Here is a 144,179-nt window from a genome sequence, read left to right as displayed (position 1 = left end):
ACACAGAAATTGCATCGGAATCAAATACAAAATGCACAATGCCGACTTAAGTACAAGAATACTGACTCTTCCTACTGTCTATGATTGGAACCATTCCCGTGACACTAGTCATAGATACCGATGCCTCACTTCAGGTTTACTGTATCCCTCTGACCGTCGTATTGACGATGCAACACTGAAATTGCATCGGAATTAAATAAAAAAAGGCACAATGCCGACTTAAGTACAAGAAAAATGACTCCTCTTACTGTCTTTGTTTTGAACCATTCCTGTGACACTAGCTATAGATTCCGATGCTTCACTTCAGGTTAACCGTATCCCTCTGACCTTCTTATTGACGATGAAACACAGAAATTGCATCGGAATTAAATTCAAATGGCACAATGACGACTTAAGTAAAAGAAAACTGACTCTTCTTACTGTCAATGTCTGAACCCTTCCTGTGACACTAGTTATTGATTCCGATGCTTCACTTCAGGTTTACTGTATCCCTCTGACCTTCTTATTGACGAAGAAACACAGAAATTGTATCGGAGTTATATACAAAAGCCACAAAGCCCACTTAAGTACAAGAAAACTGACTCTTCTTACAGTCAATGTTTTGAACCATTCCTGTGACATTAGTTATAGATTCCGATGCTTCACTTCACGTTTACTGTATTCCTCTGACCTTCTTATTGACGATGAAACACAGATATTGCATCGGAATTAATATACAAATGGCACAATGACGACTTAAGTACAAGAAAACTGACTCTTCTTAATGTCTATGTTTTGAACCATTCCTGTGACACTAGTTATAGATTACGATGCTTCACTTCGGTTTACTGTATCCCTCTGACCTTCTTGTTGACGATGAAACACAGAAATTGCATCGGAATTAAATACAAAAGGACAACGCCGACTTTAGTACAAGAAAACTGACTCTTCTTACTCCCTATGTTTTGATCCATTCATGTGACACAAATTATAGATTCCGATGCTTCACTTCAGGTTTACTGTATTTTTGTGACCTTCTTATTGACGATGATACACAGAGCTTGCATCGGAATTGAATACAAAAGGCACAATGCCGACTTATGTACAAGAAAACTGACTCTTCTTACTGTCTATGTTTGAACCATTCATGTAACACTAGTTATAGATTCCGATGCTTCACTTCAGGTTTACAGTATCCCTCTGAACTTCTTATTGACGATGAAACACAGAAATTGCATTGGAATTAAATTCAAAAGGCACAATGCTGACTTTAGTATAAGAAAACTGACTCTTCTTACTCTCTATGTTTTGAACCATTCATGTAACACAAATTGTAGATTCCGTTGTTTCACTTCAGGTTTACTGTAATTTTGTGACCTTGTTATTGACGATGATACACTGAACTTGCATCGGAATTAAATACAAAGGGCACAATGCCGACTTATGTACAAGAAAACTGAATGTTCTTACTGCCTATGTTTGAACCATTCACGTAACACTAGTTATAGATTCCGATGCTTAACTTCAGGTTTACTGTATCCCTCTGACCTTCTTATTGACGATGAAACACAGAAATTGCATCGGAATTAAATACAAAAAGCACATTGCCGACTTAAGTACAAGAAAGCTGACTCTTCTAACTGTCTATGTTTTGAACCATTCATGTGACACTAGTTATAGATTCCGATGCTTCTCTTCACGTTTACTGTATCCCTCTGACCTTCTTATTGACGATGAAACACAGAAATCGCATCGGAATTAAATACAAAAGGCACAATGCCGACTTAATTACAAGACAACTGACTCTTCTTACTGTCTATGTTTTAAACCATTCATGTGACACTAGTTATAGATTCCGATGCTTCACTTCAGGTTTACTGCATCCCTCTGACCTTCTTTTTGACGATTAAACACAGAAATTGCATCGGAATTAAATACAAAAGGCACAATGCCGACTTTAGTACAAGAAAACTGGCTCTTCTTACTCCCTATGATTTGAACCATTCATGTGACACAAATTAAAAAATTCCGATGCTTCACTTCAGGTTCACTGTATTTTTGTGACCTTCTTATTGACGATGATACACAGAACTTGCATCGGAATTAAATACAAAAGGCACAATGCCGACTTAAGTAAGGGAAAACAGACTCTTCTTACTGTCTATGTTTTGAACCATTCATGTGACACTAGTTATAGATTCTGATGCTTCACTTCAGGTTTACTGGATCTCTTGGACCTTTTTATTGACGATGAAACACAGAAATTGCATCGGAATTAAGTAGAAAAGGCACAATGCCGACTTAAGTTCAAGAAATCTGACTCTTCTTACTGTCTACGGTTTGAACCATTCCTGTGACACTAGTTATAGATTCCGATGCTTCACTTTAGGTTTACTGTATCCCTCTGACCTTCTTATTGACGATGAAACACAGAAATTGCATCGGAATTAAATACAAAAGGCACAATGCCGACTTTAGTACAAGAAAACTGACTCTTCTTACTCTCTATGTTTTGATCCATTCATGTGACACAAATTTGAGATTCCGATGCTTCACTTCAGATTTACTGTATTTTTGTAACCTTCTTATTGACGATGATACACAGAACTTGCATCGGAATTAAATACAAAAGGCACACTGCCGACTTATGTACAAGAAAACTGACTCTTCTTACTCTCTATGTTTTGAACCATTCATCTGACACAAATTGTAGATTCCGATGTTTCACTTCAGGTTTACTGTAATTTTGTGACCTTGTTATTGACGATGATACACAAAACTTGCATCGGAATTAAATACAAAAGGCACAATGCCGACTTATGTACAAAAAACTGAATCTTCTTACTGCCTATGTTTGAACCATTCATGTAACACTAGTTATAGATTCCGATGCTTCACTTCAGGTTTACTGTATCCCTCTGCCCTTCTTATTGACGATGAGACACAGAAATTGCTTAGGATTTAAATACAAAAGGCACAATGCCGACTTATGTACATGAAAACTGACTCTTCTTACTGTCTATGTTTTGAACCATTCCTGTGACACTAGTTATAGATTCCGATGCTTCACTTCAGGTTTACTGTATCCAGCTGACTTTCTGATTGACGATGAAACACAGAAATTGCATCGGAATCAAATACAAAATGCACAATGCCGACTTAAGTACAAGAATACTGACTCTTCCTACTGTCTATGATTGGAACCATTCCCGTGACACTAGTCATAGATACCGATGCCTCACTTCAGGTTTACTGTATCCCTCTGACCGTCGTATTGACGATGCAACACTGAAATTGCATCGGAATTAAATAAAAAAAGGCACAATGCCGACTTAAGTACAAGAAAAATGACTCCTCTTACTGTCTTTGTTTTGAACCATTCCTGTGACACTAGCTATAGATTCCGATGCTTCACTTCAGGTTAACCGTATCCCTCTGACCTTCTTATTGACGATGAAACACAGAAATTGCATCGGAATTAAATTCAAATGGCACAATGACGACTTAAGTAAAAGAAAACTGACTCTTCTTACTGTCAATGTCTGAACCTTTCCTGTGACACTAGTTATTGATTCCGATGCTTCACTTCAGGTTTACTGTATCCCTCTGACCTTCTTATTGACGAAGAAACACAGAAATTGTATCGGAGTTATATACAAAAGCCACAAAGCCCACTTAAGTACAAGAAAACTGACTCTTCTTACAGTCTATGTTTTGAACCATTCCTGTGACATTAGTTATAGATTCCGATGCTTCACTTCACGTTTACTGTATTCCTCTGACCTTCTTATTGACGATGAAACACAGATATTGCATCGGAATTAATATACAAATGGCACAATGACGACTTAAGTACAAGAAAACTGACTCTTCTTAATGTCTATGTTTTGAACCATTCCTGTGACACTAGTTATAGATTACGATGCTTCACTTCGGTTTACTGTATCCCTCTGACCTTCTTGTTGACGATGAAACACAGAAATTGCATCGGAATTAAATACAAAAGGACAACGCCGACTTTAGTACAAGAAAACTGACTCTTCTTACTCCCTATGTTTTGATCCATTCATGTGACACAAATTATAGATTCCGATGCTTCACTTCAGGTTTACTGTATTTTTGTGACCTTCTTATTGACGATGATACACAGAGCTTGCATCGGAATTGAATACAAAAGGCACAATGCCGACTTATGTACAAGAAAACTGACTCTTCTTACTGTCTATGTTTGAACCATTCATGTAACACTAGTTATAGATTCCGATGCTTCACTTCAGGTTTACAGTATCCCTCTGAACTTCTTATTGACGATGAAACACAGAAATTGCATTGGAATTAAATTCAAAAGGCACAATGCTGACTTTAGTATAAGAAAACTGACTCTTCTTACTCTCTATGTTTTGAACCATTCATGTAACACAAATTGTAGATTCCGTTGTTTCACTTCAGGTTTACTGTAATTTTGTGACCTTGTTATTGACGATGATACACTGAACTTGCATCGGAATTAAATACAAAGGGCACAATGCCGACTTATGTACAAGAAAACTGAATGTTCTTACTGCCTATGTTTGAACCATTCACGTAACACTAGTTATAGATTCCGATGCTTAACTTCAGGTTTACTGTATCCCTCTGACCTTCTTATTAACGATGAAACACAGAAATTGCTTCGGATTTAAATACAAAAGGCACAATGCCGACTGAAGTACATGAAAACTGACTCTTCTTACTGTCTATGTTTTGAACCATTCCTGTGACACTAGTTATAGATTCCGATGCTTCACTTCAGGTTTACTGTATCCAGCTGACTCTCTGATTGACGATGAAACACAGAAATCGCATCGGAATCAAATACAACAGGCACAATGCCGACTTAAGTACAAGAAGACTGACTCTTCCTACTGTCTATGATTTGAACCATTCCTGTGACACTAGTTATAGATACCGATGCTTCCCTTCAGGTTTACTGTATCCCTCTGACCGTCGTATTGACGACGCAACACTGAAATTGCATCGGAATTAAATAAAAAAAGGCACAATGCCGACTTAAGTACAAGAAAACTGACTCCTCTTACTGTCTTTGTTTTGAACCATTCCTGTGACACTAGCTGTAGATTCCGATGCTTCACTTCAGGTTAACTGTATCCCTCTGACCTTCTTATTGACGATGAAACACAGATATTGAATCGTAATTACATACAAAAGGCACAACGCCGACTTAAGTACAAGAAAACCGACTCTTCTTACTCTCTATGATTTGAACCATTCATGTGACACCAATTATAGATTCCGATGCTTCACTTCAGGTTTACTGTATCCCTCTGATCTTCTTATTGGCGATGAAACACAGAAGTTGCATCGGAATTAAATACAAAAGGCACAATGCCGACTTATTTACAAGAAAACTGACTCTTCTTACTGTCTATGTTTGAACCAATCATGTGACACTAGTTATAGATTCCGATGCTTCACTTCAGTTTTACTGTATCCCTCTGACCTTCTTATTGACGATGAAACACAGAAATTGCATCGGAATTAAATACTAAAGGCACAATGCCGACATAAGTACAGAAAAACTGACTCTTCTTACTGTCAATGTTTGAACCATTCCTGTGACACTAGTTATTGATTCCGATGCTTCACTTCAGGATTACTGTATTCCTCTGACCTTCTTATTGACGAAGAAACACAGAAATTGTATCGGAGTTATATACAAAAGCCACAAAGACGACTTAAGTACAAGAAAACTGACTCTTCTTACAGTCTATGTTTTGAACCATTCCTGTGACATTAGTTATAGATTCCGATGCTTCACTTCACGTTTACTGTATCCCTCTGACCTTCGTATTGACGATGAAACACAGATATTGCATCGGAATTAAATACAAATGGCACAATGTCGACTTAAGTACAAGAAAACTGACTCTTCTTAATGTCTATATTTTGAACCATTCCTGTGACACTAGTTATAGATTCCGATGCTTCACTTCGGTTTACTGTATCCCTCTGACCTTCTTGTTGACGATGAAACACAGAAATTGCATCGGAATTAAATACAAAAGGCACAATGCCGACTTTAGTACAAGAAAACTTACTCTTCTTACTCTCTATGTTTTGATCCATTCATGTGACACAAATTATAGGTTCCGATGCTTCACTTCAGATTTACTGTATTTTTGTGACCCTCTTATTGACGATGATACACAGAACTTGCATCGGAATTAAATACAAAAGGCACAATGCCGACTTATGTACAAGAAAACTGACTCTTCTTACTGTCTATGTTTGAACCGTTCATGTAACACTAGTTATAGATTCCGATGCTTCACTTCAGGTTTACAGTATCCCTCTGACCTTCTTATTGACGATGAAACACAGAAATTGCATTGGAATTAAATACAAAAGGCACAATGCCGACTTTAGTACAAGAAAATTGACTCTTCTTACTCTCTATGTTTTGAACCATTCATGTGACACAAATTGTAGATTCCGATGTTTCACTTCAGGTTTACTGTAATTTTGTGACCTTGTTATTGTTGATGATACACAGAACTTGCATCGGAATTAAATACAAAAGGCACAATGCCGACTTATGTACAAGAAAACTGACTCTTCTTACTGTCTATGTTTGAACCGTTCATGTAACACTAGTTATAGATTCCGATGCTTCACTTCAGGTTTACTGTATCCCTCTGACCGTCGTATTGACGATGCAACACTGAAATTGCCTCGGAATTAAATAAAAAAAGGCACAATGCCGACTTAAGTACAAGAAAACTGACTCCTCTTACTGTCTTTGTTTTGAACCATTCCTGTGACACTAGCTATAGATTCCGATGCTTCACTTCAGGTTAACTGTATACCTCTGACCTTCTTATTGACGATGAAACACAGAAATTGAATCGGAATTACATACAAAAGGCACAACGCCGACTTAAGTACAAGAAAACCGACTCTTCTTGCTGTCTGTGTTTTGAAAGGTTCCTGTGACACTAGTTATAGATTCCGATGCTTCACTTCAGGTTTACCGTATCCCTCTGACCTTCTTATTGACGATGAAACACAGAAATTGCATCGGAATTAAATACAAATGGCACAATGACGACTTAAGTAAAAGAAAACTGACTCTTCTTACTCTCTATGTTTTGATCCATTAATGTGACACAATTTATAGATTCCGATGATTCACTTCAGGTTTACTGTATTTTTGCGACCTTCTTATTGACGATGATACACAGAACTTGCATCGGAATTACATACAAAAGGCACAATGCCGACTTATGTACAAGAAAACTGACTCTTCTTACTCTCTATGTTTGAACCATTCATGTAACACTAGTTATAGATTCCGATGCTTCACTTCAGGTTTACAGTATCCCTCTGACTTTCTTATTGACGATGATACACAGAACTTGCGCCGGAACTAAATACAAAAGGCACAATGCCGACTTATGTACAAGAAAACTGACTCTTCTTACTGTCTATGTTTTGAACAATTCCTGTGACACTAAATATAGATTCCGATACTTCACTTCAGGTTAACCTTATCCCCCTGACCCTCTTATTGACGATGAAACACAGAAATTGCATCGGAATTAAATACAAAAAGCACATTGCCGACTTAAGTACAAGAAAGCTGACTCTTCTAACTGTCTATGTTTTGAACCATTCATGTGACACTAGTTATAGATTCCGATGCTTCTCTTCACGTTTACTGTATCCCTCTGACCTTCTTATTGACGATGAAACACAGAAATTGCATCGGAATTAAATACAAAAGGCACAATGCCGACTTAATTACAAGACAACTGACTCTTCTTACTGTCTATGTTTTAAACCATTCATGTGACACTAGTTATAGATTCCGATGCTTCACTTCAGGTTTACTGCATCCCTCTGACCTTCTTTTTGACGATTAAACACAGAAATTGCATCCGAATTAAATACAAAAGGCACAATGCCGACTTTAGTACAGGGAAACTGACTCTTCTTACTCTCTATGATTTGAACCATTCATGTGACACCAATTATAGATTCCGATGCTTCACTTCAGGTTTACTGTATCCCTCTGATCTTCTTTTTAGCGATGAAACACAGAAATTGCATCGCAATTAAATACAAAAGGCACAATGCCGACTTATGTACAAGAAAACTGACTCTTCTTACTGTCTATGTTTGAACCAATCATGTGACACTAGTTATAGATTCCGATGCTTCACTTCAGATTTACTGTATCCCTCTGACCTACTAATTGACGATGAAACACAGAAATTGCATCGGAATTAAATACTAAAGGCACAATGCCGACATAAGTACCGAAAAACTGGCTCTTCTTACTGTCAATGTTTGAACCATTCCTGTGACACTAGTTATTGATTCCGATGCTTCACTTGAGGTTTACTGTATCCCTCTGACCTTCTTATTGACGAAGAAACACAGAAATTGTATCGGAGTTATATACAAAAGCCACAAAGCCGACATTAGTACAAGAAAACTGACTCTTCTTACTCTCTATGTTTTGATCCATTCATGTGACACAAATTATAGATTCCGATGCTTCACTTCAGGTTTACTGTATTTTTGTGACCTTTTTATTGACGATGATACACAGAACTTGCATCGGAATTAAATACAAAAGGCACAATGCCGACTTAAGTACAAGAAAACTGACTCCTCTTACTGTCTTTGTTTTGAACCATTCCTGTGACACTAGCTATAGATTCCGATGCTTCACTTCAGGTTAACTGTATCCCTCTGACCTTCTTATTGACGATGAAACACAGAAATTGAATCGGAATTACATGCAAAAGGCACAACGCCGACTTAAGTACAAGAAAACTGACTCTTCTTACTCTCTATGATTTGAACCATTCATCTGACACCAATTATAGATTCCGATGCTTCACTTCAGTTTTACTGTATCCCTCTGATCTTCTTATTGGCGATGAAACACAGAAGTTCCATCGGAATTAAATACAAAAGGCACAATGCCGACTTGTGTACAAGAAAACTGACTCTTCTTACTGTCTATGTTTGAACCAATCATGTGACACTAGTTATGGATTCCGATGCTTCACTTCAGTTTTACTGTATCCCTCTGACCTTCTTATTGACGGTGAAACACAGAAATTGCATCGGAATTAAATACCAAAGGCACAATGCCGACATAAGTACAGAAAAACTGACTCTTCTTACTGTCTACGTTTGAAAGATTCATGTAACACTAGTTATAGATTCCGATGCTTCACTTCAGGTTTACAGTATCCCTCTGACCTTCTTATTGACGATGAAACACAGAAATTGCATTGGAATTAAATACAAAAGGCACAATGCCGACTTTAGTACAAGAAAACTGACTCTTCTTACTCTCTATGTTTTGAACCATTCATGTGACACAAATTGTAGATTCCGATGTTTCACTTCAGGTTTACTGTAATTTTGTGACCTTGTTATTGACAATGATACACAGAACTTGCATCGGAATTAAATACAAAAGGCACAATGCCGACTTATGTACAAGAAAACTGAATCTTCTTACTGCCTATGTTTGAACCATTCATGTAACACTAGTTATAGATTCCGATGCTTCACTTCAGGCTTACTGCATCCAGCTGACTCTCTGATTGACGATGAAACACAGAAATTGCATCGGAATCAAATACAAAAGCCACAATGCCGACTTAAGTACAAGAAGACTGACTCTTCTTACTGTCTATGATTTGAACCATTCCTGTGACACTAGTTATAGTTACCGATGCTTCACTTCAGGTTAACTGTGTCCCTCTGACCGTCTTATTGTCGATAAAACACAGAAATTGCATAGGAATTAAATACAAAAGGCACAATGCCGGCTCAGGTACAAGAAGTCTTCCTCTTCTTACTGGCTATGTTTTGAACCTTTCTTGTGAGACCGGTTTTAGATTCCTATGCTTCACATCAGCATTACTGTATCCTCTGGACCTTCTTATTGACGACGAAACACAGAAATTGAATCGGAATTAAATAGAAAAGGCGCAATGGCGACTTAAGTACAAGGGGTACTGACTCTTCTTTCTGTGTATGATTTGAACCATTCCTGTGACACTAGTTATAGATTCCGATGCTTTACTTCAGGTTCACTGTACCCTCTAACGTTCTTATTGACGATGCAACACTGAAATTGCATCGGAATTAAATAAAAAAAAAACACAACGCCGACTTAAGTACAAGAAAACCGACTCTTCTTACTGTCTATGTTTTGAAAGGTTCCTGTGACACTAGTTATAGATTCCGATGCTTCACTTCAGGTTTACCGTATCCCTCTGACCTTCTTATTGACGATGCAACACAGAAATTGCATCGGAATTAAATACAAATGGCACAATGACGACTTAAGTAAAAGAAAACTAACTCTTCTTACTCTCTATGTTTTGATCTATTAATGTGACACAATTTATAGATTCCGATGCTTCACTTCAGGTTTACTGTATTTTTGTGACCTTCTTATTGACGATGATACACAGCACTTGCATCGGAATTACATACAAAAGACACAATGCCGACTTCAGTACAAGAAAACTGACTCTTCCTACTGTCTATGATTTGAACCATTCCTGTGACACTAGTTATAGATACCGATGCTTCACTTCAGGTTTACTGTATCCCTCTGACCGTCGTATTGACGATGCAACACTGAAATTGCATCGGAATTAAATAAAAAAGGGCACAATGCCGACTTAAGTACAAGAAAACTGACTCCTCTTACTGTCTTTGTTTTGAACCATTCCTGTGACACTAGCTATAGATTCCGATGCTTCACTTCAGGTTAACTGTATCCCTCTGACCTTCTTATTGACGATGAAACACAGAAATTGAATCGGAATTACATACAAAAGGCACAACGCCGACTTAAGTACAAGAAAACCGACTCTTCTTACTGTCTGTGTTTTGAAAGGTTCCTGTGACACTAGTTATAGATTCCGATGCTTCACTTCAGGTTTACCGTATCCCTCTGACCTTCTTATTGACGATGAAACACAGAAATTGCATCGGAATTAAATACAAATGGCACAATGACGACTTAAGTAAAAGAAAACTGACTCTTCTTACTCTCTATGCTTTGATCCATTAATGTGAAACAATTTATAGATTCCGATGCTTCACTTCAGGTTTACTGTATTTTTGTGACCTTCTTATTGACGATGATACACAGAACTTGCATCGGAATTACATACAAAAGGCACAATGCCGACTTATGTACAAGAAAACTGACTCTTCTTACTGTCTATGTTTGAACCATTCATGTAACACTAGTTATAGATTCCGATGCTTCACTTCAGGTTTACAGTTTCCCTCTGACCTTCTTATTGACGATGATACACAGAACTTGCACCGGAACTAAATACAAAAGGCACAATGCCTACTTATGTACAAGAAAACTGACTCTTCTTACTGTCTATGTTTTGAACAATTCCTGTGACACTAAATATAGATTCCGATACTTCACTTCAGGTTAACCTTATCCCCCTGACCCTCTTATTGACGATGAAACACAGAAATTGCATCGGAATTAAATACAAAAAGCACATTGCCGACTTAAGTACAAGAAAGCTGACTCTTCCAACTGTCTACGTTTTGAACCATTCATGTGACACTAGTTATAGATTCCGATGCTTCTCTTCACGTTTACTGTATCCCTCTGACCTTCTTATTGACGATGAAACACAGAAATTGCATCGGAATTAAATACAAAAGGCACAATGCCGACTTAATTACAAGACAACTGACTCTTCTTACTGTCTATGTTTTAAACCATTCATGTGACACTAGTTATAGATTCCGATGCTTCACTTCAGGTTTACTGGATCCCTCTGACCTTCTTTTTGACGATTAAACACAGAAATTGCATCGGAATTAAATACAAAAGGCACAATGCCGACTTTAGTACAAGAAAACTGGCTCTTCTTACTCCCTATGTTTTGAACCATTCATGTGACACAAATTAAAAAATTCCGATGCTTCACTTCAGGTTTACTGTATTTTTGTGACCTTCTTATTGACGATGATACACAGAACTTGCATCGGAATTAAATACAAAACGGAATGCCGACTTAAGTAAGGGAAAACAGACTCTTCTTACTGTCTATGTTTTGATCCATTCATGTGACACTAGTTATAGATTCTGATACTTCACTTCAGGTTTACTGGATCCCTTGGACCTTTTTATTGACGATGAAACACAGAAATTGCATCGGAATTAAGTAGAAAAGGCACAATGCCGACTTAAGTTCAAGAAAACTGACTCTTCTTACTGTCTACGGTTTGAACCATTCCTGTGACACCAATTATAGATTCCGATGCTTCACTTCAGGTTTACTGTATCCCTCTGATCTTCTTTTTAGCGATGAAACACAGAAATTGCATCGCAATTAAATACAAAAGGCACAATGCCGACTTATGTACAAGAAAACTGACTCTTCTTACTGTCTATGTTTGAGCCAATCATGTGACACTAGTTATAGATTCCGATGCTTCACTTCAGATTTACTGTATCCCTATGACCTTCTAATTGACGATGAAACACAGAAATTGCATCGGAATTAAATACTAAAGGCACAATGCCGACATAAGTACCGAAAAACTGGCTCTTCTTACTGTCAATGTTTGAACCATTCCTGTGACACTAGTTATTGATTCCGATGCTTCACTTGAGGTTTACTGTATCCCTCTAACCTTCTTATTGACGAAGAAACACAGAAATTTTATCGGAGTTATATACAAAAGCCACAAAGCCGACATTAGTACAAGAAAACTGACTCTTCTTACTCTCTATGTTTTGATCCATTCATGTGACACAAATTATAGATTCCGATGCTTCACTTCAGGTTTACTGTATTTTTGTGACCTTTTTATTGACGATGATACACAGAACTTGCATCGGAATTAAATACAAAAGGCACAATGCCGACTTAAGTACAAGAAAACTGACCCCTCTTACTGTCTTTGTTTTGAACCATTCCTGTGACACTAGCTATAGATTCCGATGCTTCACTTCAGGTTAACTGTATCCCTCTGACCTTCTTATTGACGATGAAACACAGAAATTGAATCGGAATTACATGCAAAAGGCACAACGCCGACTTAAGTACAAGAAAACTGACTCTTCTTACTATGATTTGAACCATTCATCTGACACCAATTATAGATTCCGATGCTTCACTTCAGTTTTACTGTATCCCTCTGATCTTCTTATTGGCGATGAAACACAGAAGTTCCATCGGAATTAAATACAAAAGGCACAATGCCGAGTTGTGTACAAGAAAACTGACTCTTCTTACTGTCTATGTTTGAACCAATCATGTGACACTAGTTATGGATTCCGATGCTTCACTTCAGTTTTACTGTATCCCTCTGACCTTCTTATTGACGATGAAACACAGAAATTGCATCGGAATTAAATACTAAAGGCACAATGCCGACATAAGTACAGAAAAACTGACTCTTCTTACTGTCTACGTTTGAAAGATTCATGTAACACTAGTTATAGATTCCGATGCTTCACTTCAGGTTTACAGTATCCCTCTGACCTTCTTATTGACGATGAAACACAGAAATTGCATTGGAATTAAATACAAAAGGCACAATGCCGACTTTAGTACAAGAAAACTGACTCTTCTTACTCTCTATGTTTTGAACCATTCATGTGACACAAATTGTAGATTCCGATGTTTCACTTCAGGTTTACTGTACTTTTGTGACCTTGTTATTGACGATGATACACAGAACTTGCATCGGAATTAAATACAAAAGGCACAATGCCGACTTATGTACAAGAAAACTGAATCTTCTTACTGCCTATGTTTGAACCATTCATGTAACACTAGTTATAGATTCCGATGCTTCACTTCAGGCTTACTGCATCCAGCTGACTCTCTGATTGACGATGAAACACAGAAATTGCATCGGAATCAAATACAAAAGCCACAATGCCGACTTAAGTACAAGAAGACTGACTCTTATTACTGTCTATGATTTGAACCATTCCTGTGACACTAGTTATAGTTACCGATGCTTCACTTCAGGTTAACTGTGTCCCTCTGACCGTCTTATTGTCGATAAAACACAGAAATTGCATAGGAATTAAATACAAAAGGCACAATGCCGGCTCAGGTACAAGAAGTCTTCCTCTTCTTACTGGCTATGTTTTGAACCTTTCTTGTGAGACCGGTTTTAGATTCCTATGCTTCACATCAGCATTACTGTATCCTCTGGACCTTCTTATTGACGACGAAACACAGAAATTGAATCGGAATTACATACAAAAGACACAATGCCGACTTCAGTACAAGAAAACTGACTCTTCCTACTGTCTATGATTTGAACCATTCCTGTGACACTAGTTATAGATACCGATGCTTCACTTCAGGTTTACTGTATCCCTCTGACCGTCGTATTGACGATGCAACACTGAAATTGCATCGGAATTAAATAAAAAAGGGCACAATGCCGACTTAAGTACAAGAAAACTGACTCCTCTTACTGTCTTTGTTTTGAACCATTCCTGTGACACTAGCTATAGATTCCGATGCTTCACTTCAGGTTAACTGTATCCCTCTGACCTTCTTATTGACGATGAAACACAGAAATTGAATCGGAATTACATACAAAAGGCACAACGCCGACTTAAGTACAAGAAAACCGACTCTTCTTACTGTCTGTGTTTTGAAAGGTTCCTGTGACACTAGTTATAGATTCCGATGCTTCACTTCAGGTTTACCGTATCCCTCTGACCTTCTTATTGACGATGAAACACAGAAATTGCATCGGAATTAAATACAAATGGCACAATGACGACTTAAGTAAAAGAAAACTGACTCTTCTTACTCTCTATGCTTTGATCCATTAATGTGAAACAATTTATAGATTCCGATGCTTCACTTCAGGTTTACTGTATTTTTGTGACCTTCTTATTGACGATGATACACAGAACTTGCATCGGAATTACATACAAAAGGCACAATGCCGACTTATGTACAAGAAAACTGACTCTTCTTACTGTCTATGTTTGAACCATTCATGTAACACTAGTTATAGATTCCGATGCTTCACTTCAGGTTTACAGTTTCCCTCTGACCTTCTTATTGACGATGATACACAGAACTTGCACCGGAACTAAATACAAAAGGCACAATGCCTACTTATGTACAAGAAAACTGACTCTTCTTACTGTCTATGTTTTGAACAATTCCTGTGACACTAAATATAGATTCCGATACTTCACTTCAGGTTAACCTTATCCCCCTGACCCTCTTATTGACGATGAAACACAGAAATTGCATCGGAATTAAATACAAAAAGCACATTGCCGACTTAAGTACAAGAAAGCTGACTCTTCCAACTGTCTACGTTTTGAACCATTCATGTGACACTAGTTATAGATTCCGATGCTTCTCTTCACGTTTACTGTATCCCTCTGACCTTCTTATTGACGATGAAACACAGAAATTGCATCGGAATTAAATACAAAAGGCACAATGCCGACTTAATTACAAGACAACTGACTCTTCTTACTGTCTATGTTTTAAACCATTCATGTGACACTAGTTATAGATTCCGATGCTTCACTTCAGGTTTACTGGATCCCTCTGACCTTCTTTTTGACGATTAAACACAGAAATTGCATCGGAATTAAATACAAAAGGCACAATGCCGACTTTAGTACAAGAAAACTGGCTCTTCTTACTCCCTATGTTTTGAACCATTCATGTGACACAAATTAAAAAATTCCGATGCTTCACTTCAGGTTTACTGTATTTTTGTGACCTTCTTATTGACGATGATACACAGAACTTGCATCGGAATTAAATACAAAACGGAATGCCGACTTAAGTAAGGGAAAACAGACTCTTCTTACTGTCTATGTTTTGATCCATTCATGTGACACTAGTTATAGATTCTGATACTTCACTTCAGGTTTACTGGATCCCTTGGACCTTTTTATTGACGATGAAACACAGAAATTGCATCGGAATTAAGTAGAAAAGGCACAATGCCGACTTAAGTTCAAGAAAACTGACTCTTCTTACTGTCTACGGTTTGAACCATTCCTGTGACACCAATTATAGATTCCGATGCTTCACTTCAGGTTTACTGTATCCCTCTGATCTTCTTTTTAGCGATGAAACACAGAAATTGCATCGCAATTAAATACAAAAGGCACAATGCCGACTTATGTACAAGAAAACTGACTCTTCTTACTGTCTATGTTTGAGCCAATCATGTGACACTAGTTATAGATTCCGATGCTTCACTTCAGATTTACTGTATCCCTATGACCTTCTAATTGACGATGAAACACAGAAATTGCATCGGAATTAAATACTAAAGGCACAATGCCGACATAAGTACCGAAAAACTGGCTCTTCTTACTGTCAATGTTTGAACCATTCCTGTGACACTAGTTATTGATTCCGATGCTTCACTTGAGGTTTACTGTATCCCTCTAACCTTCTTATTGACGAAGAAACACAGAAATTTTATCGGAGTTATATACAAAAGCCACAAAGCCGACATTAGTACAAGAAAACTGACTCTTCTTACTCTCTATGTTTTGATCCATTCATGTGACACAAATTATAGATTCCGATGCTTCACTTCAGGTTTACTGTATTTTTGTGACCTTTTTATTGACGATGATACACAGAACTTGCATCGGAATTAAATACAAAAGGCACAATGCCGACTTAAGTACAAGAAAACTGACCCCTCTTACTGTCTTTGTTTTGAACCATTCCTGTGACACTAGCTATAGATTCCGATGCTTCACTTCAGGTTAACTGTATCCCTCTGACCTTCTTATTGACGATGAAACACAGAAATTGAATCGGAATTACATGCAAAAGGCACAACGCCGACTTAAGTACAAGAAAACTGACTCTTCTTACTATGATTTGAACCATTCATCTGACACCAATTATAGATTCCGATGCTTCACTTCAGTTTTACTGTATCCCTCTGATCTTCTTATTGGCGATGAAACACAGAAGTTCCATCGGAATTAAATACAAAAGGCACAATGCCGAGTTGTGTACAAGAAAACTGACTCTTCTTACTGTCTATGTTTGAACCAATCATGTGACACTAGTTATGGATTCCGATGCTTCACTTCAGTTTTACTGTATCCCTCTGACCTTCTTATTGACGATGAAACACAGAAATTGCATCGGAATTAAATACTAAAGGCACAATGCCGACATAAGTACAGAAAAACTGACTCTTCTTACTGTCTACGTTTGAAAGATTCATGTAACACTAGTTATAGATTCCGATGCTTCACTTCAGGTTTACAGTATCCCTCTGACCTTCTTATTGACGATGAAACACAGAAATTGCATTGGAATTAAATACAAAAGGCACAATGCCGACTTTAGTACAAGAAAACTGACTCTTCTTACTCTCTATGTTTTGAACCATTCATGTGACACAAATTGTAGATTCCGATGTTTCACTTCAGGTTTACTGTACTTTTGTGACCTTGTTATTGACGATGATACACAGAACTTGCATCGGAATTAAATACAAAAGGCACAATGCCGACTTATGTACAAGAAAACTGAATCTTCTTACTGCCTATGTTTGAACCATTCATGTAACACTAGTTATAGATTCCGATGCTTCACTTCAGGCTTACTGCATCCAGCTGACTCTCTGATTGACGATGAAACACAGAAATTGCATCGGAATCAAATACAAAAGCCACAATGCCGACTTAAGTACAAGAAGACTGACTCTTATTACTGTCTATGATTTGAACCATTCCTGTGACACTAGTTATAGTTACCGATGCTTCACTTCAGGTTAACTGTGTCCCTCTGACCGTCTTATTGTCGATAAAACACAGAAATTGCATAGGAATTAAATACAAAAGGCACAATGCCGGCTCAGGTACAAGAAGTCTTCCTCTTCTTACTGGCTATGTTTTGAACCTTTCTTGTGAGACCGGTTTTAGATTCCTATGCTTCACATCAGCATTACTGTATCCTCTGGACCTTCTTATTGACGACGAAACACAGAAATTGAATCGGAATTAAATAGAAAAGGCGCAATGGCGACTTAAGTACAAGGGGTACTGACTCTTCTTTCTGTGTATGATTTGAACCATTCCTGTGACACTAGTTATAGATTCCGATGCTTTACTTCAGGTTCACTGTACCCTCTAACGTTCTTATTGACGATGCAACACTGAAATTGCATCGGAATTAAATAAAAAAAAGGCACAACGCCGACTTAAGTACAAGAAAACCGACTCTTCTTACTGTCTATGTTTTGAAAGGTTCCTGTGACACTAGTTATAGATTCCGATGCTTCACTTCAGGTTTACCGTATCCCTCTGACCTTCTTATTGACGATGCAACACAGAAATTGCATCGGAATTAAATACAAATGGCACAATGACGACTTAAGTAAAAGAAAACTAACTCTTCTTACTCTCTATGTTTTGATCTATTAATGTGACACAATTTATAGATTCCGATGCTTCACTTCAGGTTTACTGTATTTTTGTGACCTTCTTATTGACGATGATACACAGCACTTGCATCGGAATTACATACAAAAGACACAATGCCGACTTCAGTACAAGAAAACTGACTCTTCCTACTGTCTATGATTTGAACCATTCCTGTGACACTAGTTATAGATACCGATGCTTCACTTCAGGTTTACTGTATCCCTCTGACCGTCGTATTGACGATGCAACACTGAAATTGCATCGGAATTAAATAAAAAAAGGCACAATGCCGACTTAAGTACAAGAAAACTGACTCCTCCTACTGTCTTTGTTTTGAACCATTCCTGTGACACTAGCTATAGATTCCGATGCTTCACTTCAGGTTAACTGTATCCCTCTGACCTTCTTATTGACGATGAAACACAGAAATTGAATCGGAATTACATACAAAAGGCACAACGCCGACTTAAGTACAAGAAAACCGACTCATCTTACTGTCTGTGTTTTGAAAGGTTCCTGTGACACTAGTTATAGATTCCGATGCTTCACTTCAGGTTTACCGTATCCCTCTGACCTTCTTATTGACGATGAAACACAGAAATTGCATCGGAATTAAATACAAATGGCACAATGACGACTTAAGTAAAAGAAAACTGACTCTTCTTACTCTCTATGCTTTGATCCATTAATGTGAAACAATTTATAGATTCCGATGCTTCACTTCAGGTTTACTGTATTTTTGTCACCTTCTTATTGACGATGATACACAGAACTTGCATCGGAATTACATACAAAAGGCACAATGCCGACTTATGTACAAGAAAACTGACTCTTCTTACTGTCTATGTTTGAACCATTCATGTAACACTAGTTATAGATTCCGATGCTTCACTTCAGGTTTACAGTTTCCCTCTGACCTTCTTATTGACGATGATACACAGAACTAGCACCGGAACTAAATACAAAAGGCACAATGAATACTTATGTACAAGAAAACTGACTCTTCTTACTGTCTATGTTTTGAACAATTCCTGTGACACTAAATATAGATTCCGATACTTCACTTCAGGTTAACCTTATCCCCCTGACCCTCTTATTGACGATGAAACACAGAAATTGCATCGGAATTAAATACAAAAAGCACATTGCCGACTTAAGTACAAGAAAGCAGACTCTTCCAACTGTCTACGTTTTGAACCATTCATGTGACACTAGTTATAGATTCCGATGCTTCTCTTCACGTTTACTGTATCCCTCTGACCTTCTTATTGACGATGAAACACAGAAATTGCATCGGAATTAAATACAAAAGGCACAATGCCGACTTAATTACAAGACAACTGACTCTTCTTACTGTCTATGTTTTAAACCATTCATGTGACACTAGTTATAGATTCCGATGCTTCACTTCAGGTTTACTGGATCCCTCTGACCTTCTTTTTGACGATTAAACACAGAAATTGCATCGGAATTAAATACAAAAGGCACAATGCCGACTTTAGTACAAGAAAACTGGCTCTTCTTACTCCCTATGTTTTGAACCATTCATGTGACACAAATTAAAAAATTCCGATGCTTCACTTCAGGTTTACTGTATTTTTGTGACCTTCTTATTGACGATGATACACAGAACTTGCATCGGAATTAAATACAAAACGGAATGCCGACTTAAGTAAGGGAAAACAGACTCTTCTTACTGTCTATGTTTTGATCCATTCATGTGACACTAGTTATAGATTCTGATACTTCACTTCAGGTTTACTGGATCCCTTGGACCTTTTTATTGACGATGAAACACAGAAATTGCATCGGAATTAAGTAGAAAAGGCACAATGCCGACTTAAGTTCAAGAAAACTGACTCTTCTTACTGTCTACGGTTTGAACCATTCCTGTGACACTAGTTATAGATTCCGATGCTTCACTTTAGGTTTACTGTATCCCACTGACATTCTTATTGACGATGAAACACAGAAATTGCATCGAAATTAAATACTAACGGCACAATGCCGACTTAAGTACAAGAAAACTGACTCTTCTTACTCTCTATGATCTGAACCATTCATGTGACACCAATTATAGATTCCGATGCTTCACTTCAGGTTTACTGTATCCCTCTGATCTTCTTATTGGCGATGAAACACAGAAATTGCATCGCAATTAAATACAAAAGGCACAATGCCGACTTATGTACAAGAAAACTGACTCTTCTTACTGTCTATGTTTGAACCAATCATGTGACACTAGTTATAGATTCCGATGCTTCACTTCAGAATTACTGTATCCCTCTGACCTTCTTATTGACGATGAAACACAGAAATTGAATCGGAATTAAATACTAAAGGCACAATGCCGACATAAGTACCGAAAAACTTTCTCTTCTTACTGTCAATGTTTGAACCATTCCTGTGACACTAGTTATTGATTCCGATGCTTCACTTCAGGTTTACTGTATCCCTCTGACCTTCTTATTGACGAAGAAACACAGACATTGTATCGGAGTTATATACAAAAGCCACAAAGCCGACATTAGTACAAGAAAACTGACTCTTCTTACTCTCTATGTTTTGATCCATTCATGTGACACAAATTATAGATTCCGATGCTTCACTTCAGGTTTACTGTATTTTTGTGACCTTCTTATTGACGATGATACACAGAACTTGCATCGGAATTAAATACAAAAGGCACAATGCCGACTTATGTACAAGAAAACTGACTCTTCTTACTGTCTATGTTTGAACCATTCATGTAACACTAGTTATAGATTCCGATGCCTTACTTCAGGTTTACAGTATCCATCCGACCTTCTTATTGACGATGAAACACAGAAATTGCATTGGAATTAAATACAAAAGGCACAATGCCGACTTTAGTATGAGAAAACTGACTCCTCTTACTCTCTATGTTTTGAACCATTCATGTGACACAAATTGTAGATTCCGATGTTTCACTTCAGGTTTACTGTAATTTTGTGACCTTGTTATTGACGATGATACACAGAACTTGCGTCGGAATTAAATACAAAAGGCACAATGCCGACTTATGTACAAGAAAACTGAATCTTCTTACTGCCTATGTTTGAACCATTCATGTAACACTAGTTATAGATTCCGATGCTTCACTTCAGGTTTACTGTATCCCTCTGACCTTCTTATTGACGATGAAACACAGAAATTGCTTCGGATTTAAATTCAAAAGGCACAATGCCGACTGAAGTACATGAAAACTGACTCTTCTTACTGTCTATGTTCTGAACCATTCCTGTGACACTAGTTATAGATTCCGATGCTTCACTTCAGGTTTACTGTATCCAACTGACTCTCTGATTGACGATGAAACACAGAAATTGCATCGGAATCAAATACACAAGACACAATGCCGACTTAAGAACAACAAGACTGACTCTTCCTACTGTCTATGATTTGAACCATTCCTGTGACACTAGTTATAGATACCGATGCCTCACTTGAGGTTTACTGTATCCCTCAGACCGTTGTATTGACGACGCAACACTGAAATTGCATCGGAATTAAATAAAAAAAGGCACAATGCCGACTTAAGTACAAAAAAACTGACTCCTCTTACTGTCTTTGTTTTGAACCATTCCTGTGACACTAGCTATAGATTCCGATGCTTCACTTCAGGTTAACTGTATCCCTCTGACCTTCTTATTGACGATGAAACACAGAAATTGAATCGGAATTACATACAAAAGGCACAACGCCGACTTAAGTACAAGAAAACTGACTCTTCTTACTCTCTATGATTTGAACCATTCATGTGACACCAATTATAGATTCCGATGCTTCACTTCAGGTTTACTGTATCCCTCTGATCTTCTTATTGGCGATGAAACACAGAAGTTGCATCGGAATTAAATACAAAAGGCACAATGCCGACTTGTGTACAAGAAAACTGACTCTTCTTACTGTCTATGTTTGAACCAATCATGTGACACTAGTTATAGATTCCGATGCTTCACTTCAGTTTTACTGTATCCCTCTGACCTTCTTATTGACGATGAAACACAGAAATTGCATCGGAATTAAATACTAAAGGCACAATGCCGACATAAGTACAGAGAAACTGACTCTTCTTACTGTCAATGTTTGAACCATTCCTGTGACACTAGTTATTGATTCCGATGCTTCACTTCAGGTTTACTGTATTTCTGTGACCTTCTTATTGACGAAGAAACACAGAAATTGTATCGGAGTTATATACAAAAGCCACAAAGCCGACTTAAGTACAAGAAAACTGACTCTTCTTACAGTCTCTGTTTTGAACCATTCCTGTGACATTAGTTATAGATTCCGATGCTTCACTTCACGTTTACTGTATCCCTCTGACCTTCTTATTGATGATGAAACACAGATATTGCATCGGAATTAAATACAAATGGCACAATGTCGACTTAAGTACAAGAAAACTGACTCTTCTTAATGTCTATGTTTTGAACCATTCCTATGACACTAGTTATAGATTCCGATGCTTTACTTCAGGTTTACTGTATCCCTCTGACCTTCTTGTTGACGATGAAACACAGAAATTGCATCGGAATTAAATACAAAAGGCACAATGCCGACTTTAGTACCAGAAAACTGACTCTTCTTACTCTCTATGTTTTGGTCCATTCATGTGACACAAATTATAGATTCCGATGCTTCACTTCAGATTTACTGTATTTTTGTGACCTTCTTATTGACGATAATACACAGAACTTGCATCGGAATTAAATACTAAAGGCACAATGCCGACTTGTGTACAAGAAAACTGACTCTTCTTACTGTCTATGTTTGAACCATTCATGTAACACTAGTTATAGATTCCGATGCTTCACATCAGGTTTACAGTATCCCTCTGACCTTCTTATTGACGATGAAACGCAGAAATTGCATTGGAATTAAATACAAAAGGCACAATGCCGACTTTAGTACAAGAAAACTGACTCTTCTTACTCTCTATGTTTTGAACCATTCATGTGACACAAATTGTAGATTCCGATGTTTCACTTCAGGTTTACTGTAATTTTGTGACCTTGTTATTGACGATGAAACACAGAAATTGCATCGGAATCAAATACAAAAGCCACAATGCCGACTTAAGTACAAGAAGACTGACTCTTCTTACTGTCTATGATTTTAACCATTCCTGTGACACTAGTTATAGATACCGATGCTTCACTTCAGGTTTACTGTGTCCCTCTGACCGTCTTATTGACGATAAAACACAGAAATTGCATAGGAATTAAATACAAAAGGCACAATGCCGGCTCAGGTACAAGAAGTCTTCCTCTTCTTACTGGCTATGTTTTGAACCTTTCTTGTGAGACCGGTTTTAGATTCCTATGCTTCACATCAGCATTACTGTATCCTTTGGACCTTCTTATTGACGACGAAACACAGAAATTGAATCGGAATTAAATAGAAAAGGCACAATGGCGACTTAAGTACAAGGGGTACTGACTCTTCTTTCTGTGTATGATTTGAACCATTCCTGTGACACTAGTTATAGATTCCGATGCTTTACTTCAGGTTCACTGTACCCTCTAACGTTCTTATTGACGATGCAACACTGAAATTGCATCGGAATTAAATAAACAAAGGCACAACGCCGACTTAAGTACAAGAAAATCGACTCTTCTTACTGTCTATGTTTTGAAAGGTTCCTGTGACACTAGTTATAGATTCCGATGCTTCACTTCAGGTTTACCGTATCCCTCTGACCTTCTTATTGACGATGCAACACAGAAATTGCATCGGAATTAAATACAAAAGGCACAATGCCGACTTAAATACAAGAAAAGTGACTCTTCTTACAGTCTATGATTTGAACCATTCCTGTGACACTAGTTATAGATTCCGATGCTTCACGTCAGGTTTACTGTATCCCTCTGACCTTCTTATTGACGATGAAACACAGAAATTGCATCGGAATTAAATACAAAAGGCACAGTGACGACTTAAGTACAAGGGGACTGACTCTTCTTACTGTGTATGTTTTGAACCATTCCTGTGACACTAGTTATAGATTCCGAAGCTTCACTTCAGGTTCACTGTATCCCTCTGACCTTCTTATTGACGATGAAACACTGAAATTGCATCGGAAATAAATACAAAAGGCACAATGCCGACTTAAGTACAAGAGAACTGACTCTTCTTACTGTCTATGTTTTGAACAATTCCTGTGCCACTAAATATAGATTCCGAGGCTTCACTTCAGGTTTACTGTATCCCCCTGACCCTGTTATTGACGATGAAACACAGAAATTGCATCGGAATTAATTACAAAAGGCACAACGCCGACTTAAGTACAAGAAAACCGACTCTTCTTACTGTCTGTGTTTTGAAAGGTTCCTGTGACACTAGTTATAGATTCCGATGCTTCACTTCAGGTTTACCGTATCCCTCTGACCTTCTTATTGACGATGAAACACAGAAATTGCATCGGAATTAAATACAAATGGCACAATGACGACTTAAGTAAAAGAAAACTGACTCTTCTTACTGTCAATGTCTGAACCATTCCTGTGACACTAGTTATTGATTCCGATGCTTCACTTCAGGTTTACTGTATCCCTCTGACCTTCTTATTGACGAAGAAACACAGAAATTGTATCGGAGTTATATACAAAAGCCACAAAGCCCACTTAAGTACAAGAAAACTGACTCTTCTTACAGTCTATGTTTTGAACCATTCCTGTGACATTAGTTATAGAATCCGATGCTTCACTTCACGTTTACTGTATTCCTCTGACCTTCTTATTGACGATGCAACACAGATATTGCATCGGAATTAATATACAAATGGCACAATGACGACTTAAGTACAAGAAAACTGACTCTTCTTAATGTCTATGTTTTGATCCATTCCTGTGACACTAGTTATAGATTCCGATGCTTCACTTCGGTTTACTGTATCCCTCTGACCTTCTTGTTGACGATGAAACACAGAAATTGCATCGGAATTAAATACAAAAGGACAACGCCGACTTTAGTACAAGAAAACTGACTCTTCTTACTCCCTATGTTTTGATCCATTCATGTGAAACAAATTATAGATTCCGATGCTTCACTTCAGGTTTACTGTATTTTTGTGACCTTCTTATTGACGATGATACACAGAGGTTGCATCGGAATTGAATACAAAAGGCACAATGCCGACTTATGTACAAGAAAACTGACTCTTCTTACTGTCTATGTTTGAACCATTCATGTAACACTAGTTATAGATTCCGATGCTTCACTTCAGGTTTACAGTATCCCTCTGACCTTCTTATTGACGATGAAACACAGAAATTGCATTGGAATTAAATTCAAAAGGCACAATGCCGACTTTAGTATAAGAAAACTGACTCTTCTTACTCTCTATGTTTTGAACCATTCATGTGACACAAATTGTAGATTCCGTTGTTTCACTTCAGGTTTACTGTAATTTTGTGACCTTGTTATTGACGATGATACACTGAACTTGCATCGGAATTAAATACAAAAGGCACAATGCCGACTTATGTACAAGAAAACTGAATCTTCTTACTGCCTATGTTTGAACCATTCACGTAACACTAGTTATAGATTCCGATGCTTCACTTCAGGTTTACTGTATCCCTCTGACCTTCTTATTGACGATGAAACACAGAAATTGCTTCGGATTTAAATACAAAAGGCACAATGCCGACTGAAGTACATGAAAACTGACTCTTCTTACTGTCTATGTTTTGAACCATTCCTGTGACACTAGTTATAGATTCCGATGCTTCACTTCAGGTTTACTGTATCCAGCTGACTCTCTGATTGACGATGAAACACAGAAATCGCATCGGAATCAAATACAACAGGCACAATGCCGACTTAGGTACAAGAAGACTGACTCTTCCTACTGTCTATGATTTGAACCATTCCTGTGACACTAGTTATAGATACCGATGCTTCCCTTCAGCTTTACTGTATCCCTTTGACCGTCGTATTGACGACGCAACACTGAAATTGCATCGGAATTAAACAAAAAAAGGCACAATGCCGACTTAAGTACAAGAAAACTGACTCCTCTTACTGTCTTTGTTTTGAACCATTCCTGTGACACTAGCTGTAGATTCCGATGCTTCACTTCAGGTTTACTGTATCCCTCTGATCTTCTTATTGGCGATGAAACACAGAAGTTGCATCGGAATTAAATACAAAAGGCACAATGCCGACTTATGTACAAGAAAACTGACTCTTCTTACTGTCTATGTTTGAACCAATCATGTGACACTAGTTATATATTCCGATGCTTCACTTCAGTTTTACTGTATCCCTCTGACCTTCTTATTGACGATGAAACACAGAAATTGCATCGGAATTAAATACTAAAGGCACAATGCCGACATAAGTACAGAAAAACTGACTCTTCTTACTGTCAATGTTTGAACCATTCCTGTAACACTAGTTATTGATTCCGATGCTTCACTTCAGGATTACTGTATTACTCTGACCTTCTTATTGACGAAGAAACACAGACATTGTATCGGAGTTATATACAAAAGCCACAAAGACGACTTAAGTACAAGAAAACTGACTCTTCTTACAGTCTATGTTTCGAACCATTCCTGTGACATTAGTTATAGATTCCGATGCTTCACTTCACGTTTACTGTATCCCTCTGACCTTCGTATTGACGATGAAACACAGATATTGCATCGGAATTAAATACAAATTGCACAATGTCGACTTAAGTACAAGAAAACTGACTCTTCTTAATGTCTATATTTTGAACCATTCCTGTGACACTAGTTATAGATTCCGATGCTTCACTTCGGTTTACTGTATCCCTCTGACCTTCTTGTTGACGATGAAACACAGAAATTGCATCGGAATTAAATACAAAAGGCACAATGCCGACTTTAGTACAAGAAAACTGACTCTTCTTACTCTCTATGCTTTGATCCATTCATGTGACACAAATTATAGATTCCGATGCTTCACTTCAGATTTACTGTGTTTTTGTGACCTTCTTATTGACGATGATACACAGAACTTGCATCGGAATTAAATGCAAAAGGCACATTGCCGACTTATGTACAAGAAAACTGACTCCTCTTACTGTCTATGTTTGAACCGTTCATGTAACACTAGTTATAGATTCCGATGCTTCACTTCAGGTTTACAGTATCCCTCTGACCTTCTTATTGACGATGAAACACAGAAATTTCATTGGAATTAAATACAAAAGGCACAATGCCGACTTTAGTACAAGAAAACTGACTCTTCTTACTCTCTATGTTTTGAACCATTCATGTGACACAAATTGTAGATTCCGATGTTTCACTTAAGGTTTACTGTAATTTTGTGACCTTGTTATTGACGATGATACACAGAACTTGCATCGGAATTAAATACAAAAGGCACAATGCCGACTTATGTACAAGAAAACTGACTCTTCTTACTGTCTATGTTTGAACCGTTCATGTAACACTAGTTATAGATTCCGATGCTTCACTTCAGGTTTACTGTATCCCTCTGACCGTCGTATTGACGATGCAACACTGAAATTGCATCGGAATTAAATAAAAAAAGGCACAATGCCGACTTAAGTACAAGAAAACTGACTCCTCTTACTGTCTTTGTTTTGAACCATTCCTGTGACACTAGCTATAGATTCCGATGCTTCACTTCAGGTTAACTGTATACCTCTGACCTTCTTACTGACGATGAAACACAGAAATTGAATCGGAATTACATACAAAAGGCACAACGCCGACTTAAGTACAAGAAAACCGACTCTTCTTACTGTCTGTGTTTTGAAAGGTTCCTGTGACACTAGTTATAGATTCCGATGCTTCACTTCAGGTTTACCGTATCCCTCTGACCTTCTTATTGACGATGAAACACAGAAATTGCATCGGAATTAAATACAAATGGCACAATGACGACTTAAGTAAAAGAAAACTGACTCTTCTTACTCTCTATGTTTTGATCCATTAATGTGACACAATTTATAGATTCCGATGCTTCACTTCAGGTTTACTGTATTTTTGCGACCTTCTTATTGACGATGATACACAGAACTTGCATCGGAATTACATACAAAAGGCACAATGCCGACTTATGTACAAGAAAACTGACTCTTCTTACTGTCTATGTTTGAACCATTCATGTAACACTAGTTATAGATTCCGATGCTTCAGTTCAGGTTTACAGTATCCCTCTGACCTTCTTATTGACGATGATACACAGAACTTGCACCGGAACTAAATACAAAAGGCACAATGCCGACTTATGTACAAGAAAACTGACTCTTCTTACTGTCTATGTTTTGAACAATTCCTGTGACACTAAATATAGATTCCGATACTTCACTTCAGGTTAACCTTATCCCCCTGACCCTCTTATTGACGACGAAACACAGAAATTGCATCGGAATTAAATACAATAAGCACATTGCCGACTTAAGTACAAGAAAGCTGACTCTTCTAACTGTCTATGTTTTGAACCATTCATGTGACACTAGTTACAGATTCCGATGCTTCTCTTCACGTTTACTGTATCCCTCTGACCTTCTTATTGACGATGAAACACAGAAATTGCATCGGAATTAAATACAAAAGGCACAATGCCGACTTTAGTACAAGAAAACTGGCTCTTCTTACTCCCTATGATTTGAACCATTCATGTGACACAAATTAAAAAATTCCGATGCTTCACTTCAGGTTCACTGTATTTTTATGACCTTCTTATTGACGATGATACACAGAACTTGCATCGGAATTAAATACAAAAGGCACAATGCCGACTTAAGTAAGGGAAAACAGACTCTTCTTACTGTCTATGTTTTGAACCATTCATGTGACACTAGTTATAGATTCTGATGCTTCACTTCAGGTTTACTGGATCCCTTGGACCTTTTTATTGACGATGAAACACAGAAATTGCATCGGAATTAAGTAGAAAAGGCACAATGCCGACTTAAGTTCAAGAAATCTGACTCTTCTTACTGTCTACGGTTTGAACCATTCCTGTGACACTAGTTATAGATTCCGATGCTTCCCTTTAGGTTTACTGTATCCCTCTGACCTTCTTATTGACGATGAAACACAGAAATTGCATCGAAATTAAATACAAACGGCACAATGCCGACTTAAGTACAAGAAAACTGACTCTTCTTACTGTCTATGTTTTGAACCATTCCTGTGACACTAGTTATAGATTCCGATGCTTCACTTCAGGTTTACTGTATCCAGCTGACTCTCTGATTGACGATGAAACACAGAAATTGCATCGGAATCAAATACAAAAGACACAATGCCGACTTAAGAACAAGAAGACTGACTCTTCCTACTGTCTATGATTTGAACCATTCCTGTGACACTAGTTATAGATACCGATGCCTCACTTGAGGTTTACTGTATCCCTCTGACCGTCGTATTGACGACGCAACACTGAAATTGCATCGGAATTAAATAAAAAAAGGCACAATGCCGACTTAAGTACAAGAAAACTGACTCCTCTTACTGTCTTTGTTGTGAACCATACCTGTGACACTAGCTATAGATTCCGATGCTTCACTTCAGGTTAACTGTATCTCTCTGACCTTCTTATTGACGATGAAACACAGAAATTGAATCGGAATTACATGCAAAAGGCACAACGCCGACTTAAGTACAAGAAAACTGACTCTTCTTACTCTCTATGATTTGAACCATTCATGTGACACCAATTATAGATTCCGATGCTTCACTTCAGTTTTACTGTATCCCTCTGATCTTCTTATTGGCGATGAAACACAGAAGTTGCATCGGAATTAAATACAAAAGGCACAATGCCGACTTGTGTACAAGAAAACTGACTCTTCTTACTGTCTATGTTTGAACCATTCATGTAACACTAGTTATAGATTCCGATGCTTCACTTCAGGTTTACAGTATCCCTCTGACCTTCTTATTGACGATGAAACACAGAAATTGCATTGGAATTAAATACAAAAGGCACAATGCCGACTTTAGTACAAGAAAACTGACTCTTCTTACTCTCTATGTTTTGAACCATTCATGTGACACAAATTGTAGATTCCGATGTTTCACTTCAGGTTTTCTGTAATTTTGTGACCTTGTTATTGACGATGATACACAGAACTTGCATCGGAATTAAATACAAAAGGCACAATGCCGACTTATGTACAAGAAAACTGAATCTTCTTACTGCCTATGTTTGAACCATTCATGTAACACTAGTTATAGATTCCGCTGCTTCACTTCAGGCTTACTGCATCCAGCTGACTCTCTGATTGACGATGAAACACAGAAATTGCATCGGAATCAAATACAAAAGCCACAATGCCGACTTAAGTACAAGAAGACTGACTCTTCTTACTGTCTATGATTTGAACCATTCCTGTGACACTAGTTATAGATACCGATGCTTCACTTCAGATTTACTGTGTTTTTGTGACCTTCTTATTGACGATGATACACAGAACTTGCATCGGAATCAAATACAAAAGCCACAATGCCGACTTAAGTACAAGAAGACTGACTCTTCTTACTGTCTATGATTTGAACCATTCCTGTGACACTAGTTATAGATTCCGATGCTTTACTTCAGGTTCACTGTACCCTCTAACGTTCTTATTGACGATGCAACACTGAAATTGCATCGGAATTAAATAAAAAAAAAGGCACAACGCCGACTTAAGTACAAGAAAATCGACTCTTCTTACTGTCTATGTTTTGAAAGGTTCCTGTGACACTAGTTATAGATTCCGATGCTTCACTTCAGGTTTACCGTATCCCTCTGACCTTCTTATTGACGATGCAACACAGAAATTGCATCGGAATTAAATACAAAAGGCACAATGCCGACTTATGTACAAGAAAACTGACTCTTCTTACTGTCTATGTTTGAACCATTCATGTAACACTAGTTATAGATTCCGATGCTTCACTTCAGGTTTACAGTATCCCTCTGACCTTCTTATTGACGATGAAACACAGAAATTGCATTGGAATTAAATTCAAAAGGCACAATGCCGACTTTAGTATAAGAAAACTGACTCTTCTTACTCTCTATGTTTTGAACCATTCATGTGACACAAATTGTAGATTCCGTTGTTTCACTTCAGGTTTACTGTAATTTTGTGACCTTGTTATTGACGATGATACACTGAACTTGCATCGGAATTAAATACAAAAGGCACAATGCCGACTTATGTACAAGAAAACTGAATCTTCTTACTGCCTATGTTTGAACCATTCACGTAACACTAGTTATAGATTCCGATGCTTCACTTCAGGTTTACTGTATCCCTCTGACCTTCTTATTGACGATGAAACACAGAAATTGCTTCGGATTTAAATACAAAAGGCACAATGCCGACTGAAGTACATGAAAACTGACTCTTCTTACTGTCTATCTTTTGAACCATTCCTGTGACACTAGTTATAGATTCCGATGCTTCACTTCAGGTTTACTGTATCCAGCTGACTCTCTGATTGACGATGAAACACAGAAATCGCATCGGAATCAAATACAACAGGCACAATGCCGACTTAGGTACAAGAAGACTGACTCTTCCTACTGTCTATGATTTGAACCATTCCTGTGACACTAGTTATAGATACCGATGCTTCCCTTCAGGTTTACTGTATCCCTTTGACCGTCGTATTGACGACGCAACACTGAAATTGCATCGGAATTAAACAAAAAAAGGCACAATGCCGACTTAAGTACAAGAAAACTGACTCCTCTTACTGTCTTTGTTTTGAACCATTCCTGTGACACTAGCTGTAGATTCCGATGCTTCACTTCAGGTTTACTGTATCCCTCTGATCTTCTTATTGGCGATGAAACACAGAAGTTGCATCGGAATTAAATACAAAAGGCACAATGCCGACTTATGTACAAGAAAACTGACTCTTCTTACTGTCTATGTTTGAACCAATCATGTGACACTAGTTATAGATTCCGATGCTTCACTTCAGTTTTACTGTATCCCTCTGACCTTCTTATTGACGATGAAACACAGAAATTGCATCGGAATTAAATACTAAAGGCACAATGCCGACATAAGTACAGAAAAACTGACTCTTCTTACTGTCAATGTTTGAACCATTCCTGTAACACTAGTTATTGATTCCGATGCTTCACTTCAGGATTACTGTATTACTCTGACCTTCTTATTGACGAAGAAACACAGACATTGTATCGGAGTTATATACAAAAGCCACAAAGACGACTTAAGTACAAGAAAACTGACTCTTCTTACAGTCTATGTTTTGAACCATTCCTGTGACATTAGTTATAGATTCCGATGCTTCACTTCACGTTTACTGTATCCCTCTGACCTTCGTATTGACGATGAAACACAGATATTGCATCGGAATTAAATACAAATTGCACAATGTCGACTTAAGTACAAGAAAACTGACTCTTCTTAATGTCTATATTTTGAACCATTCCTGTGACACTAGTTATAGATTCCGATGCTTCACTTCGGTTTACTGTATCCCTCTGACCTTCTTGTTGACGATGAAACACAGAAATTGCATCGGAATTAAATACAAAAGGCACAATGCCGACTTTAGTACAAGAAAACTGACTCTTCTTACTCTCTATGTTTTGATCCATTCATGTGACACAAATTATAGATTCCGATGCTTCACTTCAGATTTACTGTGTTTTTGTGACCTTCTTATTGACGATGATACACAGAACTTGCATCGGAATTAAATGCAAAAGGCACAATGCCGACTTATGTACAAGAAAACTGACTCCTCTTACTGTCTATGTTTGAACCGTTCATGTAACACTAGTTATAGATTCCGATGCTTCACTTCAGGTTTACAGTATCCCTCTGACCTTCTTATTGACGATGAAACACAGAAATTTCATTGGAATTAAATACAAAAGGCACAATGCCGACTTTAGTACAAGAAAACTGACTCTTCTTACTCTCTATGTTTTGAACCATTCATGTGACACAAATTGTAGATTCCGATGTTTCACTTCAGGTTTACTGTAATTTTGTGACCTTGTTATTGACGATGATACACAGAACTTGCATCGGAATTAAATACAAAAGGCACAATGCCGACTTATGTACAAGAAAACTGACTCTTCTTACTGTCTATGTTTGAACCGTTCATGTAACACTAGTTATAGATTCCGATGCTTCACTTCAGGTTTACTGTATCCCTCTGACCGTCGTATTGACGATGCAACACTGAAATTGCATCGGAATTAAATAAAAAAAGGCACAATGCCGACTTAAGTACAAGAAAACTGACTCCTCTTACTGTCTTTGTTTTGAACCATTCCTGTGACACTAGCTATAGATTCCGATGCTTCACTTCAGGTTAACTGTATACCTCTGACCTTCTTACTGACGATGAAACACAGAAATTGAATCGGAATTACATACAAAAGGCACAACGCCGACTTAAGTACAAGAAAACCGACTCTTCTTACTGTCTGTGTTTTGAAAGGTTCCTGTGACACTAGTTATAGATTCCGATGCTTCACTTCAGGTTTACCGTATCCCTCTGACCTTCTTATTGACGATGAAACACAGAAATTGCATCGGAATTAAATTCAAATGGCACAATGACGACTTAAGTAAAAGAAAACTGACTCTTCTTACTCTCTATGTTTTGATCCATTAATGTGACACAATTTATAAATTCCGATGCTTCACTTCAGGTTTACTGTATTTTTGCGACCTTCTTATTGACGATGATACACAGAACTTGCATCGGAATTACATACAAAAGGCACAATGCCGACTTATGTACAAGAAAACTGACTCTTCTTACTGTCTATGTTTGAACCATTCATGTAACACTAGTTATAGATTCCGATGCTTCAGTTCAGGTTTACAGTATCCCTCTGACCTTCTTATTGACGATGATACACAGAACTTGCACCGGAACTAAATACAAAAGGCACAATGCCGACTTATGTACAAGAAAACTGACTCTTCTTACTGTCTATGTTTTGAACAATTCCTGTGACACTAAATATAGATTCCGATACTTCACTTCAGGTTAACCTTATCCCCCTGACCCTCTTATTGACGATGAAACACAGAAATTGCATCGGAATTAAATACAATAAGCACATTGCCGACTTAAGTACAAGAAAGCTGACTCTTCTAACTGTCTATGTTTTGAACCATTCATGTGACACTAGTTATAGATTCCGATGCTTCTCTTCACGTTTACTGTATCCCTCTGACCTTCTTATTGACGATGAAACACAGAAATTGCATCGGAATTAAATACAAAAGGCACAATGCCGACTTAATTACAAGACTACTGACTCTTCTTACTGTCTATGTTTTAAACCATTCATGTGACACTAGTTATAGATTCCGATGCTTCACTTCAGGTTTACTGGATCCCTCTGACCTTCTTTTTGACGATTAAACACAGAAATTGCATCGGAATTAAATACAAAAGGCACAATGCCGACTTTAGTACAAGAAAACTGGCTCTTCTTACTCCCTATGATTTGAACCATTCATGTGACACGAATTAAAAAATTCCGATGCTTCACTTCAGGTTCACTGTATTTTTATGACCTTCTTATTGACGATGATACACAGAACTTGCATCGGAATTAAATACAAAAGGCACAATGCCGACTTAAGTAAGGGAAAACAGACTCTTCTTACTGTCTATGTTTTGAACCATTCATGTGACACTAGTTATAGATTCTGATGCTTCACTTCAGGTTTACTGGATCCCTTGGACCTTTTTATTGACGATGAAACACAGAAATTGCATCAGAATTAAGTAGAAAAGGCACAATGCCGACTTAAGTTCAAGAAATCTGACTCTTCTTACTGTCTACGGTTTGAACCATTCCTGTGACACTAGTTATAGATTCCGATGCTTCCCTTTAGGTTTACTGTATCCCTCTGACCTTCTTATTGACGATGAAACACAGAAATTGCATCGAAATTAAATACAAACGGCACAATGCCGACTTAAGTACAAGAAAACTGACTCTTCTTACTGTCTATGTTTTGAACCATTCCTGTGACACTAGTTATAGATTCCGATGCTTCACTTCAGGTTTACTGTATCCAGCTGACTCTCTGATTGACGATGAAACACAGAAATTGCATCGGAATCAAATACAAAAGACACAATGCCGACTTAAGAACAAGAAGACTGACTCTTGCTACTGTCTATGATTTGAACCATTCCTGTGACACTAGTTATAGATACCGATGCCTCACTTGAGGTTTACTGTATCCCTCTGACCGTCGTATTGACGACGCAACACTGAAATTGCATCGGAATTAAATAAAAAAAGGCACAATGCCGACTTCAGTACAAGAAAACTGACTCCTCTTACTGTCTTTGTTGTGAACCATACCTGTGACAATAGCTATAGATTCCGATGCTTCACTTCAGGTTAACTGTATCCCTCTGACCTTCTTATTGACGATGAAACACAGAAATTGAATCGGAATTACATGCAAAAGGCACAACGCCGACTTAAGTACAAGAAAACTGACTCTTCTTACTCTCTATGATTTGAACCATTCATGTGACACCAATTATAGATTCCGATGCTTCACTTCAGTTTTACTGTATCCCTCTGATCTTCTTATTGGCGATGAAACACAGAAGTTGCATCGGAATTAAATACAAAAGGCACAATGCCGACTTGTGTACAAGAAAACTGACTCTTCTTACTGTCTATGTTTGAACCAATCACGTGACACTAGTTATGGATTCCGATGCTTCACTTCAGTTTTACTGTATCCCTCTGACCTTCTTATTGACGATGAAACACAGAAATTGCATCGGAATTAAATACTAAAGGCACAATGCCGACATAAGTACATAAAAACTGACTCTTCTTACTGTCTACGTTTGAACCATTCATGTAACACTAGTTATAGATTCCGATGCTTCACTTCAGGTTTACAGTATCCCTCTGACCTTCTTATTGACGATGAAACACAGAAATTGCATTGGAATTAAATACAAAAGGCACAATGCCGACTTTAGTACAAGAAAACTGACTCTTCTTACTCTCTATGTTTTGAACCATTCATGTGACACAAATTGTAGATTCCGATGTTTCACTTCAGGTTTTCTGTAATTTTGTGACCTTGTTATTGACGATGATACACAGAACTTGCATCGGAATTAAATACAAAAGGCACAATGCCGACTTATGTACAAGAAAACTGAATCTTCTTACTGCCTATGTTTGAACCATTCATGTAACACTAGTTATAGATTCCGATGCTTCACTTCAGGCTTACTGCATCCAGCTGACTCTCTGATTGACGATGAAACACAGAAATTGCATCGGAATCAAATACAAAAGCCACAATGCCGACTTAAGTACAAGAAGACTGACTCTTCTTACTGTCTATGATTTGAACCATTCCTGTGACACTAGTTATAGATACCGATGCTTCACTTCAGGTTTATTGTGTCCCTCTGACCGTCTTATTGTCGATAAAACACAGAAATTGCATAGGAATTAAATACAAAAGGCACAATGCCGGCTCAGGTACAAGTAGTCTTCCTCTTCTTACTGGCTATGTTTTGAACCTTTCTTGTGAGACCGGTTTTAGATTCCTATGCTTCACATCAGCATTACTGTGTCCTCTGGACCTTCTTATTGACGACGAAACACAGAAATTGAATCGGAATTAAATAGAAAAGGCGCAATGGCGACTTAAGTACAAGGGGTACTGACTCTTCTTTCTGTGTATGATTTGAACCATTCCTGTGACACTAGTTATAGATTCCGATGCTTTACTTCAGGTTCACTGTACCCTCTAACGTTCTTATTGACAATGCAACACTGAAATTGCATCGGAATTAAATAAAAAAAAAGGCACAACGCCGACTTAAGTACAAGAAAATCGACTCTTCTTACTGTCTATGTTTTGAAAGGTTCCTGTGACACTAGTTATAGATTCCGATGCTTCACTTCAGGTTTACCGTATCCCTCTGACCTTCTTATTGACGATGCAACACAGAAATTGCATCGGAATTAAATACAAATGGCACAATGACGACTTAAGTAAAAGAAAACTAACTCTTCTTACTCTCTATGTTTTGATCCATTAATGTGACACAATTTATAGATTCCGATGCTCCACTTCAGGTTTACTGTATTTTTGTGACCTTCTTATTGACGATGATACACAGAACTTGCATCGGAATTACATACAAAAGGCACAATGCCGACTTAAGTACAAGAAGACTGACTCTTCCTACTGTCTATGATTTGAACCATTCCTGTGACACTAGTTATAGATGCCGATGCTTCACTTCAGGTTTACTGTATCCCTCTGACCGTCGTATTGACGATGCAAAACTGAAATTTCATCGGAATTAAATAAAAAAAGGCACAATGCCGACTTAAGTACAAGAAAACTGACTCCTCTTACTGTCTATGTTTTGAACAATTCCTGTGACACTAAATATAGATTCCGATACGTCACTTCAGGTTAACCTTATCCCCCTGACCCTCTTATTGACGATGAAACACAGAAATTGCATCGGAATTAAATACAAAAAGCACATTGCCGACTTAAGTACAAGAAAGCTGACTCTTCTAACTGTCTATGTTTTGAACCATTCATGTGACACTAGTTATAGATTCCGATGCTTCTCTTCGCTTTTACTGTATCCCTCTGACCTTTTTATTGACGATGAAACACAGAAATTGCATCGGAATTAAATACAAATGGCACAATGCCGACTTGATTACAAGACAACTGACTCTTCTTACTGTCTATGTTTTAAACCATTCATGTGACACTAGTTATAGATTCCGATGCTTCACTTCAGGTTTACTGGATCCCTTGGACCTTTTTATTGACGATGAAACACAGAAATTGCATCGGAATTAAATACTAACGGCACAATGCCGACTTAAGTACAAGAAAACTGACTCTTCTTACTCTCTATGATTTGAACCATTCATGTGACACCAATTATAGATTCCGATGCTTCACTTCAGGTTTACTGTATCCCTCTGATCTTCTTATTAGCGATGAAACACAGAAATTGCATCGCAATTAAATACAAAAGGCTCAATGCCGACTTATGTACAAGAAAACTGACTCTTCTTACTGTCTATGTTTGAACCAATCATGTGACACTAGTTATAGATTCCGATGCTTCACTTCAGAATTACTGTATCACTCTGACCTTCTTATTGACGATGAAACACAGAAATTGCATCGGAATTAAATACTAAAGGCACAATGCCGACATAAGTACCGAAAAACTGGCTCTTCTTACTGTCAATGTTTGAACCATTCCTGTGACACTAGTTATTGATTCCGATGCTTCACTTCAGGTTTACTGTATCCCTCTGACCTTCTTATTGACGAAGAAACACAGAAATTGTATCGGAGTTATATACAAAAGCCACAAAGCCGACATTAGTACAAGAAAACAGACTCTTCTTACTCTCTATGTTTTGATCCATTCATGTGACACAAATTATAGATTCCGATGCTTCACTTCAGGTTTACTGTATTTTTGTGACCTTCTTATTGACGATGATACACAGAACTTGCATCGGAATTAAATACAAAAGGCACAATGCCGACTTATGTACAAGAAAACTGACTCTTCTTACTGTCTATGTTTGAACCATTCATGTAACACTAGTTATAGATTCCGATGCCTTACTTCAGGTTTACAGTATCCATCCGACCTTCTTATTGACGATGAAACACAGAAATTGCATTGGAATTAAATACAAAAGGCACAATGCCGACTTTAGTATAAGAAAACTGACTCCTCTTACTCTCTATGTTTTGAACCATTCATGTGACACAAATTGTAGATTCCGATGTTTCACTTCAGGTTTACTGCAATTTTGTGACCTTGTTATTGACGATGATACACAGAACTTGCGTCGGAATTAAATACAAAAGGCACAATGCAGACTTATGTACAAGAAAACTGAATCTTCTTACTGCCTATGTTTGAACCATTCATGTAACACTAGTTATAGATTCCGATGCTTCACTTCAGGTTTACTGTATCCCTCTGACCTTCTTATTGACGATGAAACACAGAAATTGCTTCGGATTTAAATACAAAAGGCACAATGCCGACTGAAGTACATGAAAACTGACTCTTCTTACTGTCTATGTTTTGAACCATTCCTGTGACACTAGTTATAGATTCCGATGCTTCACTTCAGGTTTACTGTATCCAACTGACTCTCTGATTGACGATGAAACACAGAAATTGCATCGGAATCAAATACACAAGACACAATGCCGACTTAAGAACAAGAAGACTGACTCTTCCTACTGTCTATGATTTGAACCATTCCTGTGACACTAGTTATAGATACCGATGCCTCACTTGAGGTTTACTGTATCCCTCTGACCGTTGTATTGACGACGCTACACTGAAATTGCATCGGAATTAAATAAAAAAGGCACAATGCCGACTTAAGTACAAAAAAACTGACTCCTCTTACTGTCTTTGTTTTGAACCATTCCTGTGACACTAGCTATAGATTCCGATGCTTCACTTCAGGTTAACTGTATCCCTCTGACCTTCTTATTGACGATGAAACACAGAAATTGAATCGGAATTACATACAAAAGGCACAACGCCGACTTAAGTACAAGAAAACTGACTCTTCTTACTATCTATGATTTGAACCATTCATGTGACACCAATTATAGATTCCGATGCTTCACTTCAGGTTTACTGTATCCCTCTGATCTTCTTATTGGCGATGAAACACAGAAGTTGCATCGGAATTAAATACAAAAGGCACAATGCCGACTTGTGTACAAGTAAACTGACTCTTCTTACTGTCTATGTTTAAACCAATCATGTGACACTAGTTATAGATTCCGATGCTTCACTTCAGTTTTACTGTATCCCTCTGACCTTCTTATTGACGATGAAACACAGAAATTGCATCGGAATTAAATACTATAAGCACAATGCCGTCATAAGTACAGAAAAACTGACTCTTCTTACTGTCAATGTTTGAACCATTCCTGTGACACTAGTTATTGATTCCGAAGCTTCACTTCAGGTTTACTGTATTTCTGTGACCTTCTTATTGACGAAGAAACACAGAAATTGTATCGGAGTTATATACAAAAGCCACAAAGCCGACTTAAGTACAAGAAAACTGACCCTTCTTACAGTCTCTGTTTTGAACCATTCCTGTGACGTTAGTTATAGATTCCGATGCTTCACTTCACGTTTACTGTATCCCTCTGACCTTCTTATTGATGATGAAACACAGATATTGCATCGGAATTAAATACAAATGGCACAATGTCGACTTAAGTACAAGAAAACTGACTCTACTTAATGTCTATGTTTTGAACCATTCCTGTGACATTAGTTATAGATTCCGATGCTTCACTTCAGGTTTACTGTATCCCTCTGACCTTCTTGTTGACGATGAACCACAGAAATTGCATCGGAATTAAATACAAAAGGCACAATGCCGACTTTAGTACCAGAAAACTGACTCTTCTTACTCTCTATGTTTTGATCCATTCATGTGACACAAATTATAGATTCCGATGCTTCACTTCAGATTTACTGTATTTTTGTGACCTTCTTATTGACGATAATACACAGAACTTGCATCGGAATTAAATACTAAAGGCACAATGCCGACTTATGTACAAGAAAACTGACTCTTCTTACTGTCTATGTTTGAACCATTCATGTAACACTAGTTATAGATTCCGATGCTTCACATCAGGTTTACAGTATCCCTCTGACCTTCTTATTGACGATGAAACGCAGAAATTGCATTGGAATTAAATACAAAAGGCACAATGCCGACTTTAGTACAAGAAAACTGACTCTTCTTACTCTCTATGTTTTGAACCATTCATGTGACACAAATTGTAGATTCCGATGTTTCACTTCAGGTTTACTGTAATTTTGTGACCTTGTTATTGACGATGAAACACAGAAATTGCATCGGAATCAAATACAAAAGCCACAATGCCGACTTAAGTACAAGAAGACTGACTCTTCTTACTGTCTATGATTTGAACCATTCCTGTGACACTAGTTATAGATACCGATGCTTCACTTCAGGTTTACTGTGTCCCTCTGACCGTCTTATTGACGATAAAACACAGAAATTGCATAGGAATTAAATACAAAAGGCACAATGCCGGCTCAGGTACAAGAAGTCTTCCTCTTCTTACTGGCTATGTTTTGAACCTTTCTTGTGAGACCGGTTTTAGATTCCTATTCTTCACATCAGCATTACTGTATCCTTTGGACCTTCTTATTGACGACGAAACACAGAAATTGAATCGGAATTAAATAGAAAAGGCACAATGGCGACTTAAGTACAAGGGGTACTGACTCTTCTTTCTGTGTATGATTTGAACCATTCCTGTGACACTAGTTATAGATTCCGATGCTTTACTTCAGGTTCACTGTACCCTCTAACGTTCTTATTGGCGATGCAACACTGAAATTGCATCGGAATTAAATAAAAAAAAGGCACAACGCCGACTTAAGTACAAGAAAACCGACTCTTCTTACTGTCTATGTTTTGAAAGGTTCCTGTGACACTAGTTATAGATTCCGATGCTTCACTTCAGGTTTACCGTATCCCTCTGACCTTCTTATTGACGATGCAACACAGAAATTGCATCGGAATTAAATACAAAAGGCACAATGCCGACTTAAATACAAGAAAAGTGACTCTTCTTACAGTCTATGTTTTGAACCATTCCTGTGACACTAGTTATAGATTCCGATGCTTCACGTCAGGTTTACTGTATCCCTCTGACCTTCTTATTGACGATGAAACACAGAAATTGCATCGGAATTAAATACAAAAGGCACAGTGACGACTTAAGTACAAGGGAACTGACTCTTCTTACTGTGTAAGTTTTGAACCATTCCTGTGACACTAGTTATAGATTCCGAAGCTTCACTTCAGGTTCACTGTATCCCTCTGACCTTCTTATTGACGATGAAACACTGAAATTGCATCGGAAATAAATACAAAAGGAACAATGCCGACTTAAGTACAAGAAAACTGACTCTTCTTACTGTCTATGTTTTGAACAATTCCTGTGCCACTAAATATAGATTCCGAGGCTTCACTTCAGGTTTACTGTATCCCCCTGACCCTGTTATTGACGATGAAACACAGAAATTGCATCGGAATTAATTACAAAAAGCACATTGCCGACTTAAGTACAAGAAAGCTGACTCTTCTTACTGTCTATGTTGAGAACCATTCATGTGACACTAGTTATAGATTCCGATGCTTCACTTCAGGTTTACTGTATCCCTCTGACCCTCTTATTGACGATGAAACACAGAGATTGGATCGGAATTAAATACAAAAGGCACAATGCCGACTTAAGTACAAGAAAACTGACTCTTCTTTCTGTCTATGGTTTGAACCATTCCTGTGACACTAGTCATAGATTCCGATGCTTCACTTCAGGTTTACTGTATCCCTCTGACCTTCTTATTGACGATGAAACACAGAAATTGCATCGGAGTTAAATAAAAAAGGAACAATGTCGACTTAAGTACAGGAAAACTGACTCTTCTTACAGTCTATGTTTGAACCATTCCTGTGACACTAGTTATAGATTCCGATGCTTCACTTCAGGTTTACTGTATCCTTCTGACCTTCGTATTGACGATGAAACACAGAAATTGCATCGGAATTAAATACAAAAGGCACAATGCCGACTTAAGTACAAGAAAACTGACTCTTCTTACTGTCTTTGTTTTGAACCATTCCTGTGACACTAGTTATAGTTGCCGATTCTTCACTTCACGTTTACTGTATCCCTCTGACCTTCTTATTGACGATGAAACACAGATATTGCATCGGAATTAAATACAAATGGCACAATGATGACTTAAGTACAAGAAAACTGACTCTTCTTAATGTCTATGTTTTGAACCATTCCTGTGACACTAGTTATAGATTCCGATGCTTCACTTCAGGTTTACTGTATCCCTCTGACCTTCTTGTTGACGATGAAACACATAAATTGCATCGGAATTAAATACAAAAGGCACAATGCCGACTTTAGTACAAGAAAACTGACTCATCTTACTCTCTACGTTTTGACCCATTCATGTGACACAAATTATAGATTCCGATGCTTCACTTCAGGTTTACTGTTTTTTTGTGACCTTTTTATTGACGATGATACACAGAACTTGCATCGGAATTAAATACAAAAGGCACAATGCCGACTTATGTACAAGAAAACTGACTCTTCTTACTGTCTATGTTTGAACCATTCATGTAACACTAGTTACTGATTCCGATGCTTCACTTCAGGTTTACAGTATCCCTCTGACCTTCTTATTGACGATGAAACACAGAAATTGCATTGGAATTAAATACAAAAGGCACAATGCCGACTTTAGTACAAGAAAACTTACTCTTCTTACTCTCTATGTTTTGAACCATTCATGTGACACAAATTGTAGATTCCGATGTTTCACTTCAGGTTTACTGTAATTTTGTGACCTTGTTATTGACGATGATACACAGAACTTGAATCGAAATTAAATACAAAAGGCACAATGCCGACTTATGTACAAGAAACCGAAGCTTCTTACTGCCTATGTTTGAACTATTCATGTAACACTAGTTATGGATTCCGATGCTTCACTTCAGGTTTACTGTATCCCTCTGACCTTCTTATTGACGATGAAACACAGAAATTGCATCGGATTTAAATATAAAAGGCACAATGCCGACATAAGTACATGAAAACTGACTCTTCTTACTGTCTATGTTTTGAACCATTCCTGTGACACTAGTTATAGATTCCGATGCTTCACTTCAGGTTTACTGTATCCAGCTGACTCTCTGATTGACGATGAAACACAGAAATTGCATCGGAATCAAATACAAAAGCCACAATGCCGACTTAAGTACAAGAAGACTGACTCTTCCTACTGTCTATGATTTGAACCATTCCTGTGACACTAGTTATAGATACCGATGCTTCACTTCAGGTTTACTGTGTCCCTCTGACCGTCTTATTGACGATAAAACACAGAAATTGCATAGGAATTAAATACAAAAGGCACAATGCCGGCTCAGGTACAAGAAGTCTTTCTCTTCTTACTGTCTATGTTTTGAACCTTTCTTGTGAGACCGGTTTTGGATTCCTATGCTTCACATCTGCATTACTGTATCCTTTGGACCTTCTTATTGACGACGGAACACAGAAATTGCATCGGAATTAAATAGAAAAGACACAATGGCGACTTAAGTACAAGGGGTACTGACTCTTCTTACTGTGTATGATTTGAACCATTCCTGTGACACTAGTTATAGATTCCGATGCTTTGCTTCAGGTTCACTGTACCCTCTAACGTTCTTATTGACGATGCAACACTGAAATTGCATCGGAATTAAAAAAAAAAGGCACAATGCCGACTTAAGTACAAGAAAACTGACTCTTCTTACTGTCTTTGTTTTGAACCATTCCTGTGACACTAGCTATAGATTCCGATGCTTCACTTCAGGTTAACTGTATCCCTCTGACCTTCTTATTGACGATGAAACACAGAAATTGAATCGGAATTACATACAAAAGGCACAACGCCGACTTAAGTACAAGAAAACCGACTCTTCTTACTGTCTATGTTTTGAAAGGTTCCTGTGACACTAGTTATACATTCCGCAGCTTCACTTCAGGTTTACCGTATCCCTCGGACCTTCTTATTGACGATGCAACACAGAAATTGCATCGGAATAAAATACAAAAGGCACAATGCCGACTTAAATACAAGAAAAGTGACTCTTCTTACGGTCTATGCTTTGAACCATTCCAGTGACACTAGTTATAGATTCCGATGCTTCACGTCAGGTTTACTGTATCCCTCTGACCTTCTTATTGACGATGAAACACAGAAATTGCATCGGAATTAAATACAAAAGGCACAATGACGACTTAAGTACAAGGGAACTGACTCTTCTTACTGTGTATGTTTTGAACCATTCCTGTGACACTAGTTATAGATTCCGACGCTTCACTTAAGGTTCACTGTATCCCTCTGACCTTCTTATTAACGATGAAACACTGAAATTGCATCGGAAATAAATACAAAAGGCACAATGCCGACTTAAGTACAAGAAAACTGACTCTTCTTACTGTCTATGATTTGAACCATTCCTGTGACACTAGTTATAGATACCGATGCTTCACTTCAGGTTTACTGTGTCCCTCTGTCCGTCTTATTGACGATAAAACACAGAAATTGCATAGGAATTAAATACAAAAGGCACAATGCCGGCTCAGGTACAAGAAGTCTTCCTCTTCTTACTGGCTATGTTTTGAACCTTTCTTGTGAGACCGGTTTTAGATTCCTATGCTTCACATCAGCATTACTGTATCCTTTGGACCTTCTTATTGACGATGAAACACAGAGATTGGATCGGAATTAAATACAAAAGGCACAATGCCGACTTAAGTACAAGAAAACTGACTCTTCTTACTGTCTATGGTTTGAACCATTCCTGTGACACTAGTTATAGATTCCGATGTTTCACTTCAGGTTTGCTGTATCCCTCTGACCTTCTTATTGACGATGAAACACAGAAATTGCATCGGAATTAAATACAAGAGGCACAATGCCGACTTAAGTACAAGTAAACTGACTCATCTTACTGTCTATGTTGTAAACCATTCATGTGACACTAGTTATAGATTCCGATGCTTTACTTAAGGATTTCTGTATCCCTCTGACCTTCCTATTGACGATGAATCAGAGAAATTGCTTCGAAATTAAATACAAAAGGCACATTGCCGACTTAAGTACAAGAAAGCTGACTCTTCTTACTGTCTATGTTGAGAACCATTCATGTGACACTAGTTATAGATTCCGATGCTTCACTTCAGTTTTGCTGTTTCCCTCTGACCTTCTTATTGACGATGAAACACAGAAATTGCATCGGAATTAGATACTAAAGGCACAATGCCGACATAAATACAGAAAAACTGACTCTTCTTCCTGTCAATGTTTGAACCATTCCTGTGACACTAGTTATTGATTCCGATGCTTCACTTCAGGTTCACTGTATCCCTCTGACCTTCTTATTGACGATGAAACACAGATATTGCATCGGAATTAAATACAAATGGCACAATGATGACTTAAGTACAAGAAAACTGACTCTTCTTAATGTCTATGTTTTGAACCATTCCTGTGACACTAGTTGTAGATTCCGATGCTTCACTTCAGGTTTACTGTATCCCTCTGACCTTCTTGTTGACGATGAAACACATAAATTGCATCGGAATTAAATACAAAAGGCACAATGCCGACTTTAGTACAAGAAAACTGACTCATCTTACTCTCTATGTTTTGACCCGTTCATGTGACACAAATTATATATTCCGATGCTTCACTTCAGGTTTACTGTATTTTTGTGACCTTCTTATTGACGATGATACACAGAACTTGCATCGGAATTAAATACAAAAGGCACAATGCCGACTTATGTACAAGAAAACTGACTCTTCTTACTGTCTATGTTTGAACCATTCATGTAACACTAGTTATTGATTCCGATGCTTCACTTCAGGTTTAAAGTATCCCTCTGACCTTCTTATTGACGATGAAACACAGAAATTGCATTGGAATTAAATACAAAAGGCACAATGCCGACTTTAGTACAAGAAAACTTACTCTTCTTACTCTCTATGTTTTGAACCATTCATGTGACACAAATTGTAGATTCCGATGTTTCACTTCAGGTTTACTGTATTTTTGTGACCTTGTTATTGACGATGATACACATAACTTGAATCGAAATTAAATACAAAAGGCACAATGCCGACTTATGTACAAGAAACCTGAATCTTCTTACTGCCTATGTTTGAACCATTCATGTAACACTAGTTATGGATTCCGATGCTTCACTTCAGGTTTACTGTATCCCTCTGACCATCTTATTGACGATGAAACACAGAAATTGCATCGGATTTAAATACAAAAGGCACAATGCCGACATAAGTACATGAAAACTGACTCTCCTTACTGTCTATGTTTTGAACCATTCCTGTGACACTAGTTATAGATTCCGATGCTTCACTTCAGGTTTACTGTATCCAGCTGACTCTCTGATTGACGATGAAACACAGAAATTGCATCGGAATCAAATACAAAAGCCACAATGCCGACTTAAGTACAAGAAGACTGACTCTTCCTACTGTCTATGATTTGAACCATTCCTGTGACACTAGTTATAGATACCGATGCTTCACTTCAGGTTTACTGTGTCCCTCTGACCGTCTTATTGACGATAAAACACAGAAATTGCATAGGAATTAAATACAAAAGGCACAATGCCGGCTCAGGTACAAGAAGTCTTTCTCTTCTTACTGTCTATGTTTTGAACCTTTCTTGTGAGACCGGTTTTAGATTCCTATGCTTCACATCAGCATTACTGTATCCTTTGGACCTTCTTATTGACGACGGAACACAGAAATTGCATCGGAATTAAATAGAAAAGGCACAATGACGACTTAAGTACAAGGGAACTGACTCTTCTTACTGTGTATGTTTTGAACCATTCCTGTGACACTAGTTATAGATTCCGACGCTTCACTTAAGGTTCACTGTATCCCTCTGACCTTCTTATTGACGATGAAACACTGAAATTGCATCGGAAATAAATACAAAAGGCACAATGCCGACTTAAGTACAAGAAAACTGACTCTTCTTACTGTCTTTGTTTTGAACCGTTCCTGTGACACTAGCTATAGATTCCGATGCTTCACTTCAAGTTAACTGTATCCCTCTGACCTTCTTATTGACGATGAAACACAGAAATTGAATCGGAATTACATACAAAAGGCACAACGCCGACTTAAGTACAAGAAAACTGACTCTTCTTACTGTCTATGTTTTGAAAGGTTCCTGTGACACTAGTTATAGGATCTGATGCTTCACTTCAGGTTTACTGTATCCCGCTGACCTTCTTATTGACGATGAAACATAGAAATTGCATCGGAATTAAATAGAAAAAGAACAGTGCCGACTTAAATACAAGAAAACTGACTCTTCTTACTGTCTATGTTTTGAACCATTCCTATGACACTAGTTAAAGATTCCGATGCTTCACTTCACGTTTACTGTATCCCTCTGACCTTCTTATTGACGATGAAACACAGAAATTGCATCGGAATTAAATAGAAAAGGCACAATGCCGACTTAAGTACAAGAAAACTGACTCTTCTTACTGTCTATGTTTTGAACAATTCCTGTGCCACTAAATATAGATTCCGAGGCTTCACTTCAGGTTTACTGTATCCTCCTGACCTTCTTATTGACGATGAAACACAGAAATTGCATCGGAATTAAATACAAAAAGCACATTGCCGTTTTAAGTACAAGAAAGCTGACTCTTCTTACTGTCTATGTTGAGAACCATTCATGTGACACTAGTTATAGATTCCGATGCTTCACTTCAGGTTTATTGTATCCCTCTATCCTTCTTATTGACGATGAAACACAGAAATTATATCGGAATTAAATACAAAAGACACAATGCCGACTTAAGTACAAGAAAACTGACTCTTCTTACTGTCTATGGTTTGAACCATCCCTGTGACACTAGTTATAGATTCCGATGCTTCACTTCAGGTTTACTGTATCCCTCTGACCTTCTTATTGACGATGAAACACAGAAATTGCATCGGAATTAAATACAAGAAGCACAATGCCGACTTAAGTACAGAAAAAATGACTCTTCTTAGTGTCTATGTTTTAAACCATTCATGTGACATTAGTTATAGATTCCGATGCTTTACTTAAGGTTTTCTGTATCCCTCTGACCTTCTTATTGACGATGAATCAGAGAAATTTATTCGGAATTCAATACAAAAGGCACAATGCCCACTTTAGTACAAGAAAACTCACTCTTCTTACTCTCTATGTTTTGAACCATTCATGTGACACTAATTATAGATTCCGATGCTTCACTTCAGGTTTACTGTATCCCTCTGACCTTCTTATTGACGATGAAACACAGAAATTGCATCGGAATTAAATACAAATGGCACAATGACGACTTAAGTACAAGAAAACTGACTCTTCTTACTGTCTATGTTTGAAACATTCCTGTGACACTAGTTATAGATTCCGATGCTTCACTTCAGGTTTACTGTATCCCTCTGACCTTCGTGTTGACGATGAAACACAGAAATTGCATCGGAATTAAATACAAAAGGAACAATGTCGACTTAAGTACAAGAAAACTGACTCTTCTTACAGACTATGATTTGAACCATTCCTGTGACACTAGTTATAGATTCCGATGCTTCACTTCAGGTTTACTGTATCCCTCTGACCTTCTTATTGACGATGAAACACAGATATTGCGTCGGAACTAAATACAAATGGAACAATGACGACTTAAGTACAAGAAAACTGACTCTTCTTACTGTCTATGTTTTGAACCATTCCTGTGACACTAGTTATAGATTCCGATGCTTCACTTCAGGTTCACCGTATTCCTCTGACCTTCTTAGTGACGATGAAACACAGAAATTACATCGGAATTAAATACAAAAAGCACAATGCCGACTTAAGTACAAGAAAACTGACTCTTCTTACTGTCTATGTTTTGAACCATTGCTGTGACACTAGTTATAGATTACGATGCTTCACTTCAGGTTTACTGTATCCCTCTGACCTTCTTATTGACGATGAAACACAGAAATTGCATCGGAATTAATTACAAAAGGCAGATTGCCGACTTAAGTACAAGAAAACTGACTCTTGTTACTGTCTATGTATAGAACCATTCCTATGACACTAGTTATAGATTACGATGCTTCACTTCAGGTTTACTGTATCCCTCTGACCTTCTTATTGACGATGAAACACAGAAATTGCATCGGAAATTATTACAAAAGGCAGATTGCCGACTTAAGTACAAGAAAACTGACTCTTCTTACTGTCTATGTTTTGAACCATTCCTATGACACTAGTTATAGATTCCGATGCTTCACTTCACGTTTACTGTATCCCTCTGACCTTCTTATTGACGATGAAACACAGATATTGCATCGGAATTAAATAGAAAAGGCACAATGCCGACTTAAGTACAAGAAAACTGACTCTTCTTACTGTCTATGTTTTGAACCATTCCTGTGACACTAGTTATAGATTCCGATGCTTCACTTCAGGTTTACTGTATTCCTCTGACCTTCGTGTTGACGATGAAACACAGAAATTGCATCGGAATTAAATACTAAATGCACAATGCCGACTTAAGTACAAGAAAACTGACACTTCTTTATTGTCTATGTTTTGAACCATTCCTGTGACACTAGTTATATATTCCGATGCTTCACTTCAGGTTTACTGTATCCCTCTGACCATCATATTGACGATGAAACACAGAAATTGCATCGGAGTTAAATACAAAAGGAACAATGTCGACTTAAGTACAAGAAAACTGACTCTTCTTACAGTCTATGATTTGAACCATTCCTGTGACACTAGTTATAGATTCCGATGCTTCACTTCAGGTTTACTGTATCCCTCTGACCTTCTTATTGACGATGAAACACAGATATTGCGTCGGAACTAAATACAAATGGAACAAAGACGACTTAAGTACAAGAAAACTGACTCTTCTTACTGTCTATGTTTTGAACCATTCCTGTGACACTAGTTATAGATTCCGATGCTTCACTTCAGGTTCACCGTATTCCTCTGACCTTCTTAGTGACGATGAAACACAGAAATTACATCGGAATTAAATACAAAAAGCACAATGCCGACTTAAGTACAAGAAAACTGACTCTTCTTACTGTCTATGTTTTGAACCATTCCTGTGACACTAGTTATAGATTACGAAGCATCACTTCAGGTTTACTGTATCCCTCTGACCATCTTATTGACGATGAAACACAGAAATTGCATCGGAATTAATTACAAAAGGCACAATGCCGACTTAAGTACAAGAAAACTGACTCTTCTTACTGTCTATGTTTTGAACCATTCCTATGACACTAGTTATAGATTCCGATGCTTCACTTCACGTTTACTGTATCTCTCTGACCTTCTTATTGAAGATGAAACACAGAAATTGCATCGGAATTAAATACAAAAAGCACATTGCCGTTTTAAGTACAAGAAAGCCGACTCTTCTTACTGTCTATGTTGAGAACCATTCATGTGACACTAGTTATAGATTCCGATGCTTCACTTCAGGTTTATTGTATCCCTCTGACCTTCTTATTGACGATGAAACACAGAAATTATATCGGAATTAAATACAAAAGGCACAATGCCGACTTATGTACAAGAAAACTGACTCTTCTTACTGTCTATGGTTTGAACCATCCCTGTGACACTAGTTATAGATTCCGATGCTTCACTTCAGGTTTACTGTATCCCTCTGACCTTCTTATTGACGATGAAACACAGAAATTGCATCGGAATTAAATACAAATGGCACAATGACGACTTAAGTACAAGAAAACTGACTCTTCTTACTGTCTATGTTTGAAACATTCCTGTGACACTAGTTATAGATTCCGATGCTTCACTTCAGGTTTACTGTATTCCTCTGACCTTCGTGTTGACGATGAAACACAGAAATTGCATCGGAATTAAATACTAAATGCACAATGCCGACTTAAGTACAAGAAAACTGACACTTCTTTATTGTCTATGTTTTGAACCATTCCTGTGACACTAGTTATATATTCCGATGCTTCACTTCAGGTTTACTGTATCCCTCTGACCATCATATTGACGATGAAACACAGAAATTGCATCGGAGTTAAATACAAAAGGAACACTGTCGACTTAAGTACAAGAAAACTCACTCTTCTTACAGTCTATGATTTGAACCATTCCTGTGACACTAGTTATAGATTCCGATGCTTCACTTCAGGTTTACTGTATCCCTCTGACCTTCTTATTGACGATGAAACACAGATATTGCGTCGGAACTAAATACAAATGGAACAAAGACGACTTAAGTACAAGAAAACTGACTCTTCTTACTGTCTATGTTTTGAACCATTCATGTGACACTAATTATAGATTCCGATGCTTCACTTCAGGTTTACTGTATCCCTCTGACCTTCTTATTGACGATGAAACACAGAAATTGCATCGGAATTAAATACAAATGGCACAATGACGACTTAAGTACAAGAAAACTGACTCTTCTTACTGTCTATGTTTGAAACATTCCTGTGACACTAGTTATAGATTCCGATGCTTCACTTCAGGTTTACTGTATTCCTCTGACCTTCGTGTTGACGATGAAACACAGAAATTGCATCGGAATTAAATTCTAAATGCACAATGCCGACTTAAGTACAAGAAAACTGACACTTCTTTATTGTCTATGTTTTGAACCATTCCTGTGACACTAGTTATATATTCCGATGCTTCACTTCAGGTTTACTGTATCCCTCTGACCATCATATTGACGATGAAACACAGAAATTGCATCGGAGTTAAATACAAAAGGAACAATGTTGACTTAAGTACAAGAAAACTGACTCTTCTTACAGTCTATGATTTGAACCATTCCTGTGACACTAGTTATAGATTCCGATGCTTCACTTCAGGTTTACTGTATCCCTCTGACCTTCTTATTGACGATGAAACACAGATATTGCGTCGGAACTAAATACAAATGGAACAAAGACGACTTAAGTACAAGAAAACTGACTCTTCTTACTGTCTATGTTTTGAACCATTCCTGTGACACTAGTTATAGATTCCGATGCTTCACTTCAGGTTCACCGTATTCCTCTGACCTTCTTAGTGACGATGAAACACAGAAATTACATCGGAATTAAATACAAAAAGCACAATGCCGACTTAAGTACAAGAAAACTGACTCTTCTTACTGTCTATGTTTTGAACCATTCCTGTGACACTAGTTATAGATTACGAAGCTTCACTTCAGGTTTACTGTATCCCTCTGACCATCTTATTGACGATGAAACACAGAAATTGCATCGGAATTAATTACAAAAGGCACAATGCCGACTTAAGTACAAGAAAACTGACTCTTCTTACTGTCTATGTTTTGAACCATTCCTATGACACTAGTTATAGATTCCGATGCTTCACTTCACGTTTACTGTATCTCTCTGACCTTCTTATTGACGATGAAACACAGAAATTGCATCGGAATTAAATAGAAAAGCCACAATGCCGACTTAAGTACAAGAAAACTGACTCTTCTTACTGTCTATGTTTTGAACAATTCCTGTGCCACTAAATATAGATTCCGAGGCTTCACTTCTGGTTTACTGTATCCTCCTGACCTTCTTATTGACGATGGAACACAGAAATTGCATCGGAATTAAATACAAAAAGCACATTGCCGTTTTAAGTACAAGAAAGCTGACTCTTCTTACTGTCTATGTTGAGAACCATTCATGTGACACTAGTTATAGATTCCGATGCTTCACTTCAGGTTTATTGTATCCCTCTGACCTTCTTATTGACGATGAAACACAGAAATTATATCGGAATTAAATACAAAAGGCACAATGCCGACTTAAGTACAAGAAAACTGACTCTTCTTACTGTCTATGGTTTGAACCATCCCTGTGACACTAGTTATAGATTCCGATGCTTCACTTCAGGTTTACTGTATCCCTCTGACCATCTTATTGACGATGAAACACAGAAATTGCATCGGAATTAAATACAAGAGGCACAATGCCGACTTAAGTACAGAAAAAATGACACTTCTTACTGTCTATGTTTTAAACCATTCATGTGACATTAGTTATAGATTCCGATGCTTTACTTAAGGTTTTCTGTATCCCTCTGACCTTCTTATTGACGATGATTCAGAGAAATTGCTTCGGAATTAAATACAAAAGGCACAATGCCCACTTTAGTACAAGAAAACTCACTCTTCTTACTCTCTATGTTTTGAACCATTCATGTGACACTAATTATAGATTCCGATGCTTCACTTCAGGTTTACTGTATCCCTCTGACCTTCTTATTGACGATGAAACACAGAAATTGCATCGGAATTAAATACAAATGGCACAATGACGACTTAAGTACAAGAAAACTGACTCTTCTTACTGTCTATGTTTGAAACATTCCTGTGACACTAGTTATAGATTCCGATGCTTCACTTCAGGTTTACTGTATTCCTCTGACCTTCGTGTTGACGATGAAACACAGAAATTGCATCGGAATTAAATACTAAATGCACAATGCCGACTTAAGTACAAGAAAACTGACACTTCTTTATTGTCTATGTTTTGAACCATTCCTGTGACACTAGTTATATATTCCGATGCTTCACTTCAGGTTTACTGTATCCCTCTGACCATCATATTGACGATGAAACACAGAAATTGCATCGGAGTTAAATACAAAAGGAACAATGTCGACTTAAGTACAAGAAAACTGACTCTTCTTACAGTCTATGATTTGAACCATTCCTGTGACACTAGTTATAGATTCCGATGCTTCACTTCAGGTTTACTGTATCCCTCTGACCTTCTTATTGACGATGAAACACAGATATTGCGTCGGAACTAAATACAAATGGAACAAAGACGACTTAAGTACAAGAAAACTGACTCTTCTTACTGTCTATGTTTTGAACCATTCCTGTGACACTAGTTATAGATTCCGATGCTTCACTTCAGGTTCACCGTATTCCTCTGACCTTCTTAGTGACGATGAAACACAGAAATTACATCGGAATTAAATACAAAAAGCACAATGCCGACTTAAGTACACGAAAACTGACTCTTCTTACTGTCTATGTTTTGAACCATTCCTGTGACACTAGTTATAGATTACGAAGCTTCACTTCAGGTTTACTGTATCCCTCTGACCTTCTTATTGACGATGAAACACAGAAATTGCATCGGAATTAATTACAAAAGGCACAATGCCGACTTAAGTACAAGAAAACTGACTCTTCTTACTGTCTATGTTTTGAACCATTCCTATGACACTAGTTATAGATTCCGATGCTTCACCTCACGTTTACTGTATCTCTCTGACCTTCTTTTTGACGATGAAACACAGAAATTGCATCGGAATTAAATAGAAAAGGCACAATGCCGACTTAAGTACAAGAAAACTGACTCTTCTTACTGTCTATGTTTTGAACAATTCCTGTGCCACTAAATAAAGATTCCGAGGCTTCACTTCTAGTTTACTGTATCCTCCTGACCTTCTTATTGACGATGAAACACAGAAATTGCATCGGAATTAAATACAAAAAGCACATTGCCGTTTTAAGTACAAGAAAGCTGACTCTTCTTACTGTCTATGTTGAGAACCATTCATGTGACACTAGTTATAGATTCCGATGCTTCACTTCAGGTTTATTGTATCCCTCTGACCTTCTTATTGACGATGAAACACAGAAATTATATCGGAATTAAATACAAAAGGCACAATGCCGACTTAAGTACAAGAAAACTGACTCTTCTTACTGTCCTTGGTTTGAACCATCCCTGTGACACTAGTTATAGATTCCGATGCTTCACTTCAGGTTTACTGTATCCCTCTGACCTTCTTATTGACGATGAAACACAGAAATTGCACCGGAATTAAATACAAGAGGCACAATGCCGACTTAAGTACAGAAAAAATGACACTTCTTACTGTCTATGTTTTAAACCATTCATGTGACATTAGTTATAGATTCCGATGCTTTACTTAAGGTTTTCTGTATCCCTCTGACCTTCTTATTGACGATGATTCAGAGAAATTGCTTCGGAATTAAATACAAAAGGCACAATGCCCACTTTAGTACAAGAAAACTCACTCTTCTTACTCTCTATGTTTTGAACCATTCATGTGACACTAATTATAGATTCCGATGCTTCACTTCAGGTTTACTGTATCCCTCTGACCTTCTTATTGACGATGAAACACAGAAATTGCATCGGAATTAAATACAAATGGCACAATGACGACTTAAGTACAAGAAAACTGACTCTTCTTACTGTCTATGTTTGAAACATTCCTGTGACACTAGTTATAGATTCCGATGCTTCACTTCAGGTTTACTGTATTCCTCTGACCTTCGTGTTGACGATGAAACACAGAAATTGCATCGGAATTAAATACTAAATGCACAATGCCGACTTAAGTACAAGAAAACTGACACTTCTTTATTGTCTATGTTTTGAACCATTCCTGTGACACTAGTTATATATTCCGATGCTTCACTTCAGGTTTACTGTATCCCTCTGACCATCATATTGACGATGAAACACAGAAATTGCATCGGAGTTAAATACAAAAGGAACAATGTCGACTTAAGTACAAGAAAACTGACTCTTCTTACAGTCTATGATTTGAACCATTCCTGTGACACTAGTTATAGATTCCGATGCTTCACTTCAGGTTTACTGTATCCCTCTGACCTTCTTATTGACGATGAAACACAGATATTGCGTCGGAACTAAATACAAATGGAACAAAGACGACTTAAGTACAAGAAAACTGACTCTTCTTACTGTCTATGTTTTGAACCATTCCTGTGACACTAGTTATAGATTCCGATGCTTCACTTCAGGTTCACCGTATTCCTCTGACCTTCTTAGTGACGATGAAACACAGAAATTACATCGGAATTAAATACAAAAAGCACAATGCCGACTTAAGTACACGAAAACTGACTCTTCTTACTGTCTATGTTTTGAACCATTCCTGTGACACTAGTTATAGATTACGAAGCTTCACTTCAGGTTTACTGTATCCCTCTGACCTTCTTATTGACGATGAAACACAGAAATTGCATCGGAATTAATTACAAAAGGCACAATGCCGACTTAAGTACAAGAAAACTGACTCTTCTTACTGTCTATGTTTTGAACCATTCCTATGACACTAGTTATAGATTCCGATGCTTCACCTCACGTTTACTGTATCTCTCTGACCTTCTTTTTGACGATGAAACACAGAAATTGCATCGGAATTAAATAGAAAAGGCACAATGCCGACTTAAGTACAAGAAAACTGACTCTTCTTACTGTCTATGTTTTGAACAATTCCTGTGCCACTAAATAAAGATTCCGAGGCTTCACTTCTAGTTTACTGTATCCTCCTGACCTTCTTATTGACGATGAAACACAGAAATTGCATCGGAATTAAATACAAAAAGCACATTGCCGTTTTAAGTACAAGAAAGCTGACTCTTCTTACTGTCTATGTTGAGAACCATTCATGTGACACTAGTTATAGATTCCGATGCTTCACTTCAGGTTTATTGTATCCCTCTGACCTTCTTATTGACGATGAAACACAGAAATTATATCGGAATTAAATACAAAAGGCACAATGCCGACTTAAGTACAAGAAAACTGACTCTTCTTACTGTCCTTGGTTTGAACCATCCCTGTGACACTAGTTATAGATTCCGATGCTTCACTTCAGGTTTACTGTATCCCTCTGACCTTCTTATTGACGATGAAACACAGAAATTGCACCGGAATTAAATACAAGAGGCACAATGCCGACTTAAGTACAGAAAAAATGACACTTCTTACTGTCTATGTTTTAAACCATTCATGTGACATTAGTTATAGATTCCGATGCTTTACTTAAGGCTTTCTGTATCCCTCTGACCTTCTTATTGACGATGAATCAGAGAAATTGCTTCGGAATTAAATACAAAAGGCACAATGCCGACTTAAGTACAAGAATACTGACTCTTCTTAATGTCTATTTTCGGATCCATTCCTGTGATACTAGTTATAGATTCCAATGCTTCACTTCAGGTGTACTGTATCCCTCTGACCTTCTTATTGACGATGAAACATATAAAATTCCATCGGAATTAAATAGAAAAGGAACAATGCCGACTTAAGTACAAGAAAACTGACTCTTCTTACTGTCTATGTTTGAAAAATTCATCTAACACTAGATATAGATTCCGATGCTTCACTTCAGGTTTACTGTATCCCTCTGACCTTCTTATTGACGATGAAACACAGAAATTGCATCGGAATTAAATACAAAAGGCACAATGCCCACTTTAGTACAAGAAAACTCACTCTTCTTACTCTCTATGTTTTGAACCATTCATGTGAAACAAATTAAAAAATTCCGATGCTTCATTTCAGGTTTACTGTATTTTTGTGACCTTCTTATTGACGATGATAGACAGAACTTGCATCGGAATTAAATACAAAAGGCACAATGCCGACTTATCTACAAGAAAACTGACTCTTCTTACTGTCTATGTTTGAACCATTCATGTAACACTAGTTATAGATTCCGATGCTTCACTTCAGGTATACTGTATCCCTCTGACTTTCTTATTGGCGATGAAACACTGAAATTGCATCGGAATTAAATACAAAAGGCACAATGCCGACTTATGTACAAGAAAACAGATTCTTCTTACTTTCTATGTTTTGAACCATTCATGTGACACTAATTATAGATTCCGATGCTTCACTTCAGGATTACTGTATCCCTCTGACATTCGTATAGACGATGAAACACTGAAATTGCATCGGGCTTAAATAGAAAAGGCACAATGCCGACTTATGTACAAGAAAACTGACTCTTCTTACTGTCTATGTTTGAAAAATTCATGTGACACTAGTTATAGATTCCGATGCTTCATCTCAGGTTTACTGTATCCCTCTGACCTTCTTATTGACGATGAAACACAGAAATTGCATCGGAATTAAATACAAATGGCACAATAACGACTTAAGTACAAGAAAACTGACTCTTCTTACTGTCTATGTTTGAAACATTCCTGTGACACTAGTTATAGATTCCGATGCTTCACTTCAGGTTTACTGTATCCCTCTGACCTTCGTGTTGACGATGAAACACAGAAATTGCTTCGGAATTAAATACAAAATGCACAATGCCGACTTAAGTACAAGAAAACTGACACTTCTTTATTTTCTATGTTTTGAACCATTCCTGTGACACTAGTTATATATTCCGATGCTTCACTTCAGGTTTACTGTATCCCTCTGACCTTCGTATTGACGATGAAACACAGAAATTGCATCGGAGTTAAATACAAAAGGAACAATGTCGACTTAAGTACAAGAAAACTGACTCTTCTTACAGTCTATGATTTGAACCATTCCTGTGACACTAGTTATAGATTCCGATGCTTCACTTCAGGTTTACTGTATCCCTCTGACCTTCTTATTGACGATGAAACACAGATATTGCGTCGGAACTAAATACAAATGGAACAATGACGACTTAAGTACAAGAAAACTGACTCTTCTTACTGTCTATGTTTGAACCATTCCTGTGACACTAGTTATAGATTCCGATGCTTCACTTCAGGTTCACTGTATTCCTCTGACCTTCTTAGTGACGATGAAACACAGAAATTACATCGGAATTAAATACAAAAAGCACAATGCCGACTTAAGTACAAGAAAACTGACTCTTCTTACTGTCTATGTTTTGAACCATTCCTGTGACACTAGTTATAGATTCCGATGCTTCACTTCAGGTTTACTGTATCCCTCTGACCTTCTTATTGACGATGAAACACAGAAATTGCATCGGAATTAAATACAAAAGGCACATTGCCGACTTAAGTACAAGAAAACTGACTCTTCTTACTGCCTATGTTTTGAACCATTCCTGTGACACTAGTTATAGTTGCCGATTCTTCACTTCAGGTTTACTGCATCCCTCTGACCTTCGTATTGTTGATGAAACACAGAAATTGCATCGGAATTAAATACAAAAGGCACAACGCCGACTTAAGTACAAGAGAACTGACTCTTCATACTGTCTGTGTTTTGATCCATTCCTGTGACACTAGTTATAGATTCCGATGCATCAATTCAGGTTTACTGTATTTTTGTGACCTTCTTATTGACGATGATACACAGAACTTGCATCGGAATTAAATACAAAAGGCACAATGCCGACTTATGTACAAGAAAACTGACTCTTCTTACTGTCTATGTTTGAACCATTCCTGTGAAACTAAATAGTGATTCCGATGCTTCACTTCAGGTTTACAGTATCCCTCTGACCTACTTATTGACTATGAAACACAGAAATTGCATCGGAATTGAATACAAACAGCACATTTCCAACTTAAGTACAAGAAAACTGACTCTTCTTACTGTCTATGTTTTGAACCGTTCATGTGACACTAGTTATAGATTCCGATGCTTCACTTCAGGTTTACTGTATCCCTCTGACCTTCTTATTGACGATGAAACACAGAAAGCGCATCGGAATTAAATACAAATGGCACAATGTCTTCTTAAGTTCAAGAAAACTGACTCTTCTTACTGTCTAAGTTATGAACCATTCCTGTGACACTAGTTACAGATTCCGATGCTTCACTTCAGGATTACCGTATCCCTCTGACCTTCGTATTGACGATGAAACACAGATATAGCTTCGGAATTAAATATAAAGGGCACAATGCCGACTTAAGTACAATATAACTGACTCTTCTTACTGTCAATGTGTTGAACCATTCATGTGACACTAGTTATAGATTCCGATGCTTCACTTCATTTTTACTGTATCCCTCTGACCTTCTTATTGACGATGAATCACAGAAATTGCATCGGAATTAAATACAAAAGGCACATTGCCGTTTTAAGTACAAGAAAGCTGACTCTTCTTACTGTCTATGTTGAGAACCATTCATGTGACACTAGTTATAGATTCCGATGCTTCACTTCAGGTTTATTGTATCCCTCTGACCTTCTTATTGACGATGAAACACAGAAATTATATCGGAATTAAATACAAAAGGCACAATGCCGACTTAAGTACAGAAAAAATGACTCTTCTTACTGTCTATGCCTTAAACCATTCATGTGACATTAGTTACAGATTCCGATGCTTTCCTTAAGGTTTTCTGTATCCCTCTGACCTTCTTATTGACGATGAATCAGAGAAATTGCTTCGGAATTAAATACAAAAGGCACAATGCCGACTTAAGTACAAGAATACTGACTCTTCTTAATGTCTATGTTCGGATCCATTCCTGTGACACTAGTTATAGATTCCGATGCTTCACTTCGGGTGTACTGTATCCCTCTGACCTTCTTATTGACGATGAAACATATAAAATTGCTTCGGAATTAAATAGAAAAGGAACAATGCCGACTTAAGTACAAGAAAACTGACTCTTCTTACTGTCTATGTTTTGAACCATTCCTGTGACACTAGTTATAGATTCCGATGCTTCACTTCAGGTTTACTGTATCCCTCTGACCTTCTTATTGACGATGAAACACAGAAATTGCATCGGAATTAAATACAAAAGCACAATGCCCACTTTAGTACAAGAAAACTCACTCTTCTTACTCTCTATGTTTTGAACCATTCATGTGACACAATTTAAATATTCCGATGCTTCACTTAAGGGTTTACTGTATTTTTGTGACCTTCTTATTGACGATGATACACAGAACTTGCATCGGAATTAAATACAAAAGGCACAATGCCGACTTATCTACAAGAAAACTGACTCTTCTTGCTGTCTATGTTTGAACCATTCATGTAACACTAGTTATAGATTCCGATGCTTCACTTCAGGTATAATGTATCCCTCTGACTTTCTTATTGGCGATGAAACACTGAAATTGCATCGGAATTAAATACAAAAGGCACAATGCCGACTTATGTACAAGAAAGCAGACTCTTCTTACTTTCTATGTTTTGAACCATTCATGTGACACTAATTATAGATTCCGATGCTTCACTTCAGGTTTACTGTATCCCTCTGACCTTCGTATAGACGATGAAACACTGAAATTGCATCGGGCTTAAATAGAAAAGGCACAATGCCGACTTATGTACAAGAAAACTGACTCTTCTTACTGTCTATGTTTGAAAAATTCATGTGACACTAGTTATAGATTCCGATGCTTCACTTCAGGTTCACCGTATTCCTCTGACCTTCTTAGTGACGATGAAACACAGAAATTACATCGGAATTAAATACAAAAAGCACAATGCCGACTTAAGTACAAGACAACTGACTCTTCCTACTGTCTATGTTTTGAACCATTCCTGTGACACTAGTTATAGATTCCGATGCTTCACTTCAGGTTTACTGTATCCCTCTGACCTTCGTATTGACGATGAAACACAGAAATTGCATCGGAATTAAATACAAAAGGCACAATGCCGACTTAAGTACAAGAAAACTGACTCTTCTTACTGTCTTTGTTTTGAACCATTCCTGTGACACTAGTTATAGTTGCCGATTCTTCACTTCAGGTTTACTGCATCCCTCTGACCTTCTTATTGTTGATGAAACACAGAAATTGCATCGGAATTAAATCCAAAAGGCACAACGCCGACTTAAGTACAAGAAAACTGACTCTTCTTACTGTCTGTGTTTTGATCCATTCCTGTGACACTAGTTATAGATTACGATGCTTCACTTCAGGTTAACTGTATCCCTCTGACCTTCTTATTGACGATGAAACATAGAAATTGCATCGGAATTAAATAGAAAAGTAACAATGCCAACTTAAGTACAAGAAAACTCACTCTTCTTACTCTCTATGTTTTGAACCATTCATGTGACACAATTTAAATATTCCGATGCTTCACTTCAGGTTTACTGTATTTTTGTGACCTTCTTATTGACGATGATACACAGAACTTGCATCGGAATTAAATACAAAAGGCACAATGCCGACTTATCTACAAGAAAACTGACTCTTCTTACTGTCTATGTTTGAACCATTCATGTAACACTAGTTATAGATTCCGATGCTTCACTTCAGGTATACTGTATCCCTCTGACTTTCTTATTGGCGATGAAACACTGAAATTGCATCGGAATTAAATACAAAAGGCACAATGCCGACTTATGTACAAGAAAGCAGACTCTTCTTACTTTCTATGTTTTGAACCATTCATGTGACACTAATTATAGATTCCGATGCTTCACTTTTGGTTTACTGTATCCCTCTGACCTACGTATAGACGATGAAACACTGAAATTGCATCGGGCTTAAATAGAAAAGGCACAATGCCGACTTCTGTACAAGAAAACTGACTCTTCTTACTGTCTATGTTTGAAAAATTCATGTGACACTAGTTATAGATTCCGATGCTTCACTTCAGGTTTACTGTATCCCTCTGACCTTCTTATTGACGATGAAACACAGAAATTGCATCGGAATTAAATACAAATGGCACAATGACGACTTAAGTACAAGAAAACTGACTCTTCTTACTGTCTATGTTTGAAACATTCCTGTGACACTAGTTATAGATTCCGATGCTTCACTTCAGGTTTACTGTATCCCTCTGACCTTCGTGTTGACGATGAAACACATAAATTGCATCGGAATTAAATACAAAATGCACAATGCCGACTTAAGTACAAGAAAACTGACACTTCTTTATTGTCTATGTTTTGAACCATTCCTGTGACACTAGTTATATATTCCGATGCTTCACTTCAGGTTTACTGTATCCCTCTGACCTTCATATTGACGATGAAACACAGAAATTGCATCGGAGTTAAATACAAAAGGAACAACGTCGACTTAAGTACTGGAAAACTGACTCTTCTTACAGTCTATGATTTGAACCATTCCTGTGACACTAGTTATAGATTCCGATGCTTCACTTCAGGTTTACTGTATCCCTCTGACCTTCTTATTGACGATGAAACACAGATATTGCGTCGGAACTAAATACAAATGGCACAATGACGACTTAAGTACAAGAAAACTGACTCTTCTTACTGTCTATGTTTTGAACCATTCCTGTGACACTAGTTATAGATTCCGATGCTTCACTTCAGGTTCACCGTATTCCTCTGACCTTCTTAGTGACGATGAAACACAGAAATTACATCGGAATTAAATACAAAAAGCACAATGCCGACTTAAGTACAAGACAACTGACTCTTCCTACTGTCTATGTTTTGAACCATTCCTGTGACACTAGTTATAGATTCCGATGCTTCACTTCATGTTAACTGTATCCCTCTGACCTTCTTATTGACGATGAAACATAGAAATTGCATCGGAATTAAATAGAAAAGTAACAATGCCAACTTAAGTACAAGAATACTAACTCTTCTTACTGTCTATGTTTAGAACCATTCCTGTGACACTAGTTATAGATGCCGATGCTTCACTTCAGGTTAACTGTATCCCTCTGACCTTGTTATTGACGATGAAACACAGAAATTGCGTCGGAATTAAATAGAAAAGGCACAATGCCGAATTAAGTACAAGAAAACTGACTCTTCTCACTGTCTATGTTTGAATCATTCCTGTGACACTAAATAGTGATTCCGATGCTTCACTTCAGGTTTACAGTATCCCTCTGACCTACTTATTGACTATGAAACACAGAAATTGCATCGGAATTGAATACAAACAGCACAATTCCAACTTAAGTACAAGAAAACTGACTCTTCTTACTGTCTAAGTTATGAACCATTCCTGTGACACTAGTTATAGATTCCGATGCTTCACTTCAGGATTACCGTATCCCTCTGACCTTCGTACTGACGATGAAACACTGATATAGCTTCGGAATTAAATACAAAAGGCACAATGCCGACTTAAGTACAATATAACTGACTCTTCTTACTGTCAATGCGTTGAACCATTCATGTGACACTAGTTATAGATTCCGATGCTTCACTTCATTTTTACTGTATAGCTCTGACCTTCTTATTGACGATGAATCTCAGAAATTGCATCGGAATTAAATACAAAAGGCACAATGCCGACTTAAGTACAAGATAACTGACTCTTCTTACTGTCTATGTGTTGAACCATTCATGTGACACTAGTTATAGATTCCGATGCTTCACTTCATTTTTACTGTATCCCTCTGACCTTCTTATTGACGATGAAACACAGAAATTGCATCGGAATTAAATACAAAATGCACAATGCCGACTTAAGTACAAGAAAACTGACTCTTCTTTACTGTCTATGTTTTGAACCATTCCTGTGACACTAGTAATATATTCCGATGCTTCACTTTTGGTTTACTGTATCCCTCTGACCTTCATATTGACGATGAAACACAGAAATTGCATCGGAGTTAAATACAAAAGGAACAATGCCGACTTACGTACAAGAAAACCGACTCTTCTTGCAGTCTATGCTTTGAACCATTCCTGTGACACTAGTTATAGATTCCGATGCTTCACTTCAGGTTTACTGTATCCCTCTGACCTTCTTATTGACGATGAAACACAGATTTTGCGTCGGAACTAAATGCAAAAGGCACAATGCCGACTTAAGTACAAGAAAACTGACTCTTCTTACTGTCTATGTTTTGAACCATTCCTGTGACACTAGTTATAGATTCCGGTGCTTCATTTCAAGTTTACTGTATTCCTCTGACCCTCTTTGTGACGATGAAAGACAGAAATTGCATCGGAATTAAATTCAAAAGGTACAATGCCGACATAAGTACAAGAAAACTGACTCTTCTTACTGTCTATGTTTTGAACTATTCCTGTGACACTAGTTATAGATTCCGATGCATCAATTCAGGTTTACTGTATTTTTGTGACCTTCTTATTGACGATGATACACAGAACTTGCATCGGACTTAAATACAAAAGGCACAATGCCGACTTATATACAAGAAAACTGACTCTTCTTACTGTCTATGTTTGAACCATTCATGTAACACTAGTTATAGATTCCGATGCATCACTTCAGGTTTACTGTATCCCTCTGACCTTCGTATAGACGATGATACAATGAAATTGCATCGGACTTAAATAGAAAAGGCACAATGCCGACTTATGTACAAGAAAATTGACTCTTCTTACTGTCTATGTTTGAAAAATTCATGTGACACTAGTTATAGATTCCGATGCTTCACTTCAGGTTTTCTGAATGCCTCTGACCTTCTTATTGACGATGAAACACAGAAATTGCATCGGAATTAAATACAAATGGCACAATGACGACTTAAGTACAAGAAAACTGACTCATCTTACTGTCTATGTTTGAAACATTCCTGTGACACTAGTTATAGATTCCGATGCTTCTCTTCAGGTTTACTGTATCCCTCTGACCTTCTTATTGACGATGAAACACAGAAATTGCATCGGAATTAAATAGAAAAGGCACAAAGCTGACTTAACTACACGAAAATTGACTCTTCTTACTGTCTATGTTTTGAACCATTCCTGTGACACTAGTTAAAGTTTCCGATGCTTCACCTCAGGTTTACTGTACCCCTCTGACCTTCTTATTGACGATGAAACACAGAAATTGCAACGGAATTATATAAAAAAGGCACAATGCCGACTTAAGTTCAAGAAAACTGACTCTTCTTACTGTCTATGTTTTGAACCATTCCTGTGACACTAGTTATAGATTCCGATGATTCACTTCAGGTTTAATGTATCCCTCTGACCTTCTTATTGACATTGAAACACAGAAATTGCATCGGAATCAAAGACAAAAGGCACAATGCCGACTTAAGTACAAGAAAACTGACTCTTCTTACTGTCTATGTTTTGAACCATTCCTGTGACACTAGTTATAGATTCCGATGCTTCACCTCCGGTTTACTGTATCCCTCTGACCTTCTTATTGACGATGAAACACAGAAATAGCTTCGGAATTAAATACAAAAGGAACAATGCCGACTTAAGTACAATATAACTGACTCTTCTTACTGTCAATGTGTTGAACCATTCATGTGACACTAGTTATAGATTCTGATGCTTCACTTCATTTTTACTGTATCTCTCTGACCTTCTTATTGACGATGAAACACAGAAATTGCATCGGAATTAAATACAAAATGCACAATGCCGACTTAAATACAAGAAAACTGATTCTTCTTTACTGTCTATGTTTTGAAACATTCCTGTGACACTAGTTATAGATTCCGATGCTTCACTTCAGGTTTACTGTATCCCTCTGACCTTCTTATTGACGATGAAACACAGATATTGCGTCGGAACTAAATACAAATGGCACAATGACGACTTAAGTACAAGAAAACTGACTCTTCTTACTGTCTATGTTTTGAACCATTCCTGTGACACTAGTTATAGATTCCGATGCTTCATTTCAAGTTTACTGTATTCCTCTGACCCTCTTATTGACGATGAAAGACAGAAATTGCATCGGAAATAAATAAAAAATGCACAATGCCGACATAAGTACAAGAAAACTGACTCTTCTTACTGTCTATGTTTTGAACCATTCCTGTGACACTAGTTATAGATTCCGATGCTTCACTTCAGGTTTACTGTACCCCTGTGACCTTCTTATTGACGACGAAACACAGAAATTGCATCGGAATTAAATACAAAAGGCACAATGCCGACTTAAGTACAAGAAAACTGACTCTTTTTGCTGTCTATGTTTTGAACCATTCATGTGACACTAGTTATAGATTCCGATGCTTCACTTCAGGTTAACTGTATCCCTCTGACCTTCTTATTGACGATGAAACATAGAAATTGCATCGGAATTAAATAGAAAAGGAACAATGCCGACTTAAGTACAAAAAGATTGACTCTTCTTACTGTCTATGTTTTGAACCATTCCTGTGACACTAGTTATAGATTCCGATGCTTCACTTCAGGTTTACTGTATCCCTCTGACCTTCTTATTGACGATGAAACACAGAAATTGCATCGGAATTAAATAGAAAAAGCACAATGCCGAATTAAGTACAAGAAAACTGACTCTTCTTACTGTCTATGTTTGAACCATTCCTGTGACACTAAATAGTGATTCCGACGCTTCACTTCAGGTTTACAGTATCCCTCTGACCTACTTATTGACTATGAAACACAGAAATTGCATCGGAATTGAATACAAACAGCACAATTCCAACTTAAGTACAAGAAAACTGACTCTTCTTACTGTCTATGTTTTGAACCATTCATGTGACACTAGTTATAGATTCCGATGCTTCACTTCAGGTTTACTGTATCCCTCTGACCTTCTTATTGACGATGAAACACAGAAATCGCATCGGAATTAAATACAAAAGGCACAATGTCTACTTAAGATCAAGAAAACTGACTCTTCTTACTGTCTAAGTTATGAACCATTCCTGTGACACTAGTTATAGATTCCGATGCTTCACTTCAGGATTACCGTATACCTCTGACCTTCGTATTGACGATGAAACACAGAAATAGCTTCGGAATTAAATCCAAAAGGCACAATGCCGACTTAAGTACAATATAACTGACTCTTCTTACTGTCAATGTGTTGAACATTTCATGTGACACTAGTTATACGTAGATTCCGATGCTTCACTTCATTTTTGCTGTATCTTTCTGACCTTCTTATTGACGATGAATCACAGAAATTGCATCGGAATTAAATACAAAAGGCACATTGCCGACTTAAGTACAAGAAAACTGACTCTTCTTACTGTCTATGTTTTGAACCATTCCTGTGACACTAGTTATAGATTCCGATGCTTCACTTCAGGTTCACCGTATTCCTCTGACCTTCTTAGTGACGATGAAACACAGAAATTACATCGGAATTAAATACAAAAAGCACAATGCCGACTTAAGTACAAGACAACTGACTCTTCCTACTGTCTATGTTTTGAACCATTCCTGTGACACTAGTTATAGATTCCGATGCTTCACTTCATGTTAACTGTATCCCTCTGACCTTCTTATTGACGATGAAACATAGAAATTGCATCGGAATTAAATAGAAAAGTAACAATGCCAACTTAAGTACAAGAATACTGACTCTTCTTACTGTCTATGTTTAGAACCATTCCTGTGACACTAGTTATAGATGCCGATGCTTCACTTCAGGTTAACTGTATCCCTCTGACCTTGTTATTGACGATGAAACACAGAAATTGCGTCGGAATTAAATAGAAAAGGCACAATGCCGAATTAAGTACAAGAAAACTGACTCTTCTCACTGTCTATGTTTGAATCATTCCTGTGACACTAAATAGTGATTCCGATGCTTCACTTCAGGTTTACAGTATCCCTCTGACCTACTTATTGACTATGAAACACAGAAATTGCATCGGAATTGAATACAAACAGCACAATTCCAACTTAAGTACAAGAAAACTGACTCTTCTTACTGTCTAAGTTATGAACCATTCCTGTGACACTAGTTATAGATTCCGATGCTTCACTTCAGGATTACCGTATCCCTCTGACCTTCGTATTGACGATGAAACACAGATATAGCTTCGGAATTAAATACAAAAGGCACAATGCCGACTTAAGTACAATATAACTGACTCTTCTTACTGTCAATGCGTTGAACCATTCATGTGACACTAGTTATAGATTCCGATGCTTCACTTCATTTTTACTGTATAGCTCTGACCTTCTTATTGACGATGAATCTCAGAAATTGCATCGGAATTAAATACAAAAGGCACAATGCCGACTTAAGTACAAGATAACTGACTCTTCTTACTGTCTATGTGTTGAACCATTCATGTGACACTAGTTATAGATTCCGATGCTTCACTTCATTTTTACTGTATCCCTCTGACCTTCTTATTGACGATGAAACACAGAAATTGCATCGGAATTAAATACAAAATGCACAATGCCGACTTAAGTACAAGAAAACTGACTCTTCTTTACTGTCTATGTTTTGAACCATTCCTGTGACACTAGTTATATATTCCGATGCTTCACTTTTGGTTTACTGTATCCCTCTGTCCTTCATATTGACGATGAAACACAGAAATTGCATCGGAGTTAAATACAAAAGGAACAATGCCGACTTACGTACAAGAAAACCGACTCTTCTTACAGTCTATGCTTTGAACCATTCCTGTGACACTAGTTATAGATTCCGATGCTTCACTTCAGGTTTACTGTATCCCTCTGACCTTCTTATTGACGATGAAACACAGATTTTGCGTCGGAACTAAATGCAAAAGGCACAATGCCGACTTAAGTACAAGAAAACTGACTCTTCTTACTGTCTATGTTTTGAACCATTCCTGTGACACTAGTTATAGATTCCGGTGCTTCATTTCAAGTTTACTGTATTCCTCTGACCCTCTTTGTGACGATGAAAGACAGAAATTGCATCGGAATTAAATTCAAAAGGTACAATGCCGACATAAGTACAAGAAAACTGACTCTTCTTACTGTCTATGTTTTGAACTATTCCTGTGACACTAGTTATAGATTCCGATGCATCAATTCAGGTTTACTGTATTTTTGTGACCTTCTTATTGACGATGATACACAGAACTTGCATCGGACTTAAATACAAAAGGCACAATGCCGACTTATATACAAGAAAACTGACTCTTCTTACTGTCTATGTTTGAACCATTCATGTAACACTAGTTATAGATTCCGATGCATCACTTCAGGTTTACTGTATCCCTCTGACCTTCGTATAGACGATGATACAATGAAATTGCATCGGACTTAAATAGAAAAGGCACAATGCCGACTTATGTACAAGAAAATTGACTCTTCTTACTGTCTATGTTTGAAAAATTCATGTGACACTAGTTATAGATTCCGATGCTTCACTTCAGGTTTTCTGAATGCCTCTGACCTTCTTATTGACGATGAAACACAGAAATTGCATCGGAATTAAATACAAATGGCACAATGACGACTTAAGTACAAGAAAACTGACTCATCTTACTGTCTATGTTTGAAACATTCCTGTGAAACTAGTTATAGATTCCGATGCTTCTCTTCAGGTTTACTGTATCCCTCTGACCTTCTTATTGACGATGAAACACAGAAATTGCATCGGAATTAAATAGAAAAGGCACAAAGCTGACTTAACTACACGAAAATTGACTCTTCTTATTGTCTATGTTTTGAACCATTCCTGTGACACTAGTTAAAGTTTCCGATGCTTCACCTCAGGTTTACTGTACCCCTCTGACCTTCTTATTGACGATGAAACACAGAAATTGCAACGGAATTATATAAAAAAGGCACAATGCCGACTTAAGTTCAAGAAAACTGACTCTTCTTACTGTCTATGTTTTGAACCATTCCTGTGACACTAGTTATAGATTCCGATGATTCACTTCAGGTTTAATGTATCCCTCTGACCTTCTTATTGACATTGAAACACAGAAATTGCATCGGAATCAAAGACAAAAGGCACAATGCCGACTTAAGTACAAGAAAACTGACTCTTCTTACTGTCTATGCTTTGAACCATTCCTGTGACACTAGTTATAGATTCCGATGCTTCACCTCCGGTTTACTGTATCCCTCTGACCTTCTTATTGACGATGAAACACAGAAATAGCTTCGGAATTCAATACAAAAGGAACAATGCCGACTTAAGTACAATATAACTGACTCTTCTTACTGTCAATGTGTTGAACCATTCATGTGACACTAGTTATAGATTCTGATGCTTCACTTCATTTTTACTGTATCTCTCTGACCTTCTTATTGACGATGAAACACAGAAATTGCATCGGAATTAAATACAAAATGCACAATGCCGACTTAAATACAAGAAAACTGATTCTTCTTTACTGTCTATGTTTTGAAACATTCCTGTGACACTAGTTATAGATTCCGATGCTTCACTTCAGGTTTACTGTATCCCTCTGACCTTCTTATTGACGATGAAACACAGATATTGCGTCGGAACTAAATACAAATGGCACAATGACGACTTAAGTACAAGAAAACTGACTCTTCTTACTGTCTATGTTTTGAACCATTCCTGTGACACTAGTTATAGATTCCGATGCTTCATTTCAAGTTTACTGTATTCCTCTGACCCTCTTATTGACGATGAAAGACAGAAATTGCATCGGAAATAAATAAAAAATGCACAATGCCGACATAAGTACAAGAAAACTGACTCTTCTTACTGTCTATGTTTTGAACCATTCCTGTGACACTAGTTATAGATTCCGATGCTTCACTTCAGGTTTACTGTACCCCTGTGACCTTCTTATTGACGACGAAACACAGAAATTGCATCGGAATTAAATACAAAAGGCACAATGCCGACTTAAGTACAAGAAAACTGACTCTTTTTGCTGTCTATGTTTTGAACCATTCATGTGACACTAGTTATAGATTCCGATGCTTCACTTCAGGTTAACTGTATCCCTCTGACCTTCTTATTGACGATGAAACATAGAAATTGCATCGGAATTAAATAGAAAAGGAACAATGCCGACTTAAGTACAAAAAGATTGACCCTTCTTACTGTCTATGTTTTGAACCATTCCTGTGACACTAGTTATAGATTCCGATGCTTCACTTCAGGTTTACTGTATCCCTCTGACCTTCTTATTGACGATGAAACACAGAAATTGCATCGGAATTAAATAGAAAAGGCACAATGCCGAATTAAGTACAAGAAAACTGACTCTTCTTACTGTCTATGTTTGAACCATTCCTGTGACACTAAATAGTGATTCCGACGCTTCACTTCAGGTTTACAGTATCCCTCTGACCTACTTATTGACTATGAAACACAGAAATTGCATCGGAATTGAATACAAACAGCACAATTCCAACTTAAGTACAAGAAAACTGACTCTTCTTACTGTCTATGTTTTGAACCATTCATGTGACACTAGTTATAGATTCCGATGCTTCACTTCAGGTTTACTGTATCCCTCTGACCTTCTTATTGACGATGAAACACAGAAATCGCATCGGAATTAAATACAAAAGGCACAATGTCTACTTAAGATCAAGAAAACTGACTCTTCTTACTGTCTAAGTTATGAACCATTCCTGTGACACTAGTTATAGATTCCGATGCTTCACTTCAGGATTACCGTATACCTCTGACCTTCTTATTGACGATGAAACACAGAAATAGCATCGGACCTAAATACAAAAGCCACAATGCCGACTTAAGTACAAGATAACTGACTCTTCTTACTGTCTATGTGTTGAACCATTAATGTGCCACTAGTTATAGATTCCGATGTTTCACTTCATTTTTACTGTATCCCTCTGACCTTCTTATTGACGATGAAACACAGAAATTGCATCGGAATTAAATACAAAATGCACAATGCCGACTTAAGTACAAGAAAACTGAATCTTCTTTACTGTCTATGTTTTGAACCATTCCTGTGACACTAGTTATATATTCCGATGCTTCACTTCTGGTTTACTGTATCCCTCTGACCTTCATATTGACGATGAAACACAAAAATTGCATCGGAGTTAAATACAAAAGGAACAATGCCGACTTACGTACAAGAAAACCGACTCTTCTTACAGTCTATGCTTTGAACCATTCCTGTGACACTAGTTATAGATTCCGATGCTTCACTTCAGGTTTACTGTATCCCTATGACCTTCTTATTGACGATGAAACACAGATATTGCGTCGGAACTAAATGCAAAAGGCACAATGCCGACTTAAGTACAAGAAAACTGACTCTTCTTACTGTCTATGTTTTGAACCATTCATGTGACACTAGTTATGGATTCCGATGCTTCATTTCAAGTTTACTGAATTCCTCTGACCCTCTTAGTGACGATGAAAGACAGAAATTGCATCGGAATTAAATTCAAAAGGTACAATGCCGACATAAGTACAAGAAAACTGACTCTTCTTACTGTCTATGTTTTGAACTATTCCTGTGACACTAGTTATACATTCCGATGCATCAATTCAGGTTTACTGTATTTTTGTGACTTTCTTATTGACGATGATACACAGAACTTCCATCGGAATTAAATACAAAAGGCACAATGCCGACTTATGTACAAGAAAATTGACTCTTCTTACTGTATATGTTTGAAAAATTCATGTGACACTAGTTATAGATTCCGATGCTTCACTTCAGGTTTACTGTATCCCTCTGACCTTCTTATTGACGATGAAACACAGATATCGCATCGGAATTAAATACAAAATGCACAATGCCGAATTAAGTACAAGAAAACTGACACTTCTTTATTGTCTATGTTTTGAACCATTCCTGTGACACTAGTTATATATCCCCATGCTTCACCTCAGGTTTACTGTATCCCTCTGACCTTCATATTGTCGATGAAACACAGAAATTGCATCGGAGTTAAATACAAAAGGAACAATGCCGACTTAAGTACAAGAAAACTGACTCTTCTTACAGTCTATGATTTGAACCATTCCTGTGACACTAGTTATAGATTCCGATGCTTCACTTCAGGTTTACTGTATCCCTCTGACCTGCTTATTGACGATGAAATACACATATTGCGTCGGAACTAAATACAAATGGCACAATGACGACTTAAGTACAAGAAAACTGACTCTTCTTACAGTCTATGTTTTGAACCATTCCTGTGACACTTGTTATAGATTACGATGCTTCACTTCAGGTTCACCATATTCCTCTGACCTTCTTAGTGACGATGAAACACAGAAATTGCATCGGAATTAAATACAAAAGGCACAATGCCGACTTAAGTACAAGAAAACTGACTTTTCTTACTGTCTATGTTTTGAACCATTCCTGTGACACTAGTTATAGATTCCGATGCTTCTCTTCAGGCTTACTGTATCCCTCTGACCTTCTTATTGACGATGAAACACAGAAATTGCATCGGAATTAAATACAAAAGGCACAATGCCGAATTAAGTACAAGAAAACTGACTCTTCTTACTGTCTACGTTTGAACCATTCCTGTGACACTAAATAGGGATTCAGATGCTTCACTTCAGGTTTACAGTATCCCTCTTCCTTCTTATTGACTATGAAACACAGAAATTGCATCGGAATTGAATACAAACAGCACAATTCCAACTTAAGTACAAGAAAACTGACTCTTCTTACTGTCTATGCTTTGAACGATTCATGTGACACTAGTTATAGATTCCGATGCTTCACTTCAGGCTTACAGTATCCCTCTGACCTTCTTATTGACGATGAAACACAGAAACCGCATCGGAATTAAATACAAAAGGCACAATGTCTACTTAAGTTCAAGAAAACTGACTCTTCTTACTGTCTAAGTTATGAACCATTCCTGTGACACTAGTTATAGATTCCGATGCTTCACTTCAGGTTTACTGTATCCCTCTGACCTTCTTATTGACGATGAAACACAGATATTGCGTCGGAACTAAATACAAATGGCACAATGACGACTTAAGTTCAAGAAAACCGACTCTTCTTACTGTCTATGTTTTGAACCATTCCTGTGACACTAGTTATAGATTCCGATGCTTCATTTCAAGTTTACTGTATTGCTCTAACCCTCTTAGTGACGATGAAAGACAGAAATTGCATCGGAAATAAATACAAAAGGCACAATGCCGACATAAGTACAAGAAAACTGACTCTTCTTAGTGTCTATGTTTTGAACTATTCCTGTGACACTAGTTCTAGATTCCGATGCATCACTTCAGGTTTACTGTATCCCTCTGACCCTCTTATTGACGATGAAACACAGAAATTGCATCGGAATTAAATACAAAAGACACAATGCCGACTTAAGTACAGAAAACTGACTCTTCTTACTGTCTATGTTTTGAACGATTCCTGTGACACTAGTTATAGTTGCCGATTCTTCACTTCAGGTTTACTGCATACCTCTGACCTTCTTATTGACGATGAAACATAGAAATTGCATCGGAATTAAATAGAAAAGGAACAATGCCGACTTAAGTACAAGAATACTGACTCTTCTTACTCTCTATGTTTTGAACCATTCCTGTGACACTAGTAATAGATGCCGATGCTTCACTTCAGGTTTACTGTATCCCTCTGACCTTCTTATTGACGATGAAACACAGAAATTGCATCGGAATTAAATAGAAAAGGCACAATGCCGAATTAAGTACAAGAAAACTGACTCTTCTTACTGTCTATGTTTGAACCATTCCTGTGACACTAAATAGTGATTCCGATGCTTCACTTCAGGTTTACTGCATACCTCTGACCTTCTTATTGACGATGAAACATAGAAATTGCATCGGAATTAAATAGAAAAGGAACAATGCCGACTTAAGTACAAGAATACTGACTCTTCTTACTCTCTATGTTTTGAACCATTCCTGTGACACTAGTAATAGATGCCGATGCTTCACTTCAGGTTTACTGTATCCCTCTGACCTTCTTATTGACGATGAAACACAGAAATTGCATCGGAATTAAATAGAAAAGGAACAATGCCGACTTAAGTACAAGAATACTGACTCTTCTTACTCTCTATGTTTTGAACCATTCCTGTGACACTAGTAAAAGATGCCGATGTTTCACTTCAGGTTTACTGTATCCCTCTGACCTTCTTATTGACGATGAAACACAGAAATTGCAACGGAATTAAATACAAAAGGCACAATGCCGAATTAAGTTCAAGAAAACTGACTCTTCTTATTGTCTATGTTTTGAACCATTCCTGTGACACTAGTTATAGATTCCGATGATTCACTTCAGGTTTACTGTATACTTCTGACCTTCTTATTGACGATGGAACACAGAAATTGCATCGGAATTAAATACAAAAGGCACAATGCCGACTTAAGTACAAGGAAACTGACTCTTCTTACTGTCTATGTTTTGAACCATTCCTGTGACACTAGTTATAGTTGCCGATTCTTCACTTCAGGTTTACTGCATCCCTCTGACCTTCTTATTGTTGATGAAACACAGAAATTGCATCGGAATTAAATACAAAAGGCACAATGCCGAATTAAGTACAAGAAAACTGACTCTTCTTACTGTCTACGTTTGAACCATTCCTGTGACACTAAATAGTGATTCAGATGCTTCACTTCAGGTTTACAGTATCCCTCTTCCTTCTTATTGACTATGAAACACAGAAATTGCATCGGAATTGAATACAAACAGCACAATTCCAACATAAGTACAAGAAAACTGACTCTTCTTACTGTCTATGCTTTGAACCATTCATGTGACACTAGTTATAGATTCCGATGCTTCACTTCAGGTTTACAGTATCCCTCTGACCTTCTTATTGACGATGAAACACAGAAACCGCATCGGAATTAAATACAAAAGGCACAATGTCTACTTAAGTTCAAGAAAACTGACTCTTCTTACTGTCTAAGTTATGAACCATTCCTGTGACACTAGTTATAGATTCCGATGCTTCACTTCAGGTTTACTGTATCCCTCTGACCTTCTTATTGACGATGAAACACAGATATTGCGTCGGAACTAAATACAAATGGCACAATGACGACTTAAGTTCAAGAAAACCGACTCTTCTTACTGTCTATGTTTTGAACCATTTCTGTGACACTAGTTATAGATTCCGATGCTTCATTTAAAGTTTACTGTATTGCTCTAACCCTCTTAGTGACGATGAAAGACAGAAATTGCATCGGAAATAAATACATAAGGCACAATGCCGACATAAGTACAAGAAAACTGACTCTTCTTACTGTCTATGTTTTGAACTATTCCTGTGACACTAGTTCTAGATTCCGATGCATCACTTCAGGTTTACTGTATCCCTCTGACCCTCTTATTGACGATGAAACACAGAAATTGCATCGGAATTAAATACAAAAGACACAATGCCGACTTAAGTACAGAAAACTGACTCTTCTTACTGTCTATGTTTTGAACGATTCCTGTGACACTAGTTATAGTTGCCGATTCTTCACTTCAGGTTTACTGCATACCTCTGACCTTCTTATTGACGATGAAACATAGAAATTGCATCGGAATTAAATAGAAAAGGAACAATGCCGACTTAAGTACAAGAATACTGACTCTTCTTACTCTCTATGTTTTGAACCATTCCTGTGACACTAGTAATAGATGCCGATGCTTCACTTCAGGTTTACTGTATCCCTCTGACCTTCTTATTGACGATGAAACACAGAAATTGCATCGGAATTAAATAGAAAAGGCACAATGCCGAATTAAGTACAAGAAAACTGACTCTTCTTACTGTCTATGTTTGAACCATTCCTGTGACACTAAATAGTGATTCCGATGCTTCACTTCAGGTTTACTGCATACCTCTGACCTTCTTATTGACGATGAAACATAGAAATTGCATCGGAATTAAATAGAAAAGGAACAATGCCGACTTAAGTACAAGAATACTGACTCTTCTTACTCTCTATGTTTTGAACCATTCCTGTGACACTAGTAATAGATGCCGATGCTTCACTTCAGGTTTACTGTATCCCTCTGACCTTCTTATTGACGATGAAACACAGAAATTGCATCGGAATTAAATAGAAAAGGAACAATGCCGACTTAAGTACAAGAATACTGACTCTTCTTACTCTCTATGTTTTGAACCATTCCTGTGACACTAGTAAAAGATGCCGATGCTTCACTTCAGGTTTACTGTATCCCTCTGACCTTCTTATTGACGATGAAACACAGAAATTGCAACGGAATTAAATACAAAAGGCACAATGCCGAATTAAGTTCAAGAAAACTGACTCTTCTTATTGTCTATGTTTTGAACCATTCCTGTGACACTAGTTATAGTTGCCGATTCTTCACTTCAGGTTTACTGCATCCCTCTGACCTTCTTATTGACGATGAAACACAGAAATAGCTTCGGAATTAAATACAAAAGGCACAATGCCGACTTAAGTACAAGATAACTGACTCTTCTTACTGTCTATGTGTTGAACCATTCATGTGACACTAGTTATAGATTCCGATGCTTCACTACATTTTTACTGTATCCCTCTGGCCTTCTTATTGACGATGAATCACAGAAATTGCATCGAAATTAAATACAAAAGGCACAATGCCGACTTAAGTACAAGAAAACTGACTCTTCTTACTGTCTATGTTTTAACCATTCCTGTGACACTAGTTATAGATTCCGATTTTTCACTTCAGGTTTACTGTATCCCTCTGTCCTTCTTATTGACGAGGAAACACAGAAATTGCATCAGAATTAAATACAAAAGGCACAATGACGACTTAAGTACAAGATAACTGACTCTTCTTACTGTCTATGTGTTGAACCATTCATCTGACACTAGTTATGGATTCCGATGCTTCACTTCCGGTTTACTGTATCCCTCTGACCTTCTTATTGACGATGAAACACAGATATTCCATCGGAATTAAATTCAAAAAGCACAATGCCGACTTAAGTACAAGAAAACTGACTCTTCCTACTGTCTAAGTTTTGAACCATTCCTGTGACACTAGATATAGATTCCGATGCTTCACTTCAGCTTCACTGTATCCCTCTGACCTTCTTATTGACGATGAAACACAGAAATTGCATCGGAATTAAATACAAAATGCACAATGCCGGCTTAAGAACAAGAAAACTGTCTCTTCTTACTGTCTATGTTTTGGACCATTCCTGTGACACTAGTTATAGATTCCGATGCTTCACTTCAGGTTTACTGTATCCCTCTGACCTTCTTATTTACGATGAATCACAGAAATTGCATCGGAATTAAATACAAAAGGCACAATGCCGACTTTAGTACAAGGAATAACTGACTCTTCTTACTGTCTATGTTTTAACCATTTTTGTGACACTAGTTATAGATTCCGATGCTTCACTTCAGGTTTACTGTATCCCTCTGTCCTTCTTATTGACGATGAAACACAGAAATTGCATCGGAATTAAATACAAAATGCACAATGCCGGCTTAAGAACAAGAAAACTGTCTCTTCTTACTGTCTATGTTTTGTACCATTCCTGTGGCACTAGTTATAGATTCCGATGCTTCACTTCAGGTTCACCGTATTCCTCTGACCTTCTTAGTGACGATGAAACACAGAAATTGCATCGGAAATAAATACAAAAGGCACAATGCCGACTTATGTACAAGAAAATTGACTCTTCTTAATGTCTATGTTTGAAAAATTCATGTGACACTAGTTATAGATTCCGATGCTTCACTTCATGTTTACTGTATCCCTCTGACCTTCTTATTGACGATGAAACACAGAAATTGCATCGGAATTAAATACAAATGGCACAATGACGACTTATGAACAGGAAAACTGACTCTTCTTACTGTCTATGTTTGAAACATTCCTGTGACACTAGTTATAGATTCCGATGCTTCACTTCGGGTTTACTGTATCCCTCTGACCTTCTTATTGACGATGAAACACAGATATTGCGTCGGAACTAAATACAAATGGCACAATGACGACATAAGTACAAGAAAACTGACTCTTCTTACTGTCTATGTTTTGAACCATTCCTGTGACACTAGTTATAGATTCCGATGCTTCACTTCAGGTTCACCGTATTCCTCTGACCTTCTTAGTGACGAGAAACACAGAAATTGCATCGGAATTATATACAAAAGGCACAATGCCGACTTAAGTACAAGAAAACTGACTCTTCTTACTGTCTATGTTTTGAACCATTCCTGTGACACTAGTTATAGATTCCGATGCTTCACTTAAGGTTTACTGTATCCCTCTGACCTTCTTATTGACGATGAAACACAGAAATTGCATCGGAATTAAATACAAAAGGCACAATGCCGACTTAAGTACAAGGAAACTGACTCTTCTTACTGTCTATGTTTGAACCATTCCTGTGACAATAGTAATAGATGCCGATGCTTCACTTCAGGTTTACTGTATCCCTCTGACCTTCTTATTGACGATGAAACACAGAAATTGCTACGGAATTAAATACAAAAGGCACAATGCCGAATTAAGTTCCACAAAACTGACTCTTCTTATTGTCTATGTTTTGAACCATTCCTGTGACACTAGTTATAGATTCCGATGATTCACTTCAGGTTTACTGTATCCCTCTGACCTTCTTATTGACGATGAAACACAGAAATTGGATCGGAATTGAATACAAAAGGTACAATGCCGACTTAAGTACAAGAAAACTGACTCTTCTTACTCTCTATGTTTTGAACCATTCCTGTGACACTAGTTACAAATTCCAATTCTTCACTTAAGGTTTACTGTATCCCTTGGACCTTCTTATTGACGACGAAACACAGAATTTGCATCGGAATTAAATTCAAAAGGCACAATGCCGACTTAAGTACAAGAAAACTGACTCTTCTTACTGTCTATGTTTTAACCATTCGTGTGACACTAGTTATAGATTCCGATGCTTCACTTCAGGTTTACTGTATCCCTCTGACCCTCTTATTGACGTTGAAACACAGAAATTTCATCGGAATTAAGTACATAATTCACAATTCCGACTTAAGTACAAGAAAACTGACTCTTGTTACTGTCTATGTTTTGAACCATTCCTGTGACACTAGTTATAGATTCCGATGCTTCACTTCCGGTTTAATGTATCCCTCTGACCTTCTTATTGATGCTGAAACACCGAAATATCATCGGAATTATATACAAAAGGCACAATGCCGACTTAAGTACAAGATAACTGACTTTTCTTACTGTCTATGAGTTGAACCATTCCTGTGACACTAGTTATAGATTCCGATGCTTCACTTCCGGTTTACTGTATCCCTCTGACCTTCTTATTGATGCTGAAACACAGAAATATCATCGGAATTATATACAAAAGGCACAATGCCGGCTTAAGAACAAGACAACTGTCTCTTCTTACTGTCTATGTTTTGGACCATTCCTGTGACACTAGTTATAGATTCCGATGCTTCACTTCAGGTTTACTGTATCCCTCTGACCTTCTTATTTACGATGAAACACAGAAATTGCATCGGAATTAAATACAAAAGGCACAATGCCGACTTAAGTACAAGGAAACTGACTCTTCTTACTGTCTATGTTTGAACCATTCCTGTGACGCTAAATAGTGATTCCGATGCTTCACTTCAGGTTTACAGTATCCCTCATACCTTCTTATTGACTATGAAACACAGAAATTGCATCGGAATTGAATACAAACAGCACAATTCCAACTTAAGTACAAGGAAACTGACTCTTCTTACTGTCTATGTTTTGAACCATTCATGTGACACTAGTTATAGGTTCCGATGCTTCACTTCAGGTTTTCTGTATCCCTCTGACCTTCTTATTGACGATGAAACACAGAAATCGCATCGGAATAAAATACAAAAGGCACAATGTCTACTTAAGTTCAAGAAAACTGACTCTTCTTACTGTCTAAGTTATGAACCATTCTTGTGACACTAGTTATAGATTCCGATGCTTCACTTCAGGTTTACCGTATCCCTCTGACCTTCGTATTGACGATGAAACACAGCAATTGCATCGGAATTAAATAGAAAAGGCACAAAGCTGACTTAACTACACGAAAACTAACTCTTCTTACTGTCTATGTTTTGAACCATTCCTGTGACACTAGTTAAAGTTTCCGATGCTTCACCTCAGGTTTACTGTATCCCTCTGACCTTCTTATTGACGATGAAACACAGAAATTGCAACGGAATTATATACAAAAGGCACAATGCCGACTTAAGTTCAAGAAAACTGACTCTTCTTACTGTCTATGTTTTTAACCATTCCTGTGACACTAGTTATAGATTCCGATGATTCACTTCAGGTTTACTGTATCCCTCTGACCTTCTTATTGGCATTGAAACACAGAAATTGCGTCGGAATCAAATACAAAAGGCACAATGCCGACTTAAGTACAAGAAAACTGACTCTTCTTACTGTCTATATTTTGAACTATTCATGTGACACTAGTAATAGATTCCGATGCTTCACTTCAGGTTTACTGTATCCTTCTAACCTTCTTATTGACGATGAAACACAGATATTGCATCGGAATTAAATACAAAAGGCACAATGCCGACTTATGTACAAGAAAACTGACTCTTCTTACTGTCTATGTTTTGAACCATTCCTGTGACACTAGTTATAGTTTCCGATGCATCGCATTCGGTTTACTGTATCCCTCTGACCTTCTTATTGACGATGAAACACAGAAATAGCTTTGGAATTAAATACAAAAGGCACAATGCCGACTTAAGTACAAGATAACTGACTCTTCTTACTGTCTATGTGTTGAACCATTCATGTGACACTAGTTATGGATTCCGATGCTTCACTTCCGGTTTACTGTATCCCTCTGACCTTCTTATTGACGATGAAACACAGATATTCCATCGGAATTAAATACAAAAAGCACAATGCCGACTTAAGTACAAGAAAACTGACTATTCTTACTGTCTAAGTTTTGAACCATTCCTGTGACGCTAGATATAGATTCCGGTGCTTCACTTCAGCTTCACTGCATCCCTCTGACCTTCTTATTGACGATGAAACACAGAATTTGCATCGGAATTGAATACAAAATGCACAATGCCGGCTTAAGAACAAGAAAACTGTCTCTTCTTACTGTCTATGTTTTGGACCACTCCTGTGACACTAGTTATAGATTCCGATGCTTCACTTCAGGTTTACTGTATCCCTCTGACCTTCTTATTTACGATGAATCACAGAAATTGCATCGGAATTAAATACAAAAGGCACAATGCTGACTTAAGTACAAGGAAAAACTGACTCTTCTTACTGTCTATGTTTTAACCATTCCTGTGACACTAGTTATAGATTCCGATGATTTACTTCAGGTTTACTGTATCCCTCTGTCCTTCTTATTGACGATGAAACACAGAAATTGCATCGGAATTAAATACAAAAGGCACAATGCCGACTTAAGTACAAGATAACTGACTCTTCTTACTGTCTATGAGTTGAACCATTCATGTGACACTAGTTATAGATTCCGATGCTTCACTTCAGCTTTACTGTATCCCTGTGACCATCTTATTGACGATGAAACACAGAAATTGCATCGGAATTAAATACAAAACGCACAGTGCCGACTCAAATACAAGAAGACTGGCTCTTCTTACTGTCTATGTTTTGAACCTTTCCTGTGACACTAGTTATGGATTCGGATGCTCAACTTCAGGTTCACTGCCTCCCTCTGACCTTCGTATTGGCGATGAAACACAGAAATTGCATCGGAATTAAATACAAAAGGCACAATGCCGACTTAAGTACAAGAAAACTGACTCTTCTTACTGTCTATGTTTTGAACCATTCCTGTGACACTAGTTATAGATTCCGATGCTTCACTTCCCGTTTACTGTATCCCTCTGACCTTCTTATTGACGATGAAACACAGAAATAGCATCGGAATTAAATACAAAAGGCACAATGCCGACTTAAGTACAAGATAAGTGACTCTTCTTACTGTCTATGAGCTGAACCATTCATGTGACACTAGTTATAGATTCCGATGCTTCACTTCAGGTTCACTTTATCCCTCTGACCTTCGTATTGACGATGAATCACAGAAATTGCATCGGAGTTAAATACAAAAGGCACAATGCGACTTAAGTACAAGGAAAAACTGACTCTTCTTACTGTCTATGTTTTAACCATTCCTGTGACACTAGTAATAGATTCCGATGCTTCACTTCAGGTTTAATGTATCCCTCTGTCCTTCTTATTGACGATGAAACACAGATATTGCATCGGATATATATACAAAAGGCACGATGCCGACTTAAGTACAAGAAAACTGACTCTTCTTACTGTCTATGTTTTGAACCATTCCTGTGACGCTAGTAATAGATTCCGATGCTTCACTTCAGGTTTACTGTATCCCTCTGACCTTCTTATTGACGATGAAACACAGAAATTGCTTCGGAATTAAATACAAAAGGCACAATACCGACTTAAGTACAAGAAAACTGACTCTTCTTACTGTCTATGTTTTGAACCATTCCTGTGACACTAGTTATAGATTCCGATGCTTCACTTCCGGTTTACTGTATCCCTCTGACCTTCTTATTGACGATGAAACACAGAAATAGCATCGGAAAAAATACAAAAGGCACAATGCCGACTTAAGTACAAGATAACTGACTCTTCCTACTGTCTACGAGTTGAACCATTCATGTGACACTAGTTATAAATTCTGATGCTTCACTTCAGGTTTACTGTATCCCTCTGACCTTATTATCGATGAATAACAGAAATTGCATCGGAATTAAATGCAAAAGGCACAATGCCGACTTAAGTACAAGGAAAAACTGACTCTTCTTACTGTCTATGTTTTAACCATTCCTGTGACACTAATTATAGATTCTGATCCTTCACTTCAGGTTTACAGTATCCCTCTGTCCTTCTTATTGACGAGGAAACACCGATATTGCATCGGGATTAAATACAAAAGGCGCAATGCCGACTTAAGTACAAGAAAACTGACTCTTCTTACTGTCAATGTTTTGAACCATTCCTGTGACACTAGTTATAGATTCCGATGCTTCACTTCAGGTTTACTGTATCCCTCTGCCCTTCGTATTGACGATGAAACACAGAAATTTCATCGGTATTAAATACAAAAGGCACAATGCCGACTTAAGTACAAGGAAACTGACTCTTCTTACTGTCTATGTTTGAACCATTCCTGTGACGCTAAATAGTGATTCCGATGCTTCACTTCAGGTTTACAGTATCCCTCATACCTTCTTATTGACTATGAAACACAGAAATTGCATCGGAATTGAATACAAACAGCACAATTCCAACTTAAGTACAAGGAAACTGACTCTTCTTACTGTCTATGTTTTGAACCATTCATGTGACACTAGTTATAGGTTCCGATGCTTCACTTCAGGTTTTCTGTATCCCTCTGACCTTCTTATTGACGATGAAACACAGAAATCGCATCGGAATTAAATACAAAAGGCACAATGTCTACTTAAGTTCAAGAAAACTGACTCTTCTCACTGTCTAAGTTATGAACCATTCTTGTGACACTAGTTATAGATTCCGATGCTTCACTTCAGGTTTACCGTATCCCTCTGACCTTCGTATTGACGATGAAACACAGAAATTGCATCGGAATTAAATAGAAAAGGCACAAAGCTGACTTAACTACACGAAAACTAACTCTTCTTACTGTCTATGTTTTGAACCATTCCTGTGACACTAGTTAAAGTTTCCGATGCTTCACCTCAGGTTTACTGTATCCCTCTGACCTTCTTATTGACGATGAAACACAGAAATTGCAACGGAATTATATACAAAAGGCACAATGCCGACTTAAGTTCAAGAAAACTGACTCTTCTTACTGTCTATGTTTTTAACCATTCCTGTGACACTAGTTATAGATTCCGATGATTCACTTCAGGTTTACTGTATCCCTCTGACCTTCTTATTGACATTGAAACACAGAAATTGCATCGGAATCAAATACAAAAGGCACAATGCCGACATAAGTACAAGAAAACTGACTCTTCTTACTGTCTATATTTTGAACTATTCATGTGACACTAGTAATAGATTCCGATGCTTCACTTCAGGTTTACTGTATCCCTCTGACCTTCTTATTGACGATGAAACATAGAAATTGCATCGGAATTAAATACAAAAGGCACAATGCCGATTTAAGTACAAGAAAACTGACTCCTCTTACTGTGTATGTTTTGAACCATTCCTGTGACACTAGTTATAGATTCCGATGCTTCACCTCCGGTTTACTGTCTCCCTCTGACCTTCTTATTGACGATGAAACACAGAAATAGCTTCGGAATTAAATACAAAAGGCACAATGCCGACTTATGTACAATATAACTGACTCTTCTTACTGTAAATGTGTTGAACCATTCCTGTGACACTAGTTATAGATTCCGATGCTTCACTTCATTTTTACTGTATCCCTCTGACCTTCTTATTGACGATGAATCACAGAAATTGCATCGGAATTAAATACAAAAGGCACAATGCCGACTTAAGTACAATATAACTGACTCTTCTTACTGTCAATGTGTTGAACCATTCATGTGACACTAGTTATAGATTCCGATGATTCACTTCAGGTTTACTGTATCCCTCTGACCTTTTTACCGACGATGAAACACAGAAATTGCATCGGAATTAAATACAATAGGCACAATGCCGACTTAAGTACAAGAAAACTGACTCTTCTTACTGTCTATATTTTGAATTATTCATGTGACACTAGTAATAGATTCCGATGCTTCACTTCAGGTTTACTGTATCCCTCTAACCTTCTTATTGACGATGAAACACAGATATTGCATCGGAATTAAATACAAAAGGCACAATGCCGACTTATGTACAAGAAAACTGACTCTTCTTACTGTCTATGTTTTGAACCATTCCTGTGACACTAGTTATAGTTTCCGATGCTTCGCATTCGGTTTACTGTATCCCTCTGACCTTCTTATTGACGATGAAACACAGAAATAGCTTTGGAATTAAATACAAAAGGCATAATGCCGACTTAAGTACAAGATAACTGACTCTTCTTACTGTCTATGTGTTGAACCATTCATGTGACACTAGTTATGGATTCCGATGCTTCACTTCCGGTTTACTGTATCCCTCTGACCTTCTTATTGGCGATGAAACACAGATATTCCATCGGAATTAAATACAAAAAGCACAATGCCGACTTAAGTACAAGAAAACTGACTATTCTTACTGTCTAAGTTTTGAACCATTCCTGTGACGCTAGATATAGATTCCGGTGCTTCACTTCAGCTTCACTGCATCCCTCTGACCTTCTTATTGACGATGAAACACAGAATTTGCATCGGAATTAAATACAAAATGCACAGTGCCGACTCAAATACAAGAAGTCTGGCTCTTCTTACTGTCTATGTTTTGAACCTTTCCTGTGACACTAGTTATGGATTCGGATGCTCAACTTCAGGTTCACTGCCTCCCTCTGACCTTCGTATTGGCGATGAAACACAGAAATTGCATCGGAATTAAATACAAAAGGCACAATGCCGACTTAAGTACAAGAAAACTGACTCTTCTTACTGTCTATGTTTTGAACCATTCCTGTGACACTAGTTATAGATTCCGATGCTTCACTTCCCGTTTACTGTATCCCTCTGACCTTCTTATTGACGATGAAACACAGAAATAGCATCGGAATTAAATACAAAAGGCACAATGCCGACTTAAGTACAAGATAAGTGACTCTTCTTACTGTCTATGAGCTGAACCATTCATGTGACACTAGTTATAGATTCCGATGCTTCACTTCAGGTTCACTTTATCCCTCTGACCTTCGTATTGACGATGAATCACAGAAATTGCATCGGAGTTAAATACAAAAGGCACAATGCGACTTAAGTACAAGGAAAAACTGACTCTTCTTACTGTCTATGTTTTAACCATTCCTGTGACACTAGTAATAGATTCCGATGCTTCACTTCAGGTTTAATGTATCCCTCTGTCCTTCTTATTGACGATGAAACACAGATATTGCATCGGATATATATACAAAAGGCACGATGCCGACTTAAGTACAAGAAAACTGACTCTTCTTACTGTCTATGTTTTGAACCATTCCTGTGACGCTAGTTATAGATTCCGATGCTTCACTTCAGGTTTACTGTATCCCTCTGACCTTCTTATTGACGATGAAACACAGAAATTGCTTCGGAATTAAATACAAAAGGCACAATACCGACTTAAGTACAAGAAAACTGACTCTTCTTACTGTCTATGTTTTGAACCATTCCTGTGACACTAGTTATAGATTCCGATGCTTCACTTCCGGTTTACTGTATCCCTCTGACCTTCTTATTGACGATGAAACACAGAAATAGCATCGGAAAAAATACAAAAGGCACAATGCCGACTTAAGTACAAGATAACTGACTCTTCTTACTGTCTAAGAGTTGAACCATTCATGTGACACTAGTTATAAATTCTGATGCTTCACTTCAGGTTTACTGTATCCCTCTGACCTTATTATCGATGAATAACAGAAATTGCATCGGAATTAAATGCAAAAGGCACAATGCCGACTTAAGTACAAGGAAAAACTGACTCTTCTTACTGTCTATGTTTTAACCATTCCTGTGACACTAATTATAGATTCCGATCCTTCACTTCAGGTTTACTGTATCCCTCTGTCCTTCTTATTGACGAGGAAACACCGATATTGCATCGGGATTAAATACAAAAGGCGCAATGCCGACTTAAGTACAAGAAAACTGACTCTTCTTACTGTCAATGTTTTGAACCATTCCTGTGACACTAGTTATAGATTCCGATGCTTCACTTCAGGTTTACTGTATCCCTCTGCCCTTCGTATTGACGATGAAACACAGAAATTTCATCGGTATTAAATACAAAAGGCACAATGCCGACTTAAGTACAAGGAAACTGACTCTTCTTACTGTCTATGTTTGAACCATTCCTGTGACGCTAAATAGTGATTCCGATGCTTCACTTCAGGTTTACAGTATCCCTCATACCTTCTTATTGACTATGAAACACAGAAATTGCATCGGAATTGAATACAAACAGCACAATTCCAACTTAAGTACAAGGAAACTGACTCTTCTTACTGTCTATGTTTTGAACCATTCATGTGACACTAGTTATAGGTTCCGATGCTTCACTTCAGGTTTTCTGTATCCCTCTGACCTTCTTATTGACGATGAAACACAGAAATCGCATCGGAATTAAATACAAAAGGCACAATGTCTACTTAAGTTCAAGAAAACTGACTCTTCTTACTGTCTAAGTTATGAACCATTCTTGTGACACTAGTTATAGATTCCGATGCTTCACTTCAGGTTTACCGTATCCCTCTGACCTTCGTATTGACGATGAAACACAGAAATTGCATCGGAATTAAATAGAAAAGGCACAAAGCTGACTTAACTACACGAAAACTAACTCTTCTTACTGTCTATGTTTTGAACCATTCCTGTGACACTAGTTAAAGTTTCCGATGCTTCACCTCAGGTTTACTGTATCCCTCTGACCTTCTTATTGACGATGAAACACAGAAATTGCAACGGAATTATATACAAAAGGCACAATGCCGACTTAAGTTCAAGAAAACTGACTCTTCTTACTGTCTATGTTTTTAACCATTCCTGTGACACTAGTTATAGATTCCGATGATTCACTTCAGGTTTACTGTATCCCTCTGACCTTCTTATTGACATTGAAACACAGAAATTGCATCGGAATCAAATACAAAAGGCACAATGCCGACATAAGTACAAGAAAACTGACTCTTCTTACTGTCTATATTTTGAACTATTCATGTGACACTAGTAATAGATTCCGATGCTTCACTTCAGGTTTACTGTATCCCTCTGACCTTCTTATTGACGATGAAACATAGAAATTGCATCGGAATTAAATACAAAAGGCACAATGCCGATTTAAGTACAAGAAAACTGACTCTTCTTACTGTGTATGTTTTGAACCATTCCTGTGACACTAGTTATAGATTCCGATGCTTCACCTCCGGTTTACTGTCTCCCTCTGACCTTCTTATTGACGATGAAACACAGAAATAGCTTCGGAATTAAATACAAAAGGCACAATGCCGACTTATGTACAATATAACTGACTCTTCTTACTGTAAATGTGTTGAACCATTCCTGTGACACTAGTTATAGATTCCGATGCTTCACTTCATTTTTACTGTATCCCTCTGACCTTCTTATTGACGATGAATCACAGAAATTGCATCGGAATTAAATACAAAAGGCACAATGCCGACTTAAGTACAATATAACTGACTCTTCTTACTGTCAATGTGTTGAACCATTCATGTGACACTAGTTATAGATTCCGATGATTCACTTCAGGTTTACTGTATCCCTCTGACCTTTTTACCGACGATGAAACACAGAAATTGCATCGGAATTAAATACAATAGGCACAATGCCGACTTAAGTACAAGAAAACTGACTCTTCTTACTGTCTATATTTTGAATTATTCATGTGACACTAGTAATAGATTCCGATGCTTCACTTCAGGTTTACTGTATCCCTCTAACCTTCTTATTGACGATGAAACACAGATATTGCATCGGAATTAAATACAAAAGGCACAATGCCGACTTATGTACAAGAAAACTGACTCTTCTTACTGTCTATGTTTTGAACCATTCCTGTGACACTAGTTATAGTTTCCGATGCTTCGCATTCGGTTTACTGTATCCCTCTGACCTTCTTATTGACGATGAAACACAGAAATAGCTTTGGAATTAAATACAAAAGGCATAATGCCGACTTAAGTACAAGATAACTGACTCTTCTTACTGTCTATGTGTTGAACCATTCATGTGACACTAGTTATGGATTCCGATGCTTCACTTCCGGTTTACTGTATCCCTCTGACCTTCTTATTGACGATGAAACACAGAAATAGCTTTGGAATTAAATACAAAAGGCATAATGCCGACTTAAGTACAAGATAACTGACTCTTCTTACTGTCTATGTGTTGAACCATTCCTGTGACGCTAGATATAGATTCCGGTGCTTCACTTCAGCTTCACTGCATCCCTCTGACCTTCTTATTGACGATGAAACACAGAATTTGCATCGGAATTGAATACAAAATGCACAACGCCGGCTTAAGAACAAGAAAACTGTCTCTTCTTACTGTCTATGTTTTGGACCACTCCTGTGACACTAGTTATAGATTCCGATGCTTCACTTCAGGTTTACTGTATCCCTCTGACCTTCTTATTTACGATGAATCACAGAAATTGCATCGGAATTAAATACAAAAGGCACAATGCCGGCTTAAGAACAAGGAAAAACTGACACTTCTTACTGTCTATGTTTTAACCATTCCTGTGACACTAGTTATAGATTCCGATGCTTCACGTCAGGTTTACTGTATCCCTCTGTCCTTCTTATTGACGATGAAACACAGAAATTGCATCGGAATTAAATACAAAATGCACAATGCCGGCTTAAGAACAAGAAAACTGTCTCTTCTTACTGTCTATGTTTTGGACCATTCCTGTGACACTAGTTATAGATTCCGATGCTTCACTTCAGGTTTACTGTATCCCTCTGACCTTCTTATTTACGATGAAACACAGAAATTGCATCGGAATTAAATACAAAAGGCACAATGCCGACTTAAGTACAAGAAAACCGACTCTTCTTACTGTCTATGTTTTGAACCATTTCTGTGACACTGCCTATGGATTCCGATGCTTCACTTCAGATTTACTGTATCCCTCTGACCTTCTTATTGACGATTGAACACAGAAATTGCATCGGAATTAAATACAAAAGGCACAATGCCGACTTAAGTACAAGAAAACTGACTCTTCTTACTGGATATGTTGTGAACCATTCCTGTGACACTAGTTATAGATTCCGATGCTTCACTTTAGGTTTACTGTATCCCTCTGACCTTCCTATTGACGATGAAACAGAGAAATTGCATCGGAATTAAATACAAAAGGCTCAATGCCGACTCAGGTACAAGAAGACTGTCTTATCTTACTCTCTATGTTTTGAACCATTCCTGTGGCGCTAGTTATAGATTCCGATGATTCACTTCAGCTTTACTGTATCCCTGTGACCATCTTATTGACGATGAAACACAGAAATTGCATCGGAATTAAATACAAAACGCACAATGCCGACTCAAATACAAGAAGACTGGCTCTTCTTAAGTCTATGTTTTGAACCTTTCCTGTGACACTAGTTATGGATTCGGATGCTCAACTTCAGGTTCACTGCCTCCCTCTGACCTTCGTATTGGCGATGAAACACAGAAATTGCATCGGAATTAAATACAAAAGGCACAATGCCGACTTAAGTACAAGAAAACTGACTCTTCTTACTGTCTATGTTTTGAACCATTCCTGTGACACTAGTTATAGATTCCGATGCTTCACTTCCCGTTTACTGTATCCCTCTGACCTTCTTATTGACGATGAGACACAGAAATAGCATCGGAATTAAATACAAAAGGCACAATGCCGACTTAAGTACAAGATAAGTGACTCTTCTTACTGTCTATGAGCTGAACCATTCATGTGACACTAGTTATAGATTCCGATGCTTCACTTCAGGTTCACTTTATCCCTCTGACCTTCGTATTGACGATGAATCACAGAAATTGCATCGGAGTTAAATACAAAAGGCACAATGCGACTTAAGTACAAGTAAAAACTGACTCTTCTTACTGTCTATGTTTTAACCATTCCTGTGACACTAGTAATAGATTCCGATGCTTCACTTCAGGTTTAATGTATCCCTCTGTCCTTCTTATTGACGATGAAACACAGATATTGCATCGGATATATATACAAAAGGCACGATGCCGACTTAAGTACAAGAAAACTGACTCTTCTTACTGTCTATGTTTTGAACCATTCCTGTGACGCTAGTTATAGATTCCGATGCTTCACTTCAGGTTTACTGTATCCCTCTGACCTTCTTATTGACGATGAAACACAGAAATTGCATCGGAATTAAATACAAAAGGCACAATACCGACTTAAGTACAAGAAAACTGACTCTTCTTACTGTCTATGTTTTGAACCATTCCTGTGACACTAGTTATAGATTCCGATGCTTCACTTCCGGTTTACTGTATCCCTCTGACCTTCTTATTGACGATGAAACACAGAAATAGCATCGGAAAAAATACAAAAGGCACAATGCCGACTTAAGTACAAGATAACTGACTCTTCTTACTGTCTACGAGTTGAACCATTCATGTGACACTAGTTATAAATTCTGATGCTTCACTTCAGGTTTACTGTATCCCTCTGACCTTCTTATTATCGATGAATAACAGAAATTGCATCGGAATTAAATACAAAAGGCACAATGCCGACTTAAGTACAAGGAAAAACTGACTCTTCTTACTGTCTATGTTTTAACCATTCCTGTGACACTAATTATAGATTCCGATCCTTCACTTCAGGTTTACTGTATCCCTCTGTCCTTCTTATTGACGAGGAAACACCGATATTGCATCGGGATTAAATACAAAAGGCGCAATGCCGACTTAAGTACAAGAAAACTGACTCTTCTTACTGTCTATGTTTTGAACCATTCCTGTCACACTAGTTATAGATTCCGATGCTTCACTTCAGGTTTACTGTATCCCTCTGCCCTTCGTATAGACGATGAAACACAGAAATTTCATCGGTATTAAATACAAAGGGCACAATTCCGACTTAAGTACAAGATAAATGACTCTTGTTACTGTCTATGTTTTGAACCATTCCTGTGACACTAGTTATAGATTCCGATGCTTCACTTCAGGTTTACCGTATCCCTCTGACCTTCTTATTGACGATGAAACACAGAAATTGCATCGGAATTACATACAAAAGGCACAATGCCGACTTACGTACACGAAGACTGACCCTTCCCACTGTCTATGTTTTGAACCATTTGTGACACTAGTTATAGATTCCGATGGTTTACTTCAGTTTTACTGTATCTCTTGGACCTTCTTATTGACGATGAAATACAGAAATTGCATCGGAATTGAATACAAAAGGCACAATGCCGACTTTAGTACAAGGTGACTGACTCATCTTTCTGACTATGATTTGAACCATTCCTGTGACACTAGTTATAGATTCCGATGCTTCACTTCACATTTACTGTATCCCTCTGACGTTCTTATTGACGATGAAACACAGAAATTGCGTCGGAATTAAATACTAAATGCACAATGCCGAATTAAGTACTAGAAGACTGACTCATCTTACTGTCTATGTTTTGAACCATTCCTGTGACACTAGTTACAGATTCCGATGCTTCACTGCAGGTTTAGGGTATCCCTTGGACCTTCTTATTGACGATGAAACACAGAAATTGCATCGGATTTAAATACAAAAGGCACAATGCCGCCTTAAGTACAAGAACACTGACTCTTCTTACTGACTATGCTTTGAACCATTCCTGTGACATAAGTTATAGATTCCGATACTTCACTTCAGGTTTACTGTATCCCTTGGACTTTCTTATTGACGATGAAACACAGCAAATGCATCGGAATTAAATAGAGAAGGCACAATGCCGACTTAAGTACAAGAAGACTGACTCTTCCTACTTTCTATGTTTATACCATTCCTGTGACACTAGTTATAGATTCCGATGCATCACTTCAGGTTTACTGTATCCCTCTGACCCTCTTATTGACGATGAAACACAGAAATTGCAACGGAACTAAATACAAAAGGGAAAATGCCGACCTAAGTAAAAGAAGATAGACTCTTCTTCTGTCTATGTTTGAACCATTCCTGTGACACCAGTTATCGATGTCGATGCTTCAATTCAGGTTTACTGTATCCCTTGGACCTTCTTATTGACGATGAAACACAGAAATTGCATCGGAATTAAATACAAAAGGCACAATGCCGACTTAAGTACAAGAAGACTGACTCTTCTTACTGACTATGCTTTGAACCATTCCTGTGACACTTGTTATAGATTCTGATGATTCACTTCAGGTGTACTGTATCCCTCTGACCTTCTTATTGACGATGAGACACAGAAATTGCTTCGGAATTAAATAGAAAAGGCACAATGCCGACTTAAGTACAAGAAGACTGACCCTACTAATTGACTATGTTTTGAACCATTCCTGTGACACTAGTTATAGCTTCAGATGCTTCACTTCAGATTTACTGTATCCCTTGGACCTTCTTATTGATGATGAAACACAGAAATTGCACCGGAATTAAATAAAAAAGGCACAATGCCGCCTAAGTACAAGAAGACTGACTCTTCTTACTTTCTATGTCTTGATCAATTCCTATGACACTAGTTATAGATTCCGATGCTTCACTCCATGTTTACTATATACCTTGGACCTTCTTATTGACGATGAAATACAGAAATTGCATCGGAATTAAATAGAAAAGGCACAATGCCGACTTAAATACAAGAAGACTTACTCTTCCTACTGTCTATGTTTGAACCATTCCTGTGACACTAGTTATAGATTCCGATTCTTCATTTAAGGTTTACTGTATCCATCTGTCCTTCTTATTGACGACGAAACACAGAAATTGCTTCGGAATTAAACGCAAAAGGCACAATGCCGACTTAAGTACAAGAAAACTGACTCTTCTTACTGTCTATGTTTTGAACCAGTCCTGTGACACTAGTTATAGATTCCGATGCTTCACTTCCGGTTTACTGTATCCCTCTGACCTTCTTATTGACGATGAAACACAGAAATAGCATCGGAATTAAATACAAAAGGCACAATGCCGACTTCAGTACAAGATAACTGACTCTTCTTACTGTCTATGTGTTGAACCATTCATGTGACACTAGTTATGGATTCCGATGCTTCACTTCGGGTTTAATGTATCCCTCTGACCTTCTTATTGACGATGAAACACAGATATTCCATCGGAGTTAAATACTAAAAGCACAATGCCGACTTAAGTACAAGGAAACTGACTCTTCTTACTGGATATGTTTTGAACCATTCGTTTGACACTAGTTATAGATTCCGATGCTTCACTTCAGGTTTACTGTATCCCTCTGACCTTCTTATTGACGATGAAACACAGAAATTGCAGCGGAATTGAATACAAAGGGCACAATGCCGACTTAAGTACAAGAAAACTGACTCTTCTTACTGTCTATGTTTTGAACCATTCCTGTGACACTAGTTATAGATTCCGATGCTTCACTTCAGCTTTACTGTATCCCTCTGTCCTTATATTGACGATGAAACAGAGAAATTGCATCGGAATTAAATACAAAAGGCACAATTCCGACTCAAGTACAAGAAGGCTGGCTCTTCTTACTGTCTATGTTTTGAACCATTCCTGTGACACTAGTTATAGATTCCGATGCTTCACTTCAGGTTTACCGTATCCCTCTGACATTCGTATTGACGATGAAACACAGAAATTGCATCGGAATTACATACAAAAGGCACAATGCCAACTTATGTACACGAAGACTGACTCTTCCCACTGTCTATGTTTTGAACCATTCCTGTGACACTAGTTACAGATTCCGATGCTTCACTGCAGGTTTACTGTATCCCTTGGACCTTCTTATTGACGATGAAACACAGAAATTGCATCGGAATTAAATACAAAAGGCACAATGCCGACTTTAGTACAAGATGACTGACTCATCTTTCTGACTATGATTTGGACCATTCCTGTGACACTAGTTATAGATTCCGATGCTTCGCTTCAGATTTACTGTATCCCTCTGACGTTGTTATTGACGATGAAACACAGAAATTGCGTCGGAATTAAACACAAAATGCACAATGCCGAATTAAGTACAAGAAGAATGACTCTTATTACTGTCTATGTTTTGAACCATTCCTGTGACACTAGTAATAGATTCCGATCTTCACTCTAGGATTACTGTATCCCTTGGACCTTCTTATTGACGATGAAACACAGAAGTTGCATCGGAATTAAATAAAAAAGGGACAATGCCGAGTTAAGTACAAGAAGACTGACTCATCTTACTGTCTATGTTTTGAACCATTCCTGTGACACTAGTTACAGATTCCGATGCTTCACTGCAGGTTTACTGTATCCCTTGGACCTTCTTATTGACGATGAAACACAGAAATTGCATCGGAATTAAATACAAAAGGCACAATGCCGACTTATGTACAAGAACACTGACCCTTCTTACTGACTATGCTTTGAACCATTCCTGTGACACTAGTTATAGAATCCGATGCTTCACTTCAGGTTTACTGTATCCCTTGGACTTTCTTATTGACGATGAAACACAGCAAATGCATCGGATTTAAATAGAGAAGGCACAATGCCGACTTAAGTACAAGAAGACTGACTCTTCCTACTTTCTATGTTTATACCATTCCTGTGGCACTAGTTATTGATTCCGATGCTTCACTTCAGGTTTACTGTATCCCTCTGAACCTCTTATTGACGATGAAACACAGAAATTGCAACGGAACTAAGTACAAAAGGGACAATGCCGACTTAAGTAAAAGAAGACTGACTCTTCTTACTGACTATGTTTTGAACCATTCCTGTGACACTAGTTATAGATTCTGATGATTCACTTCAGGTTTACTGTATCCCTCTGACCTTCTTATTGACGATGAAACACAGAAATTGCATCGGAATTAAATACAAAAGGCACAATGCCGACTTAAGTACAAGAAGACTGACACTTCTTACTGACTATGTTTTGACCATTCCTGTGACACTAGTTATAGCTTCCGATGCTTCACTTCAGATTTACTGTATCCCTTGGACCTTCTTATTGACGATGAAACACAGAAATTGCATCGGAATTAAATAAAAAAGTCACAATGCCGCCTACGTACAAGAAGACTGACTCTTCTTACTGTCTATGTCTTGAACCATTCCTGTGATACTAGTTATGGATTCCGATGCTTAACTCCAGGTTTACTATATACCTTGCACCTTCTTATTGACGATGAAATACAGAAATTGCATCGGAATTAAACAGAAAAGGCACAATGCTGACTTAAATACAAGAAGACTGACTCTTCCTACTGTCTATATTTGAACCATTCCTGTGACACTAGTTATAGATTCCGATTCTTCACTTAAGATTTACTGTATCCCTCTGTCCATCTTATTGACGACGAAACACAGAAATTGCATCGGAATTAAACGCAAAAGGCACAATGCCCACTTAGGTAGAAGAAAACTGACTCTTCTTACTGTCTATGTTTTGAACCAGTCCTGTGACACTAGTTATAGATTCCGATGCTTCACTTCCGGTTTACTGTATCCCTCTGACCTTCTTATTGACAATGAAACACAGAAATAGCAACGGATCTAAATACAAAAGGCACAATGCCGACTGCAGTACAAGATAACTGACTCTTCTTACTGTCTATGTGTTGAACCATTCATGTGACACTAGTTATGGATTCCGATGCTTCACTTCCGGTTTACTGTATCCCTCTGACCTTCTTATTGACGATGAAACACAGATATTCCATCGGAATTAAATACAAAAAGCACAATGCCGACTTAAGTACAAGAAAACTGATTCTTCTTACTGGATATGTTTTGAACCATTCCTGTGACACTAGTTATTGATTCCGATGCTTCACTTCAGGTTTACTGTATCCCTCTGACCTTCTTATTGACGATGAAACACAGAAATTGCTTCGGAATTGGATACAAAAGGCACAATGCCGACTTAAGTGCAAGAAAACTGACTCTTCTTACTGTCTATGTTTTGAACCATTCATGTGACACTAGTTATAGATTCCGACGCTTCACTTCAGGTTTAATGTATCCCTTGGACCTTCTTATTGACGACGAAACACAGAATTTGCATCGGAATTAAATTCAAAAAGCACAATGCCGACTTAAGTACAAGAAAACTGACTCTTCTTACTGTCTATGTTTTGAACCATTCCTGTGACACTAGTTATAAAATCCGATGCTTCATTTCAGGTATACTGTATCCCTCTGTCCTTATATTGACGATGAAACAGAGAAATTGCATCGGAATTAAATACAAAAGGCTCAATGCCGACTTAGGTACAAGAAGACTGTCTCATCTCAATCTCTATGTTTTGAACCATTCCTGTGACACTAGTTATGGATTCGGTTGCTCCACTTCAGGTTCACTGCCTCCCTCTGACCTTCATATTGGCGATGATACAGAGAAATTGCATCGGAATTAAATACAAAAGGCACAATGCCGACTTAAGTACAAGAAAACTGACTCTTCTTACTGTCTATGTTTTGAACCATTCCTGTGACGCTAGTTATAGATTGCGATGCTTCACTTCAGGTTTACTGTATCCCTCTGACCTTCTTATTGACGATGAAACACAGATATTATATCGGATATATATACAAAAGGCACGATGTCGATTTAAGTACAAGAAATCTGACTCTTCTTACTGTCTATGTTTGAACCATTCCTTTGACGCTAGTTATAGATGCCGATGCTTCACTTCAGGTTTACTGTATCCCTCTGACCTTCTTATTGACGATGAAACACAGAAATTGCATCGGGATTAAATACAAAAGGCACAATGCCGACTTAAGTGCAAGAAAACTGACTCTTCTTACTGTCGATGTTTTGATCCATTCCCGTGACACTTGTTATAGATTCCGATGCTTCACTTCCGGTTTACTGTATCCCTCTGACCTTCTTATTGACGATGAAACACAGAAATAGCATCGAAATTAAATACAAAAGGCACAATGCCGACGTAAGTACAAGATAACTGACTCTTGTTACTGTCTATGAGTTGAACCATTCATGTGACACTAGTTATAGATTCCGATGCTTCACTTCAGGTTCACTGTATCCCTCTGACCTTCTTATTGACGATGAATCACAGAAATTGCATCGGAATTAAATACAAAAGGCACAATGCCGACTTAAGTACAAGGAAAAACTGACTCTTCTTACTGTCTGTGTTTCAACCATTCCTGTGACACTAGTTATAGATTCCGATGCTTCACTTCAGGTTTACTGAATCCCTCTGTCCTTCTTATTGACGAAGAAACACAGAAATTGTATCGGAATTAAATACAAAAGGCACAATGCCGACTTAAGTACAAGAAAACAGACTCATCTTACTGTCTATGTTTTGAACCATTCCTGTGACACTAGTTATAGATTCCGATGCTTCACTTCAGGTTTACTGTATCCCTCTCACCTTCGTATTGACGATGAAACACGGAAATTTCATCGGAATTAAATACAAAGGGCACAATTCCGACTTAAGTACAAGATAATTGACTCTTGTTACTGTCTGTGTTTTGAACCATTCCTGTGACACTAGTTATAGATTCCGATGCTTCACTTCAGGTTTACCGTATCCCTCTGACCTTCGTATTGACGATGAAACACAGAAATTGCATCGGAATTAAATACAATAGGCACAATGCTGACTTAAGTACACGAAGACTGACTCTTCCCACTGTCTATGTTTTTGAACCATTCCTGTGACACTAGTTATAGATTCCGTTGATTCACTTCAGGTTCACTGTATCCCTGTGACCTTCTTATTGACAATGAAACACTGAAATTCCAACGGAATTAAATACAAAAGGCACAATGCCGACTTAAGTACTAGATAACTGACCCTTCTTACTGTCTTTGCGTTGAACCATTCATGTGACACTAGTTATAGATTCCGATGCTTCACTTCATTTTTACTGTATCCCTCTGACCTTCTTATTTATGATGATACACAGAAATTGCATCGGAATTAAATACAACATGCACAATGCCGACTTATGTACAAGAAAACTGACTCTTCTTTACTGTCTATGTTTTGAACCATTCCTGTGACACTAGTTATATATTCCGATGCTTCACTTCTGGTGTACTGTATCCCTCTGACCTTCATATTGACGATGAAACACAGAAATTGCATCGGAGTTAAATACAAAAGGAACAATGCCGACTTACGTACAACAAAACCGACTCTTCTTACAGTCTATTCTTTGAACCATTCCTGTGACACTAGTTATAGATTCCGATGCTTCACTTCAGGTTTAATGTATCCCTCTGACCTTCTTATTGACGATGAAACACAGATATTGCGTCGGAACTAAATACAAATGGCACAATGACGCCATAAGTACAAGAAAACTGTCTCTTCTTACTGTCTATGTTTTGAACCATTCCTGTCACACTAGTTATAGATTCCGTTGCTTCATTTCAAGTTTACTGTATTCCTCTGACCCTCACAGTGACGATGAAAGACAGAAATTGCATCGGAATTAAATACAAAAGGCACAATGCCGACTTAAGTACAAGAATACTGACTCTTCTTACTGTCTATGCTTTGAACCATTCCTGTGACACTAGTTATAGATGCCGATGCTACACTTCAGGTTTACTGTATCCCTCTTACCTTCTTATTGACGAGGAAACACAGAAATTGTATCGGAATTAAATACAAAAGGCACAATGCCGACTTAAGTACAAGAAAACTGACTCTTCTTACTGTCTATGTTTTGAACCATTCCTGTGACACTAGTTATAGATTCCGATGCTTCACTTTAGGTTTACCGTATCCCTCTGACCTTCGTATTGACGATGAAACACAGAAACTGCATCGGAATTAGATACAAAAGGCACAATGTTGACTTAAGTACACGAAGACTGACTCTTCTTACTGTCTATGTTTTGAACCATTCCTGTGACACTAGTTATAGATTCCGATCCTTCACTTCAGGTTTACTGTATCCCTCTCACCTTCGTATTGACGATGAAACACAGAAATTTCATCGGAATTAAATACAAAGGGCACAATTCCGACTTAAGTACAAGATAACTGACTCTTGTTACTGTCTGTGTTTTGAACCATTCCTGTGACACTAGTTATAGATTCCGATGCTTCACTTCAGGTTTACCGTATCCCTCTGACCTTCGTATTGACGATGAAACACAGAAACTGCATCGGAATTTAATACAAAAGGCATAATGCCGACTTAAGTACACGAAGACTGACTCTTCCCACTGTCTATGTTTTGAACCATTCCTGTGACACTAGTTATAGATTCCGATGCTTCTCTTCAGGTTCACTGTATCCCTGTGACCTTCTTATTGACGATGAAACACTGAAATTCCAACGGAATTAAATACAAAAGGCACAATGCCGACTTAAGTACAAGATAACTGACTCTTCTTACTGTCTATGTGTTGAACCATTCATGTGACACTAGTTATAGATTCCGATGCTTCACTTCATTTTTACTTTATCCCTCTGACCTTCTTATTGAAGATGATACACAGAAATTGCATCGGAATTAAATACAAAATGCACAATGCCGACTTATGTACAAGAAAACTGACTCTTCTTTACTGTCTATGTTTTGAACCATTCCTGTGACACTAGTTATATATTCCGATGCTTCACTTCTGGTTTCCTGTATCCCTCTGACCTTCATATTGACGATGAAACACAGAAATTGCTTCGGAACTAAATAGAACAGGCACAATGCCGAATTAAGTACAAGAAAACTGACTCTTCTTACTGTCTATGTTTGAACAATTCCTGTGACACTATATAGTGATTCCGATGCTTCACTTCAGGTTTACTGTATCCCTCTGACCTTCTTATTGACGATGAAACACAGAAATAGCATCGGAATTAAATACAAAAGGCACAATGCCGACTTAAGTACAAGATAACTGACTCTTTTTACTGTCTATGAGTTGAACCACTCATGTGACACTAGTTATAGATTCCGATGCTTCACTTCAGGTTTACTGTATCCCTCTCACCTTCTTATTTACGATGAATCACAGAAATATCATCGGAATTAAATACAAAAGGCACAATGCCGACTTAAATACAAGGAAAAACTGACTCTTCTTACTGTCTATGATTTAACCATTCCTGTGACACTAGTTATAGATTCCGATGCTTCACTTCAGGTTTACTGTATCCCACTGTCCTTCGTATTGACGAGGAAACACAGAAATTGAATCGGAATTAAATACAAAAGGCACAATGCCGACTTAAGTACAAGAAAACTGACTCTTCTTACTGTCTATGTTTTGAACCATTCCAGTGACACTAGTTATAGATTCCGATGCTTCACTTCAGGTTTACTGTATCCCTCTAACCTTCTTATTGACGTTGAAACACAGAAATTTCATCGGAATTAAATACATAAGGCACAATTCCGACTTAAGTACAAGAAAACTGACTCTTGTTACTGTCTATGTTTTGAACCATTCCTGTGACACTAGTTATAGATTCCGATGCTTCACATCCGGTTTACTGTATCCCTCTGACCTTCTTATTGTTGATGAAACACAGAAATATCATCGGAATTATAGTCAAAAGGCACAATGCCGACTTACGTACAAGATAACTGACTCTTCTTACTGTCTATGCTTTGAACCATTCATGTGACACTAGTTATAGATTCCGATGCTTCACTTCAGGTTTAATGTATCCCTTGGACCATCTTATTGACGACGAAACACAGAATTTGCATCGGAATTAAATTCAAAAATCACAATGCCGACTTAAGTACAAGAAAACTTGCTCTTATTACTGTCTATGTTTTGAACCATTCCTGTGACACTAGTTATAGAATCCGATGCTTCATTTCAGGTTTACTGTATCCCTCTGTCCTAATATTGACGATGAAACACAGAAATTGCATCGGAATTAAATACAAAAGGCTCAATGCCGACTTAGGTACAAGAAGACTGTCTCATCTTACTCTCTATGATTTGAACCATTCCTGTGACACTAGTTATAGATTCCGATGCTTCACTTCCGGTTTACCGTATCCCTCTGACCTTCTTATTGGCGATGATACACAGAAATTGCATCGGAATTAAATACAAAAGGCACAATGCCGACTTAAGTACAAGAAAACTGACTCTTCTTACTGTCTATATTTTGAACCATTCCTGTGACACTAGTTATAGATTCCGATGCTTTACTTCCGGTTTACTGTATCCCTCTGACCTTCTTATTGACGATGAAACACAGAAATAGCATCGGAATTAAATACAAAAGGCACAATGCCGACTTAAGTACAAGATAACTGACTCTTCTTACTGTCAATGAGTTGAACCATTCATGTGACACTAGTTATAGATTCCGATGCTTCACTTCAGGTTTACTGTATCCCTCTGACCTTCTTATTTACGATGAAACACAGAAATATCATCGGAATTAAATACAAAAGGCACAATGCCGACCTAAATACAAGGAAAAACTGACTCTTCTTACTGTCTATGATTTAACAATTCCTGTGACACTAGTTATAGATTCCGATGCTTCACTTCAGGTTTACTGTATCCCACTGTCCTTCGTATTGACGAGGAAACACAGAAATTGAATCGGAATTAAATACAAAAGGCACAATGCCGACTTGAGTACAAGAAAACTGACTCTTCTTACTGTCTATGTTTTGAACCATTCCAGTGACACTAGTTATAGATTCCGATGCTTCACTTCAGGTTTACTGTATCCCTCTAACCTTTTTATTGACGTTGAAACACAGAAATTTCATCGGAATTAAATACATAAGGCACAATTCCGACTTAAGTACAAGAAAACTGACTCTTGTTACTGTCTATGTTTTGAACCATTCCTGTGACACTAGTTATAGATTCCGATGCTTCACATCCGGTTTACTGTATCCCTCTGACCTTCTTATTGATGATGAAACACAGAAATATCATCGGAATTATATACAAAAGGCACAATGCCGACTTAAGTACAAGATAACTGACTCTTCTTACTGTCTATGTTTTGAACCATTCATGTGACACTAGTTATAGATTCCGATGCTTCACTTCAGGTTTAATGTATCCCTTGGACCATCTTATTGACGACGAAACACAGAATTTGCATCGGAATTAAATTCAAAAAGCACAATGCCGACTTAAGTACAAGAAAACTTACTCTTCTTACTGTCTATGTTTTGAACCATTCCTGTGACACTAGTTATAGAATCCGATGCTTCATTTCAGGTTTACTGTATCCCTCTGTCCCTATATTGACGATGAAACACAGAAATTGCATCGTAATTAAATACAAAAGGCTCAATGCCGACTTAGGTACAAGAAGACTGTCTCATCTTACTCTCTATGTTTTGAACCGTTCCTGTGACACTAGTTATAGATTCCGATGCTTCACTTCAGCTTCACTGTATCCCTGTGACCTTCTTATTGACGATGAAACACAGAAATTGCATCGGAATTAAATACAAAAGGCACAATTCCGACTCAAGTACAAGTAGGCTGGCTCTTCTTACTGTCTATGTTTTGAACCATTCCTGTGACACTAGTTATAGATTCCGATGCTTTACTTCAGGTTTACTGTATCCCTTTGACCTCCTTACTGTCGATGAAACACAGAAAATGCATCGGAATTAAATACAAAAGGCACAATGCCGACTGAAGTACAAGAAGACTGGCCCTTCTTTCTGTCTATGTCTTAAACCTTTCCTGTGACACTAGTTATGGATTCGGTTGCTCCACTTCAGGTTCACTGCCTCCCTCCGACCTTCTTACTGGCGATGATACACAGAAATTGCATCGGAATTAAATGCAAAAGGCACAATCCCGACTTAAGTACAAGAAAACTGACTCTTCTTACTGTCTATGTTTTGAACCATTCCTGTGACACTAGTTATACATTCCGATGCTTCACTTCCGGTTTACTGTATCCCTCTGACCTACTTATTGACGATGAAACACATAAATAGCATCGGAATTAAATACAAAAGGCACAATGCCGACTTAAGTACAAGATAACTGACTCTTCTTACTGTCTATGAGTTGAACCATACATGTGACACTAGTTATAGATTCCGATGCTTCACTTCAGGTTTACTGTATCCCTCTGACCTTCTTATTTACGATGAATCACAGAAATATCATCGGAATTAAATACAAAAAGCACAATGCCAACTTAAATACAAGGAAAAACTGACTCTTCTTACTGTCTATGTTTTAACCATTCCTGTGACACTAGTTATAGATTCCGATGCTTCACTTCAGGTTTACTGTATCCCACTGTCCTTCGTATTGACGAGGAAACACAGAAATTGCATCGGAAATAAATAGAAAAGGCACAATGCCGACTTAAGTACACGAAAATTGACTCTTCTTACTGTCTATGCTTTGAACCATTCCTGTGACGCTAGTTATAGATTCCGCCGCTTCACTTCAGGTTTACTGTATCCCTCTGACCTTCTTATTGACGATGAAACACAGATATTACATCGGATATATATACAAAAGGCACGATGCCGACTTAAGTACTAGAAAACTGACTCTTCTTACTGTCTATGTTTGAACCATTCCTGTGACGCTAGTTATAGATTCCGAGTCTTGACTTCAGGTTTACTGTATCCCTCTGACCTTCTTATTGACGATGAAACACAGAAATTGCATCGGGATTAAATACATAAGGCACAATGCCGACTTAAGTGCAAGAAACCTGACTCTTCTTACTGTCTATGTTTTGAACCATTCCTGTGACACTAGTTATAGATTCCGATGCTTCACTTTCGGTTTACTGTATCCCTCTGACCTTCTTATTGACGATGAAACACAGAAGTAGCATCGGAATTAAATACAAAAGGCTCAATGCCGACTTAGGTACAAGAAGACTGTCTCATCTTACTCTCTATGTTTTGAACTATTCCTGTGACACTAGTTATAGATTCCGATGCTTCACATCAGCTTTACTGTATCCCTGTGCCCATCTTATTGACGATGAAACACAGAAATTGCATCGGAATTAAATACAAAAGGCACATAGCCGACTCAAGTACAAGAAGACTGGCTCTTCTTACTGTCTATGATTTGAACCTTTCCTGTGACACTATGTATGGATTCGGTTGCTCCATTTCAGGTTCACTGCCTCCTTCTGAACTTCTTATTGGCGATGATACACAGAAATTGCATCGGAATTAAATACAAAAGGCACAATGCCGACTTAAGTACAAGAAAACTGACTCTTCTTACTGTCTATGTTTTGAACCATTCCTGTGACACTAGTTATGGATTCCGATGCTTCACTTCCGGTTTACTGTATCCCTCTGACCTTCTTACTGACTATGAAACACAGAAATAGCATCGGAAGTAAAAAAAGAGCACAATGCCGAGTTAAGTACAAGATAACTGACTCTTCTTACTGTCTATGAGTTGAACCATTCATGTGACACTAGTTATAGATTCCGATGCTTCACTTCAGGTTTACTGTATCCCTCTGACCTTCTTATTGACGATTGAACACAGAAATTGCATCGGAATTAAATAGAAAAGGCACAATGCCGACTTAAATACAAGGAAAAACTGACTCTTCTTACTGTCTATGTTTTGAACCATTCCTGTGACGCTAGTTATAGATTCCGATGCTTCACTGCAGGTTTACTGTATCCCTCTGACCTTCTTATTGACGATGAAACACAGATATTACATCGGATATATATACAAAAGGCACGATGCCGACATAAGTACAAGAAAACTGACTCTTCTTACTGTCTATTTTTTGAACCATTCCTGTGACACTAGTTATAGATTATGATGCTTCACTTAAGGTTTACTGTATCCCTCTGACCTTCTTATTGACGATGAAACACAGAAATTGCATCGGGATTAAATACAAAAGGCACAATGCCGACTTAAGTGCAAGAAAACTGACTCTTCTTACTGTCTATGATTTGAACCGTTCCTGTGACACTAGTTATAGATTCCGATGCTTCACTTCCGGTTTACTGTATCCCTCTGACCTCTTATTGACGATGAAACACAGAAGTAGCATCGGAATTAAATACAAAAGGCCCAATGCCGACTTAAGTACAAGATAACTGACTCTTCTTACTGTCTATGAGTTGAACCATTCATGTGACACTACTTATAGATCCCGATGTTTCACTTCAGTTTCACTGTATCCCTCTGACCTTCTTATTGACGATGAATCACAGAAATTGCATCCGAATTAAATACAAAAGGCACAATGCCGACTTAAGTACAAGGAAAAACTGACTCTTCTTACTGTCTAAGCTTTGAACCATTCCTGTGACACTAGTTATAGATTCCGATGCTTCACTTCCGGTGTACTGTATCCCTCTGACCTTCTTATTGATGATGAAACACAGAAATATCATCGGAATTATATACAAAAGGCACAATGCCGACTTAAGTACAAGAAAACTGACTCTTCTTACTCTCTATGTTTTGAACCATTCATGTGACACTAGTTATAGATTCCGATGCTTCACTTCAGGTTTAATGTATCCCTTGGACCTTCTTATTGACGACGAAACACAGAATTTGCATCGGAATTAAATTCAAAAAGCACAATGCCGACTTAAGTACAAGAAAACTGACTCTACTTACTGTCTATGTTTTGAACCATTCCTGTGACACTAGTTATAGATTCCGATGCTTCACTTCCGGTTTACTGTATCCCTCTGACCTTCGTATTGACGATTGAACACAGAAATTGCATCGGAATTAAATACAAAAGGCACAATGCCGACTTAAGTACAAGAAAACTGACTCTTCTTACTGGATATGTTCTGAACCATTCCTGAGACACCAGTTATAGATTCCGATGCTTCACTTCAGGTTTACTGTATCCCACTGACCTTCTTATTGATGATGAAACACAGAAATTGCATCGGAATTGATTACAAAATGCACAATGCCGACTTAAGTACAAGAAAACTGACTCTTCTTACTGTCTATGTTTTGAACAAATTCATGTGACACTAGTTGTAGATTCCGATGCTTCACCTTAGGTTTAATGTATCCCTTGGACCTTCTTATTGACGACGAAACACAGAATTTGCATCGGAATTAAATTCAAAAAGCACAATGCCGACTTAAGTACAAGAAAACTGACTCTACTTACTGTCTATGTTTTGAACCATTCCTGTGACACTAGTTATAGATTCCGATGCTTCACTTAAGGTTTACTGTATCCCTCTGACTTTATATTGACGATGAAACACAGAAATTGCATCGGAATTAAATACAAAAGGCTCAATGCCGACTTAGGTACAAGAAGACTGACTCATCTTACTCTCTATGTTTTGAACCATTCCTGTGACACTAGTTATAGATTCCGATGCTTCACATCAGCTTTACTGAATCTCTGTGCCCATCTTATTCACGATGAAACACAGAAATTGCATCGAAATTAAATACAAAAGGCACAATGCCGACTCAAGTACAAGAAAACTGGCTCTTCTTACTGTCTATGTTTTTAACCTTTCCTGTGACACTAGTTATGGATTCGGATGCTCAACTTCAGATTTACTGCCTCCCTCTGACCTTCTTATTGCCGATGAAACACAGAAATTGCATCGGAATTAAATACAAAAGGCACAATGCCGACTTAAGTACAAGAAAACTGACTATTCTGACTGTCTATGCTTTGAACCATTCCTGTGACACTAGTTATAGATTCCGATGCTTCACTTCCGGTTTAGTGTATCCCTCCGACCTTCTTATTGACGATGAAACACAGAAATAGCATCGGAATTAAATACAAAAGGCACAATGCCGACTTAAGTACAAGATAACTGACTCTTCTTACTGTCTATGTTTTGAACCATTCCTGTGACACTAGTTATAGATTCCGATGCTTTACTTCAGGTTTACTGTATCCCTCTGACCTCCTTACTGTCGATGAAACACAGAAATTGCATCGGAATTAAATACAAAAGGCACAATGCCGACTCAAGTACAAGAAGACTGGCTCTTCTTTCTGTCTATGTTTTAAACCTTTCCTGTGACACTAGTTATGGATTCGGTTGCTCCACTCCAGGTTCACTGCCTCCCTCTGACCTTCTTATTGGCGATGATACACAGAAATTGCATCGGAATTAAATACAAAAGGCACAATGCCGACTTAAGTACAAGAAAACTGACTCTTCTTACTGTCTTCGTTTTGAACCATTCCTGTGACACTAGATATAGATTCTGATGCTTCACTTCCAGTTTAATGTATCCCTCTGACCTTCTTATTGACGATGAAACACAGAAATAGCATCGGAATTAAAAAAAGAGCACAATGCCGACTTAAGTACAAGATAACTGACTCTTCTTACTGTCTATGAGTTGAACCATTCATGTGACATTAGTTATAGATTCCGATGCTTCACTTCAGGTTTACTGTATCCCTCTGACCTTCTTATTTACGATGAATCACAGAAATATCATCGGAATTAAATACAAAAGGCACAATGCCGACTTAAATACAAGGAAAAACTGACTCTTCTTACTGTCTATGATTTAAACCTTCCTGTGACACTAGTTATAGATTCCGATGCTTCACTTCAGGTTTACTGTATCCCACTGTCCTTCGTATTGACGAGGAAACACAGAAATTGAATCGGAATTAAATACAAAAGGCACAATGCCGACTTAAGTACAAGAAAACTGACTCTTCTTACTGTCTATGTTTTGAACCATTCCTGTGACACTAGTTATAGATTCCGATGCTTTACTTCAGGTTTACTGTATCCCTCTGACCTTCTTATTGACGATGAAACACAGAAATTTCATCGGAATTAAATACAATGGGCACAATTCCGACTTATGTACAAGAAGACTGACTCTACTCACTGTCTACGTTTTGAACCATTCCTGCGACACTAGTTATAGATTCCGATGCTTCACTCCAGGTTTACTATATCCCTTGGACGTTCTTATTGACGATGAAACACAGAAATTGCATAGGAATTAAATACAAAATGCACAATGCCGACTTAAGTACAAGATAACTGACTCTCCTTACTGTCTATGTGTTGAACCATTCACGTGACACTAGTTATAGATTCCGATGCTTCAGTTCATTTTTACTGTATCCCTCTGACCTTCTTATTGACGATGAATCACAGAAATTGCATCGGAATTAAATATAAAAGGTACAATGCCGACTTAAATACAAGGAAAAACTGACTCTTGTTACTGTCTATGTTTTGAACCATTCCTGTGACACTAGTTATAGATTCCCATGCTTCACTTCAGGTTCACCGTATCCCTCTGACCTTCTTATTGACGATGAAAAACAGAAATTGCATCGGAAATAAATAGAAAAGGCACAATGCCGACTTAAGTACACGAAAATTGACTCTTCTTACTGTCTATGTTTTGAACCATTCCTGTGACGCTAGTTATAGATTCCGATGCTTCACTTCAGGTTTACTGTATCCCTCTGACCTTCTTATTGACGATGAAACACAGATATTACATCGGATATATATACAAAAGGCACGATGCCGACTTAAGTACAAGAAAACTGACTCTTCTTACTGTCTATGTTTGAACCATTCCTGTGACGCTAGTTATAGATTCCGATGCTTCACTTCAGGTTTACTGTATCCCTCTGACCTTCTTATTGACGATGAAACACAGAAATTGCATCGGGATTAAATACAAAAGGCACAATGCCGACTTAAGCGCAAGAAAACTGACTCTTCTTACTGTCTATGTTTTGAACCATTCCTGTGACACTAGTTATAGATTTCGATGCTTCACTTCCGGTTTACTGTATCCCTCTGACCTTCTTATTGTCGATGAAACACAGAAGTAGCATCGGAATTAAATACAAAAGGCACAATGCCGACTTAAGTACAAGATAACTGACTCTTCTTACTGTCTATGAGTTGAACCATTCATGTGACACTAATTATAGATTCCGATGCTTCACTTCAGTTTCACTGTATCCCTCTGACCTTCTTATTGACGATGAATCACAGAAATTGCATCGGAATTAAATACAAAATGCACAATGCCGACTTAAGTACAAGATAACTGACTCTCCTTACTGTCTATGTGTTGAACCATTCACGTGACACTAGTTATAGATTCCGATGCTTCAGTTCATTTTTACTGTATCCCTCTGACCTTCTTATTGACGATGAATCACAGAAATTGCATCGGAATTAAATATAAAAGGTACAATGCCGACTTAAGTACAAGAAAACTGACTCTTCTTACTGTCTATGTTTTGAACCATTCCTGTGACACTAGTTATAGATTCCGATGCTTCACTTAAGGTTTACTGTATCCCTCTGACTTTATATTGACGATGAAACACAGAAATTGCATCGGAATTAAATACAAAAGGCTCAATGCCGACTTAGGTACAAGAAGACTGACTCATCTTACTCTCTATGTTTTGAACCATTCCTGTGACACTAGTTATAGATTCCGATGCTTCACATCAGCTTTACTGAATCTCTGTGCCCATCTTATTCACGATGAAACACAGAAATTGCATCGAAATTAAATACAAAAGGCACAATGCCGACTCAAGTACAAGAAAACTGGCTCTACTTACTGTCTATGTCTTTAACCTTTCCTGTGACACTAGTTATGGATTCGGATGCTCAACTTCAGATTTACTGCCTCCCTCTGACCTTCTTATTGCCGATGAAACACAGAAATTGCATCGGAATTAAATACAAAAGGCACAATGCCGACTTAAGTACAAGAAAACTGACTATTCTGACTGTCTATGCTTTGAACCATTCCTGTGACACTAGTTATAGATTCCGATGCTTCACTTCCGGTTTAGTGTATCCCTCCGACCTTCTTATTGACGATGAAACACAGAAATAGCATCGGAATTAAATACAAAAGGCACAATGCCGACTTAAGTACAAGATAACTGACTCTTCTTACTGTCTATGTTTTGAACCATTCCTGTGACACTAGTTATAGATTCCGATGCTTTACTTCAGGTTTACTGTATCCCTCTGACCTCCTTACTGTCGATGAAACACAGAAATTGCATCGGAATTAAATACAAAAGGCACAATGCCGACTCAAGTACAAGAAGACTGGCTCTTCTTTCTGTCTATGTTTTAAACCTTTCCTGTGACACTAGTTATGGATTCGGTTGCTCCACTCCAGGTTCACTGCCTCCCTCTGACCTTCTTATTGGCGATGATACACAGAAATTGCATCGGAATTAAATACAAAAGGCACAATGCCGACTTAAGTACAAGAAAACTGACTCTTCTTACTGTCTTCGTTTTGAACCATTCCTGTGACACTAGATATAGATTCTGATGCTTCACTTCCAGTTTAATGTATCCCTCTGACCTTCTTATTGACGATGAAACACAGAAATAGCATCGGAATTAAAAAAAGAGCACAATGCCGACTTAAGTACAAGATAACTGACTCTTCTTACTGTCTATGAGTTGAACCATTCATGTGACACTAGTTATAGATTCCGATGCTTCACTTCAGGTTTACTGTATCCCTCTGACCTTCTTATTTACGATGAATCACAGAAATATCATCGGAATTAAATACAAAAGGCACAATGCCGACTTAAATACAAGGAAAAACTGACTCTTCTTACTGTCTATGATTTAAACCTTCCTGTGACACTAGTTATAGATTCCGATGCTTCACTTCAGGTTTACTGTATCCCACTGTCCTTCGTATTGACGAGGAAACACAGAAATTGAATCGGAATTAAATACAAAAGGCACAATGCCGACTTAAGTACAAGAAAACTGACTCTTCTTACTGTCTATGTTTTGAACCATTCCTGTGACACTAGTTATAGATTCCGATGCTTTACTTCAGGTTTACTGTATCCCTCTGACCTTCTTATTGACGATGAAACACAGAAATTTCATCGGAATTAAATACAATGGGCACAATTCCGACTTATGTACAAGAAGACTGACTCTACTCACTGTCTACGTTTTGAACCATTCCTGCGACACTAGTTATAGATTCCGATGCTTCACTCCAGGTTTACTATATCCCTTGGACGTTCTTATTGACGATGAAACACAGAAATTGCATAGGAATTAAATACAAAATGCACAATGCCGACTTAAGTACAAGATAACTGACTCTCCTTACTGTCTATGTGTTGAACCATTCACGTGACACTAGTTATAGATTCCGATGCTTCAGTTCATTTTTACTGTATCCCTCTGACCTTCTTATTGACGATGAATCACAGAAATTGCATCGGAATTAAATATAAAAGGTACAATGCCGACTTAAATACAAGGAAAAACTGACTCTTGTTACTGTCTATGTTTTGAACCATTCCTGTGACACTAGTTATAGATTCCCATGCTTCACTTCAGGTTCACCGTATCCCTCTGACCTTCTTATTGACGATGAAAAACAGAAATTGCATCGGAAATAAATAGAAAAGGCACAATGCCGACTTAAGTACACGAAAATTGACTCTTCTTACTGTCTATGTTTTGAACCATTCCTGTGACGCTAGTTATAGATTCCGATGCTTCACTTCAGGTTTACTGTATCCCTCTGACCTTCTTATTGACGATGAAACACAGATATTACATCGGATATATATACAAAAGGCACGATGCCGACTTAAGTACAAGAAAACTGACTCTTCTTACTGTCTATGTTTGAACCATTCCTGTGACGCTAGTTATAGATTCCGATGCTTCACTTCAGGTTTACTGTATCCCTCTGACCTTCTTATTGACGATGAAACACAGAAATTGCATCGGGATTAAATACAAAAGGCACAATGCCGACTTAAGTGCAAGAAAACTGACTCTTCTTACTGTCTATGTTTTGAACCATTCCTGTGACACTAGTTATAGATTTCGATGCTTCACTTCCGGTTTACTGTATCCCTCTGACCTTCTTATTGTCGATGAAACACAGAAGTAGCATCGGAATTAAATACAAAAGGCACAATGCCGACTTAAGTACAAGATAACTGACTCTTCTTACTGTCTATGAGTTGAACCATTCATGTGACACTAATTATAGATTCCGATGCTTCACTTCAGTTTCACTGTATCCCTCTGACCTTCTTATTGACGATGAATCACAGAAATTGCATCGGAATTAAATACAAAATGCACAATGCCGACTTAAGTACAAGATAACTGACTCTCCTTACTGTCTATGTGTTGAACCATTCACGTGACACTAGTTATAGATTCCGATGCTTCAGTTCATTTTTACTGTATCCCTCTGACCTTCTTATTGACGATGAATCACAGAAATTGCATCGGAATTAAATATAAAAGGTACAATGCCGACTTAAGTACAAGAAAACTGACTCTTCTTACTGTCTATGTTTTGAACCATTCCTGTGACACTAGTTATAGATTCCGATGCTTCACTTAAGGTTTACTGTATCCCTCTGACTTTATATTGACGATGAAACACAGAAATTGCATCGGAATTAAATACAAAAGGCTCAATGCCGACTTAGGTACAAGAAGACTGACTCATCTTACTCTCTATGTTTTGAACCATTCCTGTGACACTAGTTATAGATTCCGATGCTTCACATCAGCTTTACTGAATCTCTGTGCCCATCTTATTCACGATGAAACACAGAAATTGCATCGAAATTAAATACAAAAGGCACAATGCCGACTCAAGTACAAGAAAACTGGCTCTTCTTACTGTCTATGTTTTTAACCTTTCCTGTGACACTAGTTATGGATTCGGATGCTCAACTTCAGATTTACTGCCTCCCTCTGACCTTCTTATTGCCGATGAAACACAGAAATTGCATCGGAATTAAATACAAAAGGCACAATGCCGACTTAAGTACAAGAAAACTGACTATTCTGACTGTCTATGCTTTGAACCATTCCTGTGACACTAGTTATAGATTCCGATGCTTCACTTCCGGTTTAGTGTATCCCTCCGACCTTCTTATTGACGATGAAACACAGAAATAGCATCGGAATTAAATACAAAAGGCACAATGCCGACTTAAGTACAAGATAACTGACTCTTCTTACTGTCTATGTTTTGAACCATTCCTGTGACACTAGTTATAGATTCCGATGCTTTACTTCAGGTTTACTGTATCCCTCTGACCTCCTTACTGTCGATGAAACACAGAAATTGCATCGGAATTAAATACAAAAGGCACAATGCCGACTCAAGTACAAGAAGACTGGCTCTTCTTTCTGTCTATGTTTTAAACCTTTCCTGTGACACTAGTTATGGATTCGGTTGCTCCACTCCAGGTTCACTGCCTCCCTCTGACCTTCTTATTGGCGATGATACACTGAAATTGCATCGGAATTATATACAAAAGGCACAATGCCGACTTAAGTACAAGAAAACTGACTCTTCTTACTGTCTTCGTTTTGAACCATTCCTGTGACACTAGATATAGATTCTGATGCTTCACTTCCAGTTTAATGTATCCCTCTGACCTTCTTATTGACGATGAAACACAGAAATAGCATCGGAATTAAAAAAAGAGCACAATGCCGACTTAAGTACAAGATAACTGACTCTTCTTACTGTCTATGAGTTGAACCATTCATGTGACACTAGTTATAGATTCCGATGCTTCACTTCAGGTTTACTGTATCCCTCTGACCTTCTTATTTACGATGAATCACAGAAATATCATCGGAATTAAATACAAAAGGCACAATGCCGACTTAAATACAAGGAAAAACTGACTCTTCTTACTGTCTATGATTTAAACCTTCCTGTGACACTAGTTATAGATTCCGATGCTTCACTTCAGGTTTACTGTATCCCACTGTCCTTCGTATTGACGAGGAAACACAGTAATTGAATCGGAATTAAATACAAAAGGCACAATGCCGACTTAAGTACAAGAAAACTGACTCTTCTTACTGTCTATGTTTTGAACCATTCCTGTGACACTAGTTATTGATTCCGATGCTTTACTTCAGGTTTACTGTATCCCTCTGACCTTCTTATTGACGATGAAACACAGAAATTTCATCGGAATTAAATACAATGGGCACAATTCCGACTTATGTACAAGAAGACTGACTCTACTCACTGTCTACGTTTTGAACCATTCCTGCGACACTAGTTATAGATTCCGATGCTTCACTCCAGGTTTACTATATCCCTTGGACGTTCTTATTGACGATGAAACACAGAAATTGCATAGGAATTAAATACAAAATGCGCAATGCCGACTTAAGTACAAGATAACTGACTCTCCTTACTGTCTATGTGTTGAACCATTCACGTGACACTAGTTATAGATTCCGATGCTTCAGTTCATTTTTACTGTATCCCTCTGACCTTCTTATTGACGATGAATCACAGAAATTGCATCGGAATTAAATATAAAAGGTACAATGCCGACTTAAATACAAGGAAAAACTGACTCTTGTTACTGTCTATGTTTTGAACCATTCCTGTGACACTAGTTATAGATTCCCATGCTTCACTTCAGGTTCACCGTATCCCTCTGACCTTCTTATTGACGATGAAAAACAGAAATTGCATCGGAAATAAATAGAAAAGGCACAATGCCGACTTAAGTACACGAAAATTGACTCTTCTTACTGTCTATGTTTTGAACCATTCCTGTGACGCTAGTTATAGATTCCGATGCTTCACTTCAGGTTTACTGTATCCCTCTGAAATTCTTATTGACGATGAAACACAGATATTACATCGGATATATATACAAAAGGCACGATGCCGACTTAAGTACAAGAAAACTGACTCTTCTTACTGTCTATGTTTGAACCATTCCTGTGACGCTAGTTATAGATTCCGATGCTTCACTTCAGGTTTACTGTATCCCTCTGACCTTCTTATTGACGATGAAACACAGAAATTGCATCGGGATTAAATACAAAAGGCACAATGCCGACTTAAGTGCAAGAAAACTGACTCTTCTTACTGTCTATGTTTTGAACCATTCCTGTGACACTAGTTATAGATTTCGATGCTTCACTTCCGGTTTACTGTATCCCTCTGACCTTCTTATTGTCGATGAAACACAGAAGTAGCATCGGAATTAAATACAAAAGGCACAATGCCGACTTAAGTACAAGATAACTGACTCTTCTTACTGTCAATGAGTTGAACCATTCATGTGACACTAATTATAGATTCCGATGCTTCACTTCAGTTTTACTGTATCCCTCTGACCTTCTTATTGACGATGAATCACAGAAATTGCATCGGAATTAAATACAAAAAGCACAATGCCGACTTAAGTACAAGATAACTGACTCTCCTTACTGTCTATGTGTTGAACCATTCACGTGACACTAGTTATAGATTCCGATGCTTCAGTTCATTTTTACTGTATCCCTCTGACCTTCTTATTGACGATGAATCACAGAAATTGCATCGGAATTAAATATAAAAGGTACAATGCCGACTTAAGTACAAGAAAACTGACTCTTCTTACTGTCTATGTTTTAACCATTTCTGTTACACTAGTTATAGATTCCGATTCTTCACCTAAGGTTTACTGTATCCCTCTGTCCTTCTTACTGACGACGAAACAGAGACATTGCATCGCAATTAAATACAAAAGGCACAATGCCGACTTAAGTACAAGAAAACTGACTCTTCTTACTGTCTATGTTTTGAACCTTTCCTGTGACACTAGTTATGGATTCGGATGCTCAACTTCAGGTTCACTGCCTCCCTCTGACCTTCTTATTGGCGATGAAACACAGAAATTGCATCGGAATTAAATACAAAAGGCACAATGCCGACTTAAGTACAAGGAAAAACTGACTCTTCTTACTGTCTATGTTTTAACCATTCCTGTGACACTAGTTATAGGTTCCGATGCTTCACTTCAGGATAAACGTATCCATCTGTCCTTCTTATTGACGATGATACACAGATATTGCATCGGATATATATACAAAAGGCACGATGCCGACTTAAGTACAAGAAAAGTGACTCTTCTTACTGTCTATGCTTTGAACCGTTCCTGTGACGCTAGTTATAGATTCCGATGCTTCACTTCAGGTTTACTGTTTCCCTCTGACCTTCTTATTGACGATGAAACACAGAAATTGCATCGGAATTAAATACAAAAGGCACAATGCCGACTTAAGTACAAGAAAACTGACTCTTCTTACTGTCTATGATCTGAACCATTCCTGTGACACTAGTTATAGATTCCGATGCTTCACTTCCAGTTTACTGTATAGCTCTGACCTTCTTATTGACGATGAAACACAGAAATAGCATCGGAATTAAATACAAAAGGCACAATGCCGACTTAAGTACAAGGAAAAACTGACTCTTCTTACTGTCTATGTTTTAACCATTCCTGTGACACTAGTTATAGATTCCGATGCTTCACTTCAGGTTTACTGTATCCCTCTGTCCTTCTTATTGACGAGGAAACACAGATATTGCATCGGAATTAAAGACAAAAGGCACAATGCCGACTTAAGTACAAGAAAACTGACTCTTCTTACTGTCTATGTTTTGAACCATTCCTGTGACACTAGTTATAGATTCCGATGCTTCACTTCAGGTTTACTGTATCTCTTGGACCTTCTTATTGACGATGAAATACAGAAATTGCATCGGAATTAAATACAAAAGGCACAATGCCGACTTTAGTACAAGATGACTGACTCATCTTACTGACTATGTTTTGAACCATTCCTGTGACACTAGTTATAGATTCCGATGCTTCACTTCAGGTTTACTGTATCTCTTGGACCTTCTTATTGACGATGAAACACAGAAATTGCGTCGAAATTAAATACAAAATGCACAATACCGAATTAAGTACAAGAAGACTGACTTTTCTTACTGTCTATGTTTTGAACCCTTCCTGTGACACTAGTAATAGATTCCGATCTTCAATCTAGGATTACTGTATCCCTTGGACCTTCTTATTGACGATGAAACACAGAAATTGCATCGGAATTAAATAAAAAAGGCACTATGCCGAGTTAAAAACAAGAAGACTGACTCATCTTACTGTCTATGTTTTGAACCATTCCTGTGACACTAGTTACAGATTCCGATGCTTCACTCCAGGTTTACTGTATCCCTTGGACCTTGTTATTGACAATGAAACACAGAAATTGCATCGGAATTAAATACAAAAGGCACAATGCCGACTTAACTACAAGAACACTGACTCTTCTTACTGACTATGCTTTGAACCATTCCTGTGACACTAGTTATAGATTCCGATGCTGCACTTCAGGTTTACTGTATCCCTTGGACTTTCTTATTGATGATGAAACACAGCAAATGCATCGGAATTAAATAGAGAAGGCACAATGCCGACTTAAGTACAAGAAGACTGACTCTTCCTACTTTCTATGTTTATACCATTCCTGTGACACTAGTTACAGATTCCGATGCTTCACTTCAGGTTTACTGTATCCCTCTGACCCTCTTATTGACGATGAAACACAGAAATTGCAACGGAACTAAATACAAAAGGAACAATGCCGACTTAAGTACAAGGAAAAACTGACTCTTCTTACTGTCTATGTTTTAACTATTCCTGTGACACTAGTTGTAGATTCCGGTGCTTCACTTCATGTTTACTGTATCCCTCTGTCCTTCTTATTGACGAGGAAACACAGATATTGCATCGGAATTAAATACAAAAGGCACAATGCCGAGTTAAGTACAAGAAAACTGACTCTTCTTACTGTCTATGTTTTGAACCATTCCTGTGTCACTAGTTATAGATTCCGATGCTTCACTTCAGGTTTACTGTATCTCTTGGACCTTCTTATTGACGATAAAATACAGAAATTGCATCGGAATTAAATACAAAAGGCACAATGCCGACATTAGTACAAGATGACTGACTCATCTTACTGACTATGATTTGAACCATTCCTGTGACACTAGTTATAGATTCCGATGCTTCACTTCAGATTTACTGTATCCCTCTGACGTTCTTATTGACGATGAAACACAGAAATTGCGTCGAAATTAAATACAAAATGCACAATGCCGAATTAAGTACAAGAAGACTGACTCTTCTTACTGTCTATGTTTTGAACCCTTCCTGTGACACTAGTAATAGATTCCGATCTTCACTCTAGGATTACTGTATCCCTTGGACCTTCTTATTGACGATGAAACACAGAAATTGCATCGGAATTAAATAAGAAAGGCACAATGCCGAGTGAAGTACAAGAAGACTGACTCATCTTACTGTCTATGCTTTGAATCATTCCTGTGACACTAGTTACAGATTCCGATGCTTCACTGCAGGTTTACTGTATCCCTTGGACCTTCTTATTGACGATGAAACACAGAAATTGCATCAGAATTATATACAAAAGGCACAATGCCGACTTAAGTTCAAGAACACTGACTCTTCTTACTGTCTATGATTTGAACCATTCCTGTGACTCTAGTTATAGATTCCGATGCTTCACTTCAGGTTTACTGTATCCCTTGGACAATCTTATTGACGATGAAACACAGCAAATGCATCGGAATTAAATAGAGAAGGCACAATGCCGACTTAAGTACAAGAAGACTGACTCTTCCTACTTTCTATGTTTATACCATTCCTGTGACACTAGTTATAGATTCCGATGCTTCACTTCAAGTTTACTGTATCCCTCTGACCCTCTTATTGACGATGAAACACAGAAATTGCAACGAAACAAAATACAAAAGGGACAATGCCGACTTAAGTAAAAGAAGACTGACTCTTCTTCTGTCTATGTTTTGAACCATTCCTGTGACACCAGTTATAGATGTCGATGCCTCACTTCAGGTTTACTGTATCCCTTGGACCTTCTTATTGACGATGAAACACAGAAATTGCATCGGAATTAAATACAAAAGGCACAATGCCGACTTAAGTACAAGAAGACTGACTCTTCTTACTGACTATGTTTTGAACCATTCCTGTGACACTAGTTATAGATTCTGATGATTCACTTCAGGTTTACTGTATCCATCTGACCTTCTTATTGACGATGAAACACAATAATTGCTTCGGAATTAAATAGAAAAGGCACAATGCCGACTTAAGTACAAGAAAACTGACTCTTCTTCCTGTCTATGTTTTGAACCATTCATGTGACACTAGTTATAGATTCCGATGCTTCACTTCAAATTTACTGTATCCCTTGGACCTTCTTATTGACGATGAAACACAGAAATTGCATCGGAATTAAATAAAAAAGGCACAATGCCGACTTAAGTACAAGAAGACTGATTCTTCTTACTGTCTATGTCTTGAACCATTCCTGTGACACTAATTATAGATTCCGATGCTTCACTCCAGGTTTACTATATACCTTGGACCTTCTTATTGACGATGAAATACAGAAATTGCATCGGAATTAAGTAGAAAAGGCACAATGCCGATTAAAATACAAGAAGACTGACTCTTCCTACTGTTTATGTTTGAACCATTCCTGTGACACTAGTTATAGATTCTGTATCTTCACTTAAGGTTTACTGTATCCCTCTGTCCTTCTTATTGACGACGAAACACAGAAATTGCATCGGAATTAAACGCAAAAGGCACAATGCCGAATTAAGTACAAGAAAACTGACTCTTCTTACTGTCTATGTTTTGAACCAGTCCTGTGACACTAGTTATGGATTCCGATCCTTCACTCCCGGTTTACTGTATCCCTCTGACCTTCTTATTGACGATGAAACACAGAAATAGCATCGGAATTAAATACAATAGGCACAATGCCGACTTCAGTACAAGATAACTGACTCTTCTTACTGTCTATGTGTTGAACCATTCATGTGACACTAGTTATGGATTCCGATGCTTCACTTCCGGTTTACTGTATCCCTCTGACCTTCTTATTGACGATGAAACACACATATTCCATCGGAATTAAATACAAAAAGCACAATGCCGACTTAAGTACAAGAAAACTGACTCTTCTTACTGGATATGTTTTGAACCATTCCTGTGACACTAGTTATAGATTCCGATGCTTCACTTCAGGTTTACTGTATCCCTCTGACCTTCTTATTGACGATGAAACACAGAAATTGCATCGGAATTGAATACAAAAGGCACAATGCCGACTTAAGTACAAGAAAACTGACTCTTCTTCCTGTCTATGTTTTGAACCATTCATGTGACACTAGTTATAGATTCCGATGCTTCACTTCAGGTTTAATGTATCCCTTGGACCATCTTATTGACGACGAAACACAGAATTTGCATCGGAATTAAATTCAAAAAGCACAATGCCGACTTAAGTACAAGAAAACTTACTCTTCTTACTGTCTATGTTTTGAACCATTCCTGTGACACTAGTTATAGAATCCGATGCTTCATTTCAGGTTTACTGTATCCCTCTGTCCTTATATTGACGATGAAACATAGAAATTGCGTCGGAATTAAATACAAAAGGCACAATGCCGACTTAAGTACAAGAAGACTGACTCTTCTTACTGACTATGATTTGAACCATTCCTGTGACACTAGTTATAGATTACGATGATTCACTTCAGATTTACTGTATCCCTCTGACGTTCTTATTGACGATGAAACACAGAAATTGCGTCGGAATTACATACAAAATGCACAATGCCGAATTAAGTACAAGAAGACTGACTCTTCTTATTGTCTATGATTTGAACCATTCCTGTGACACTAGTAATAGATTTCGATCTTCACTCTAGGTTTACTGTATCCCTTGGACCTTCTTATTGACGATGAAACACAGAAATTGCATCGGAATTAAATAAAAAAAGGCACAATGCCGACTTAATAACAAGAAGACTGACTCATCTTACTGTCTATGTTTTGAACAATTCCTGTGACACTAGTTACAGATTCCGATGCTTCACTGCAGGTTTACTGTATCCCTTGGACCTTCTTATTGACGATGAAGCACAGAAATTGCATCGGAATTAAATACAAAGGGCACAATGCTGATTTAAGTACAAGAACACTGACTCATCTTACTGACTATGTTTTGAACCATTCCTGTGACACTAGTTATAGATTCCGATGCTTCACTTCAGGCCTACTGTATCCCTCTGACCTTCTTATTGACAATGAAACACAGAAATTGCATCGGAATTAAATACAAAAGGCACAATGCCGACTTAAGTACAAGAAGACTGACTCTTCCTACTGTCTATGTTTGAACCATTCCTGTGACACTAGTTATAGATTCCGATGCATCACTCGCGGTTTACTGTATCCCTTGGACCGTCTTATTGACGATGAAACACAGAAATTGCATCGGAATTAAATACAATAGGCACAATGCCGACTTCAGTACAAGATAACTGACTCTTCTTACTGTCTATGTGTTGAACCATTCATGTGACACTAGTTATGGATTCCGATGCTTCACTTCCGGTTTACTGTATCCCTCTGACCTTCTTATTGACGATGAAACACACATATTCCATCGGAATTAAATACAAAAAGCACAATGCCGACTTAAGTACAAATAAACTGACTCTTCTTACTGGATATGTTTTGAACCATTCCTGTGACACTAGTTATAGATTCCGATGCTTCACTTCAGGTTTACTGTATCCCTCTGACCTTCTTATTGACGATGAAACACAGAAATTGCATCGGAATTGAATACAAAAGGCACAATGCCGACTTAAGTACAAGAAAACTGACTCTTCTTACTGTCTATGTTTTGAACCATTCATGTGACACTAGTTATAGATTCCGATGCTTCACTTCAGGTTTAATGTATCCCTTGGACCATCTTATTGACGACGAAACACTGAATTTGCATCGGAATTAAATTCAAAAAGCAATATGCCGACTTAAGTACAAGAAAACTTACTCTTCTTACTGTCTATGTTTTGAACCGTTCCTGTGACACTAGTTACAGAATCCGATGCTGCATTTCAGGTTTACTGTATCCCTCTGTCCTTATATTGACGATGAAACATAGCAATTTCATCGGAATTAAATACAAAAGGCTCAATGCCGACTTAGGTACTAGAAGACTGTCTCATCTTACTCTCTATGTTTTGAACCATTCCTGTGACACTAGTTATAGATTCCGATGCTTCACTTCAGCTTTACTGTATCCCTTGGACCTTCTTATTGACGATGAAGCACAGAAATTGCATCGGAATTAAATACAAAAGGCACAATGCCGACTTAAGTACAAGAAGACTGACTCTTCTTACTGACTATGTTTTGAACCATTCCTGTGACACTAGTTATAGATTCCGATGCTTAACTTCATGTTTACTGTATCCCTCTGACCTTCTTATTGACAATGATACACAGAAATTGCATCGGAATTAAATCCAAAGGGCACATTGGCGAATTAAGTACAAGAAGACTGACTCTTCTTACTGTCTATGATTTGAAGCATTCCTGTGACACTAGTTATAGATTCCGATGCTTCACTACAGGTTTACTGTATCCCTCTGACCTTCCTATTGACGATGAAACACAGAACTTGCATCGGAATTAAATAAAAAGGCACAATGCCGACTTATGTACAAGAAGACTGACTCTTCTTACTATCGATGTTTTGAACCATTACAGTGACACCAGTTACAGATTCCGATGCTTCACTGAGGGTTTACTGTATCCCTTGGACCTTCTTATTGACGATGAAACACAAAATTGCATCGGAATTAAATACAAAAGGTACAGTGCCGACTTAAGTACAAGAAGACTGACTGTATTTACTGACTATGATTTGAACCATTCCTGTGACACTAGTTATAGATTACAGTGCTTCATTTCAGTTTTACTGTATCCCTTGGAACTTCTTGTTGACGATGAAACACAGAAATTGCATCGGAATTAAATACAAAAGGCACAATGCCGACTTAAGTACAAGAAGACTGACTCTTCCTACTGTCTATGTTTGAACCATTCCTGTGACACTAGTTATAGATTCCGATGCATCACTCCCGGTTTACTGTATCCCTTGGACCGTCTTATTGACGATGAAACACAGAAATTGCATCGGAATTAAATTCAAAAGGCACAATGCCGAATAAAGTACAAGAGGACTGACTCTTCTTACTGACTATGTTTTGAACCATTCCTGTGACACTAGTTATAGATTCCGATGCTTCACTCCCGGATTACTGTATCCCTTGGACCTTCTTATTGACGATGAAACACAGAAATTGCATCGGAATTAGCTAGAAAAAGCACAATGCAGACTTAAGTACAAGAAGACTGACTCTTCTACTGTCTATGATTTGAACCATTCCTGTGACACTAGTTATTGATTCCGATGCTTCACTCCAGGTTTACTGTATCCCTTGGACCTTCTTGTTTACGATGAAACACAGAAATTGCATCAGAATTTATTACAAAGGGCACAATGGCGACTTAAGTACAAGAAGACTGACTCTTCTTACTGTCTGTGTTTGAACCACTCTTGTGACACTAGTTATAGATTCCGATGCTTCACTTGAGATTTACTGTATCTCTTTAGACCTTCTTATTGCCGATGAAGCACAGAAATTGCATCGGAATAGAATACAAAAGGGACAATGCCGACTTAAGTACAATAAGACTGACTCTTCCTACTGTCTATGTCTTGAACCATTCCTGTGACACTAGTTATAGATTCCGATGCTTCACTTGAGGTTTACTGTATCTCTTTAGACCTTCTTATTGACGATGAAGCACAGAAATTGCATCGGAATAAAATACAAAAGGCACAATGCCGACTTAAGTACAATAAGACTGACTCTTCCTACTGTCTATGTTTTGAACCATTCCTGTGACACTAGTTATAGATTCCGATGCTTCACTTCAGGTCTCCTGTATCCCTCCGACCTTCTTATTGACGATGAAACACAGAAATTGCATCGGAATTAAATACAAAAGGCACACTGCCGACTTAAGTAAAAGAAGACTGACTCTTCCTACTGTCTATGTTTGAACCATTCCTGTGACACTAGTTATAGATTCCGATGCTTCACTCCCGGTTTACTGTATCCCTTGGACCTTCTTATATACGATGAAACACAGAAATTGCATCGGAATTAAACAGAAAAAGCACAATGCAAGGCTTAAGTACAAGAAGACTGACTCTTCCTACTGTCTATGTTTTGAACCATTCCTGTGACACTAGTTATAGATTCCGATGCTTCACTTCAGGTTTACTGTATCCCTTGGACCTTCTTGTTGACGATGAAACACAGAAATTGCATCGGAATTAAATACAAAAGGCACAATGCCGAAATAAGTACAAGAAGACTGACTCGCCTTACTGACTATGTTTTGAACCATTGCTGTGACACTAGTTATAGATTCCGATGCTTCACTCCAGGTTTACTGTATCCCTTGGACCTTCTTATTGACGATGAAACACAGAAGTTGCATCGGAAATAAATACAAAATGCACAATGCCGACTTAAGTACAAGAAGACTGACTTTTCTTACTGACTGTGTTTTGAACCATTCCTGTGACACTAGTTATAGATTCTGATGCTTCACTTCAGGTTTACTGTATCCCTTGGACATTCTTATTGACGATGCAACATAGATATTGCATCGGAATTAATTACAAAAGGCACAATGCCGACTTCAGTACAAGAAGACATGTTTTACTTACTGACTATGTTTTGAACCATTCCTATGACACTAGTTATAGGTTCCGATGCTTCACTTAAGATTTTCTGCATCCCTCTGCCCTTCTTATTGACGATGAAACACAGTAATGTCATCGGAATTAAATACAAAAGACACAATGCCCACTTAAGTACAAGAAAACTGCCTCTTCTTACTGTCTATGCTTTGAACCATTCCTGTGACACTAGTTATGCATTCCGATGCTTCACTCCAGGTTTACAGTATCCCTTGGACCTTCTTATTGCCGATGAAACACAGAAATTGCATCGGAATTAAATAAAAAAGGCACAATGCCGACTTAAGTACAAGAAGACTGACTCTACTCACTGTCTATGTTTGAACCATTCGTGTGACACTAGTTATAGATTCCGATGCTTCACTCCAGATTTACTATATCCCTTGGACCTTCTTATTGACGATGAGACACAGAAATTGCTTAGGAATTAATTAGAAAAGGCACAATGCCAACTTAAGTACAAGAAGACTGACTCTTCCCACTGTCTACGTTTTGAACCATTCCTGTGACACTAGTTGTAGATTACGATGGTTCACTTCAGGTTTACTGTATCTCTCTGACCTTCTTATTGACGATGAAACACAGAAACTGCATCGAAATTAAATACAAAAGGCACAATGCCGACTTACGTACAAGAAGACTGACTCTTCCTACTGTCTATGCTTTGCACCATTCCTGTGACACTAGTTATAGATTCCGATGCTTCACTTCAGGTTTGCTGTATCCCTTGGACCTTCTCATTGACGATGAAACACAGAAATTGCATCGGAATTAAATACAAAAGGCACAATGCCGACATAAGTACAAGAAGACTGATTCTTCTTACTGACTATGTTTTGAACCAATCCTGTGACACTAGTTATAGACTCTGATGCTTCACTTCAGGTTTACTGTATCCCTTTCAACTTCTTAATGAAGATGAAACACAGAAATTGCATCGGAATTTAATAGAAAAGGCACAATGCCGACTTAAGTACAAGAAGACTGACTCTTCTTACTGACTATGTTTTTAACCATTCCTGTAACACTTGTTATAGATTCCGGTGCTTCATTTCAGGTTTACTGTATCCCTCTGACCTTCTTATTGACGATGAAACACAAAAATTGATCGGAATTATATACAAAAGGCACAATGCAGACTTAAGTACAGGAAGAGTGACTCTTCCCACTGTCTATGATTTGAACCATTCCTGTGACCCTAGTTATTGATTCCGATGCTTCACTCCAGGTTTCCTGTATCCCTTGGACCTTCTTATTGACGATGAAACACAGAAATTGCATCGGAATTTAATACAAAGGGCACAATGGCGACTTAAGTACAAGAAGACTGACTCTTCTTACTGACTATGTTTTGAAACATTCCTGTGACACTAGTTATATATTCCGGTGCTTCACTTCAGGTTTACAGGATCCCTTGCACCTACTTATTGACGATGAATCACAGAAATTGCATCGGAATTAAATACAAAAGTCACAATGCCGACTTAAGTACAAGAAGACTGACTCTACTTACTGACTATGTTTTGAACCATTCCTGTAACACTTGTTATAGATTCCGGTGCTTCACTTCAGGTTTACTGTATCCCCTGGACCTTCTTATTGACGATGAAGCACAGAAATTGCATCGGAATTAAATACAAAAGGCACAATGCCGACTTAAGTACAAGAATACTGACTCTTCTTACTGTCTATATTTTGAACCATCCCTGTGTCACTAGTTATAGATTCCGATGCATCACTCCAGGTTAACTGTATCCCTTGGACCTTGTTATTGACGATTAATCACAGAAATTGCATCGGAATAAAATGCAAAAGGCACAATGCCGACTTAAGTACAAGAAGACTGACTCTTCCTATTGTCTATGTTTTGAACCATTCCTGTGACAATAGTTATAGATTTCGATGCTTCACTTCAGGTTTACTGTATCCCTCTGACCTTCTTATTGACGATGAAACACAGAAATTGATCGGAATTAAATACAAAAGGCACAATGCAGACTTAAGTACAAGAAGACTGACTCTTCCTACTGTCTATGTTCTGAACCATTCCTGTGACACTAGTTATAGATTCCGATGCATCACTCCAGGTTTACGGTATCCCTTGGACCTTCTTATTGACGATGAAACACAGAAATTGCATCGGAATTAAATTAAAAAGGCACAATGCCGCCTTAAGTACAAGAAGACTGACTCTTCGTACTGACTATGTTTTGAACCATTCCTGTGACACTAGTTATAGATTCCGATGCTTCACTTCTGGTTTACTGTATCCCTCTGACCTTCTTATTGACGATGAAACACAAAAATTGCATCGGAATTAAATACAAAAGGCACAATGCCGACTTAAGTACAAGAAGACTGACTCTTCCCATTGTCTATAATTTGAACCATTCCTGTGACCCTAGTTATTGATTCCGATGCTTCACTCCAGGTTTACTGTATCCCTTGGACCTTCTTATTTACGATCAAACACAGAAATTGCATCGGAATTTAATACAAAGGGCACAATGGCGACTTAAGTACAAGAAGACTGACTCTTCTTACTGACTATGTTTTGAAACATTCCTGTGACACTAGTTATATATTCCGGTGCTTCACTTCAGGTTTACTGGATCCCTTGCACCTACTTATTGACGATGAAACACAGAAATTGCATCGGAATTAAATACAAAAGGCACAATGCCGACTTACGTACAAGAAGACTGTCTCTTACTACTGTCTATGCTTTGAACCATTGCTGTGACAGTAGTTATAGATTCCGATGCTTCACTTCAGGTTTACTGTATCCCTTGGACCTTCTCATTGACGATGAAGCACAGAAATTGCATCGGAATTAAATACAAAAGGCACAATGCCGACTTATGTACAAGAAGACTGATTCTTCTTACTGACTATGTTTTGAACCGTTCCTGTGACACTAGTTATAGACTCTGATGCTTCACTTCAGGTTTACTGTATCCCTCTGACCCTCATATTGACGATGAATCACAGAAATTGCATCGGAATTAAATACAAAAGTCACAATGCCGACTTAAGTACAAGGAGACTGACTCTTCCTACTGTCTATGTTTTGAACCATTCCTGTGACAATAGTTATAGATTTCGATGCTTCACTTCAGTTTTACTGTATCCCTCTGACCTTCTTATTGACGATGAAACACAGAAATTGATCGGAATTAAATACAAAAGGCACAATGCCGACTTACGTACAAGAAGACTGACTCTTCCTACTGTCTATGTTTTGAACCATTCCTGTGACACTAGTTATAGATTCCGATACTTCACTTCAGGTTTACTGCATCCCTTGGACCTTCTTATTGACGATGAAACATAGAAATTGCATCGGAATTAAATACAAAAGGCACAATGCCGCCTTAAGTACAAGAAGACTGACTCTTCGTACTGACTATGTTTTTAACCATTCCTGTAACACTTGTTATAGATTCCGGTGCTTCACTTCAGGTTTACTGTATCCCCTAGACCTTCTTATTGACGATGAAGCACAGAAATTTCATCGGAATTAAATACAATAGGCACAATGCCGACTTAAGTACAAGAACACTGACTCTTCTTACTGTCTATGTTTTGAACCATCCCTGTGTCACTAGTTATAGATTCCGATGCTTCACTCCAGGTTAACTGTATCCCTTGGACCTTGTTATTGCCGATGAATCACAGAAATTGCATCGGAATTAAATGCAAAAGGCACAATGCCGACTTAAGTACAAGAAGACTGACTCTTCCTACTGTCTATGTTTTGAACCATTCCTGTGACAATAGTTATAGATTTCGATGCTTCACTTCAGGTTTACTGTATCCCTCTGACCTTCTTATTGACGATGAAACACAGAAATTGATCGGAATTAAATACAAAAGGCACAATGCAGACTTAAGTACAAGAAGACTGACTCTTCTACTGTCTATGTTCTGAACCATTCCTGTGACACTAGTTATAGATTCCGATGCATCACTCCAGGTTTACAGTATCCCTTGGACCTTCTTATTGACGATGAAACACAGAAATTGCATCGGAATTAAATTAAAAAGGCACAATGCCGCCTTAAGTACAAGAAGACTGACTCTTCGTACTGACTATGTTTTGTACCATTCCTGTGACACTAGTTATAGATTCCGATGCTTCACTTCTGGTTTACTGTATCCCTCTGACCTTCTTATTGACGATGAAACACAAAAATTGCATCGGAATTAAATACAAAAGGCACAATGCCGACTTAAGTACAAGAAGACTGACTCTTCCCACTGTCTATGATTTGAACCATTCCTGTGACCCTAGTTATTGATTCCGATGCTTCACTCCAGGTTTACTGTATCCCTTGGACCTTCTTATTTACGATCAAACACAGAAATTGCATCGGAATTTAATACAAAGGGCACAATGGCGACTTAAGTACAAGAAGACTGTCTCTTCCTACTGTCTATGCTTTGATCCATTGCTGTGACAGTAGTTATAGATTCCGATGCTTCACTTCAGGTTTACTGTATCCCTTGGACCTTCTCATTGACGATGAAGCACAGAAACTGCATCGGAATTAAATACAAAAGGCACAATGCCGACTTATGTACAAGAAGACTGATTCTTCTTACTGACTATGTTTTGAACCGTTCCTGTGACACTAGTTATAGACTCTGATGCTTCACTTCAGGTTTACTGTATCCCTCTGACCCTCATATTGACGATGAATCACAGAAATTGCATCGGAATTAAATACAAGAGTCACAATGCCGACTTAAGTACAAGGAGACTGACTCTTCCTACTGTCTATGTTTTGAACCATTCCTGTGACAATAGTTATAGATTTCGATGCTTCACTTCAGTTTTACTGCATCCCTCTGACCTTCTTATTGACGATGAAACACAGAAATTGATCGGAATTAAATACAAAAGGCACAATGCCGACTTACGTACAAGAAGACTGACTCTTCCTACTGTCTATGTTTTGATCCATTCCTGTGACACTAGTTATAGATTCCGATGCTTCACTTCAGGTTTACTGTATCCCTTGGACCTTCTTATCGACGATGAAACATAGAAATTGCATCGGAATTAAATACAAAAGGCACAATGCCGCCTTAAGTACAAGAAGACTGACTCTTCGTACTGACTATGTTTTTAACCATTTCTGTGACACTAGTTATAGATTCCGATGCTTCACTTCTGGTTTACTGTATCCCTCTGACCTTCTTATTGACGATGAAACACAGAAATTGCATCGAAATTAAATACAAAAGGCACAATGCCGAATTAAGTACAAGAAGACTGACTCTTCTTAACGTCTATGTTTTGAACCATTCATGTGACGCTAGTTCTAGATTCTGATGCTTCAGTCCAGGTTTTCTGTATCCCTTGGACCTTCTTATTGACGATGAAACACAGAAATTGCATCGGAATTAAATACAAAAGGCACAATGGCGACTTAAGTACAAGAAGACTGACTCTTCTTACTGACAATGCTTCGAACCATTCATGTGACATTAGTTTTAGATTCCGGTGCTTCACTTCAGGTTTACTGTATCCCTTGGACCTTCTTAATGACGATGAAACACAGAAATTGCATCGGAAATAAATACAAAAGGCACAATGCCGACTTAAGTACAAGAAGACTGACTCTTCTTACTGACTATGTTTTGAACCATTCCTGTGACACTAGTTATAGATTGTGATGCTTCACTTCAGGTTTACTGTATTCCTTGGACCTTCTTATTGACGGTGAAACATAGAAATTGCATCGGAATCAAATACAAAAGGCACAATGCCGACTTAAGTACAAGAAGACTGACCCATCTTGCTGACTATGTTTTGAACCATTCCTTCGACACTAGTTATAGATTCCGATGCTTCATTTCAGATTTACTGTATCCCTCTGACCTTCTTATTGACGATGAAAGACAGAAATTTCATCGGAATTAAATACAAAAGACACAATGCCCACTTAAGTACAAGAAAACTAAATCTTCTTACTGTCTATGCTTTGAACCATTCCTGTGACACTAGTTATAGATTCCGATGCATCACTCCAGGTTTCCTGAATCCCTTGGACCTTCTTATTGACGATGAAACATAGAAATTGCATCGGAATTAAATACAAAAAGCACAATGCCGCCTTAAGTACAAGAAGACTGACTCTTCGTACTGACTATGTTTTTAACCATTCCTGTAACACTTGTTATAGATTCCGGTGCTTCACTTCAGGTTTACTGTATCCCCTGGACCTTCTTATTGACGATGAAGCACAGAAATTTCATCGGAATTAAATACAAAAGGCACAATGCCGACTCAAGTACAAGAACACTGACTCTTCTTACTGTCTATGTTTTGAACCATCCCTGTGTCACTAGTTATAGATTCCGATGCTTCACTCCAGGTTAACTGTATCCCTTGGACCTTGTTATTGCCGATGAATCACAGAAATTGCATCGGAATTAAATGCAAAAGGCACAATGCCGACTTAAGTACAAGAAGACTGACTCTTCCCACTGTCTATGATTTGAAACATTCCTGTGACCCTAGTTATTGATTCCGATGCTTCACTCCAGGTTTACTGTATCCCTTGGACCTTCTTATTTACGATCAAACACAGAAATTGCATCGGAATTTAATACAAAGGGCACAATGGCGACTTAAGTACAAGAAGACTGACTCTTCTTACTGACTATGTTTTGAAACATTCCTGTGACACTAGTTATATATTCCGGTGCTTCACTTCAGGTTTACTGGATCCCTTGCACCTACTTATTGACGATGAAACACAGAAATTGCATCGGAATTAAATACAAAAGGCACAATGCCGACTTACGTACAAGAAGACTGTCTCTTCCTACTGTCTATGCTTTGAACCATTGCTGTGACAGTAGTTATAGATTCCGATGCTTCACTTCAGGTTTACTGTATCCCTTGGACCTTCTCATTGACGATGAAGCACAGAAATTGTATCGGAATTAAATACAAAAGGCACAATGCCGACTTATGTACAAGAAGACTGATTCTTCTTACTGACTATGTTTTGAACCGTTCCTGTGACACTAGTTATAGACTCTGATGCTTCACTTCAGGTTTACTGTATCCCTCTGACCCTCATATTGACGATGAATCACAGAAATTGCATCGGAATTAAATACAAAAGTCACAATGCCGACTTAAGTACAAGGAGACTGACTCTTCCTACTGTCTATGTTTTGAACCATTCCAGTGACAATAGTTATAGATTTCGATGCTTCACTTCAGTTTTACTGTATCCCTCTGACCTTCTTATTGACGATGAAACACAGAAATTGATCGGAATTAAATACAAAAGGCACAATGCCGACTTACGTACAAGAAGACTGACTCTTCCTACTGTCTATGTTTTGAACCATTCCTGTGACACTAGTTATAGATTCCGATGCTTCACTTCAGGTTTACTGTATCCCTTGGACCTTCTTATTGACGATGAAACATAGAAATTGCATCGGAATTAAATACAAAAGGCACAATGCCGCCTTAAGTACAAGAAGACTGACTCTTCGTACTGACTATGTTTTAACCATTTCTGTGACACTAGTTATAGATTCCGATGCTTCACTTCTGGTTTACTGTATCCTTCTGACCTTCTTATTGACGATGAAACACAGAAATTGCATCGAAATTAAATACAAAAGGCACAATGCCGAATTAAGTACAAGAAGACTGACTCTTCTTAACGTCTATGTTTTGAACCATTCATGTGACGCTAGTTCTAGATTCTGATGCTTCAGTCCAGGTTTTCTGTATCCCTTGGACCTTCTTATTGACGATGAAACACAGAAATTGCATCGGAATTAAATACAAAAGGCACAATGGCGACTTAAGTACAAGAAGACTGACTCTTCTTACTGACAATGCTTCGAACCATTCATGTGACATTAGTTTTAGATTCCGGTGCTTCACTTCAGGTTTACTGTATCCCTTGGACCTTCTTAATGACGATGAAACACAGAAATTGCATCGGAAATAAATACAAAAGGCACAATGCCGACTTAAGTACAAGAAGACTGACTCTTCTTACTGACTATGTTTTGAACCATTCCTGTGACACTAGTTATAGATTGTGATGCTTCACTTCAGGTTTACTGTATTCCTTGGACCTTCTTATTGACGGTGAAACATAGAAATTGCATCGGAATCAAATACAAAAGGCACAATGCCGACTTAAGTACAAGAAGACTGACCCATCTTACTGACTATGTTTTGAACCATTCCTTCGACACTAGTTATAGATTCCGATGCTTCATTTCAGATTTACTGTATCCCTCTGACCTTCTTATTGACGATGAAAGACAGAAATTTCATCGGAATTAAATACAAAAGACACAATGCCCACTTAAGTACAAGAAAACTAAATCTTCTTACTGTCTATGCTTTGAACCATTCCTGTGACACTAGTTATAGATTCCGATGCATCACTCCAGGTTTCCTGAATCCCTTGGACCTTCTTATTGACGATGAAACATAGAAATTGCATCGGAATTAAATACAAAAAGCACAATGCCGCCTTAAGTACAAGAAGACTGACTCTTCGTACTGACTATGTTTTGAACCATTCCTGTAACACTTGTTATAGATTCCGGTGCTTCACTTCAGGTTTACTGTATCCCCTGGACCTTCTTATTGACGATGAAGCACAGAAATTTCATCGGAATTAAATACAAAAGGCACAATGCCGACTCAAGTACAAGAACACTGACTCTTCTTACTGTCTATGTTTTGAACCATCCCTGTGTCACTAGTTATAGATTCCGATGCTTCACTCCAGGTTAACTGTATCCCTTGGACCTTGTTATTGCCGATGAATCACAGAAATTGCATCGGAATTAAATGCAAAAGGCACAATGCCGACTTAAGTACAAGAAGACTGACTCTTCCTACTGTCTATGTTTTGAACCATTCCTGTGACAATAGTTATAGATTTCGATGCTTCACTTCAGGTTTACTGTATCCCTCTGACCTTCTTATTGACGATGAAACACAGAAATTGATCGGAATTAAATACAAAAGGCACAATGCAGACTTAAGTACAAGAAGACTGACTCTTCCTACTGTCTATGTTCTGAACCATTCCTGTGACACTAGTTATAGATTCCGATGCATCACTCCAGGTTTACAGTATCCCTTGGACCTTCTTATTGACGATGAAACACAGAAATTTCATCGGAGTTAAATTAAAAAGGCACAATGCCGCCTTAAGTACAAGAAGACTGACTCTTCGTACTGACTATGTTTTGAACCATTCCTGTGACACTAGTTATAGATTCCGATGCTTCACTTCTGGTTTACTGTATCCCTCTGACCTTCTTATTGACGATGAAACACAAAAATTGCATCGGAATTAAATACAAAAGGCACAATGCCGACTTAAGTACAAGAAGACTGACTCTTCCCACTGTCTATGATTTGAAACATTCCTGTGACCCTAGTTATTGATTCCGATGCTTCACTCCAGGTTTACTGTATCCCTTGGACCTTCTTATTTACGATCAAACACAGAAATTGCATCGGAATTTAATACAAAGGGCACAATGGCGACTTAAGTACAAGAAGACTGACTCTTCTTACTGACTATGTTTTGAAACATTCCTGTGACACTAGTTATATATTCCGGTGCTTCACTTCAGGTTTACTGGATCCCTTGCACCTACTTATTGACGATGAAACACAGAAATTGCATCGGAATTAAATACAAAAGGCACAATGCCGACTTACGTACAAGAAGACTGTCTCTTCCTACTGTCTATGCTTTGAACCATTGCTGTGACAGTAGTTATAGATTCCGATGCTTCACTTCAGGTTTACTGTATCCCTTGGACCTTCTCATTGACGATGAAGCACAGAAATTGTATCGGAATTAAATACAAAAGGCACAATGCCGACTTATGTACAAGAAGACTGATTCTTCTTACTGACTATGTTTTGAACCGTTCCTGTGACACTAGTTATAGACTCTGATGCTTCACTTCAGGTTTACTGTATCCCTCTGACCCTCATATTGACGATGAATCACAGAAATTGCATCGGAATTAAATACAAAAGTCACAATGCCGACTTAAGTACAAGGAGACTGACTCTTCCTACTGTCTATGTTTTGAACCATTCCAGTGACAATAGTTATAGATTTCGATGCTTCACCTCAGTTTTACTGTATCCCTCTGACCTTCTTATTGACGATGAAACACAGAAATTGATCGGAATTAAATACAAAAGGCACAATGCCGACTTACGTACAAGAAGACTGACTCTTCCTACTGTCTATGTTTTGAACCATTCCTGTGACACTAGTTATAGATTCCGATGCTTCACTTCAGGTTTACTGTATCCCTTGGACCTTCTTATTGACGATGAAACATAGAAATTGCATCGGAATTAAATACAAAAGGCACAATGCCGCCTTAAGTACAAGAAGACTGACTCTTCGTACTGACTATGTTTTAACCATTTCTGTGACACTAGTTATAGATTCCGATGCTTCACTTCTGGTTTACTGTATCCTTCTGACCTTCTTATTGACGATGAAACACAGAAATTGCATCGGAATTAAATACAAAAGGCACAATGCCGAATTAAGTACAAGAAGACTGACTCTTCTTAATGTCTATGTTTTGAACCATTCATGTGACGCTAGTTTTAGATTCTGATGCTTCAGTCCAGGTTTTCTGTATCCCTTGGACCTTCTTATTGACGATGAAACACAGAAATTGCATCGGAATTAAATACAAAAGGCACAATGGCGACATAAGTACAAGAAGACTGACTCTTCTTACTGACAATGCTTCGAACCATTCATGTGACATTAGTTTTAGATTCCGGTGCTTCACTTCAGGTTTACTGTATCCCTTGGACCTTCTTAATGACGATGAAGCACAGAAATTGCATCGGAAATAAATACAAAAGGCACAATGCCGACTTAAGTACAAGAAGACTGACTCTTCTTACTGACTATGTTTTGAACCATTCCTGTGACACTAGTTATAGATTCTGATGCTTCACTTCAGGTTTACTGTATCCCTTGGACCTTCTTATTGACGATGAAACATAGAAATTGCATCGGAATCAAATACAAAAGGCACAATGCCGACTTAAGTACAAGAAGACTGACCCATCTTACTGACTATGTTTTGAACCATTCCTGTGACACTAGTTATAGATTCCGATGCTTCATTTCAGATTTACTGTATCCCTCTGACCTTCTTATTGACGATGAAAGACAGAAATTTCATCGGAATTAAATACAAAAGACACAGTGCCCACTTAAGTGCAAGAAAACTAAATCTTCTTACTGTCTATGCTTTGAACCATTCCTGTGACACTAGTTATAGATTCCGATGCATCACTCCAGGTTTACTGTATCCCTTGGACCTTCTTATTGACGATGAAACACAGAAATTGCATCGGAATTAAATAGAAAAGGCACAATGCAGACTTAAGTACAAGAAGACTGACTCTTCCTACTGTCTATGTTTTGAACCATTCCTGTGGCACTAGTTATAGATTCCGATGCTTCACTTCAGGATTACTGTATCCCTTGGACCTTCTTGTAGACGATGAAACACAGAAATTGCATCGGAATTAAATACAAAAGGCACAATGCCGACTTAAGTACAAGAGGACTGACTCTTCTTACTGACTATGTTTTGAACCATTCCTGTGACACTAGTTATAGATTCCGATGCTTCACTCCCGGTTTACTCTATCCCTTGGACCTTCGTATTGAGGATGAAACACAAAAATTGCATTGGAATTAAATACAAAATGCACAACGCCGACTTAAGTACAAGAAGACGGACTCTTCTTACAGAGTATGTTTTGAACCATTCCTGCGACACTAGTTATAGATTCCGATGCTTCACTCCAGGTTTACTGTATCATTTGGACCTCCTTATTGACAATGAAACACAGATATTGCATCGGAATTAAATACAAAACGCACAATGCCGACCTAAGTACAACAATACTGACTCTTCTTACGGTCTATGTTTTGAACCACCCCTGTGTCACTAGTTATAGATTCCGATGCATTACTCCAGGTTTCCTGAATCCCTTGGACCTTCTTATTGACGAAGAAACACAGAAATTGCATCGGAATTAAATACAAAAGGCACAATGCCGACTTAAGTAAAAGAAGACAGACTCTTCTTACTGACTATGTTTTGAACCATTCCTGTGACACTAGTTATAGATTCCGATGCTTCACTTAAAGGTTAACTGTATCCTTGGACCTTCTTATTGACGATGCAACATAGAAATTGCATCGGAATTAATTACAAAAGGCACAATGCCGACTTCAGTACAAGAAGACTGACTACTTACTGACTATGTTTTGAACCATTCCTATGACACTAGTTATAGGTTCCGATGCTTCACTTCAGATTTTCTGTATCGCTCTGCCCTTCTTATTGACGATGAAACAAAGAAATGTCATCGGAATTAAATATAAAAGACACAATGCCCACTTAAGTACAAGAAAACTTACTCCTCTTACTGTCTATGATTTGAACCATTCCTGTGACACTAGTTATAGATTCCGATGCTTCTCTCCAGGTTTACAGTATCCCTTGGACCTTCTTATTGCCGATGAAACACAGAAATTGCATCGGAATTAAATAAAAAAGGCACAATGCCGACCTAAGTACAAGAAGACTGACTCTACTCTCTGTCTATGATTTGAACGATTCCAGTGACACTAGATATAGATTCCGATGCTTCACTTCAGGTTTACTGTATCTCTCTGACCTTTTTATTGACGATGAAACACAGAAATTGCATCGGAATTAAATACAAAATGCACAATGCCGACTTACGTACAAGAAGACTGACTCTTCCTAGTGGCTATGCTTCGAACCGTTGCTGTGACAGTAGTTATAGATTCCGATGCTTCACTTCAGGTTTACTGTATCCCTTGGACCTTCTCATTGACGATGAAGCACAGAAATTGCATCGGAATTAAATACAAAAGGCACAATGCCGACTTATGTACAAGAAGACTGATTCTTCTTACTGACTATGTTTTGAACCGTTCCTGTGACACTAGTTATAGACTCTGATGCTTCACTTCAGGTTTACTGTATCCCTTGGAACTTCTTAATGAAGATGAAACACAGAAATTGCATCGGAATTAAATACAAAAGGCGCAATGCCGAATTAAGTACAAGAAGACTGACTCTTCTTAATGTCTATGTTTTGAACCATTCATGTGACACTAGTTTTAGATTCCGATGCTTCAGTCCAGGTTTACTGTATCCCTTGGACCTTCATATTGACGATGAAACACAGAAATTGCATCGGAATTAAATACAAAAGGCACAATGCCGACCTAAGTACAAGAAGACTGACTCTACTCACTGTCTACGTTTTGAACCATTCCTGCGACACTAGTTATAGATTCCGATGCTTCACTCCAGGTTTACTATATCCCTTGGACGTTCTTATTGACGATGAAACACAGAAATTGCATAGGAATTAAATAGAAAGGGCACAATGCAGACTTAAGTACAAGAAGACTGACTCTTCCTACTGTCTACGTTTTGAAACATTCCTGTGATACTAGTTATAGATTCCGATGCTTCACTTCATGTTTACTGTATCTCTGTAGACCTTCTTATTGACGATGAAGCACAGAAATTGCATCGGAATAAAATACAAAAGGCACAATGCCGACTTAAGTACAATAAGACTGACTCTTCCTACTGTCTATGTTTTGAACCATTCCTGTTACACTAGTTATAAATTCCGATGCTTCACTTCAGGTCTACTGTATCCCTCTGACCTTCTTATAGACGATGAAACACAGAAATTGCATCGGAATTAAATACAAAAGGCACAATGCCGACTTAAGTACAAGAAGACTGACTCTTCCTACTGTCTATGTTTGAACCATTCCTGTGACACTGGTTATAGATTCCGATGCTTCACTCCCGGTTTACTGTATCCCTTGGACCTTCTTATTGACGATGAAACACAGAAATCGCATCGGAATTAAATAGAAAAGGCACAATGCAGACTTAAGTGCAAGAAGACTGACACTTCCTACTGTCTATGTTTTGAATAATTCCTGTGACACTAGTTATAGATTCCGATGCTTCACTTCAGGATTACTGTATCCTATGGACCTTCTTGTAGACGATGAAACACAGAAATTGCATCGGAATTAAATACAAAAGGCACAATGCCGACTTAAGTACAAGAGGACTGACTCTTCTTACTGACTATGTTTTGAACCATTCCTGTGACACTAGTTATAGATTCCGATGCTTCACTCCCGGTTTACTCTATCCCTTGGACCTTCGTGTTGAGGACGAAACACAAAAATTGCATTGGAATTAAATACAAAATGCACAATACCGACTTAAGTACAAGAAGACAGACTCTTCTTACTGAGTAAGTTTTGAACCACTCCTGCGACACTAGTTATAGATTCCGATGCTTCACTCCAGGTTTACTGTATCATTTGGACCTCCTTATTGACAATGAAACACAGATATTGCATCGGAATTAAATACAAAACGCACAATGCCGACCTAAGTACAAGAATACTGACTCTTCTTACGGTCTATGTTTTGAACCATCCCTGTGTCACTAGTTATATATTCCGATGCTTCACTTCAGATCTACTGTATCCCTCTGACCTTCTTATAGACGATGAAACACAGAAATTGCATCGGAATTAAATACAAAAGGCACAATGCCGACTTAAGTACAAGAAGACTGACTCTTCCTACTGTCTATGTTTGAACCATTCCTGTGACACTAGTTATAGATTCCGATGCTTCACTCCAGGTTTACTATATCTCTTGGACGTTCTTATTGACGATGAAACACAGAAATTGGATAGGAATTAAATAGAAAAGGCACAATGCCGACTTAAGTACAAGAAGACTGACTCTTCCCACTGTCTACGTTTTGAACCATTCCTGTGACACTAGTTATAGATTCTGATGCTTCACTTCAGGTTTACTGTATCTCTTAGACCTTCTTATTGACGATGAAACACAGAAATTGCATCGGAATTAAATACAAAAAGCACAATGCCGACTTACGTACAAGAAGACTGACTCTTCCTACTGTCTATGCTTTGAACCATTCCTGTGACACTAGTTATAGATTCCGATGCTTCACTCCAGGTTTACTATATCCCTTGGACGTTCTTATTGACGATGAAACACAGAAATTGGATAGGAATTTAATAGAAAAGGCACAATGCCGACTTAAGTACAAGAAGACTGACTCTTCCTACTGTCTACGTTTTGAACCATTCCTGTGACACTAGTTATAGATTCTGATGCTTCACTTCAGGTTTACTGTATCTCTTAGACCTTCTTATTGACGATGAAACACAGAAATTGCATCGGAATTAAATACAAAAGGCACAATGCCGACTTACGTACAAGAAGACTGACTCTTCCTACTGTCTATGCTTTGAACCATTTCTGTGACACTAGTTATAGATTCCGATGCTTCACTTCAGGTTTACTGTATCCCTTGTTCCTTCTCATTGACGATGAAGCACAGAAATTGCATCGGAATTAAATACAAAAGGCACAATGCCGACTTATGTACAAGAAGACTGTTTCTTCTTACTGACTATGTTTTGAACCATTCCTGTGACACTAGTTATATATTCCGGTGCTTCACTACAGGTTTACTGGATCCCTTGCACCTACTTATTGACGATGAAACACAGAAATTGCATCGGAATTAAATAGAAAAGGCACAATGCCGACTTAAGTACAAGAAGACTGACTCTTCCTACTATCTACAATTTGAACCATTCCTGTGACACTAGTTTTAGATTCCGATGCTTCACTTCAGGTTTACTGTATCCCTCTGACCTTCTTATTGACGATGAATCACAGAAATTGCATCGGAATTAAATACAAAAGGCACAATGCCGACTTACGTACAAGAAGACTGACTCTTCCTACTGTCTATGCTTTGAACCATTGCTGTGACAGTAGTTATAGATTCCGATGCTTCACTTCAGGTTTACTGTATCCCTTGGACCTTCTCATTGACGATGAAGCACAGAAATTGCATCGGAATTAAATACAAAAGGCACAATGCCGACTTATGTACAAAAAGACTGATTCTTCTTACTGACTATGTTTTGAACCGTTCCTGTGACACTAGTTATAGACTCTGATGCTTCACTTCAGGTTTACTGTATCCCTTGGAACTTCTTAATGAAGATGAAACACAGAAATTGCATCGGAATTAAATACAAATGGCGCAATGCCGACCTAAGTACAAGAAGACTGACTCTTCTTACTGACTATGTTTTGAACCATTCCTGTAACACTTGTTATAGATTCCGGTGCTTCACTTCAGGTTTACTGTATCCCCTGGACCTTCTTATTGACGA

The sequence above is a fragment of the Schistocerca serialis genome, unplaced genomic scaffold (assembly GCF_023864345.2).
Source record: "Schistocerca serialis cubense isolate TAMUIC-IGC-003099 unplaced genomic scaffold, iqSchSeri2.2 HiC_scaffold_1362, whole genome shotgun sequence".
Taxonomy (NCBI): Eukaryota; Metazoa; Arthropoda; class Insecta; order Orthoptera; family Acrididae; genus Schistocerca; species Schistocerca serialis.
This window is presented reverse-complemented; position numbering follows the sequence as displayed.